The sequence below is a fragment of the Strix uralensis genome, chromosome 4 (assembly GCF_047716275.1).
Source record: "Strix uralensis isolate ZFMK-TIS-50842 chromosome 4, bStrUra1, whole genome shotgun sequence".
NCBI lineage: Eukaryota > Metazoa > Chordata > Aves > Strigiformes > Strigidae > Strix > Strix uralensis.
In genome coordinates, this window is record NC_133975.1 from 108,689,319 (window position 1) to 108,832,716 (window position 143,398).

At 45.5% G+C, this 143,398-nt stretch overlaps 2 protein-coding genes across 9 annotated transcripts; one reads left to right on the forward strand and one right to left on the reverse strand.

Moving 5' to 3' along the window:
- Positions 1–1,085: 1,085 nt before the first annotated feature.
- SNW1 (SNW domain containing 1) lies at positions 1,086–17,686 on the reverse strand. The gene is made up of 14 exons (XM_074868506.1): positions 17,534–17,686; positions 16,317–16,470; positions 14,896–15,057; positions 9,657–9,752; positions 9,458–9,564; positions 8,515–8,619; positions 8,352–8,421; positions 7,592–7,657; positions 6,203–6,319; positions 5,734–5,875; positions 4,015–4,111; positions 3,081–3,198; positions 1,910–2,073; positions 1,086–1,832 (listed from the first exon to the last, which is right to left on the reverse strand). Exons 1-14 carry the CDS (start codon positions 17,614–17,616, stop codon positions 1,628–1,630), a joined length of 1,686 nt encoding a protein of 561 aa, XP_074724607.1. The 5' UTR covers positions 17,617–17,686; the 3' UTR covers positions 1,086–1,627.
- Positions 17,687–25,797: 8,111 nt separating this feature from the next.
- Positions 25,798–107,661, forward strand: ADCK1 (aarF domain containing kinase 1). 8 transcript variants are annotated; one of them, XM_074868512.1, is made up of 11 exons: positions 25,798–25,846; positions 28,847–28,984; positions 33,455–33,538; positions 56,716–56,919; positions 81,147–81,305; positions 86,045–86,203; positions 89,438–89,554; positions 100,750–100,899; positions 101,142–101,339; positions 105,030–105,223; positions 106,655–107,661. In XM_074868512.1, the coding sequence occupies exons 2-11, from the start codon at positions 28,859–28,861 to the stop codon at positions 106,821–106,823; spliced, it is 1,560 nt and encodes a 519-aa protein (XP_074724613.1). In that variant the 5' UTR covers positions 25,798–25,846; positions 28,847–28,858; the 3' UTR covers positions 106,824–107,661. The 8 variants fall into 8 exon arrangements, with proteins under 8 accessions (XP_074724613.1, XP_074724618.1, XP_074724619.1 ...); XM_074868513.1 differs by having other exon boundaries at positions 25,803–25,846; positions 28,844–28,984; XM_074868516.1 differs by lacking the exon at positions 25,798–25,846 and adding an exon at positions 26,037–26,220 and having other exon boundaries at positions 28,844–28,984.
- Positions 107,662–143,398: the final 35,737 nt, after the last annotated feature.

Sequence of the window (143,398 nt, forward strand, 5' to 3'; positions counted from 1 at the left end):
AATTAACAAGTCTCATGTCAAAATCATTAGAATCTTCTATCTACTATGTTCACTAAGTAAGTGCAAATCACTAAGGGTATTTGCTTCAGCTGACCTTGCTACTTAAACCTGGTAGTACAGAGGGACAGCATGAGCAACAAGCAGGCTGGTATAACAGACACAGTTCATTTCTTTGAAAAACTAGTAAGAATTCTTCACTATCCTTCTGACAACTAGTTTCTCCTTTTGAGACTTTCAGTGCTAGGAGATGGTATGAGTAAAATGAATTGGCAAGACTTCAGGGATGCAGTATGTTGACTAAGTATTTTGCTTGACATGGTTCATACTATTGGAGAAATCTTTAGTGCTTGTGGTTACTTCAATACCTATTCTTAAGAAGAGCTGACTTGTGAGTTACAACTGTGGTACAAAAATGAAAAGAGAAATTTAGGAGTGGTTTACTGTCTTCAGTCTTAAACTGGCAAGCCAGGCTCATAAATTGGGCTGAAAATAACTAAGATGTTACCTGTATGCAATTACCAAGATAAGTACTAGGAGTAGCATAGAGGAGTATTTAGTGTCAAATTTCTTGGAAATTATTTTGCTTTTTATTCTTGAAGCTGTAAGATAGCCACATCCACTTAACTGGAGGACTATACTCAAAAGAAGTGCAAGAGCTAAGAGGCTTTATGGTGGAATAAGAAGTAGAAGGCAGGCAGTAGGTAGCTCTCTTCATTTCTTCAAAAATGCAAGTTTTTCTAGAAGCAAGACACATAAGCACTTCTGCCAACTTTGTTCAAGGCTAGGTTTAGACAGTTACCTTCTATTAGTTCCACTTGAAAGCACAAGCTTTTAAGATGCATTTTGCCGATACAGCTAGCAATTGCTGTGGAAATTATATTCAACTTTCCTGTCAGGAGCTTAGCATTTGTGGTTATCGCTCATGAAACTGAACCTGTTATAAACCCATCTTTTGCTTTCTGTATGAAAAAATGAAAAATATCAAGCCTTCTTGCCTAACGAATTTGAATAATTTCCATTGTTTTCAGCTTGCTCTCAGACAGCAGTCCCATAGAAGACACAGTCAAAGAAGGAATCAAAGCAAGTGAGTGGTGGAAGGCGGCTTTATTTCACTAAATGTAAAGAAACTAAAATAAAGATTACTGAGAAACTATGAAGGAGTATTTGTTTTAAAACCAAATCCAGCTGTTTCCCCTCTGTGTTCAAATAAACTATATAGCCACACTAAAGAAACACTGAATCAAACTCCCTAGCATCCATTACAGCATAAAGACAGTAATTATATACAGCAGGAAGGCTTTTAACAGATGAAGTAAAAGCTTTAGCTACCTACAAAAAGTAAAGCTGCAGGAAGGGGCTACATTCTTACCCTGAGATGCTGGGAAACAGGGAGCACTTGCTAAAGAATAAATTCCCTTGTGAAATGTTTCAGAGTGGTCTCCCTTCCTCCACTCTCCAGGGGTAGCTGTTCTATGTAGAAGAATTAGTGTGTGTGTATATATCCACACGGGTTGTGAACTGCTGCATTACAACGCCATCCCCCTACACACCTCTGATCTTGCAAAAGGCATTTTTAGTAAGTCCAAGCTTGTAGTCCATTTCTCTACCTCTCAGAGAGCAGAGGCATTCAGTCCTTTCTCCTCTTTTTGCTCTCATGCTCATGTTCTTTAGGGCGGCTGCTATCTGAGGGCCGTTTAGAACCACCGTGTTGCTTAGCTTCTTCCAGAAACTTGTCCAAACCAAATGGATCCTCCTCAAATTGAACTGGTCCGTCTCTACCCCTCCCTCTGGTGTTACGATCTGAGTTAGAAAACTCTTTGTCAGGAACAAACCTGCAGGAGAAGAGGTGATACTCAGTTGACTGTAACTTCATAATACTAATTAATATTTCTTAACTTCATTTTCTTACCTATTGGTCTTTATTCGAGCCTCCAGATCATCACCATACATGTCCTTATCCACATTTTTACTTGGCCTGTAGATGTTTTGGGCCATATCCTTGCCACTTCTCCAAGGCTGGTCATAAACATTATAAATTTCATCCTCTCCTCCAGCAAAGCCACTGTCCATACCCTGTGAAGAACAACACAAATGAGTCTGCAAAACTTCAGCTGGTTTATTTTAACATCAATACACACTGATGTCACACAGATACACAAAGATGGTATTGTGTGATTTAATACCAATTTCAAATGAGTTCAAGCACTTCAACAAGTGTATGAGTGGCTTTGGGTCTGGGATTAAGTCCAGAGAACGTGACACAACCATTACAAGTCTTATTGAGGACGCTCCTACTCTTCCAGAAAGCAACACGAAGGATTACAGGCCATTCATATTACAGAATAATGGATCATTTCAGTCTGCCCTGCAAGTACAGCTGTCTATAATAGCCAAATACAACCATACAGAAATGTATATTATTCAGAATTTCTGGAAAACATTTAAGCTGACTGATACAAATCATACAGGCTTATGTAAACTGTGAAAGTAGAAATGAAGTGCCTGCTTTTTCACTTTTGATTCATCAGCTTTCCCTTCTGCCTGCAAGTCTTTCATTGGAGACATGAAAAAGAATGATTGACAAACTGCAGGTCTATTCAGGGACTTTCTGAAGCCTAATCTACTTTTTCATCTCTGAATAGTATTAAGTTCAGGGAAAATAAATGTTGCTGTTAACTATTTATATCTTCAGAAGGATTTTTAACATAAGCAATAATGGGAATAGAAAGTATTTACTTGCTTCTCTCTGCGCAGATTTCTCTTATTCAGTCAGTACATTTGTACAAAAGAGGAAAATTAGGACAGTGCAGCTTGAGGCAAAATAGCTTCTTTCTCCCCACTTCCCAGTAAGAAAAACCACAACAAAAACACTTTAATCCAGTTATAGGTTCAAAATATTCCATTTCTGTTGCATCAGCTATGGATAAAGGAGGTAACAGTTTCCTAAGCAGTTGAGACTTCTTTCATGCATCCGCACCAGCCATGAGAACAGGGTCCCTTTAGTATTCTAGCCACACCCACTAAGGAAGGATGAACATGTTCTCATAGAAAGCTACACAGCTGTGAAAAGGTATTTTTACCTTGCTCTGGTTGAACAGCCTCTGGTCATACTGGATTTCATTGGATGGCCTGGGGTTGGGTACCCCGAGTGCAATAACTTCACTGATATCTCTGTTCTCGTTTCTCTGCAGCTTTGACCTGAATTAAAAATTTCAAGTTTTATTAGGTCAGTAAACCGTATTTGTTGACATGGTCAGCTGCAACCTGATCCTGTATTAGTTGCTAACAATTTGCATCAGGAGCCAGATTTTGACTGTTGTCCTTCCTTACTAGATAGCATTTAAAATTTGTCTCCTGGCAAAGGAAACATTTGGCAAAGTTATGTTCAGCTGGGCATGACATTTAAATTTGCTTTCCACTATCTGCAATTTACATCAAACTGACTTGGTCTAAAATGTCATAGGTATTTTTTGCAAGAACCAGTGTAATTATATTCTGGGGAGGCCAGGCAATCTAATTTTAAGATATTGGAGATCTTAAGCCTCCAGAAACCATTTGTGCTCAGAAATCTTACTGGCTTGGGCAAACAAGATACTTCAGCCTACACTCATAAATCTAAGCTTACTTCAAATGAACAGCTTCAAGAAACAAAGCCACTAATGATACTCTGGTCTCACTGAAGTTACAGGATCCAGGTTTCAACCTTTACTGTAAACACGTTAATTAAATCTGAATATACTCAAGTTCTGCTAAAGAAAAACCCACCCAAAACCACCAACCCCCTCCCCTCCTCCATTCACCTGGAAAATTCTAAATTTAGAAGAGAGTACTGCAGTACACTAACAAGTAATACCATTTCATGCAATGAATGAACAGTGCTTCATAGCAGTGAATATCTCCACAAGGTAAAATTCAGGCACTCACATCAAGCAAAAGGAAGCCCAGTGTGATAGTTTTGCTAGTGGGGAAGCCAGTGCCAGTACAGGAATAAAGCAACTTTCTTCTGTGACTCACCTTTTGTCAGGGGCTGCCCTGGAAAGATTTCTGTCATGCTGTCTCTCTTTGCGCCGGTCATGTCTGATTTCATCTCTCTCTCTAGCTTCTCCGTCCTCTGAACAAATGCAAGATTGCTCATTATAGACAAGTATTTGAAGTTTGAATTAACTATGCCACAGACACATGCACAGCAAGTCAATTCAGTATTCTTTTACAGAAGTGACCCTTAGCACTTTTTAGTGTTACAGTTTAAACAAACTGAACACATGGAAAACCGCAGCATTCTTACGCCACATGCAATTAACTGTCCTTGACAAGACAGTTAAAGCAGACATATCCAACAACTATGTCTTCTCAGCTTTGAAGAGCTTAGAATACTTGTCCATCTAGGAATTAATATCCTAAAACACCTACAGATCATACTTTTATCTCTTAAGTGTAAAAATACTGTTCAAACACACAGGCATGTAAGTGCTTTGAATAACATTCTGTGTCTCAGTATCAGAGAATCACTCAGGTTGGAAGGGAGTCTCTAGTTCAACCTCCTGCTGAATTCAAACCAGGTTGCTCAGGTCTCTGCCCACTCAGGCAGGGAAAACCTCCAAGGACAGAGATTGCCAGCCTCCCTGGCCAACCTGTTCCACTGCTGTTCTCACGGTGAAATTTTTTTTCCTCACATGTAGTTGGAACCTCCTAAACACCTCAAGTGTTGACCACTGTCTCATTCTTCCACTGTGCAACTCAGTGAAGAGCTCTGATGATCTCCTTACAAATACAGGAGGCTCCCCAAAGCCACATCCTCTCCCGGCAGAACAACCTTCACTTTCTCAGCATCTCCTGACTAGGCAGGTACTCTAGCCCCCTAACCATTTTGATGGCCCTCCACTGAACTCATTCCAGTTTATCAATGACTGTCTTGTACCTGGGGGCCCATAACTACACACATATTCCAGATGCAGTGTAAGAAGTCACCAGTAAAACTATGTGATTTACTTCCCTTGATCTACTAGTTACATTCCTGCAGATTCAGCTTAGTATGCCCTTAGCATTACCGCTGCCAGGGCATGCTGCTGGCTTACATTTAGCATACTGTCCACTCGGACTCCCAGGTCCTTTTCAACAGAGCAGCTCTCCAGCCAGCCAGTCCCCAGCCTGTTAGAAAAAGGCTAGTCCTTCCCAGCTGCAGGATTTGGCATTGTATGACCATAACCTCCACCTCTTCAAGAGATTAACTGCTCTAAATTCGGCATCTTGATCTCTGAAGTGCCATTTCAATCAAAACATAAGACTTGGTTATGATTTAGTTAGCAGGTTTTGGGCCTACTGGCCCACAGAACTACAGTTCTGCAAGACCAGTTATAACAGTGGAAGAGACAGAATACTGCATTTACCATCTTTGAAAACTTAAAGGTGGTTTAGTTCTTGTAAACAAAGTTGATCTTCATCGGCAACAAACCTTTTCTAAAGGAAAAAGTTACTTTAGAACAGTCCATGAAAGCCATTACTTGCACTGATCCATTAACAACTCTTAAATTCTCAACAATGTCCTAAACCTATATACACTGACATACTGCTGTGAGGTTCAAATCCTGATCCCACCAAGGAAAGAGATGAAGAACAGATATCATGCTTAGAAATTACAGTTGATATTTAGGTATTCTAAGTTCTCTTTTTTCAAACCCATACTTCAGAGAGTGCTAAAAAACACCACTGCATCTTAATAACAAACAAATGTACCTTTTTCAACATGGGTTTTGATCCCTGCTCTTCTCTCCCTGGCTTTCTGAGCCATTTCTCGGAGCTTTTCCTCATGTTTCTCCTTTTCTTTCTGAGCCATCTTTCTCTCCACCTGGGCACGCATCTCTACTGCCTCACGAGCCTGCACACGTAAGACACAGTTAAAAAGACAGGAAGCTAGTACCTGGGATGCAAGCAGATCTTCTGTCATGGACTAATCCATGGAAGTTCAAAGACATACAGCCACAGCAGTTAGAACTGAGAAACAAGACCCATGACCTCCAATAATTTAACCTACATTGAGCCACCGATTCAAAGATACTGGGGCTAAGACCTTATGTCTTATGTTAGTCGAGAAACAGGACAGATCAAAAAGCTATAGCCTATTCACAGCTGATTTTTCTAAGAAAATAAATGTACAAAGAAGATAAAACCACATGGAACAAAACAGTTTAAACAGCCACCTGACCTTTCTGTCAGCTATATACAGAGCCTCAGCAAGCTTGGCAAAGTTTTCATTAATATGAACAGTCTGCAATCCTCTGCCATCTGCAGCCAGACGCTTATCTAATGGAATGGTGTAACCCTACAGTGGAAACAGAGAGGCAGTTAATCACAGAAACTAACATTCTTTGTAATAACAAACATTATTACATTTATTGTGTAAGAGAACAAAAACACATGCAAAACTCACAGCCCATCATTAATACGCCTCAATGGATCTCCTTTATACCATACTTCAAATTCATAGCAGGTAACTCAGCTTCACTGCAATTCCACACTCTCCCCAAATCCGCACCACAATTTCCCTTCAAGGTACATCTTTGTACAAATGACAGTTTTTGACTGATAATGTCCACTCTTTGCTTTGTGTTAAGAACTACAGAGAATAACTTTCCTAGTCTCTAAGCTGTTTTACCATTTATGCTTAAAAATTGTTTTCCCTAAACTGTTTTCATACCTGTTAAGAGGTTAGCTGATTCAAAATGAGAAAGTAAGGGGCAAGGCTGCCAGCAAGAGACTAAATGCTAATTTTGCTTTCAAAAACTGAAACGAAAAATTATTTATAGATGATATTTTAAGATTCTTTAGTGAGCTCTACAAAATTTTTGCTTTGGTTTTAGCATCTGTAACCTAAAATTTGATCTACTAATTAGCATCAGTCCCAGTTATACAGCTGTGTTGGGGTAGAAAAAAAATAACATCCAAACATGCAGCTTTTCCTTCCTCCATTTGAAGAGGCTGCCTCACGACAACAGCTTGGTAAGCTTCAGAACGAATAAACCAGTTACTGCAGCAAATTATAAATTCTCCCTTTTCTCTGAACATACACTTACTGGGTGATAAAAGTCAAAGGGACAGGACATACCTACTCAAACAAGGAATAAAAATAGCCAAGCTAACCAGTGATGAAAATTAATTAGTGCAAGAATGCACCACAGAGAACTTTCCAGAAATTTGGACTGCAGTATTAAAAAGAAACACACTTAGTTTTCTATGAATTACCCCTCCCTTTTTCAGTTTAGACAGCTTTACTTTGTGAGTTCCAGAGACTTTGGTTTCAGATTCCACACACATGATGGGGATTTTAAGTAATGTCATTTTTTCCTCTCAAAATGCATAATCTTTGCCATGAAATAATATATTCTCTCTCAGTTCTACATTCCTATCAATTTGGCAACCCTTATATGCCAAAGAGAGAAAAAACGATGTACAATCATGTGTTCTCCATGCTACAAGCAGCCAGTTTCCCTAACTCTAGAGGTTTCAAACTAGTATTATTGAAGCTTAAATAATTCACAGAAGTCTCCCAGTAGGGTGAAACATTAGGAAGATGAATTTATGACAACTTAATTACCTTTGCATTTTTCCAGTTTGAAATGCATGGAGGAATCTTCCACTCTTGCTGCTCTTTCACAGTCATCTGATTTAAAAGAAGTAAAGTCATCTTTAGATTTATAGCAAAAGGAAATACTGTTTTCTTTCTCAAAGGCAGCTATGAAACTATGGAAATAGAGTACAAAGTTCAGGACACTGCTACAAAAAAACCTAACTCTTCTTCACAGCAATAAGATGTTCATTTCTGCACCATACCTTTGCCAACACTGAATAAAGTCACAACAGCTTTTCAGCCGTCGTCTTAAACTTTCATCACACAGGCTGAAACTCACAGCCAGCTTGTTAATCTTTGCACATCTAATGGCAGTTTGAGTTGTAGGAAACTGATAAACCACCACTACACTCATCTCTCAAAATCTAGAGAGATCTATTAAGCTAATCCTTAATAACACAAGTTAGTGTTATTAAGGATTAGTTTAATAGCATTGTCTGAAAGCAGCATCAGTGTACCAAGGCGAAAGCCTCAGTCAACTCATCCATGCCATGAACAAATCCAGCAATGCGGCCCTGCATAAAGTATGAGAAATCTACTCAACCTCTGACAAGGTACATAGGAAGAGACCTACTTTCAGAACTGCACTGGGCACCAAGTTTATCACTTAACATCACATCAAAAAAACAGTAAGGAAAAGGTGCACAGAAATGAACTAGATCGAAGTAGAATTTGTGAACCCATGTATCTAGAATTCAAAACTGAGAACAGCTATGGCATTTCATACCTTTCTACTAGGAGAGTGCATTACAGGTGCTGGAGGAGAAGGTGGTCCACGTGGAATCTTCTTGTTAATTCTGAACAATTAAGAAAACAATGATAATCAGCATGTTGTAGGGAAATACACTTCAGAATCTTCTATTTGCCATGAAGAAGTTTTGAATAGTTACTTGAATCTTGGAGGCTCCATAGGATCCTTCTGCATTTCCACCATCCGAATAACTCTCTGTTTTGCTCCAGAGTTGAAGGCAACACCTTGCTGAGATGGTGTGTACCTGAATAAAAACAATCAAAGCGCTCAGTACTCTGCACACAGCTAGATATTCCTTGCCCGCCTCCATTTTTACTCAGTTCACTGCTCTAGCTGCATTTTGATTTTATCCACACCAGTTTAAGACTTCTCCAACTGTGAACACCAGGAGCAGGTAACTGCACAGAGGATACTGGACTGAATGCAGGGAATCAATTACACCACACAAAATGCATCTTCCCAGGGCTATATTCTCCTGTTTCAACCTAGATTCTAAGTAGAAGAAACAAACTAACAGAGTACACAAAGCATATCACAACACTCTTTACCTATGTCTGTGAATCCCTGGTGCCTATTTACTGGTTATTAAGAACCTCTTCACATACTTTTTTTCAGAATTCACCTCAGGCCAATTCTAACACTGCCATGGAATTTTTCTATGTTTGCAGCAGAAAGTCTTCATAAATGAGAATCAGCCTCCTAGTAATTCCCATTCTTTTGAATAGCTCATTTTATATGAGGGAGGAACTCTGTTACATGCCTTGTCTTGAAACTCTCAGGAAAGACTCTGTTTTCAGGACAGCATCATTAATAATGCTCCCTGATAGATCTATATTTAGTTGCTAAAACAATAACCCCTCCACAAAGTGCCACAACTCATGACATGTTAAGACATACTTCAACACACTTCAAACTAGGTTGTTATTATCAGTGGGTTAATTCAAAATACATAAGCCAGTTTCATACTACTTCTGGAAGAACAGAATTTAAGAGGAATTTGTTCTCAGAAATTCAAGGAACGTCCCCATTTTAACTGATTTTTATACATAACACCACCTTACACACACACCAGCACTACGTACCGAATGTACTGTGCAGGAGCTAGCTTGTCAGCTGCTCGAACTGGCATGGCTGCTGCAACTTTTTGGGAGACCGATTTCTCTAAGGCTGCTCTTGTCTTCTCTGTTATCTGAAGACAAAAATACCACAGCATGCATCTCATCACATGTGCAAGACGTACAACATACTACTGATAACTAGGCACATCAGTGCATATAATACCTCTCTAATTGCCTCCTCGTCTGGTCTTTGCAGTTCAGGATCATCCACATTCATGACCTCTTTTGGCACAAGATCTGTGTATTTGCTGTAAATAACCTGGAAGACAGTATATCTTATTATTAGTGCTGGCAAACAGAAATAAATGTATATATATCAAAGGAAATGTTTCAGGCCTAGATTATACTTTAGGTACTAATTAAAACTTGCATATAACTCTAAGTACATTACAGTTACACATTCTTCAATGACTCCCATAGAAGAATATACTCTGGACACCGTTCTACAGATTGAATAATCAAAGAAAATAATTTGATTAAATATAATTATGAAAATCACTCTCAGAGCTGGGATTAGAACACCAGTTTCCTGCTTCCCTTTCCTACTCTTCTCCTTTTTCAGGGTCCCCAAGACAGACAAAAATATCCACATTTGTACTTCTGTTTTCAAGTATTACTGAAGAATTTGATACAAGACTTTTTCAGCATCTAGATTTTTAAAATTTCATTATGTTTGCTATTTTCTTGAAAAAATAAATGCTTGAGAAATCTATTCTTGACACTTTCCCTTATATAGGTACTTCAATCTTCATACAACATGCAGCTAGCTGTCAGTAGCTTTAAGCCCCAATTGTAAATACAGGGAAAGAACAGTCAGTGGCTACAGGGAGAAATGTACTGTATTGTATTAATGCTTCACACTTGTCCAACAAAATAACATCAGAAAGTCTTAGTCCAAAGGGCTAAAAGTCATTACAACTATTATTTCAAGTTCATTATAAAGTGGATGTCCAACTATAAAACTGACCTTTAGCCTCAGCATTAATTTGTCACACAAGAGCCATTTACTGCTTCTCAGCCTTCACTCCTAAAATTTTAATCCTTTGAATTAGTATCTATAATAACCTAGCTTCTCAGATGCTGAATGAAGGACATCTGAAGAGCAGTGTTCCTCTAAGGTAATTAACTCTAAGTCCAAGTGTCTTGCTGCATGAAGAACAAAGTACCCTGAAAGAGCTCAGAGTATCCCAGAAGACAAAAAAGAAAATAAAAGTCGAAGAGGTGCTCTAAAAACTACAGTACACTTGAGGTACAAATGAGCTATGTGAACTATTTAAACCCTAAAGTATTGCATGCAAATGGCAAGCTGCATTAAAGTCCATAATATAGATTAAATTAGCCTGAAAATACAAAAATTTGTCTCCATCAAAAACTTGATACACATGCTCTAATTGGAGCCCTTTTTTTGAGGTGATGTAGACAGGCACATAAAGATGTTGCACTGTGTTATTTTTCGAGATGTGTACCTTATTTTAACAGTAATATTGAGACATTTTATTAATCTAAGAGGAGACTTGGACTGTTTGAATCTGTAGTATGTCCATCCACTAAAATTTTTCATCTACAAAATTTAAAAGGAAGCATCAACATGTTTCAGATACTTAATTTTGATTGCTACTGAAAAGCAGAATCTCCTTCTAGACAGAAACTAAACGCTGAATTTTTAGTACAGCTACATGATTCCTTCTCTGGCTTTAACAGGCAGCAATTAGAAATCTGCATGCCACTGCCATCATGAAAAGAACAATCTTACCTAACTAGTTGTGTAAGATACTGTAGCTCATGGTAGGATTTAGACATCAATCACAGAGTTTCACAAGACACCTGACAGACACCAAGTGCCTTGACAGAAATTTCTTAATTTGTAACAGGTAAATCCCCCCTCAACATATTTCTATATATCCAGAGCAGCCCTGTGCAGTGCTCATCAATCCTATGTGTAAATGAAGCTACCATCAAGCATTGTGGAATGAATTCCTTCCTTGTCAAACAATGGTTTCTCCATATGAAGCATATAACATTTTAGAAGTCATTAAAATTAACTGGTTGTAAGCCTGGCACACACACCAGAGAAAAAAAACGGTGATAAGATCTCGAACCAACAAGAGGCAACTCTACCACAAAGGCAAATACATTATGAAGAAAGAACACTTTTGATTATTTCCGTTACATTCGTGTTCTCTTGACCTGTTCCATTGCTGTGACAGGAGTTCCGTCAATCACAGAACTACTCTCCTTGTAAATGTTTCAATTGAATTCACAAACTTGAGAAAAAACTGTAGGGTAAGATTTGTCGTTCTTTTTTTTCCTCCTTTATCACCTAAGCCACAGCCTTGGGCCACCAAGAAGAAATCCAATGCCTGCACATAAAAATCATCCTTGACAGGAAAAAGTAATGGACCTAATTGTTCCATTCCTTCATTTCACCCTCTCTTCCATCTTAATAAAAACACAGTAAGCAAATATATGTCCTTATTTTCCTAACAAAGGGACAGAGCATCAGTCTCACCAAAATTTATCAATTACTGAGGCATTATTTTAGCCTGGCTTTTAGCAATGTGAGTAGAGAAAATACTGGAAGAATCTATAGCAGCACAAGAGCTAAACACACAGCTAATGCTGGAAATCCTTCATCTAGACAACCAGACGGAACTCCATCCTCAGACCCATAAGGTCATGCATCCAGGTTTGTCAACATTATCCAGCATTTCATGTCTAGCAGACTTTCTGCCAGCCCCAGACAGGAGGCTTATCAGACTCTCTCATTTATGTCAGCATTTTTCAAAGAAAATTCTCTGAAGCAACTATTTTTTAAATATGTAAGGGAACAGATGCAAGAGAGATGAACCACTGCAACAGTAGAAACTGCTGACAAGCCATCTAGACACAGGGTCTGGGTGATGGAACTGCGGCCTCTACAAGAAGTCAGAATACTAAATTCAACTTCAAAAAAAATCCATAAACTGTAGCAAAAACAAAATTTGCTTCTTAACTCTGACCAAACAAGTAGCTTACAGAATAGGATCAGAAACTCCCTCTCATTTTTGGCAGGCTGCAAAGTATCTGTTTCTCTTAGCAATAAGTATTAAGATTGAAGAAATATTTGAATTACAACTGCAGCTCTCAGGATAATTAAACTTCTGTATGTAATCCTACTAACACTGTACTATCAGAAGTTCTCTCTTACAAAAAATATTCCACATTATTCAACTCAACACAGATCACTGAAGAACTACTCCCTGTGACAACTCTGCCGATACTTTCTCCCTCCTGCAAAACAGATCAAGCAATAGTAGTTCTGTTACTTCCAGTGAAATTGTTTCAAATATCTAATTTTCCCCCACTTTTACTCCCCCTCAAATCACAATACTTAATCTTTAGTCTCAGCATTTACATCCAGCTGCATGCAATCAGAATCAAGATGACCCAGAAGGCAGAGCTTAGGGTTAGGAAACCCTAATTCTAGTTCTACAGAGCCCAGTTTTAGAAAAGCCACGCATCTCTTTCATCCTGGCAAGTATGGTTACAAAATGAGAACATTACTGCTTCACGAATCAAATATGACAAATGTTAACAGCTTTAATTTAACTTTACCTGTTCTAAGTATTTCCCTAACTCCTTATTTTCCAAGTAAGGTACAGTGAAAGATTAGTCATTTCTGCCTAAAGCCTACTATTGTTTCTAGTTCTTTTTCAAATATACTTAGATCCCAATCTGAATAGTTCTATTATATGCAAGTTAAATCCTACAGGTAGGTAAAGATGTATTTGACAAGTTGTAAAAATGAGGTTTTAACGACACAATTTTTTTCTCTTCCTATTTGCCCTACAGCTTCCCTGAAATCAGTATGATTATTGCTTCTTGTCTACTTATCTACTCCAACTTGTTTTTTATGCTTTGGGATAAGTCAAATTTCTATTTAGAATCAAGTACTTAGTATCAAGTATCAAATATTTGCTCACAAAATTCTTGAAGTGTAATTAGTATTTTAGCACCTTCCTCTTGACAAATAATTCAAGACACTACATGAAGTCTGACAGAACCCCAGTGAAAGTCCCCTCAAAAATATTGCCACTGCTGCTGTTACTGTTTAGTCTGACTACTTTCTACTACATAACAGCATGGAATCTGATTTGCACTTGTTTTTTTCAAAGGTACTGCAGTAATTTATGATGCACAGTATGAGGACACTTTTGACACTCAGAATATTAGTTAAATGTAAAATCCTATTGGCATTACCTTTCTGCAGCTTTGGCAACTGTAGGATCAATTTAAAGCAACAAAAATTTATCTGTTGAAAAAGAAGGACTTCCCCTGAGACTGTCAGAATGTTCACCCTATTTTTTTGTTTGAGAGGTAAAGTTCACCTTCTGTTTTTCTGTTTAGATAAGTTTTCCCCCTTTCTCATTTGCAGTAAGACATGGAGCATATTACATACCCATAAGCTTTTCAATGCATCCTTAATTAAAGCAGGAGAAGTAAAATTATTTTGAAAACAACTATTTGTATCTATTAGCTAAAACACCCTTGGCAGTTAACACTCTTTTAAGATATTCTTTGGGTTACCCTATTTTTTACAGGAGATGCTTGCTATAAGCAGCAAGCTGGTCATACACTTGGTCATGCCTCAGCAGTTTTCAGCCCCCAACACCTGCTTAAAGAAAGTTTTAATGTAGTTCATTTTGTTACATTTGAGGAGGCAAACATAAATACTCCTCAAATTGGACTTAGGAGACCCAAGTACCTGGTCTCCTCAATACTAGTTAGGACTTCCAAGACAAAGTGTCATCTCTTTGTTTTTAAAAAGGCTACTGTATACACAAAGTTGAAGTTGGTTCCCATTTAACTCGATGAGAACCTTGCCATCATTGAACTTCACAGAAAAAATTCTGGTTAATAACCACCGGCAATACTTTCTGTTGCAATTAAAAGGGGGGGGGGGAAGTGCCCAACCACATTGAAAACAGCCAAAAGCGTCAAATGTTAAATTAGTAAGACAAAGGTATAGTATCCTGAAAGCTGAACTGTGTTACCTGGTTGGTTTTGGGGTGGTTTTTTGTGGGTTTTTCTTCTCTTAAAAAAGGCTGCCTGTGATCAGGCCTGTTTTCAGTTTCTTGCCTTCACTGGCAAGCTCTCTAATGAAAGCTGCTAACCTATCAAGGAAGTTTTGTGTAGAGACTCTCACCATTTTTGCCTTAACTTTTAATTACGTAACAGAGAAGATCAAACAGTGATCCCAGTCAAAATGCTCATGTCTGTCTGACATTATTGCAGTTCTTAAAATTTAAGAAAACAGGACACAATCCTGGCTAATGCCAGACCAATGAGTTTAAGTATATGCAATGTGTACATACAACTTTTCCAGGTATACATGCCAATCTACATAGCTGAAGAAATATTACCTTGTCCTTTGATTGTCCTTGTCGAGCAATTGCATCATATTTTATCTTTCCTTCCGCATCCACCTGAACAGCCAAAGCATTGGACATTTTCTTCTTTCGGCCCATATCCAATGGATACTGGGCAACATGAATTTCTGGGAAAGCACCCCCATCTCCAAAATCCTATACAAAACAGTAAAGTAGTGAATGACTGAAAGACAAAAACAAGGTATAACATTTGCATGGGTGGGAAACAGAGTGAAAGAGTGGATTGATTTTAACAGAACAAAACATTGCCAGAATGCTCAATTAACTTTATTATTTTTGCTGTAAGAGAGCAATGGACTATAGAACATACACTTACTAAAAGAAAAGACACTGAATTGCATAGACAGCTTGCAGTAATTATTTCCTGCACAGATGCTTTATTAAATGCTGAACTTACATAAAAATGTTCTCCTTTAGAAAACCACTGGAACTGTTGTTTGAAGACACCTGCTCTAGCACTAATGGATCACCATAGTACAGTGTTGGACCCATCTTTATAAAAATGGGACTCAAACATCAATGAGGACAAAGCTGCTACTAGCTCATGAAATTATGGTATTTAGGAACAATGCAGGATCATACATGTAATACTGTATCAAAACCTCAAAAGCATGCCTTGTCGCAAGAGCACTGGCTTGTGACTCATCAGAGCACATCTCAGATGTTATTGTCAAGTACCACTTCAAAATCTGCAATGTTTTGTGGTTCACAGTGAGAAACTGTACTAAAAGTTTTGTAATCAGAGCTATGTATCTGTATTTTCCCTTCTACTTTTTAACATTTCCAGTTGAAATTATGTTAAACTGGCAAAGATTACAGCTAAATACACACAACACTGTCTATAACCCTTTTGCCAGTAACATACTCAAACAATGAATATCTGACAAATTTTTAAGTTGCTTCTAACTCTAACAATTTTCTGCCCCAACAGCTGCTATCTTCTGTTACGCTAAGAACAGAATACACTTGAGTGTTCTCTTCTCTGATATACACGTGTTCAGTTACTCCAGCTGTAATCTAGAATGTGTATTTAACAAATAATGACAGAGGAACAATACAGATGTCTTTCTCAGAGGATCCTTGCATTCACAAACTGTAAACTGAAAGGACCATAGACCTATTTCCATATTACAACACAACAATCTCCGAAGGGAAAAGTCATTATAACATCCTGTTTACCACCAAATGTTTCAAGCAATCTGGTGAAGTAGAACAACTTCCCCCAACCCAAGAATATATCGAGCTGTCTGGATGGAAATGCTGCACATGGCAAGGTTTTGCACAATTCTGTGCTACACTCAAAGATGTTCAAAGCTTCTTTCTACTCCAGAAAAGATACTTTTTTTTTCCCCCCATTAGCAGACACATTACTGCAATGCAAATTAAATATCTACCTCTAGCACCCGTGGTATCCATCCTTTCCGGTAACCATATGGGGGAGGTTCCCTTCGTGATGAAACTAGAGCAGTCTGCCTAGATCTTTGAGCTCTGGCTCTTTCTTCTAGTTCTAGCTGGTCTTGAGACAGCTGGGTTGGAGCTGGTAAAAAACTGCACATCCATAAACAGCCACCAAAAAGAAAGACATAAAAAGTTAATACAGGTAATTTCACTCAATGATGCTCAACTATGGTTGTGTCTACTACTAAATCATTACTTTCTCTATGTCACTCTATACAGATTAAGAAACAATTTATGAAACAAGTATTGCACTCATAAACCTGAGGGAAGTAACTTCTGAGATTATAGGGGCAAAAGCAATGGGCGCTTTCTCAACATTCTGGAAAATTCCGATAAAAAATGACGTTAAATTCATCCACATTCACATCATGTTTGAACAGGAGTGTGACCATGCCCATTCTGTAACAGTAATGTCATGGACCACTGTGTGTTCTTTCCACAACTATGGAGCAGAAAAAGAAAATATGTCCCTAGTCCCAAGGACCACCCCCCCTCCCCTTCTCTCAAGACAAACGTTCACGAAGAGATCCGTCAACAACCTCCCCCCTTAACGTAAGCTACCTCTCGGCCAAAGCCAAGAAGTCGAACCCCAGTTTCTTGACTTCCCATTTTTTCAGCTCCTCTAGACTACGGAGGCTTTTTACACGTTTATTAAGGAAGTGTCCACCTCCGAGAAAGTTGGCATTCCAGGGCAGCCACTGAAGCTGCGCTCCTGAGCCTTGCGAGAAGGCAGTAGCTTGTAACAAAGACTTCTCGCCCTCAATCGCGGTAAAGACACCTCGGCAAAACCTCCACGGATCCGATCACCTCCAGCCGAGGCGGAGGAGCTCCTTCTTCCCGTAGAAAACACACGAAGAAGGCAGAGCCCTGAGCCAACAGCAGCGCCAAACACCCCGTCCCGCCAGTGCAGGACAAAGCAGGGCAGGGCAGCTCCCCCAGGCCCGATGCGCCCTCACCGCCCTCCCTCCAGCCGCGGCCCGGCCTCCTCACCGGCCGCCGGGGCCACTGCCCAGGAGAGGCCGCGGCGCTGCAGCGCGCTCCCCGAGCGCGGCCTCTCTCGCCGGCCAGAGCCTCGCACAGCGGCCGGGAAGCCGCAGGCAGGCCGGGAACAACAATCACCCGAACCGAGACAGACGGGACCAGTCAAACCCACCTAGTAAGCGCCATCTTGCCGCCTACCGTCGTCTTCTCGGGAGCCAGGCCGCGGGGGAAGGGGCGGTGACAGAAACTGCGCATGCGCCCCGCCCCGCGTCCCTGGGAATTGTAGTCTGGGTGACGTCACGCCCGGCGCGCCCGTGCGCACGCGACCAGGCCGCAAGGCATCTTGGGGGATGTCGTTTTTCCTCCGTCTTTCCGAGGGGCGCCGCGGCCTTTAGGGCATTTGCCTCCCCAGGGCCGACTCAGGGCGCACGGGGTTGTGGAGGACAGCTCCGGCCGTGCGGGACGGCCTCAAGGTCGCTGCGAGGTGTGGGTGGCAGCAGGCCGCAGCCTCCCTCGGGCCTGGCAGCCGGCCGGGCTACATGGTGCCCGCGGGCCTGGGCCCGGGCCCCCACCTGCCCCGTCTGAGGGTCACAGTCTAACGAACCCCTCCCAGGCAACAGGCACGGTGTCTCCCGTAGTGCGTGTCTGTCCCGTTTGGATACTTCACCAAGGCGTTGCTGGCTTCAGCAAACTTGGCCAGAGGAGATGAACCCAATGGAAATGGTTCAATCCCAGCGGGGCTGTACCAGAAAAGCAAGAGCAATACAGATTAGTTAGGCACAATTGGAAGAAAAAGGCAGGGAGCTCAGTCCAGTATCTCTTTTTTTTTCCTTTTTTAGCCAGATATCCTGACTATTCAGGTAGTTTCCAACAAGTTCAGTAATGTTATGGTTCATCTAGCTGAAGGTGTCCAAGTAAAAAGCAGAAAATACAGAACAAATGGTTTGGAATAAAATTTCTTATTCTGGTATCTGCTACTTAGATATCATTGAATTGGAACATGAGAGAGAAGGGAAGAAGAGCGATTAAAAGTGTTGTAAAAATATATTGATTTAAAATAAAAACTTGTGTATTAAATGCCAGGAGTTGTACTGCCTATGTTTAATGGGCATCCATATGTTACATAGAAATTTTTTTTAAGCCAAGAGAAGCACTCTTTAGAGTATAGTTAAAATGTGGAATAGGGAAAAATACTTCTCAGGGAGTTGTAGTAGAGGGGAACTAGGTGGAGCTTTACATGGGCAAGTTGCTATTTATATTGAAGTGGCAGTATATAGTAGCATATAAAAACAAATTTAGTTATTAATTAAGTAATTATTAATTATTAATTAATAATTTAGTTATTAAGTAACTGCTATCATTATATTAGCATCTAGTGAATCAAAGGGAGAAGAGTCCCATTGTGCTAGGCATGGTTTATCTAGAAGAGAAATAGGAGCTGGCCAGAGAAGAAAAGGGTAGAATGATTAAGAAAGAAACAGTTTTTGTTATAAAAATACCCGCATCATACTGTAAGAGGCAGGAATACTATAAGGCAGACTAAATGTCATTTTGTCTGTTTTACCATCATCTAATCTGCAGGGCAGACTAGTCCTGCAGACTAAATTAATCTGCTACAATTTCTAGGATGGAGGAGATTTGGAGGAAGGTAAGGACAATACTGTTGCAGTCCTTCTATGCCAAAACTCTTCACATCTCCAGTGGGAATCAGACTTTGGTGCTGCATTGTGGCAACAGCAGTTCCGTCATCACCTCTATGAATGACAGATACTTCCCGTTCTCTCTGAGACAGCTGGCCTCTTATGAGCACTTTAGACAAAGCTAAAGATACAAGACTTTGACATATATTGTTTATCAATAATTTTCATGAGAAAAACTCATCTGTCATCTCTCCTACCCATTTGTGTCAGTCATTTAGCAACAGAATTGCTGTTGCCACATCTGGCCATGTTGCCTCCTGATTCAGGAGCCTCCTCTCACTGTCAGAAGTTGCCAGGGTCTCTGTTGCCAGCCGTTATACTAGTCTAAGCTGAAAAATTGTCTTTTCTCCCTCCTACTTTGACATTTGTCCTTCCTTTGCTGTGATGCATTATTTAGTGCTGTATGGTAAATATACAACTTTATGAGCTATTTCACAACACAGATGTGTTTTACTATCACATTGTGCAAACTTCTATATCTGGAAGTGAGAAATGGGGGGTTAAGTACAGACTGTCCTGGCAAACAGTGATTCTGGAAAGGTTCCATGAGGCTTGTAAGAGAGAAGCAGCTTAGCATGAATTTCTTGTGCTATGAAGTAACAGCCTCGTGCAGCCCATCGATGTAAAAGTAGGGACATGGTGAACTCTAGGGGGACTCCGTGTTGCCCTGGTGTTCAAGTTTCTAAAGCAATGCTGGAAGATAGAAGAGGGTTAGAAGACTACAAAGATAATATAAGGCTACTGTTAATTGGAAGTGTAGGGGAAATACAGTAAGTAAACTTGTTTGTGGTGAAGTTTTAAGAGGTAAATGTTATATTGCCAGATTAGAATCAGGTGAACTCCCATTTATCTGTCCTTACTGTCAATTACATTACAAGGAGAAATGATCTGAGTGAGCAAATTAAAACATTTAGCATGTTTTGCCCATTACAAAAAGATTAAAAGATTTGACAATGTGTACCTGTGCAAGTTAGAAATGCGAGATCTGAAGGTACTTTTTAATCCCACAGAGGAAGGCAAAACAAGAGCCGGTGACTGGAAGTGGAAAGTAGGGAAATTCAAATGAGAAATTAGGCAGAAAAATTTAACAATGAGAGTGATTAACCTTTGGAAAACTGGGATGTGCTCACTTTTCAATCCCTTGTTATCTTCTAATCAAAGCTGCAGTCTCTTGGGAAGAACTGCTTTCATTATTACAAGATCTGCTTTGGGCAAGCCTGAGCAGTCAGGGCCCATATAGGAATAGCCAGGTGAAACTTAATGTCCCACAATATATACAGCATCAGACAAGAACAGTTAACATTCTTTTCTGAACTGATCATCTCTGTGCATCTTCCTGTACCTCTTCTAGTTCTGGACTTTTTCTGAAACAGACCTGGTAATAGTTCTGAGATCCTTAAACACATTTTCCCCAAATATAAATCTGTCTCTCAAGAAAGAAGGATTAATTCTTATTTGTTTTTACCATGATATTTTTTGCTGAATATTTCTGGACAATAATGCTATCAGGTTTCCACATACATCTCTTTTCACAAAAATGATCATGCCAAAATGATCCTCTCTATGGTGAGTAAAGAGTTCAGGCTCTGTGGAGTACTTAATCCTTGGCATGGCTGCCAGCAGAGATGTTTTTTAGTTTGATGCGAATACCTCAACTGGTTTTGAGAACATGTATCTGATGCATTCCAAGGAGTCTTTTAGGGTAGATTTAGGCTGTTAAATCCTCTGCACCTTTTTTATCTACTTCAGCACTTTTCACATTTGCAAATGCAGAATTAAATGGTTCATGAAATATCTTGTAACAAATGAAGATGACAATACAAAGTAATGGAATAAGCTATTGTTAATATCAGATATCTGTATGCCTAAGAGTTGCTGCACATTGTGGGATAAAAATGATCAAAATAAATGACACTTCTTAACTCAAGGGATAAATTACACCACAGGTAAGATGCTAAACAGTGAAAAAGAAGATATTTACGTAGATGGAAAGGTTCAGCCACATCAGCAACCCCTGCACTTCAGATTCCCTTAGGGGTTACAGGCAGCATTCAGAAGGAATAATGATAGCTGTGGGAAAAAGATCAGAAGGTCTATTAGTGCTTTTGTAAAATCTTTAAATTCTTCAAGCCATGTCTGTATTCTTTCGAATGACTGAAAGGGAGGCTGGTTTGATTTCTATTATTTGTTGTACTTTGTAGAAAAGTAAACTTTTTCAGATAGGCAAAAATGATCTTGTGTACTTCTGTAACACCTTCCAGACTCCAGGGTGTTTTGCCAATATTTTGGAAGCATTCCACTCCCAGCTGGTAAACATCTTTTCACACAGGACATGGTGGGCCACTGACACTTCCCAACGACCTGCAAGTGGAGTATCCTTTAGCGGCTAACAGCTTTAGCAAACAATGTAAAGGGGATTTTTTGCCAACAGAAATTATAGGAGAGAGGTATGGAGGTGGTCTGCAATTGTCTAAACTGATATTGGGCAACAAGGTTGAGCAAAGGCCTTGAAGGAGCAAAATAGTAGTAGAAGTGGGCTTTGCAGGTCACCTAAAGCACAGCTCTCCAAGCAGCACATTACTTTCTGTTATCACATTCGGACATTGGTCACTACTGACTTGAAGGGACTGAATGACCTGTGGCACTAGGCAAGTTTCTTTCGAGAGATGTCTTATCCAAATATTGTCTCTGTACAGCATGATTGGTAAGAAGATCCTATTCTAAAATTTGATGTCTCCCAGAGTCAGCTCTGAGCTTTCCATTGCTGATATAAAGGCAAAACCTGCCAATCTCCATTTAAAGCTGGACCAAGAATGTGGGTGGGTTTGGTCTAGCAAGAGACCTGTGGGAATATGTTAAGCTATCTTCTGGAATTAGTTCCAGGTAGGTTGTTTTGCTTCCTGTCTTCCATGTTGATTTGCACATCTCTCAACCCTTATACAGAGGTATTTGTAATATTTTTTCTGGTGACCTGAACTAACCAGAAAAGAATCAGAAAATATTTCAGAAGTACAGATCTCTAGCAACAGAGATCCCATCAGCTAGATCTTCAACTGGTATGAATTGGCATTGCTACAATGACTTTTAGAGCTGAACTTGTTAATAGCAGCAGAAGATGGATCTGCCTCAATATTTGTGTTACTGACCATCCACACAATGGCAGAACAGATCAGAAGAGTGAAGAAAAACCTGCTGGGTCAAGCTGTTCTTCCCACTGCACTGGTAGCAATTTCTCCCCACACCTTTTCATGCCTCCTTGTTAAGCTAGTTCTCTGGGTCCACAAAATCATAGGATCACCTGCTTTCTGGGACTGTTTTGATCTCTTTTCCCATGCTTCCTCCTGTACATGAGGAATGTCTGGTATAAGTGAGACTTTCCCGATATCCTTCCATGTTCTTCATTAAAGTGAATCTAAAAAAGAGGTTGATTCTCAGTAGGGAGGGTTGATACTGACCTCCTGTCCTCTTTTCAGGCAGTCTGGCTGCTCTTCCCGCTCTGTGCTTGGGACAGAGAGGCCTGAATCTTTTGAGTTTGTTTCTGCATTTCATGAGATTCACACCTGGGATGCAAATGTCTTCAACAAGAATGAAAAGGAAACGCTTTTCGCTTTTCATCTTTCACAGCAATTTGGGGTAATCTGAGATTTAATTTATTCACCAGTTGAAAGGGAAAGGGAAAATCAAGCCAGCATCTTTCTTTCGAGCCAAGCTCTTTCTTGCGTACCCCGTGCAGGCTCACACAAAAGAGCTCTGATCACTCTAACTAGGTGCTTGTTCTAATTATAGAAAGATTTAGCGTTGGTTACATAATTGCCCGCTGCACATTGGCACACGGCATTGTTATACTACAAAAGCCTCTTTTTTCCCCCCCCTTTCTGCAGCAGACCCAGCGTCAGCCTGTTTAACTGAGAGCTGCAAGGAACAGAATTAATCTCAAGCAACCTGCCACAGCTTTTCCAGGAGAGGCCAGCAAAAATCAGATACTGACCTGCTCTCTTTGCTGGGAGCGTTGCCAACACATGTGATCTTGCAGTTAAAGCAGGGGATTGAAAGCCTGGGCCACAGTCTTAAGCATCCTGGGTAGAAGCAGTGAGCTGTGATCAGGAATCAGTGGTTGTGCTGAAGTTACAGTCTCTATTTTGGGTTTTTATATGCAGTAGTGCAGTAGCTTTAAATGGATACCCTGCTATTATGCCCAGTATCGGCCTGAGCCATGGAGGTCATGAATTTGCAAACACAAAAATCTATAGGAAAACTTCCACAGACTCTAGTAAATACAGAAGTAATAGATCTTTTCCCCATATTTCTAAGCTTATTTTATTCTGTGATTTGGAGTGGTTATTTCATGTCCCCACACTCATTTCTCTCTCATTTTCCCAGTAGTACATCACATGCACATCTCTGTGACTTTTTATTTTATTCCTCTTTTAACATCACCCTCTAAGCTGTAAAGCTTCCTTCTAACAGATAGTCTTTCCTACACAATTTGTAATGGTCCAAGACTGAGCTGGGATGCTTCACTGCTCCCCCATCAGTTCAAAAGCTCCCATCTGTCCAAGGAGGGAAAGAAGCTTATGGGATTGTAGCCAGTTTTGCCATCATATGGCTGACGCAGCAACTGGCCATGTGGGCCCTGTATCCACAGTGTGCTGGCAGGGTAGTCACCCTTAACTCTGCTCTTCATAATTTGTAGCTGATTTGCTTCTTAGAGATAATGTTTAGCAGGAAGCCCACATTGTGCAGGCATTTATGTTAATATCTGCTGTAGGGGACAAGTAGGGAAAACAAAAGTGAAGTGAAGCCAGATGGAAACAAAAGGGGTACCCAGCAAATATTCCCAATATTGTGTTGATCTTTTAGGAAAATCTTTAGTATACCATTGTCCCACAGCCGAGGAGAAGGTGGACAGGTTACCTTTACAGCATTTTCTGCTGGGGCTTGGATGAAAAACCTGTTCATCCTGGAAGAGATGCTGGTCATCAGGACCTTTCCCTGAACACAGTGTCCTGGTTTATTACTTCTAGAAGCTGAGACCTTTTGCTTCAAGTGTTTCTAGATCCCTTTTTTCCCTCTCTCTACCTTTTTGGGTGCAACCGTATCCCTCCAAATGTGAATGGAAAGGCAATGTGGTGATGCTTTTCCTGGATTTCTTTCAGTGTTTCCAGAATCCTGCTGGAAACAGTAACTCTCAAAGAGTTATTAAGATCCTTTCGGTCTCATTCTGGTTTTGGTCTCTGGCATCCTTTTAAAGTATTAAGGATTAATTGTGGTAGCTGTGTCCTTAACTTTGTCCCAAATACTTCCAATTTTCCACTATGGGTTCCCAGGTGTTACTGAATTGCAGGTTCTCTTTATCAGAAAGATATTGACTGGAAACAACATTGAGTTTCCTTCTTTTCACAATGGGAGAAAAGTTCAATCAGAAATGCTAAGTTTCCAGTGGGTGACTATCAAGTTAGGTATTTGCTCCAGGGAATATGAATCTCTTACAATATTTATGACAATTCAGCAGCGTTTTTTCATTCTCTGCTCTCTTTTATTGTAATCTTTATTGCAAGAAGACTTTGGTGAAGAGATTGGTTTTGCATTGAACCTTGAATACGATAAAATTTATTATAATTTTCATTTCTTATGGTAAGGAGATAAAGGTTAGCTGCAGAGAAAGCTGCTTTTTTTTTTTTTTTTTTTTTTTTCCATTCTGCAATTATTTTCCTTGTTGCCAACAGCTCTTATTCTTGATGAACATGGTTGTTTTACTGGATCATTTTCTTGGATGGAGAACAGCAGTTTCTGAGATATTTATGATACACATCTCTTTGGTCTTTGGAATTATACCCTTAAATATAAGCTGATCTTAGGCAGCCATGTGTGCATTTCACTGAATTATAAAAGCTAAGTATAGCTGCATAGTTTGTGCTATCAGATTATGCTGCTTGAGGATCTGACCACAGGATGGACAACATTGTTCTGTGTTCAACAGCAGCAGGACAATGTTCGACTCCATTGCCAGAAGCCCTCTGGTGAGAGCACTTCCTCAGCACCGGGAGCATGTGTTGCAGTAGCCAGACTCACAAAGTAGAATGTTCATAGTGCCCTGGTCAAACCCACACCCTTCACTACAGAGCAGTTCTGATTTCTAGTTGATAAAAGCATCGGTGTCCCTCCAGCACCTCTCACAGGTGTAGAAAACTAGGGCTCTGATATCTGAGTTTGGTATTTCTACCTTCTCTCCTGATTTCTGATATATGTATGTATATATGCTTACAGATATATGTACCTTCTCCCTGCTGCAGGGCTTTCAGTGAGAAAACGTTGAAAACCAATTGAAATATCATGAAGTCTTAAGACTTTTCCAAGAACGCAGAAGGTGGCTGTTCGGGCAGCCGTGCCAGGTTGGGAGCCCCACTGATAAAGGGGAGATTGTGTTACCCCGTTTTGCAGTGGACTGGAGGGTGCTGCCCGTGCACCTCCTCTTTTGCAGTTAGGATGTGGGAGCGGCGCGCACCCCTGCACCGGGGGCACAGGCGTTAAAGCAGCCCCGGGGCCGCCGGTGCGTAGCGCCCTCGCGGCTGCCCTCCCGCCGCCCCGCGGTGGGCTCGCCCAGGGGCCGCCCCTTGCAGTCCCGCGGCGCCCCCGCCGCTCCGAGCGGTCGCGGCCGGACACTGCACTTCCCAGCATGCCGCGCGGGGCAGGGCCATACCATGTGCGAGGCGGGGGGGGGGGGGGGGGGGGGGAGGAGGCGGCTGAACGCGCGGGAGTTGAAGTGCCGCCGTGCCGGCGAGGCGGTAAGTGCCGGCTCCGTGGGCTGGCGGAGGCGTCGACGCGGTGCCGGAGGCTGCGGAGGGTCCGGTGGGGCGGGACCCGGCCCCTCGCTGCTCTCTCGGCCCTCGCCGCGGCATCGGGCGCCTCGTCCCGGTTCGGCCCCTCCGCGCCCCGGCTGGTGCCGGTGGACGCGGGGGTCGGGGCCCAGGGAGCGGTTGCCCGGCGCAGGCCCCGGCGGTGGAGGCTCGGCTGCCGCAGAGCTCGGTGGGGCCGGGGTTGTTTCTGAAGGCGGGAGCGGCGAGGGGCGCGGGCGCTGCTCTGGGAGGCACGGCAGGGCTCGGCACGGCGGGGCACGGCGCGCCCGGAGGAGAACCGAAAGCAGCCGCGTCCTTCACGGGTAGAGCTCGGGCCGCGCTGCTGTGGCGGCGGCGGGCGCGGGGGGGCGGGTCGGCCTCACCGGGTCTTTGCTGCGGCCCCGGGGACGTTGTCCCCGCTGTCCCGGGGGTGGCCAGCGCTCCCTGCAGCTCCTCGGGCCTCGGAGCAGCGCGATCTCTCGGGCAGCGCTGCCGCGCCGGGGCACAGGCCTGGGCAGGTGGCGGCGGTGGGCCCCGAGGGAGTCACCTCCCGGGCTCCGGGGGAGAACCGGTAACCGCCCGTCCGTCCCCGCTCCCCCGAGCCCTGGGAGTCGGAGAGGCAGGGCGCCCCGCTGTGAGGAGAGGGAACCCTTCGTGTGTGAAGTGTGAAAGTCAAAGGAGCCAGCTCACCTAGGCGAAAGCAGAGCTGGAGGTGATCCATCAACGCAGGCCTTAATAACGAGAGGCAGTGACATCCTGAGGCATATTTCACAGCTGACAGGGTCTTTAAGATACCCCTAGGGGTGTTGGAATGGCTCATTTACATGGAAAAAGCTCCTCGACACCTTATGCAAAACTTTGAAAGACAATTGATTTCTAACAATTCCATTTCTGCACCTTATATTGGAGGGGTTTTAATTCTTCCCTTTTTATTGGTACAACGCGTTGAGCATGAAAACAGGAACTTTACTGCTGAAGAGCTCAGCTGCTCTGTCTGTTTATTTGCTACCTAAAGTTCCCATCTTCTGTTTGTGACGTACAGCTGGCGGGTATGGCAATAGATGTGATGTCACGAACTGCAGATTATAGCTTCAGGTAGGAATAAGATGCAAGAACAGATGGACTTGCATGCTGCTTTCAAGCAAATGTTCTTTCAGTAATAAAGAAAGTGAAGGAAAAAATAAAGGGAGGCATATCTTCTGTGTTAAAAAAAGTCACTGTTTGCACCTTTCACTTTCCAATAAATGAAATTTTACAGAAGTGTACAAGGAGCAGAAATGGTTTAATTAAAACATGTTGCAGAAAATGTTTTTTGAAGGTGACAGAGGATACAAGAGATTTCTGTACAAAAGAGATCAGTCTTCCAGGAAGAAGCCCTGAAATTTCTAGAATTTCAGTGAGACAAGGGGAGGAGGGCAGCTTTTTTTTGGGAAGCGTGTGTTCATTTGGCTGTAGTCAAGGGTCCAGGTTTATTTTCTCTTGAATTTGATCGTAGGTTTGAAGGAGTCCTGATCAGCCAGCTACCCCTTCTGTCTGGTGCTGACAGAGTATGTCTCAGCTTTTCTGCCTCAAAGTTACCTAGGGCTTGTAGGGAAAGAAAAGGAAATAATAATGTTTAGCTAAGATTCTTGCACAGAGGTCTCTTGTGTTATACTAGCCTATTTCGCCAATTGTGTTCTTGTGAACTGTTTTTTAAAAGCTTGACCTGTATCACTGCATGTATTTTTTGGTCACAAGACTTCTGAGAGAAAAAGCACGAGCCAGACTGACCCCACTAAAGGTTCACAGTGAGAAGTAGGAAAGTTTCTCCATCTAGTCTAAGAGTGGGAGGATTAGTGGACTCGTGATGGGGTAAAAGCCCACACTCTGTCAAGGGTGCTCTTGAGAGCTTACAGAGTAGGTGAACCATGCCACTTGATTCGTGGTATAAGCAGAAAGAATGGCCAATCATATTTTCTATCCAATACCAGCCAAATAAAAGAAGAGGAATTCTTTTTTCAGGTCTGAATCCTCTAAAGTGATATAATGAATCATAGTATAGGTATCACATGTAATGAATTACATGCTTACACTGCTTTATGTCCTGTAAGCAATGAAGTAGTGTTCCAGAGTGCCTAGTGTGGGAAATGTGTTTGTTCCCCACCCTTGCCTTCCAGAGAAGAAGTGAGTGAGAAATGTCCCATCCCAGACCTGGGCTGCGCCTGTGACAGAGCCAGGATTAGGCTGTTTATTCTTGCAGGTGTCCATTCTGCCACTGCAGCCCTGCCTGGCACTTGAATGGGATGGCAATGATGAGAAAAATCTCGCTTGGTCACTCTGATCCGGTCCCCCATCGCCTGCGTTGCATGCGGCTGTCTGCCACTGGCTGCTGGAGTTGCACGCAAGCTCCAGGGATGCATTGGTGCTTCCTCCACCACTCATCAGCAGTGAGGCACTTTCATAACTAGTCTGGCAGAATTTTCAACAGGTGTTGGGTGCTTTTGATGTTGCAAGAGCTCCTTTTAAACCCTGCATTTTTATATCCTGTTTTATCCCCTTGCAATTTGCCTGTGCTGTGATATCTTCAAAACATTTACATTGAAGAGGCGGCCTGTTGCAGTGGTCAGAAATGACTTTTGGTGAGCTTGTGTTCCGTTCTCTCTGGCTACCTGTTTCTCCTTGTGAAGCCTTTGGGACCGTGAACAAATGTTTTGTTGCAAGTGCACAAGGTCTAGCAGTGAGTTACTTCTGTGTTTGTGGCCCAAAGTAGGAATAGCAATGGAGTCAGAGCAGAACAGCTTAAATTTAGTTGCTCCGTGATTGCTTGAGCTCTTGGCTGGGGGCAGTGCTAGCAATGCATCATTAGCAAAGGAGCAATTAAAACTTGGATTGTCAGGTCCCTTGGGGCTGTAGGCATCAGTTCACTACATCCTTCTCAGATGTTACAGTTGCTGTTTTGTGTCCCAGCAGGGTTCATCAGTCATGGCACGAAGGGCCTTGAAACTTGCCTCATTGGCAGCAGCTGCTTCTGGCATCTATCTGTATGGAAACAAGTTCCTGGATCCCAATGATTTTGGAGTTGTTCGTGTGGGCCGAGCCATTGCCACAGTAAGTTTCACCCTAGTAATGTGCAGAAAGATTCCTAGGTGGGTAAGGGAATTTGAGTTCACAAGAACTTGGGATTTCCTGCATTCCCTCTCTGCATTTCCAGTTGGCAGCTGGCTCCGGGAGTCAGAAGATCAATAGGGAGCTCTGCAAATTGTTGATGCAGTGGGGAGAAAAGAGGTGAAAGCATATAAGGAATAGACCTGTCGTTTGCACGTTTTGGAAAGAAACAGAGGTCCTGGGCTGCAGAGAACTGTCTCTGCTTCCCCGGATAGGGTGGGACCTTCAGAGCAAGGGCTCACTTTGGGCCCACATCTTCATCAGCCACGCTTCAAGGTCAGTCACCCAGGTACAGTGTCCTGCTGCCTTTAACAGTGACCTAGTTCAAACCATCTTGTCTGCATATGCCATTTTTAACATTGGAATGTTTTGTTTTAAGGATCATGGTTGTTGTATTGATGTGCCATGGTAGCCATTGCCCTGTGACCCTTAGTATGAGAGATTTGGGGAGAGGAGGGCAGGTGTTTTGAGGATCATTCTCAAAGCGAGAGTAAAGTGAGATGGGAGATGATGTACTTCTGAGATTGGATTGGTTTCCAGATTCGTAAAATAAATGCTACATCTGCCTAGCATCGCTGCTGTTTCACCCTTGTGTTGATCACTGCTCCAGAAAACCTGAGAATGGAGACTGCCAGCCAAACAGGTTGCTGCCTTCTCCTTGAGGATATTGACCGATGAATCCATGAGCAGCCAGGAACAAGGAGACCAGAGACTCTGGAGGGAGTATCAGTCTCCCTGTACCTCACTTGCATTATACATCTGTCACTTCAGGCCACGATCTCCATCATTTACAGACCCCCAGTGGTAAGCAGCTGTCTGTCTGCATATTCTATGACTTTTAAGGACTTCATTAATGAGTTTTACAGGGAATCGGCTCCTGAGGGCAGATGCAATAAGAAACAAGCTCTGTGGGTTGGCTGTGCCATTTATATGTGGAAGCTGCACCATGAACTATTGTGAAAAGTGAGTGTTTATTTTGAAAGGGTGAGGGCAGAAATACAAACTGTAATCTTTCCTTCTTACTTCCTAAGTACTAAGCTTCATGCTCTGTCCCTGACCATAAGGCAGCGCAGCCTGGTGGCAGGGAACAGCTGTGTCCCTTTTATGGCAGAGGAAACTGAGGTATGGAGAGGGAACACTTATTATGGCTGGAGAGGAATCTGCTATTCCTCCCCACAGCTTATTATGGCTGGAGGGGCATCTGCTGTTCAGGCTATTTGGGCTGTCCAATCAGCCCTTGAGTTCTGCCTGCTTGACCAGTGTTTCTCAGTCTTTCTTCAAGCCAGTGATTTTGTGGCTATCTTCTGGCAAAAATAAGTGAAAGTGTGCAGTGATGAAGCTGTGCAGTTGGTCTGTGTTTTGAGTGATGGTGAGAGATGAGTTTCCTGATGAATAGGGAGTAGGGGAAAGGAGATTTTCTTTGCTTTAGATACTGGCAAATCTAAAGACACGCTTGACTTTCATGTCCTCTGCATTTAGGAAAGTCACAAATCATGGGCTGTAAAGCACTTCACTGGCCTTGCTCTTAAATGCATTAGAGTGTTCTGCACCTGTAGCTGCAAGCAGTGACCCCCAAAACCAAGCAACTAATGGTCAGTCTTCTGTAGGTGACGGCAGCGTGTATTTATATCCATGTGTCTGTATACTTTTAAAACAAGAATTTTCTGTATCTTTTTAAATTATGTGTTCCCTCTGATATGTAGGACTGCATATGGTTAGGTTGCTTCTGAGAGATTCTTTAGTCCTGCTGCATTGGTGATCTCTGTCTTCTCAGTTTGGGGTCTGCTCCTTGTTGGAAAGTCAGAGGTCATATCTCATCTGAGCACTGGCAGCCCGAACTGCTCTCATTCCTTAGCCATGGACTGCTTAAGCCAGTAGAGAAATTAGACATGTTCATTTCTAAGAAGCTCAGCTTCTTGGGCTTGTTCTTTTTGTAAATGAAAGCTGAGACTGTGTAGCAAACAAGGGACTTTGGATATTGGTGGCTTCTACATGGACCTAAAGCGTCTGTCCTTCAATGTAGCCGTGCCCACACTTCTTACCTGCGGTTTGATTCAATCGTTGGGCTATAGCCAGGCAAAAGCAAGCTGTAATTAAGAGGCTGTAATTCTTAAGAGCTAAGTTGAGCAGCAGCAGACACAAAAATTTAAGACAAGTTATGGTGTGGCAAACAAAACAAAACAAAAGCCTGGAGAAAAGAACACGTGGAGGTCAAGAAACCTAAAGCAGAACTACAGGACTCCGGACAGATTTCATCTGAGTTTGATTAGAAAGATTTGAGCCTGCTTGTACTTTAAGCATACTGGTTCAGTGGTCCTTTGCAGACTTTCCTAAGAAACTTGATGAAGTGCGTTAGCAGAAAATTTCTTCTTGAAGTTTAGAAAACTGGCTCTTGCTTATGTGTGGGTAGACAACGATTCAGAGGGAACATTGTGTCATGACTTGGTAAGATTTGAGGATAGTTTTAGGAGTGGTGGAAGAGCATAAGGTGTTGAGAATTCACTGATACAAAGTGAAAGCCCAAGTCTTTGGGACATTTAACACTGGACTGGATACCAGATCAGTTAAAGAAGTATTCTGACATTTGTAAGGGGAGGGACTGATTAATCTTCTAGATCTTTTTATGTCTCTGAGATTCAGTCTCACACTGTAACATGAATGACAGACAGCACTAGTCTTGCATGAGAATGAAGTTAGTGGCGTGAACAGCGTCACGGTTCAGAAAGTTTCTATGTTCTGGTAAAAATAGAAACGTGGCAGAGCAGTTGTGCGTTTGCCATATTTCTCTGAGGGTATCCCAGTTGTTTTGGGTATGTGGAAGGAACATTCTGTGCAGTAACTGGAATACATCTCAGGCACTAGCAGGGATTTGGCAATGTCAGAGTTGCCTATCAGGATCATCATAATACTAATTTAGTGTTTAAGATTACGATGTAATTAGCAACTGCTTAATTAATTCCCTCTTCCTCTGTAATACAGACCAATCTGTTAGCTGCTGCTTTTCAAGTTGGAGGTGATAATTACCCTCGTGGACCAGAGATAAAATAAGAACTAACTCAAGACTTCATGCAAGGCTGATTTGAACCTTCCTCCACTTCAAAGTTGTTCTTTGAGGTTGTGAAGATGCTTTGAAAAAATTTTCTTCTGAATGGGTCTTTGTGTGTCTGTGCAGCTCCTGAGTTCACCAGAGACAAGAGAGCCTGAAAAGCCAGAAAAAAAAAGTTGCTGTTCTCAGTTTCCAATTTGGAAAACAGGAAACGTGAGAAACCTTACCTCCATAAGGAGGGAATGTGTCTGTTTGTAACTGATTCCCAGCTGAGTCTCCTGTTGGATGTGTCTCTGAACTTTTGACTGTTTCCCTGTTGTCAGCTCTGGTGACTTTGTCTCAAACTAGATTTGATTCCCTTGCCTCCCTGGCTTTCACGATACATCAGTTGTGCTTTATGCCCTTCCTAGGTGTGCTTGTGGTAAAAGATGGGGCTATTATCCTGTCCCAGAATTGGGGTCTTCAGTAGGGAGATTTTAGGAAATCTGACTTTAGATCTGAGTTATGCAAATGGTTCTTTATGGCAAGGACCTTGAAGTTCAAATGGCAGGTTAGTGGACAGGCTCATCTAGATGTACATTCCCTTTTCTCCCTCCAAGTAAACTTAATAAACATGACCTGTATGTTTCTGTCCACTTGCTGGTGTTCTGACTGTGGAAAGAGAGAAACTTTAGTCATAGGATAAAATTGTGAAATATGTTGCATCTATTTTCAGAAATCATTAAGGCACTAATTTCATTGTCTGTGGCTATGTCTAGCTAACAAGCTTTAGCTGGATCCCCAGCTGAATTGTTGTTTTGTAATTGGGTATCTGACCCTTTGGCCCTCTAGTCCTTTGTGCACTTGAATATCCCCAAAAGTACTGCTGCTTGTGCTAAAGGTGAGCTTGTCTTCAGTCACTTTGTTTCCTTTTGAGCCATCTACCCAGACTGAGCTCAGTGTGCACCAGTGTGGTTAGGCAGGTTGGAGGTGTGAAGATGAAGTGTGGGATAACTGATGGGGCACAAACAGGGTCTGCATGGCCTCTATTACTAGCAGTAGACCTTATTGTGGATGGTTGACTGAGAATGGGAGTCTACTGTGCAAGGTGCTGTACAGAGATTATGAAAATGCTTTGAGCTTCGAAAAGAAGATAGTATAGGAGTGCTAAGTGTTGCTTATTTTTAATAGCTGCATGTCAATGAGGTCCCTGCACTGCTTTCTATAAATGTTCATTGAAACTGAAATAATTTAATTTCTTATAAGTCTGTTACCATAAACTTCACTGTGGAACCTAAACTGTATAAGATACATACATTCTCCTTAACAGAAATTTTGTTGTTTTGATAACTGCAGAGCTTGCTCAACATTTCTGGTTTCATTTGCAGACGGCAGTTATCACCTATGACTACCTTACCTCTCTTCGGAGTGTCCCATACGGATCAGAGGAGTATGACTTCCTCAAATCACAGGTAGGTGATAGCACTGGACTGTGTTCCTTGGAAACTGCAAGGCACAGGTGTGTTGCCAAAGCCATTGCTGTAAAGCAAACTATCAAGCTGTCAGCTTAATAATTCAGTGTGCCTTCTACCAACTGTACTGCATGTTAGATAAGATTCTTGCAGGACCTGTATTGCCCAATGGAGAAGGTCCCTTGTCAAGAGTAGCCACATGCAACCAGTGCTCACTTATGTACATTAGAGATTCAGGTCCTCAGTGTATGGGGTAAGATGCATTTGGGCTCTGTCACCTGTTCTCTGCTGCCCAGACTGGATGTGTGGAGGTCAGATGCTGAGAGGGGCCTGGCAGTGGTTTCTTATCCTGCTTATTGCTTGGTAATAGCCATAACATGAAGGCTGAGAGTTTTAAGTAAAAGGAGTGTGTTGGAGGAGAAATAATAGGGATGAATCAGGCTTGCAGATCCCTGAAGAAATAAGAATTGGGCAAAGAAATGTACATCTCATTGCAAAACACACTGTTGTGTTTTGCTATCAGTAATTAACATGAATAGAAAAAGCATTTCTAGTGAGAAGGAAGATAAGCACCCCTATTGCTCCTCTCAGGCTTTTGCTGCACCTTTCATTCCAGCCTACAGCCCTACAATACCTTGAGCTGTGAGTGACGCCGAGTTTTAGTTGAGCGCATGTGGTATATGTAGCCAGGGTATCTCTGCTATTCCAGCTCAAGGCCTCTCTGGAGTGGGAAATATGGCTTGTGCCAAATTAGGCCAGTCTGCATAGTATGTTTGAAGTAAGGTCTTTAACCTCATTTTTCTTCTTAGTGCATATAGGATTTAGGCCACTGGTCCTGTTGTAATGCATGGGGTGGTGCTCTCCAAGGACTCTCAGACTGGAGGGACTCTGAAGCTGGAAACAGTGGTGGGCCAGGTAGAAATCAGTGACATCGGACTCCAGCATGCTTTAGTATTCTTTTGGCAGAAAATCCACATGATCAGTGTGGTCTTAGAGTATTTGGGATAGTTTGCAGAGTGGCTTCCTTGGGCTTGTTCTCATCCTTGCCTGTCTAAAGATGCTAAGCTGTTCTGTTGTAGCTCCCCATCCCAGGTGAGTGGCACTGATGCCCTGACATAAACTGGAGATAGATGTGTTGGATTCTGGAGCTTCACCTTCCATCTGCCCATGTCTCTGCCATGTGCCTTTGAAACCTGGTTTGCAGAAGGGCTGCTTGTAGCTTTCTTGAGCGACACCCAAGTTATGGAGTTACCAGTGCTTGGACAGCTTGTCATTTGGCAGCAGTTTGCAGCAGCCCTTGCAAATTCCTGACCTTTTGCTGTGTCTCTCCATGGCTTCATTAACCTCTGTCATGCAGGTTTTGATGGTTTGTCAATTCATGCCCCAGGCAGCCAGAAAGGGCTGGCGCTGCACAGAGCTGTGCTCTCCCTGCTTGGCAAACAAGACTAGCTGAGTCAGCCTCTGCGTGTGGCAGAGCCAGTGGCAAGTACAGCATGTCAGCATGACACAAGAGCACTCTGACATGGCCAGCACTAGCCCTTGGCTGCATATGGGGAATGAGCTGGGAGATAGGAGAAAGTGGGCGCAGGCATGGCATGTCCTGCTGTTGGCAGGTGTTATGGAGGGCCACCACTGAGCCTGACAGTGACAGCACTTGTGGCTTCCTCAGCAACATACCTGTACCGCTTGTGCTAGCAAAGCATCTGTTTGGCATGGGAGAATTTTTTGGGCCTGGGCAATCACATGCCAAACCCTTTATCTCAGTGCAGCTCTAAGTGGATCGCAACCATGTCTTTACCATCTTGCAGCTCTTATAACACTCTGTGGAAGCTGATTTTGTTGGTCTCAGACTAGCTCAGAATGACTTTTAAGAAGTTGCCCCATTGGAGTTGGTACTAAAGATTAGTCGCTGGACGGGACCAAGGGGATGTGAATGCCCCTCCCAAGTAAGTGTTGTGTGTGAAGGATGCTTATCCAGATGTTGCTTCTACTGGCCTCTCTCCTGGATAGATCTCTGGTGTTCTCAGCCATTCATTGTACTCTCTGTGCTTTCTGTTCTTCCAGTGAGGCCATCTTAAGCTCCTCTTCATATGCTGAGAGTTTGGAATTTTCTTTTAAGCTTATGTATGAATTGATTACTGATTTCCAACCTCACTTTTGGTGCTGTGCCTAGAAGAGAGATTCTGTGAGGCAGGGATTTGGTGACCCTGGGACTGTGGATAGTGCCAGCAGGTCTGTATGCAGCTGCTGTGTCTCTGTCTCTGGTGAGGTTGTGCTGCGTGTGTGTCTGGAATGGGTTTGCAGCTGGGAGTGGAAAAACACTTTTTCTGTTCATCTCCTCCTTGTACTCAGCATACTGGTGAGTGCTACTCCAGTGCAAATAATGCTCAACTTGCTCTCTATGCATTCCCGGTTAGCCATTAAACTGGAGCCTCTAAATTACACATGGCCACAGATGAGAGATGGGAAGCCTCAGTAGTGGCACCAGTCCCTGAGCCTGCTGGGGCCAAACAGGGACATAGTCATTAGGAAACAATTAAATGCAAAGCAGATTAAGAAGGAAATGGGTTCCCCAGGGGCTTTTAGCCAGGTTCCTGCCTAGCTCTAAGGAATTCTCTTCAATCTTACTCTATTTTTCTGTCCCTCATGGAGCACTCTTGATGCTGATGCTCTCAGCCTTTCCCTTCTCAGCACCTTTTTATGGCCAGCAGATTGAGGGTGTTTCACCACTTTCTGTGAGGCAGGAAACAGTATCTGGAAATTCACTGTGTGTCCCTGGGGTTGGTTTGCTTCTCTTTGCTTCTGCCCTCAGCCAGGAGATAGGAGAATCCACTTTCCTGATACTGCGTATCTTTTCGATTCCTGCCCCTGCCTGTAGTAGAGAGAAACCTGCTTAAGTGGTCAGGCTTATGTCCGTCCCAGTGGTTGCTTCATCTCACCACTGGTGGCTTGACCATGAAGGTAATGATCTTTCTCCTGAGTTAAGGATCCTTTTCTGGCGTGTCTGCCCTTTTCCTGCATTTGGTGATAATGCCAGTGTGCTGATGTCAAGGCCAGTGGTAGCCATGGTTAGCCCCAAGACATTGGATATCTGTAGGTCTAGTGTCAGGAGCATTAGGGGTGATATGAGCTTTCTTCACTTCACGTCTGTTTCATTAAATGACTCTGGCCATCTTTGCACAGGTAAGCTTGGGCATTTCTTCCGGTTTCTGCCCCTGCTTGTAATGGGTCAGAGGAGGAAGGAGGGCAGCCTGCTCAGTCAGTGCCATTTCTTTACCTATTGCTTTCTCAACAGTGCATTTTATTCTGTAGAGGGCTGCATTTCTCTAACATTCTTTTGCCTCCTTGAGTGTTTGCCTCCTTCCATGTTTGTGTCCTCAGTCTCAAGTCAGCCTGCTCTGTGACATCCATCGTAGCACCTGAATGTCTTGGTTGACACTTCCTATAGTGCTGCATCAATTTCTGTTGATCTTGCTGTCAGTCAGGAGGTGTCTCACAACATGCAGTTTAAGGGCTGGCATCAATGGGATTCTGAATTGTTGTTAGTGTAGTAAGAGGATTGCAATGGGTTGGTCATCTTGCAGATTTCAGCCAAAGTGGCCACAGTTGAAAATCTTGAGCAGGGAATTTTTGTGTCATTTTCCTCTGTAAGACAAAAGGTTACTGTTGTGAATGTGGGTAGAGGTATTTTTTTTAATGGAAAGGAGATAGCAAGGAGAAAAAGGATCTGTGGTCAAGGTGTCTCGGGAGACAGTGGGAATCCATTCTTGAATTAACTTTGTTGGCTACAGAATTGCCTTGTCAGGGAAAAGCCATTTGGGAGGTTAATTATCTTTCCTCCTTTTGAGAGCAGAATGAGGATATTCTCCTCATCCAAACTCCTGGTTATTGGGCTGTCAGTATCTGGGCAAATATTTGGAAGGTGTAACCTTGTGCCATCGTTATACAAAATACGATTTCTTGCTCCTTGGAGGCTATTCCTGGCGTTTGTTGTGTTTGCTTCTCATGGTGGGGTGGGTGTTTTCAAAATGAGCTGTCTCACCGTGAAGTTGCTTGACTGAAGGATCCTGGAAAGAAAATGAGTGGGTGTATGTATGTGTGTGTTTTTCAGAAATAACCTATAGTTTCTGGATAGTTCAGACCAACGAAATAGCCGGTGTCTTTGGACTTCCCTCATGATTCAGTAACACTGTGTGCTTTGAATAATAGGAAGTGATGTCTAAAATAGTTTCTTCACGATGGAGGTGGACTGCATCTGCAGAGAGAAATCCCCAGGAGCTCTCCATGGCATTCCTTCAAAAAGGCAACTATGAATGGGGACTATGGGCTGTTGTACACCACAGCCAGTCTGTGTAGTGGTGGCTGTCTTTGCTTGTGCTTCATTCAACCTCTGATGAACTGGAGTGAGAAGAAGCAAATGAACTTCCCTATGAGACACGGAATAGCCATTAGGTGGCAGTGACTTTCTGTTGCCAAGCTAAATGGGAACCAGTAATAGAGAGGTGAAGAGCTTCACAGCGCATCCACAGTCCCTGATCTGATCATGTTTGGTTGCTCTATTATGTGCTCCCCAGGATATCTCTTCATCTAAAAGGCATGGTCTACGCTAATGCAGTCTAAAAAAGCTACTAGCAGGGCCAGCTGGTGGCTTGATGACTCTACATTTGAGCACGGCTGTCTAGCAAACTTCCTGCCAACACATAAAGCATGAAAGCTTTGCACTGAAAACACATAACAAGCTGTAAAATAAATCTTATAATTATAAGACACTTCCTTTTCCTCCTTCTGCTTTCTAGAGTGGTGTCAGCTGAACATTATGGCCACAGCATCTCTAGATTTTAATTTTGTAGCATTAGGAAAGTCCTTTATTTTGGGGATGCGTGCCTATGAAACAAGATGTTTTCAGTCCTCAGCAGTGATTTATTCAGAGAAATGGGCCATCTCACTGTGACATTTTATGAGGAGGAAGAAGGAGAGAAGTCTGAAGAAAGAGGCAATGCCTCATTTATTGCACTTTTCCTGTCTGTGCACCCTCATCTCTGAAGTGCTTCACTCCCGGAGCATGAGTGTGAAGTGTCAGGCAAACCACTTGCCCAAGGGGTCCTGCATTTTGCACCTCCCCAGCAGGAAACTCTGTGCCTTGGGAGCATTTAACCTTCTCTCCTCCAGGTGGGGCTATGTCATTTGAATCCCTGTAGACCTCATTACTTTGCTTCCTTATAGCTGCTGAAGAGGTACATAATAGCCAGAGGAATATCTGAAGAATATCTCAACCGGTACAGTGAGGAAACCATTAGGAAGCCCTTGAATGATGTAGACTGCAAGGAGCCTGCACCTTGATGACCGCTATAAAAAGAGCAAATGGAAAGTGAAGAAATAATCCTGTTCTATTTAGTTTTTGGACTACGCCTCGAGTCCCAGTGTGAAATGAACATTCAGCAGTGCAAAGTCAAGAGATACGGCAAGAGATGATATCTCCTCTGAAGAGCGATTTATGTATTTGCCTAGATTTTTACCCTAGATATGCGTGGTGCAAATAGATATGAACACGGTATTTCTCAGAGGGTTGAAGGTCTGTGTAAAGAGGGAAGGAAAGAAAAAGCAGAAATTGCTTAGGATGCCACTGTAAGTAACTTAAGATTGGTTCTAATGACTTTGGTTCAGGCTCTAATTAGGGATGTTTTCTTAATGAAGGACTGTGTATCCTTGAACTACTGGTCAGTTTATATGATTTGATTGTGGGAGACTACCTGTAAAATCAGTAGAGCTGAGAGGTAGCCAGTGCTTTACCTGTTTTAAGAATAGGAAGAGAGCTGGCTTGAGAATTGAAATAATCTTATCTGAGACTAGGAAAAATAGATACCTAGAAGATTCACTTGGGGATAGAGACACATCAGTACTTCCAACGGCAAACTAGGCTTCTCAAATGTTTTTGTTTGTCCTTTGAGCCCTTAACAAGACCCATATTGTGGATTCTGTTGCCTTTTTTAAGGTTACTGTAGTCAGCTTGCAATGAAGGACCCCAAATTAGGAGTACAGAGATGTAAAAACAGGAATGAAAAGACTAGCATGGCGTGCGGAGGATATTTCACGTATCAGGCCAGGTTGGAGTTTCAGAGCAGGACTGAATACTGTAGATTGGCTCTGCTAAACCAGTGACCTTAATGCATCCTCCCCAAAGTGTATCTGATAAAAGAATGTGCTGGAGGACAGCACACAATTATCTTACCTGTCAAGCTAGTGTCTTTATTTAGTGCGTTAAGTCAGTGTTGAGGGAATTGCTATGGTGGGTGGTATCTTGCAAAAACTTCTCTGGATTTCTTGGCAATGTTGAAGGTGTCTTAGTGGGTTCCAGGCAAACCCCTTTACCTATGTGGGGGCCACCCTGTTTGCATACTTGAGGGAAAGGTGTCTCTGAAAGGAACTCTGCTGTCTTCATGCATCGGGTGCCCCAGGACCAGGCAGGACTCTGCTAGGCTGAGGAAGCCCAGGGGACTAGGAAAAAAGGAAGCTATGTTTCTCTTGCATTGGAGCAGTTTTAGTCTAGAACAAAACAAAATGTAAATTTCGGTGCCAGGTTTGGAAGCTACCCCTTTATTTACTAGCGTGTTCAGGTGCTCTGCCTAGAAATCTGCTTATGTGAGCACGTGTCTGCATTTTTGTACATCTGGACAGGCACATCTGTCTGCCTGTAGGCATGTGCCTGTGTGTTCAGGTGTGAGTGCTTTTGTTGAAGTAGCCACTTTGAAGACAGAGTCAAAGGTTCAAAGATGGCTTTGGAGGAGGGAATCCAAGGTGGTAATCACATTCACTGCTAGCCTAGTTAAGCCTACTTTTGGTCCCATAGAACTGGTTTGGTTTTTTTTTTTTTCTTGTCTCTTTTTTGACTTGAGAGTCCTGTCTCAGTGGCTGCAAATTCTGCTGATGATGCACCATTCAGAGCAGCTTTCCACTCCTTCCTCTGCAGCAGCATCATCTTGGCAGGTCTGACACCAGTAACAACTTGTTTTTGTCAGTGTACTGAGCTGATGTGACTTGGAAGGGGCCCACAGGGAGCAGATAAACATAGTGACAAGGGTCATCTTTGTACAGCCTCCACTCTGTTCCTAGCTCCACTTTAACAGTGAATCTGCATGAGCTTGCAGACATGCATGCATACACACATGCACAGTGCTTTATGAAATGCCTCCTGCTAGGCCTGGATCTGCTTACTGTCTTGCCAGTTTTGCTGAATTGGAAGGTAAATTCACTGAAAAGGTCACTAGCAGAATTGCTTTTCAAAAAAACCCAGCTCCTAAAATGTCTTCACTGCCCCTGCAATCTCTGTTTGAAAATGTACTCATTTTGAGTTGCCTGTGAACTCTGTAACTGTGGCAGCCTGTTTGTTATTGTAGGGTTGCTCTGAACGGAAGTTGGTTTTTACGGGATTGCCGAAGGGCACCAGGCTTTGCACTCCCATTTGTTTATCATAGGACTGTTGTGTGAAGAGAAGTGTGAAGATACACTTTGCTCCCTCGGGCCCTTTCCTTTTCGTTCAGAGTCAGGCAGCACAGCTGGGCATTTCCAGAGCTTAGCAGGAGCTGTTTCATCTCTGCAGTGCCCTGGTATCGCCTCTTCTGACTCTCTTCCTCTCCAGGACAACTTCCCTGCTTCTATTTCTTGCAGTAAGCTGAGGTTTTGCTGTGGCAGTCTGAATTGGGAGTTATTTGCTGCCAATATATGGAGTGGTGATCCTTGACTGGGGAACATTGTTATAATGAAATGATGGGTCCTGAGCGATGGAGAGTGAGAAACAGCAAGGCTGTTAGCTGGAACCGTGCTTTCCTCTCTGTGAGCTGGTGCTTGTACTGGGCTGTTGTGCTTGAAGACAAGAGGTGTCTGCAACCTGATGCATGTGAAGGACTCCAAGAGCTCTATCAGCTCCTGCTTCCCTGACCAGAAGGGTTAGATCCACTGCAACTTTCCTCGACATCCATTGGCCCCAGAGGCCACAGGCTAGGGACTGAGTCTGTACCAGGAGTGAGGGTGATGTTTGATTCTTTTGAACCTGTGTTTTAATTTTAGGGTAGCAAGTGCTTGGTAATGTGGTTGAGGACTGAGCAAAATGCAGGCAGAAGCAGCTTCACGGGTGCATCTCTCCTGGTATATCCCCATCTGAACGCATGCAGCTTCCCGCACTAGCCCTGCACAGCTGACCTCTCTGTTGGCTTGTGCTGCCATCCTGTACCAGACCTGAATCAGCTTCCTGCTCTCCTGATTCTCCTGCAGCCTGCCCCAGCTCTGCCCTTACCTCTCCCCACTGACGCTTCAGCCCTGGCAGCAACCTCCCTGGCCCCCGTCATGCTGCCAGCAGATTTGATATGGATTTACCCCACCCAGCCTTGCACCGATTAGTAGCTCATGTGGCAAAGATTTGCCACAATCTTAATTTTCTGAGAAAATGGAGACCCAGTGCTGGGTGGATGCGTTGCCAGCCCCAGGCAGGACAGCTCTCCCAGGCTATGGCTTTGCACACCTGTGTCAATGGCGGCTGAGCCGGCAGGTTTCCCCTTCCCAGTCCCTTTCTGGAGTAGGATTCCCAGCCCTGGCAGACTTTGGTCTTTACCTGGAGAGACACTGTGTGTATCTTAGCTTAATTCCTGGAAATCTCACTCCAGAAACAGGCAGATGTCAGGTTCTGTAACATGCTGAAATCAAATGAACTCAAAGCCCAAGGAACTCTTCCACTCAGAAACAGCCTAAAACCCCATTATATTTCATATTAATATTGAAAGATTAATGCAGGCATGCAATTTTTATTTGAAGAATACTAAATTTAAATAAAGCAACAACAAAGAAGTCAAGCTCTGTCCCTTTGCAAAATCTTTGAAATGGTGGGATGTATGTGTAGCTAATGAAGGAAAGTTCCTTTAAATTAAGGAAGAAGCAGTGTATAGATAAGACCACTTCCCCACACAACCCCCATCCCCATGGCTGATGCCCCTCCTTCCACCTGCATTGCTCAACAAATTTCATCTCAAGAGGGGAAATGAATTTTCAGTTGCAACATGCCTAGTAATTAACCACACTGTAATTCTGATGTGCAGTGCTGTCACCCACCATCGGGTGGGAGTGGAAAAGGCACTGCATTTTGTTGATGGTTGAACATTTGTTTTCCTCATCATTTTGACACCAGAGGTAATTGCCATTCCTGAAGTATTCTCTCGCTACCATTACAAAGCAACTGTTAGGGACAAATTAATTATGAAGAATCTCGTTATGACAGATTAATAGGCCAACAGAGGAGATTTCTTTTTCTTCTTTCAGGCAACTGAATAGTAAAATCTAACAGCTCCTGTATAACTGCTAGAAACATGTGCTTCTCTGTAAGCCAACACATATTTTGTTGGAATGGGGAATTTACAAAACTAGGACTAGAGTATAGAGTGGGTTTCCAAGCTTGCTTTTATTGAGCTTTTGGTTTCCCAATATCATGTGCCAAAATGCGCTTGAGTCTGGGCATTGCCATATGGAGGGGAGGTCTTCGTGGTTGGTATTGGACCAATGTCTTCTGTCTGGGTCATGGTTGAGCAGCATCATGAAAGCTTGGAAGTGAGGAATGCTGGCCTTATGGATTTGATGGATTTTAGAACAAGACATAAAGTTATTATCTGGATTGCTTTATTGCCACTAAGGGTTCCCTGTGTCAGGGAGGTCCGATCTGATGTGCTGGTTGAGTTCCAAATGGCCAATGATATTCTGTCTGCTGTGTCCCCCTGGAAGTTGCAGACTACCTGCCCCAAATTATTCTTCTGGGGTGCTTTCTGGGGACTGTTGTGATGTGGCCCACAGATGGCTGCCGCCTTCTAGTGGAGGTGATCGAGGCACCTTGCCTCCTTGTGACTGAAGTGTTCCGTTAAAGCCCAGGGGAGGATGAGTTTGAAATATCTGAATTGTTCATGGCCGTGTTTAGAAGCTCACCCAATTTATGTGTAGTCAGGACAGCAATTCAAGTAGACTTGGTAATTGTGCTCTGAAAGAGGCAGTTACATATGTATCTCACAGTTGACTGGCTACTATGGGATGCTGGTGAATCCCAGGTGCTGATGAGCACACAGTTAAAAAGGAGCCTATTTTAGGCTTCAGAATAGGCATAATGTAGATTTAAAGAAGGTCTTGGAGGAGGCCTGTTCATGATCTCAGCTTTGCCTTCTTTGACGTCTCACTCGAGTTGTCAGGCAGTAGTGACTCAGCAAAGGATCTCTCTAGTTGAGACCAGAGTCCCCTCTTACCACTTCCAGCCAAGTGCTTGTACATGCAGCACTCTGTCCCTGCCCAGGAAAGGAATGAATCTTCAGTGGTATTCAACGCACAGCCCCCCTTCATGCCATGATGTCCTTAATGAGAGAACAGGGAAGCTCCACTCTTTTCCAGAGACCAAATCAAGACCATGTTTAGCCCATTTTCCATCTTCTCCTGCCTGCTGATGTCAACTCCCAGTTTCACTGTGACTTCATCCTTCTTCATGGGATCTGTGTATCTCTGTGTGGAGTATGTAAATGCTTTAATATTAAATATTTGAGGCTAGAAGTCATAGATAGCATTACTTTTGAATTACTAGCATCTGATTTCATTGCTTTGCTTCATGTCCATCTTGTGTAGTGCTAATTCTCTATGGTCATTTTTGGCATGCAAATTTTGTCTTTGGGACTATTCACAGTGATTGTATTATGCCAGCAAGGTCTGATTCTTTGGAGGATCTTTGTCAGTATTATTTTGCTGTCAGGTTTTGCACTGATTGCCTTTTGTCTTGAGTTTACCTTCTAGCCAAGGTTAGAAATTACCTATCTTTGGCTAGCCTGTTGATGGAGAGTGCCTCTCGCCTGTTATCTCCACTGCAGTGTCATCTTTGTTTTTTCTTGTCCAGCATTAGCCTTTTATACCAGATTCTCCCCCTTTTGTCAAAGGAACCTTGACTTTTGCTTTTGTGAGATTCAGACCAAAACTTCTGGATTCCTAGATGGTGCTTTCTTTTTAAAATTGTGACAAGCGCTGCCTGATTTGCAGTTTTCTCCACAGAGAAGTTGTAACTGGGTGGTGATGGACCAGTCATCCCTTACCCTGCCCCTTGGGGTGCTTGCACAGGTGATCTGTGGTGATCAGCATCTTTTAAATCAAGAAAAATTAAACCCTATATTTCCACTTGATAAAGCCCATTTCCTGCTATTTGTAGTTGCTTCTCTGAAAGGTTGGGGGATAAGGGTAGGGATGTTCCTTCACAGGCAGTTGTGCAGAAATCTGTTTTAGAATGTCCTAGGCCAAACCACTCTTAAATACTGACCAGTCACTTTGATCCTGGATGGGAGGTAACCTGGAGATGGAGGATTTCTCCTCCTTTTCTTCTTGGCTGTGTGCCCAGCTCTCCATGCACTCATAATGTTTCCTGTTGCACCCAATTCCTCATAAATAAAATAATGGCTGACAGTGAGTCTGCAGGTGGAGGGACACTCCATTTTCTTAAAATTAGAACAGCTTTACTGACTATTTTAGTCTAGGTTCTTATAATACGTTTGACATTTACAAATGCAGCATCCCTGCCTCGTGGATGCTCATTCATCTCTTAGATGAGAGGGAAAACTCAACAACTGGCAATGGAAAGGGCAAAATGTTGAATATGTAATTGTATATAAAGATGATCTCAGTTTTATTCCCTTCACAACCTTGGTGAGCCACAGCAAAGTGCAGGGGAGACATGTACAATATTGTTCATTGTGATACCAGCTGCAAGAAAGGTAATTGCCTCTGGTACTGCTGGGGGTAATTCCTTCTGCTTATTGTAGGAGCAAAAGTAATCTACTCTGGGTAATGAATAGCCAACATGCGGCCTCACCTGGGCTCTCCTTTTGTTCATCTCAGTTTGGTACCATGTCAAATATTCATATGTTTTTCTTTATTAAACTACTATCTCATGCTATTTTAAAGTGGCACTCTTAAAGCCAAGATAGGTTCTCTCTCTTGCTTGTGTTCCTAGTAGCTGTAAGGATTCAGTAGACCAAATGCTACCCTGACTGGCACCCACATAAGCCCATTTTTTCCACAGTCTGCTTCCATTGGCACCTGCACAAACCTATTGTTTTCAGTGAGAAAGCACAGGAGTGGCTGAAAGGAAGGATCTGACCTTCTAATTGCAGTTTAACAAGTGTATTGATTGTGTATGAATCAGAAGAGACACCAGCTCGGTCTCCCTTAGTGGTGACATGCTAATAGACACCATCTGCCTTTCTTGGTGTGGAGCTGTGTGGTGTTAACTGGATGGAAAAGCTGGAGTAATTTATATATATATATTTTTCACTGAAGTCAGCAACCCTGACTGATACCCAGAAGGGAACAGAGCTGCTGAGTAACAAGGGGACATTTCTTGGGTTTTGTTTTTTTCAACATAGGCACTTTTAAAAGTAGAACTGCACTTTGCCATTGATGATGACTTACTGGCACCGCAGCCACTGTCTATCTGTTGGATGTGGTGCTATGACAGTGACTGCAGTTTTTTGGAATTGACAGTGTAATCCCACGGTTGTTATCTTCACTGACTTCCTCGTCAATCCAATTTAATCACTTCTAGGTATTTCATGTGTTACTGTCTCTCTCCTATGGGAAGAATTCTGTGCTTTAAAGGTCAGAGCTTCTTAGATTAAAGAAGGGGAATGGAATCTGCCTCTGTCAGTTTGGTAAGGGGCTGTATTGAGATCTCTAGAGAGACTTCAATGGAAACTCTTCTTTCTGAGTTCCGTGACCAAGCTGAATGCTGGTGCCCATCTGCGTGACTGTAAGAGAGGGAGCCTGCTTGCTCTACTCCCCTGACCATTGGAGTGACCTGCCAGGGGAGAAGTTGCATATGTACAAGGGGGAGAAGCTGCTGTTGCATGGTTTAATCGCCTGATGTTGACTCAAATAGGTCCTGACTGGAGGTCAGCTGTGACGTGCAGCTGGTAGGGTGAGATTCGACTGTTGGGAAGAGAAATATGTCAGCCCAGATTCTTCGGTGTTGACAAAGTGGATGTGATGATTTCTCCCCTCCAGCTGCAACGGCTGCCTCTGCGCTTCCTTCTTCCCTGCACGCCCACACTAGGAGAGCAGACTGTGTGAAGCTACCTTGTTTTGACCCTCAGCTGCTGAACTAGATGAGACTTAGCTGAGCTTTCTCCATCTTTCCTTTGGTGCTTGAGCCATGCATACTGATAAACCTCACCTGTCTGTGTGTCTTTCAGTGTATCTTCTGTCTGTTGGTGCATCCTGTAGAGTCCATGGCTTTTCCAGCTCCATTTTATTGCAGGATTGGGTGTGGGCACTAAGGAAGGAGGCTGTCAGATGTCCGTCCTCATCATTCACTTCACTTTGAAGGCTAGGAGTATTCAATATTGAACAGATTCCCTTGATACTCATTTCATCTCATCTTCCACCTCTTCACTAACCCTAGTAATACCCTGTATGTTTCCCTTCCCATTTACAGTGTCTGACCTCTTGAGTAGTTGGAAAATGTTACCAGGTCAGCCTTCTTGTTTTATTACTGAGGACAAATCATGAAACTCTTTTCTCTTTTTCACTCTACTGGTTCTTTGGACTTACAGTGGCTCCTGATGTACTCTACCTTGTTTGTTTTGTTCTCTCTATCTGAGACTTCAGATCTTTTTTTAAGTGAAGAGACCATCTCTACACGCCTCCCCCTGATAAAATGCCTCCCTCTGCATAGCCATAAATGTATGTGCTTCAGTGAGAGCTAATTCCTACTGTGGCTCTTCCCCCATCCTCCATGGCCCAGGACCAGACCTCACTTCCCATGCTACTGCCTTCCCAGGGTTTCCTTACATGGACATAGCTGTCTGGGGAATGTTTTCCCTTCAGGTAATTTTTGCTGCACAACATCATCTCTTGCTGTTCAGCCAGTAGTCTACGGTTTCTGTAGGGTGTGTCAGCAGCTCCTGTTTAGGGAACACACCTGAATGTAACACACATCTCGGTTGGTCTTGTTCCTTATAGCAACTGAAAATAGCAAATAAAATGGGGCTTAATAGGACTGATGGCTGGGAGCCCTCCACTACAGCTAAACACAAAGACATATAAGATGGTGTCTTTACAGCTCTCAGCTTGTTTTCACTGCCATCCCACATGGTCTGATCCAAGCTGAGCTGAATTAATTTTGTTAGCAAGATTTTGAGAGATGCTGCGTCAAATTTATTATCATTTCACCTGCCTCTGTAACAGGAGCTGCAGGCACTGTGATCAATGGATCGAGACACGTGCTTAATTTCACTGCAGCTTCTGTAAATGTCTCTCTGCCTTCTGCAGCCATGCTGTTGAATTACTTCCTATCCTCCATGGGTGCTCTGCAACAAAGCACAGGACAGATCTCTTTGTATACCAACCCTATCAAGACAACAAGGCACTGAGGGCACTTTTGGATACCTGCTGACTTTGCAAGTGTTATACATTTGTGTATACATAGGTCTGGCCCTTCCTTCTCATGCAAATCTGATCAGATCTTATCCTCATATGTAGGTACCATTCACATAAGTGTACATGCCCAAGAAGAGAGCCCGTGTGAAGAACCTGTTGTACAGGCGCAGGGTAAAACAGCTTCAAGAGCAGAACCTGTTCACTGGAGGTGATGTCTGTAGGTGTAAAGGACTCAGCTTGACTCTCAGATTACTGTATTCAACAGTTTGATCTGGAACTGTTAGTGAGAGAGAATAGACAGGTAATGCTATAGCCGTAGAAGTGCTATGTCCTGGTTATTTTAGCATGTTACTTTCCCCTTGTCTCTTACCATCCCTTCCCTGTGATCCTTGTTCTTCATGTTCAGGAGACTTAGACAGAATAGTGCATTCTATCACGGAGGTGTCTAAAGGGGAAACAGCTGCTCCCTTTTGATTTTTCTCCTGAACTGCCCCACAGATAACTAATTGCAGCTCAGTTGCTTCCATTAGCTATTTACCTAAAATTGAGCTGGCTAATGAAAATGTTTCTAATTAATACGAGGCAGATTAAAACTCATTACAGCAAGGTCGTCAGTAATGAGAGATAATCAGAGCACAAATGACCAAGCTTGGAGCAAAATGAAGATGGAACACGAGCAGGCGATCAGTGCTGGTTGTGCATGCACCAGCCAGCAAGGGCAGGGTTCAGCAAGGTGACTGCAGGTGCTCTGTGCTGCGGTTGAGGAACACTGCTTCCTCCTCTCCAGAGCAGCTTGGGAAGTGACTGGCTGAAGAGATGGACCTTAGCCCAGTATAAATGTTTCCTGAATCAATTGGCATCTCAAACTAAGGGTCTATTGCTGGGCCATCCCTTAGTCACCTGTGCAGATTGTTAGGAACTATGTTGTGAGTCAGGGTATTAGAGGGAAGAGCGTGGGAGTATGTGTAGCATAGGTGGGAGATCAGTGTCTGTGTGCGCTTGTGTGTGGAAATTCAGAGTCCTGATGAATCAGATGGTGGGAGCTTGCACATCTGTTCAGCATGAAATTGGCTGGCCTAGGTTTGGAAAAGTCGCTTGTGATTTCCAGGGAAGTTTTGCACAAATCATGAAATGTGTTTGCTTTAATTTCAGCTGTCTTTAGCACTGGTGATACAAGGCCCCAGCACCAACACCAGATTTCAGCTGTCTGATGTGGGCTTACCATGTATATCCTTCCATTTGTACAGAGTTCACTGGTCATCCTGCTAGTGACTCTTTGTTCCTGTATTTGTGAAACTGAGAAGCTAAGAAATTGTCTCTTTAGTCTAGGGGATCATCTCTGTCCTTCATCCTTTGCAAGCTATAAAGCTTGCTTTCTTCCTGGTTGTCCCACTGGCAACCAACTGTTGTGCCCAAATTTCTGAAGGATCTTGATCTCTGCTAGGAATATTTTGAGCTATGGAAGACAAAACTGAGAATTAGGGGGATGTCTTTTTAACCAGGGTTTGCACCAAGGGGAACTAACTAACAAGTATGGGTCTGAAAAGGTAACAATGTACCTGCCTAAGTGGGAACATACAGAATGCCCTACTCTCATATGGGCAAGCAGAGACCCATAGGTATATCTTTAGGAATGATATACGTAACTTACACAAATAATGAATTACTATAGAGTGAGGTGCATTGCACCAAGAGTTATTCCAGTCCAAAGATGTGGATCTGTCTGTGATCAGCAGTATGATCAGTATTGGTATAAGGAAGCATTTGAATGGAAATATCTGGTGTGCCTAGGAATGAGCTTTTGTAAAAGGTAGACAGGAAAGATAGTACAAAAAGGAGGCAATAACAATTCCATTTAGAGCTGTGTGTCTCCCTGCAGCATCCCTGCTGTCAGTCAGTTTGATTACCAGGCTGATAGTGTCAGTGAAGGCTACAGTAGCTTATATTAACTGTATGCTTATTCAGATTTGTTGAAAGAGGAGATAACAGCCCCTTAGACACAACTACACTGTCATTGCAATGGGTTCTAGGTTTTCTGTTGCTGTTTTTAAAGCACCCAAGTACATATTCACTTCACCAGTAGCTGTATCCTCCCTAATCATCCTCACAGATCTTTTGGCATGGCACTTGATTTCAGTCTCTCGCTGCGTTAAATTGAGGTGGACATCCTTTCATTTTTCTCTGGTTTATGCTGTCCTGGATCATCGAAAGCTGTTCTGAAGTTTTACTAGCCGTGTGCATATGACCCTGTCATTATCAGGGGTGGAAGAGAAAAGAGCTGTGACCAGATTCCTTTTCTGCCTTCTCTGACATGTCTTTTCTCCTTCCCCAACTTAGTTGTTTTGGGGATACCCACTACAGAGGTGTGATGACATCCTCTCTTCCCTCTGTATGGAGTCCAAGTGACAGCCTGGGTCTTCCAGTCCAGCCTCCTGCTCCTGCAGGCATTCCTGGGAGAGCTGTCTCATCCATCATCAATGTCCCAAATCCTTGCAATGGCAGGTAATTTAGTAAGTACAGAAGATCCTTGGAAGCAGTTTGAACCCCCGCAGAAGGGGTGACCGATTTAACCTGAATGTGAGAGCTGGATACACCAAATAGGTTCTTTAAAGATTTTAATGTTGCACCCCACTTGTATTCTGTCTCTCACTGTGGCTAATCCATAGGGTAATTTTTGTCTTGATGCCTTGAGCAAGAGTGTTGAAAGCCCTTTAGACATTTTATTACATGTAATGTTCTTATGAGTCTGTAAAATGGGGGATAGCGATCCTGAGTTTTGTAAAGAGCTTTGTGAAAGCACTCTTAGGGATTAAAAGCTCCATATAAAATCAGGTATGGTTGTTTTATCATAAATGTCTAAAGCCTTTCTGAATGCCATTAAGCTCTTGGTTTCTCTATCCTCTGACAGTGAGTGCCACTGGTTAATGCTATACTGTGCAAAATGAGATGTAAAAAAAAAAAATTAAAAAAAGGTTGTTGCTTTGTGGAATGCCCTATTATTTGCTGTTTTGTGAGAGCTGGAAATACGAATGGGAGATTTTATTATTTCTTATAACTCTTCTCTCTTATGCATCAACTCTCTCTAATCTGAACAGTCCTCTAACAATTCAGATCTCTTTTTTAACACTCTTTTCAAGTCCATGATCAATTTTCCCTGTCCTTCTCTGTTCTCTTCTTTTTCTTGTGTACCTCTTTTTGTGATGGGATGTCCAGAATCCAAGGTGAGGTTGTTCTTTCAATTCATACAATGGCATTTTGATATTTTTAATGTTTTTCTCTTTTCCTTTCTTAACACAGTCAAACAGCTTGTTTGGGTTTTTCTGACTCCCACTGTGCATTGAGCAGGTGCCTTCACTGAGCTGTCCACAGCAATGTGGTCCAAGTGTTAGGTGGTTACAGTCAATTTAGAGCCCATCAGTGTGTGCGGGAAGGATAAATTGGACCTTCCAATATGTGTAACCTTGCAGCCATCAATGCTGATGGTGATATGCCAGTCTATTGATTGTTCACCTATCTTTGGTAGGGACTTGGTAGGACTTATTTTTCCATAGTGGTGAATAATTTCTGTTGCATCTCATGCAGTTTTTGTCACTGCACCGTTCTCTCCTTTGCCTTTCACTAGCAGGGAAATGAAACCTTGGTGTAAGAATGGGTGTAATGGGACACTCTGCTGTTTGTTTTTGAGAGTGGTGTGGGTCAACCCGTTTATAGTAGAGAGCCCCTTCTGCCTTGTGGGCGCTACTTGGACCTGTTTCCCTTTTCATCACATTTCTCAGTGTTTCTAGTGCTAGTTCAGCCTTACTGGAAGTAACAGCATTGCAGGTGCTAATGTAGACAGGGCTTCTGCAGTATCACCTCATCTAAAAGAGCTCAGAGCAGGTTGAAATGAAGCTGTGGGAAAAACATCACTAAATGTTGCAGCCTTGTCTGAACTAGAGAGTCACCCACTGCTGCTGGCTGTAGTGCTGGGCTTGGTGTTGCAGAGAGGGAATTCTGGGAATGGGATAAAATGAGCAAGTGATGTTCTTGCATCTTCTACAATAATTAGTTTCACTCTTTATGATTGAAAGTCCCAGTAAATATCTTCCTTTTCTCTTCTGTTGAACATTGCGTTAACATGCTCAGAGTGTTTTAGTGGACTAGTGAAGAATGATTTTTTTCCTCTCAAAATCACTGTTGGCTTTTTTCAGTCATATCACATTTAGCTAGATGATTTTTAGTACTTTCTATAATTATTGTCTCAACTAATTTAGTTGATACAGAATAAAAGCTTGCAGGACCATAATTTCCCAGATTACTCTGGATTTTTCTTAAAAACAGGGCAACATTTGTTCCCCTTCAGTCCTCTGGAAGCTAATGGTTTTAACCTGTGATCCCCTTTTTATTATGATTATTAGCATCTCAGCTACTTTTGGAATTAATCTGTAATTTTTATATGATTGAAGTTTTCAAGGTATTTTCTGGAGTCATCTTTCTTGAAATACTGTCTTGGAGAGCGTATCTCCATTGTAAGCAGTGGTGGGCAAGTTTCTCCTCAGTGTCCTGCCCGGTGCAGGAAGTTGCCTGTAGCAGAAGGCGCCTCCTTTCCCTTGCTCAGGTTGGGAGTAGGTGAGTGGCACCCTGTGGCGTGGAGCTGTTCCTGCTCACCCGTACAAGAGTGCTGTCTGGTATGGAGGGGAGAGGAGGAGCAGCCCTTTTAGCCCTGACCTCTGGGCAAAATCCAGCCTGATGTCCTTTGTGAGATGTCTGTGTTTGTAGTGTTCCTGGAGGCAACACTCCATCACTAGGATTTTCTGGTGACTTGTTTGTTATGTCTTTGACTAATTGCATTTCAAATTTTTTTTCTGCATTCCTAATCCTCATTTCACGTTTTGCCAGCTATGAGTATGCCCTTCAGGGTTGGAATGACTTTTCTGAAAGATTTTTCATATGAGGAGTGGCTTCCACCACTTACGTTACTGTCTTTAGTGGCCTTTCTGAGCCCTTTTGTCACCAGGTCTGTTACCAGATGCTCAGGTTTTCACCAGTATATTTTAACTTTGGTATTTATTTTCTTCTAAATTAATTCATTTATTTTTAAGACCAGGTTAGCATCTGCCAATTTGTGACATTTGCACGTCTGATGCTCTGAAGAGCAGTTCTTTGCCAAGGTCTCTGTGAGTAAAGGCTCCTTCAAAAGCATCAAAGTGACTTGAGAAACCAGGTCTGCTTGTACATCAAGGGTAAATTAAAAAATGTTCCTTTGCAGCTCTGCTTGCTGAGTATGTGCTTCATCCCAGAGGTGCCTCTTCTCCATATCTGACAGTTGTTACTTTTGCTATGGCCCATTTGGAACAATTTCAGTAATCACTGTTAATCGCAATCTACCCAGGGTTTAGGTAAACCACATGAGTCTGACACCCATGCTGTGGACCAATGGAGAATTTGTCCTGCTGAAATTTGGGAAAGAGGTTTGAGACAGAAAGAGATGCCCATAGGGACTGAGGAAAGAACCATATACACACTCAGACAGCATTTGGGATCTGAAGTGCTTCCTGAGGGAGGTAGTTCTTGGTAATCCTTGGTAAGTGAAATGCTTCCTTTCTCTGCAGCGTGTTCCTAGGCCTGATGCATACAAGGGGGTCCGTGTCTGACTAGCTGTTGTTCCCAGATCTTTTCCCTGATAAGAAGAGTCTTCAAGGTATTGCTTGTGCGACAAAGAGCAGTATCCTGTGAGATTTCTCAGAGAAAAGCTCAGAGCTATTCCAGGGGTTTCCATTTACCCTGCAGTTTTTTCAAGCTAGGACAGAAATGTGGGTCAACAGTATTGGACACAGCAGTGGGAACATGGCACTCTTACTTTGCCTATGATTAGGAGAAGGTCATCTATCAGAGAAACAAGTGCTGCGTCTGGACTGTGACCTAGCTTGGGGAGATCCAGGCAATTAGTAGATAGTGTTATGAACTTTTTTCTGCTAAAAATCCTGACCTGGTTGATAAGAAAAGAGACCTTGGAAGCTGCCTTCACAGTCCTACTTCATTCTCACTGTACTTCTGCCTCTAATGTGGGCTGGAGTTTTGTAAAATGTAGGGCTACAGATAGATTTCTTTCTTCTGAGGCAAGTTGCCTGGTCATACTCTGTCTTTCTAGCAGGGGCAGGAGCTGGCATTCCCTGGTCCAAATAGCCAGCTGGGGCAGCTGTCTCTTAGGAGTTTTAGCCAAGCCAGTTGTGAGAATGTGGTGGAGGATGCTGTGCATGGGAGTTTTGTTCTGTTTTGTTCCTGGAGTCCTCTGTAAGGATGCTTTTGTCTCTCTTGGCCAGGACTGCTGTGTCCATGAGGCCAGCTGGGTTCTCTACAGGGTGGATAAGTTTGGGAGGGCCAAAATTTCCTCTCTCTTTTTTTGCTAGAGGAGAGAGAGGCTATTTCTGCCTCCTCCTCAGCAGTGACCAACAGGAAGATACACCCTGCATCCAAGTGTGTCTACAACCAGTTACATTTTCAGCTACATGAGTTTTCCATTCTGTTTTTTCCATCTCCCTTGGTGATCCGTGTGGGGCAGGTAGGTGCATTGGAGCCAGCACCTGTATCCCGAGCTGGCTGGCTGGCCTCATGCCCAGCACTGTGCTACAGCCCCAGGGTTGCTGCTGCTCTGCCCTGAGCCCTGCCGCAGCCTGGAGTCATTAGATGGGCTTCTGCTGTGCCTGTGGGAGGTCACAGGGCCCTGTGCTGGCTCGTGCTCAGTGCTGGGGTTTTTGGAGCGCATCTGCAAGGAGCCTTGCCACTGTTTCTCGCCAGTGCCCTGGGCTGTGGCTGCCTGATGCCTCGAGGTGGGTGGCCAGCCACTGCTCCCCTTCCCCTTCCCTGCTGGCGGGGGGTTTCCTGCCATGGCTGGAGGCAGTGGGCAGAGGGCGATTATTGGAGCTGCATAAAAGCTGTTTCCCTGTAATGGGTTGCACTCTCCGTGCTGTGACAAACTACCCAGCTGCTCTGGCTCCCTCCCTCCCACTACCTTCCTCTTTCATCCCATTACTCCGTCCCTGCTTCTCTTGCTCTCTCGTCCTCTTTCCCAGCTTCCTTTCCTTGTCCCCTTACGGTCTGCTTTTGCCCCTGCCACATGCAAGGGAGGAGAGCAGCGAAACAGCCAGAGCAGAGGCTTGCTTGTTACAGCAGGAGCTTTAAAGCTGGTGTGCAAAATGTAGCACAATAATGTGGGAGACTTCAGGCATGCTCAAGGATGTTATTTTCTGCCTATGTATTTGCGAGTGCTTTTGAGCAGGCAATATGCTGGGCGAGGCTCACTCACCTAGCGTGAGTTATCCTTGCCCCTGCACACCCACCTAACAAAGTGTGTGTGTGTGCATGTGTGCATCAAGCTGTCAAGTCTCACACTCAGCGTGTGAGACTCGCACATTAGGCTTTCTTCTTACAGTCCCTTAGGCCTGTGTTTCTTGCACTTGAAGGTCAGCACCCAGTCTGTCCCCCTGACGTGTTTCTAAATGCGAGATACTCCCCCAGTCCTGTGATGTGACATGGCACTGCTCTGCACGGAGGGCAAAGTTAGCCATTAAATGGGGGTGGGGTGGGGTGGGTGATATTCATGTATGTTTGTGGTGGTGTTCCTTTCTGACATGTATTTCGAGGCATTTGTTAGAGTCTCTCACCACAGGATCTTGGGCAGATGAAGTCTACAGACACAGGATTTGACCTTTAATGTCTTCTGACACAGAAGCCAGAGGAATTAGGAGCCTTCATACAGATAGGTGTCAGACATTAACAGGAGATGGTGCAGAGTTATTTTTTGTCATTGATTTGTTTAGATTTTATTAATGTATCAGGGTAAACTTATCTGAAGTTTATTAAAGAATATTGAATATAGCTGTGTCCTTGGCAGAAGGCTTTTCTAGTGAGAGTAATAAAGGTAGAATAAATCATTGTCACTGACTGGTCTGTTCTTGAGAGGCAGAATGAACCTCAGGAGCTGAAATCCAGATCAGGCAAGTGGTTGGTGATCGGTTTTGTCATTTGATGGCTGCATTTTGGCCAATGTGAGCAAAGCTCTCAAGCCTTCTAATTCTTAGTTTATAAAACTGCTGTCACTGCGGACTTTGTTGTCAATGTAAGCAGTAAGACCAAGACCTGGCTGGACTGGAGGGATCCTGTTTCCCCTTTGGTGTGTCAGAGTAAGCTGAGGAGGATGAAGGACTGCCCATATATTGTCCTCCTCACTGCCAGATAGACATCTGTAGTTTTGATTTTTAACAGATTCTTCTTCCAAATTCGTGGAATTTTCTGGGATGGTATCTGTCATTTTCTTCTCACTTTAATTCATTGCACTCACACTAAGAATCCAACATACACATTTGTGATCCTGACTTGTCTTTTGACAAGGGGTTCCCAAACTGTGTGTTGTAGCGGTGGATCACAGTGACAAACCAATGCTGCCCTATAGCTAGACATCTTATTCTCTGCAAGGATGTAGCCCTGGACAGAGCCAAAAACTAATGTGCTGCCACTGATCATGGTGCCTGTGCAAACAAGTGTCAAAGCCCCTTATACTCTTGGAGCATCTTGCCCTGGTCTGGTTCAGCCCGTCTAAATCAGGACAGAGTCCTAATACTTAGCTGACACATTAGATGATGATGCACAAATTCAAGAAAGGAAATCCCTGGTCTGTTTAAGTACTGGACAAATAAAAGGTACATATGTGGGCATGTGCATGTAACAGCGAAAGGGCTTGGCTGACGTTCTGGTCTCTCCTGTAGGTGCACCTGCGCTCTGCTGAGCGCCTCCGGGAGCTGTGCTGCGCCAACCGAGGCACCTTCATCAAGGTGGGACAGCACCTGGGAGCGCTTGACTACCTGCTGCCTGAGGAGTACACCCGCACCCTCAAAGTGCTGCACAGCCAGGCCCCGCAGAGCACCAGGCAGGAGATTGAGCAAGTTATCCGTGAGGATCTGGGCAAAGAGGTAGGGGCAGCCATAGCCTGTGTTGGCTTCTCAGGCCTCAGCAAGCCCTGGGCATCTAGAGGAAGGAAAACAGGAACAAGGAGGTCCCTGGTGATTCTCAGTTGCAAGAGATACCAAGGGGAGATATCTCCTCCTTGTACCTGGGAGAATGCCATGCTAATTTTCCCTGTCCATTGATGGGCATTATTGGCAAGCTTAGGAAAGGAAAAGATAACAGAGGATTAAGAGTGTGAAAGCTGCCAGGTGGAAATGGCAGGACTCAGCAGAGCAGAGTACCCCAAAGGTTATGCCAAGACTAACAGGGCTGCTGGAAGTCAGGATGGAGGGCTGTCTGCCATACAGAGGTGTGTGAGCTGGAGGTATTGATGTTCAGGACAAAGATATATTAGCAGAGCTCTGTGAGAGATGACTGCACTCTCCTGGCTGCACTAGACCAATTCCAGCTAGCACTGACAGCCGTTTACTTTCTTGAGCCCCTAATTAACCCCCAAAGAAAATAATAACATAATTTAGTTTTGGTGTTTGCAGTCAGGTAATGCAGTAGCCCAGGAGTCTGTGTCACCATTAACCCTCAGCAGCCCACAGCACTGAGATCAGAGGTAGGTGCCTGTGTTCATTAGATGTAAGGGAAGTAACTGCAGTATTTGGAGACGGTGTTCTGCTACTCTGCATCTTGCCCCTTACAAGATGTCTCCTTCCTTACACTCCAGCCCAGGTTGAGGAGAGGCATTTCAAGGATCACAACTGACATGGTGAGAGGGAGGCAGGAGGCAACAGTGTGCAAAGGCAATGGTAGAGAGGGTGCATGTGATGGGGAGGAAGACATGAGGTTGAAGAAGGGAAGCAGTGTGTATATCTGTTGTTGCTCATATATAGAGGTTTGTGGAGCTGTTTTGGGCTGTCTGACTGTGTGGTAAGGAGGTATGGGGGGGGAACATGATGGGGTAAATGAAGTATTTGTACCTAGTGGGTATATTATGGGTAGATTTGGATGGGGTGGGTCTGCCTATGTGTAGTTTAAGGGTCTAGGTATTGTCTAGTCAGGAATGACAATTACTATTTCCCTGCAGTTTAATGGCAGGGTTAATGTCAGCCCCTGACCTGCAAGATGCTCCCTCTCTCAGCACTGCATCCTTGCAGCATGGCTGGTACTAGCTGTGCTTCATAACTCAGTGGATAGATGGAGCAGGGCAGGTTGGATGCTCCTTGCAGACCCCTGCTGCTCCATGGGCCTCCATCTGGCAGTTTCCCCTCCCCAGGAGCTGCAGAAAGCCACCCCAAGGTTAACCCCCATTAAATTACCACAGCAGCCACCTTTGGCTCAGTTTGTGTGGCATCTCTCAGAGGATGAGTCAGGTGCTTGGAGGTGGGCAGTTTTCTCTCAAGTGTGTGTTCGGTTGCCACTGATACACCCTGGTTTCTTTCAGCTTTTTGGGAGCTAGACGAACCCTCCATGCGTCATTGATTCCCAGCGAGGCAGCTCGAATCCAGTCTCCACTGCAGCCTTCCCTCTTAGTATTCACTTCACCCACATGGGCAGTGCTGGGCAGTATTTAATTTTAAAGAGACAGAGGGAGGGAGGAAAAAAAGGTAGAAATGAGAAGAAATAGACAGAGAGGAAATGCTAATGAGAGAAAGAGAGCGATGATGAAAGAGAGAAATGAAGAGAATGACATATAAAAATAAAGGAGCTGGTGAAACTGGGAAGTATTAAAAGCCGGGGTAAATGCCTGTGTCCATTAGTTACAAGGTACCAAATCAAGGTATTTAAAAAAAGGATTTGGGGAACCTAATGCACCAAAGTTGTCTTTGCTGGATCCCAGAGGATTTAATAGGGTTACTTCAAGAACAAATTTAATTCCAGTGTAGCTACATCCTCAGTACATTTTAAATATGATATACTTAGCTGAAATATAGATGGCAGAAGGGCAAGGTGAAATGTCAAGGCAGAGGAGAGTGCAAAGAGGGGTCCTGAAACCTTCCCCTTGGGGCCAGCATCACACCTGAGAACTTGCAGATGAATTCAAATAGAAGAGAAAATGACAGTGAGGGAACCTTCCCAGGACACCTAGGCCTAACCCTGCTGCTCTCGAATTCAGTGGTAAGGCTTCCAGTTCCCCCATCAGGCACAAGAGCAGGCTCAGATGAATCTCAAGTGTAGCCAAGAAGTAATTACATACAGTTTGGATCAGTGCAGAACAAATGGGAGAAATACAGAACTGGAAATAGAGAGATACTTGGGGAGGAATGTGACAAGGTGACAGATTAGGCAAGAGATTGCAAAAGGTCATGAAGATCAAAAAAGCCAATTTCGTGTATAGAAGCATTGTATCTTCAATCAGTTAGAAATAGTCTGTTTTCTGATGTGACCTAAGAATCTTATCAGAGGCTTGGCTGTTTGACAAATGGAGTGGTTTTGTGGGACAACTGGCATAAATGGAGACCATGCCAATGGGACTGATCTTTGAGCAAAGTCAGAGGGCTTGTGAGGTAGGTTTACAGTAGTTCAACATGGCTCTGTTGTCACTACGCAGACTTGCATGACACCCTGCTGATGGGGGGGTCTCCCATTCTAGTCTGGCATTGTGGCTGGAGACTGGAAGCTGCAGCATGTAGCTCTGCTGCATGAGCTAATGGACTGATTTAAAGGCAAATGGCACGTGTGCTGATCTGACACAGAAGGAGAAGCATCATATATGCTGACTAGTGGGTTGCCCTGTCAAACCCTGTTTTAAGTCTAGGGGGAATCTGTGTACCTATCAGGGATCATTGGGATAAAAATAATCAGTAGTGAGCAGATGCTGTCTTTCTCATCTTAGCCACAGTGGTCTGGCTAAGTAATCACAGAATCATTCAGGTTGGAAAAGGCCCTTGGGATCATCAAGTCCAACCATCAGCCCTATGCTACAAAGTTCTCCCCTTCACCATATCCCCCAACATCACATCCAAATGACCCTTAAACACTTCCAGGGATGGTGACTCCACCACCTCCCTGGGCAGCCTATTCTACTGTCTGACCACTCTTTCTGTGAAAATTTTTTTCCTAATGTCCAGTCTAAACCTCCCCTGTTGCAGTTTAAAGCCATTCCCCCTTGTTCTATCACTAATTACCTGTGAGAAGAGACCAGCACCAACCTCTCTACAATGTCCTTTCAGGTAGCTGTAGAGAGTGATGGGGTCTCCCCTTAGCCTTCTCCTCCTCAAACTGAACAGTCCCAGCTCCTTCAATTGCTCCTCATAGGATTTGTTCTCCAGGCCCTTCACCAGCTTCGTTGCCCTCCTCTGCACTCACTCCAGCACCTCAATATCTCTCTCATATTGAGGTGCCCAAAACTGGACACAATACTCAAGGTGTGGCCTCACCAGTGCAGAGTACAGGGGGACTGTCACCTCCCTACTTCTGCTGGTCACACTATTTCTAATACAAGCCAGGATGCCGTTGGCTTTCTTGGCCACCTGGGCACACTGCTGGTTCATGTTCAGCTGCTTGTCAATTAGAACCCCCAGATCCTTTTCTTCCAGACAGCTCTCCAGCCACACCTCCCCAAGCCTGTAGTGATGCATGGGAGGTGATCATTCTCGTAAGTGTTGTATGCAAGAAGTTGAGATGAGGTTTGGGATTCTCAGGGTAACATGAGTAGTAGCAGTGGGAGAGGCTTCACAAAGAAATCTTTAAAATTACTCCTGGAAACAATCACCAGCAAGACCATAGAGTAGGATTCTTAAGGGGAGACAGTGGAGATGCCACAGGTTGGGTTTGTTCTGGATGTATTCCTTGGAGCAGTTGGAAAAAGCTGTGTGCGTAAGAATGGATGATGAGATATGATTGAAAGAGTCTTTCCTACCTCTATTTTCATCTTCCTTGCTTGAACAAGGTTCTGAAAGTGAAAAGGTGTCAAGCGTGGAAAATTAAAGTGGAACGAGTATGTTCCCTAGCCCACAATTGTAATTTTCTCTGCAGAGCTATTAATGACACAGGGAAAGATAGCTGGTTCATCTAAGCTCTCTAACTCAACAAAGTGCATGCAGAGCAGAGCCAGGCAACTTCTGGTGAAATGTGGACACCAGACATTTAGGGAGAAAGACTGATGAGGGGCTCTGGAAGATAAATCTTTCAGAGTGGCTGCACCTTAAAAACACAAAATCGTTGTGCTTAGAAACTAGAAATGATGAAAGAAATGTTTTGCCAGCACTGGGATTAGGAGCATTTTCTACCTCTGGCAGGTCTGTTGGAAGGGACTGGCTTGTGGCTGTGGGATACAGGGATACTGGGGAGGTTATGTCAGTTTGGTCCCAGAGCTGAGATGCAGAACCCAGGTCACCTCTGAGTTTGGCCAAGCCAGTTCCACCAGACAGCCCTTCAGTGTCTGTCGGGAAGGTTTCTTCTAGGTCTTTCTGTATGTGATTTCCATGGACGAGGTGGTCGGAGGAGCTAATCACTCATTGCTAAGACTGACCGGACAATTGTGAAACTCTCCCCTTTCAAAAGTACATCTGCTTCTCTCTGCTCTGATGAAGGCCATTCCAGAGCATCCTTCCTCATGGGACTGAGTGGCTGCAGAATGACTTGGCAGCTTTTACAAGCCTGCTCTTCCAAATATCCTTGGTGCCTTTCTGTTGTCTGGCTCCACTGCTGTCCAGTGTAGACCCTGATATGGCTCTGTGGGTCTCACTTCTCTGCCACTGTGCAGTGATAATGAGTTTAGATACTGTGACATCTCCTCGCTTTGCTGTGTTCTCCTATCTACACCAACACAGTTTTACCTCTTTCTAGTCCTAAAATACCTCCTGTTTTGCAGTCATATTACATGTCCCTGTAGGCCACAGCATAGCTCTACCTGTTCAGCACCACCATAATCCCTTTCCTGTGTACAGCAAGACATCATTTTCCAGAGCCCATTGCTCATCAGTTTCCAGCCCATCCTCACACACTGGCATTTTGTAATCAACTTTCTGAACTTTTCCCCAAGACTTATTTTCCCTCTCAGTGTGTTTTTGTACTCCATATGCTATCCCGGCTTTAACTCATGTTGGAGGTAATTTTTCTTGGTGGGAGATAATCCCTCCCTCCCCATCTCTCACCACTGTCCTTTCAGAAATATCCCAGTTCCTCCACCTGTGTTCCTTTCTGGCAGGTTGCCATCAGGCTAGTTCTCTGGTTCCTGCTCCTCTGTCTGGTCTAAGGTTGTGCGGTTGGTGATTAGAGCGAGGATAAAGTTAACATCCCCATGAGGCCAGTGTGGTCCCAGGTAGAGTCTTTCCCGTCCTGGTGGGGTGCCTGTGTGGTGTGGCTGCCCAGGTGCCCTGTGTCCAGGCTGCGTCTTTGCCTGGGGGGTGAGGGGCTGGTGTAGGGCCCAGGGCAGGCCTTGCCTGCCATGAAAGTGAGGGTGTCTCCATCCTTCTTGCCCCTTGACTTACCCTCACATCTCTGGGCTGTTGCTAAGAGTTGTTGAAGCTGTTGCAGAGATGAGTGGAAATTGCTGAAGCTGGGCAGTCTCAGATGCTACTAAGTGAGGGATCCCAAGAAATCCTGACGCCACGTATCCGCATCTACAGACATACTTATACCATTGCTGGTGAGTTCGCTGTGCTCCAGGAAGGCTGAGAGGCAAAACAGGCTCCACAGGGAGAACAGATCAGTGATTGAATGTGTTGGTTCCAGAGCTTGCTTTGTTCAAATCTGGGAGAAAGGGCTGGGGAGAGCCCAGAGGTCAAGGCTTGTCTCTGCTGAAGCCAAATCATGTAAAGGGCTTAAGTAAATGGAAGGACAATCATCTGGAAGGATGTCATTCTAGCTCTGCTTTGTGGGGAGTGCAGGTAATGGGAAGTAGTTTCTAATTGCTTGATTAGCCAGCACCTCCAAGGAGACCATCCTTTTCATCCACAGTTAATTGTGGCTTTTACCTGTTTTTCAAGGACTATTTTGCCATTTGCAAGAAGCCTCCTGCAGCCATGCAGTAATGGAGCTCGCTGATTGAGCAGGACAGGATATGTCAATGGTTTGACTGTGATTTGTAAGCAAAGCATGTGTGGTAGAGGAACCTCCTGTGCTGTGGTTTCTGAAGCAGGATGCATTTTCACAGTGCTGTTTGGAGGGACCCAGCCTTAGGTTAAAGGGCTTTGCTGTCCTTGGATTCTCTCTGCTGTACCTGGCATGGCATCAGTGCTGTGTGGTAAGAAACAGATACCCCTTGTCTGAGAAGTCATTGTCCCTGCAGCAAAACCGTGGCTAAGAAGGATCCTCCCCTTTGTCCCTTTACTTTAAATTGCTTCCAAGGTTCCCACAGTGTTTTCTAGGTTGGGTACATGAGCGTTATTCATCCACTGTTGAAGTGTACCTATATACACCTGGGAGCATGGTCACTCCAATGATGTGCAGCAATGCCATGTGGCCATTTGACAGGTTGAGACAAAAATTGTATGCCCGTCTGAACCTGCCATGGGAAAGATTTAGGATGAGACCACAGCTAATTCCCACAGCAAGAGACTTCTCTGCCCTCGAACTGTTAGAATATAAGACAAGACAGAGGGAGTAGAAGAGACTTCTCTTTTTACTCCTATTTCTGTACGCATTCCTGGTACAGCGTGGCAGCCTTTGCTGTGCCAGTGACAGAGAGGGCAAACTGAGTCCCTTCCTTCTGGAACTGTTGATTAGTATGTAAGCTCTGGCAAGACATATGCTTACTTCTGATTTGCAGAACTATTGAAGCAGTGCTCAGCCCTGTGGGAGAGAGCAGCTAGACCTTCAATAGACTGTTGAGTATTACACTGCATGTCCTACAGCATCCAAGTTGTTCACAAGGGAATATGAGCCACTTTCTGTAGCTGGCTCCATATGTTGCCCTAGAGAAGATTCATTTACCCTGCTAGATCACAAGATCTTCAGGTCATGATTCTGCAGATCCTGTTATGGCCCCAGGAAGCATCTTCCTAGGCTGGCAGTGTTAGCTAGCCCATCCAGGGTGCCAGGACACGTGTTTGCTTCCTCTGGTGTTGCACAGCCTTGTGGATGAGTGTTCTGCCCAAAAACACTGACATGTGGCACAGTCAGCACATGGGTGTTTTCGTTGTAGCTTGGGACTGATGCTGAATGGCTCTGCTGAACACCCGGGTTGCCTGTAGCTTGTGGCTTTGGTTCTGTCCTTAAGTGGCCCGCTCCAGCAACACTGTGCCAAGTTGTTCTGTGAAGTTGGTCTTCACGTACATCACTAACAGACACAGGGTAACTAGGTTAGGTCAGCAGGAGCCTCTTCTGCCTGCTAGGGGTGTTACGTCCGTTGCAGGAAATCTCCTCTTCCTGCATGACTTTACCCACCCTTCATTACCCACCAGAGTGGAGGCTGGGCTGTGATGACCATTAATCTGACAGTGTGAGGGGCTGGGAAGTGGGATGGGAAGATTTGGCCCTTCTCCCACCCCTCTGAGCCTCTCAGTAGGCCCGTCAGGGTTTCCAAGCAGCCGTCAATAAAAAACACATTTGTATTAAAACTATAATGAGGAATAAAAAAACTTCACTTTTTTTTTTCAATAACTTGGGATATAAAAAAGAGATTTTTATCAATTATGAAAAGGATTTTGGCCATAAAAAGGTAATTTAAAGAGTCTGAGATGGATGGCGAATAGCATTAATGTCACCCAGAACAAATGGGCCCGCATTACTCAGCTGAAAAGCAGGAGTGGCTGCCTGTGCAGGTCCCGCTGCTGCTGCAGCCTCTGCCATGCTCTCCCTGCCTTGCCTCTGGTAAGAGGCCCCAGTCACTGGCAGATCTCAGTGTGGCTGCCTCTACACCGAGCCCTCGTGCAGGCAGTAGCTGCTCAGAACCGCTGCTCCACTGCCAAGGGCAGACAGGGAAAGCAAACAGGGAGCTTAGTGTGGCTCAGGTGGTCCACCTTGCTTTGTTCCTTGTGTCCTTGCTCACTCTGTTTGCAAGCTCCAGTGTTACTGACCCTTAGTGTCACACCAAGGACAACCTGATGTCCTTACTGCCAGGGAAGATTTGGGACAGGGTGCTCCCTCCTTCCATGGGTTTTCTCTCTGCTCACAGCTCCTGGGAGACTCTGTCTGAGTCCTGTTCATGGCAGCCTCTTCCTGGGTGCTCAGAGCCCGATTGCCTAAGAGAGGGAAGGTTTTGTGAATAGATTAGAGGATAATCTCCTTTGGCTTCCTTCAAGTTAATAAGATTTACAATACAGGAGGTTAGACAGTGGATTTTCTGAAGGATTTTTTGGAGGGCCTTCTGCAAGGAAGTGAAGGATTTGAGATCAGAAATTGCAATAGGGAATGGCCTGGTAAGGAATAGTTCTGATATGCATGCTTAGTGACATTTTTTTCTTTAATTTACAAATTCTTTAGGTGCCTGGGGGTTAGTGTATGACATAGCTGCATGGAATTTGTTGGCTCACAGTGTCTTGGGTGCAGATGGTAAGCTCTGTTCAGTACGGTTTTCTCAGAGTTTTGATGACACCTGAAGTGTTGCTGTGATGTGAATGAATTTTGGCTGGCAATGCACCCACAGCTGTGTCGGGCTGTGCTCAGTGTCCACATCCTGCGGAGGTGGATGTGCTGCACAGCAGTGCTCTAGCATTGGCAGAAACCACCTCTCAGCACATGGGTAACCCTTCCAGTTCCAAACAATCACTGGAAATCACTATCTGTAACTGGGATTAATAGTCCTTATGTGGCCTTCTTGCATATGGAGACTTTCTTTTTTCAAATCATGACATGTGTCTCATTTGCTCAGCAATCTCTATGCATTTATGACACAGCAGGATCTGGGCAGGGGCAGAAACACTGAGCTGCCATGTGGAGGAACTGGCTTCTGTTTCAAAGCCTGCTGCTGATACACTCAGAAATATTCTTACTTGATGCTCAGATCTAGATACAGGCTGGGTTTATTATGCCTGATTTTTCTCTGAGGGAGCAGGGAATCCTGTCATCTGCCTGCCCACTGATCTTTTACTATCCTACTTTATTTTGCCTGGTTAGCATCTTCTGTTTTCTTTCTGAATTTTATGTCTGCCCAGTTACTTGGCTCTTGACCCATTGGGAGCCTGAAAACATGATGCAGTGAGTCTGCGATTTTTGGCAATAGGTTATTTGTGGATGAAACAAATGACATAAGATTAAGTATGGAGTTACAGAGGCCAACCTTGGCATATCTGCATTTTCCTAATGTGCAGAATAAACACATAGCATTTTTGTGTTTTTTTAAAACGTACAGTGATCTAATACGATCTGTTTTATGACACTTCTGGGATCTGTCTGACAGACAGCTCCTGATTCTATGGAAGGATGCTGAACTACAGAAAGCACTTCAACCTTGCCTGCAGGTTTTCTTCCCTGTGAAAAAGCTGCTATGGGTGAGAACGTTGGAAATTCTCCTCATGGGAAGCCTCACATTCAACATTCTCTCGTGTTTTGAGAATTGAAGCAAAAATTGGGATCTAAGGGGTCTCAGAGGTCTTTCCACCATTAGTGAGCAAAGTGTGTTAGTCCCTAGTAGGCAGGCCAGCCTGAGGGAGAGGAAGTTTTCTCATGTTCCCTTTGGAAATCAAGTTATGTTTGTGAACATTAAGCACATTTTGCACTTATTTTCTGTAAGCTTTGCAGTGCTTTGGTTTTACTGGATGCATGGTTCAGAGCCAAACCTGTGAAGCTGTCTGTGACAACTGAAGCAATAAACTCACATGACCTATTGCTTTTGCCAGGAGAGCTCAGCTGAAGCAAACCCACGAGTTTCTCTCTTACAAAGCTCACATAACCACTCCATCTCAAATTGGCAAGTTCTTGGAAGAGGTTGTTCAGCATCAGCCCTTCCAAATTTCAAATGATTAGTAGAAAATATACACTAGTTGGCTCATTTCAGGTAATGAACGAAACTGAGATGGTATCGGTTGTGAGTGAAGAGCAAAGCTAATTTTGCCAAACACCTTATTGGATGTAACTGTTTGGTTCAGGTCTATTAACTGTTATTCCCATTTATCAAGAAAGACTAGAAGGAGGCTAGAGCAATTAAAATTACCAGGGCTTGTTAAGAGAGGTTATACTAAAGAAGTCTTTCCATGTAACTTTTGCTGCCTTGTCCTTTGTGAACTGCTAGTGCTTTTGCCCTGGCTGCCAAGAAAACCTCTAATCCCAAGCCTCCTGTCCCAGACTGTCTTTTGGACTGTAACCTAACTTTTTACTTCTCCTTTATTTTCCTTTTATTTGAAAGAGCTGTGAGGCTGGTTCTTAATGGGATATCCTGTCAAAGGCCTTTGTCAATCCTTTGCAATTATCAGGACCAGCTCAGGGAATACAGGTTGGCTGCTCCAATCTAAACATTTGAGACACTGAGTGGTTCTCAGTGAGTGAGCAGGGAGGAAGGGATGGGTATGGACTGTACTGGTTCTGTGGGTCTTATCTCTCCTTTGAGTGCACACCATAGCACACAGTGTGTTGAGTTGAGCATCTCCAGTGACTGAGTGTCTTGTACTCAATGAAGGAGGACATGCAGCCTGACAGGTAGCAGGTTTGGGGCTACTTTCTCCTGGATTTGCTCTCCACGGGGCATGTCTGGAGTGGATCTCAATCCTTGGCTCTTCTTTGGTGAGGTGACTCCCTGGGTTATGATGAGGTGTTTTCTGAGATGGGTACCCCTGTTTACATTAGGTAGAATCCACCAAACTGCTTTACCTCATCCACAGGAGCCCAATTTTGAACTGTAGGAAACAGAGCTAGATACCAGTCAGTGTTTAGAGGCTCCCTGTCCTGTTCCTATTCCAGAGGCTGACTCTCTTGTTTCATCTGTTTTTGAGCTGCGTGGGCCCTAGGGAAGGAAGTAGGGCAATTGGATTCTGGCTCTAGAATAGTGGGTTGCTGGATTGCTCAGAAATGCATATGAATTAATCAAAATTAACCCCCTACCTTTTGTTTCCTTAGCCCACTTTTCTCCTTGTAACAACCTCTAGCAGTACACCCTGGGGGTGCCAGAGGAGAACTTACATTCAAGGTGGAAGACAAACGAGCTGTTTCCCACTGCACTCTGGACTGGCAGCCATTCCCTTTGCAACGCTTGTCACCCTGCAGTGGCAGCAGCAATGCTAGGCCTGTAAGTGTAGTTGATTTATGTTAACTGTTGAAACGATAATGTTTAATCTGTAAAGTGCTAATCTATTTTTTATGTTGATTATGAATAGGCCAGCTGTGCCTACTTTCCTATTCATAGAGTTTAGTGAACAAGCCCATTTCACAGGCTGGCTTTGGAGGGTGATTTACATGAGAGCAGACACTGTTTTAAGGAGAGTAAATCAGCTGAGTTACACCACTGAACCAGGGACCTGGCAGCCCAACAAGAAGATCTGGGGGCAAGGAAAAGAAACGGTGAGAAAGAGGAGGAAGAGGCAGATAATAAATAAACTGTAGAAGGAGCAGATGGATCAGAACAGAGATGTGAGAAGTAGGAGAAATATGGTCTGGAGAAGAAAGGAGAGGTTGATATTCAGAGGAGAGATTGACAAGAAGGAAACAGGAAATGATGTGGCTGGCTTAGCACAGGACTTTCCTCTCTGGATCAGTGCAGAGAGCTCTGGGCTCCAGGGTTTATATGACTGGTCATTAGGGGATGCATGGAACCCCTTCCCCAGCATGGTGCCAGTGATGCTGTTGGCAGAGTCAGTCGTGGATTTAATTTACCGTGCAGTTGTCTCTCTTGAACGACTCTTCTGGATCTCTGTACATTTTTTCTGAGAGTAGACTGCAAAGGATAAAAACTCCAGGGTCTCATCCAGATCTCTTTGTGAGTTATTCTACCTTGACTTCAGTCCCTGCACCTTGTTCTCTGTGGTGTGGACTGCTGTACAGCTGTGACTCTTGCTTTGACTGGCCTGTCAATATCTCATCAATGCACAGTCACCACCAGTAACTGGTTTATAAGCTTTACATCTTAAGGCTTTACTACTTTTTTAGCATCTTTCTTCTAAAGTAGTGACCTCATTATATCCCTTCCTTGATACAAATTCAATTCAGGCAGAGCTGCCCACATCTGCCAGGCTACATGTACTTCCATGTCCACCTCAGATCCTCACTCCTACTTCCCTGTCCTATTACTCTGGGGCAATGCTGTGCTTCAATAAAACTTTATTACGCTTGCATCGATGTAATCATGACCACAGACTGAGGAAGGAACGTAGCTGGGCAGAATCTGGCTGGGACTGGGCTTTGCCCTTAGTGTGTTTTCATTGTACTGTGCCTCTGTCCACCCTGGTGACAGGCTGCTGGATTGTGCAATGCTGCTTCTGTCATTCCTGCTCTTTGTCCCAGGCCTAGAAACACTTTCGCCTCATCCCTTTCTGAGAAGACAGATAAAAGCGTTCCACATAGTACTCACAGGAGTATGCCTCCCTCTCTCTGTTGTAGGAGCTGGAGTAGAAGTGTCTGTCAGTGTAACCTATACTCACATATATGCAGTGCTGTCCTGCTAGATATGTGCCCTGCAACGTAGCCCTCCTCTCCCCCTGCACACCCTGCCTCTGCACACACCCAAACACCTGTCCTGACCCTGTTCTTCTCTTGCCTCTCTGTGGATGGAGGATTTTGCCTACCATTCCCCACACAAACTGTGCACACAAATGCACTGCCCCATGGCTCCTCCTTAATTCTCTGAGCAAGCCCTGGCGCAGCTTTGCTTGCTGATCAGATGCTTGTAGCCTACCTCTTCCAAACGTATACCCCCAGACATCCCCTCATCACTCTCTGTATAGTCACATAAATCAGCCCATAAACATTTCTCCCTGACCACCCCTTCTCTCATACTCTTCTCAAAGCCCCCAGGCTTTCAGAGCTGATTCAGAGGCATTTGAGATGAGGCACAGGTGATGTGTGCTCCTGAAGGTTCCTATATATCCTCAGGCTCTGGCAGCTGGTTATTTCTCACAGGACTGTTGCTGTTGTGCAGGCTTACTGCTGACAGGGCCCTTGGGGCATCTCACAGAGCCTCCTTCTGCCTGGCTGTAACTGAGTGGAGACTGTTTGTTGTGGGTCTGTTGACCCTTTCCTACTCAGGTTTTAGCCAGTGCATGGCAGGGATGTGTTTATGCCTGGAGTCAAAATGGTCTTGGAAATTCATTTGCTTCTGGGTACTTGCTTAAATCATACCTTCTTGCTTAATGTGCTAAGTGGCCGTGTCTCTGTGGCATTTCTTCTTCTCTGTGGCATTTTGGGAGAGGTTTCATCTTGATGTAAGAAAGACTTTTTTTACATTGAGAACTATCAATCACAGGAACAATCTCCCTAAGGACGTGGTAGAGTCCCCATCACTGGAGGTTTTTAAGATGTGATAATCTCATCTAGGCTTCCTTTCTGGACCAGATGATCTTTTGAGGTCCCTTCCAACCTGGGCTATTCTATGATTTGATGATTCTTTCCAAATGCGCTGATATGTCATTTGGGAATATGTCTGGGAATTCGATCAAGGGGTTCTGAGTATATTGAGGACCCCCAGGTGTGCATGGCTCAAGAGAAATGGAAACTGTGGAGGGGACAGGGGGAGAACAGTTGGATTGTTGTCACCTGTCATTTGTGAGCATTAGTACTCAATGTCTAGTACTAGATTCAGATCTGGCCTGGAAATGAGAACTAGAGGGAAGTCAGTGTTGATGACAAGGCCAAGGCTGCAGGCATGCTTCACAGAAAGTCGGTGACATTGTCTGTTGTGATGAGAAAGGAGGAGGGATGGTTTGAGTGAGGAGATTAGGAACTGTGCTTTAGCTTTGTTGAATGTGAACAGAGAGATGACTTTCTGAAAGAAGATGTCTGAGAGGGAGGCTGAAATTGTAGTTTGGCTAGAAGCAGGCTGATCTGGAGTATAGAGATAGAACTACAAGTCACCAGAAAGGAGGTGGGAATTTTATGTGAGTTATTAGCCAGATGCAGTGGTGGGAGTAGGGTCTTCGAGCAGAGCTTTGTGGAACATCTCCAGGAAGCTGGGAAAGGGATAATGAAGCTGCTCAGGCACGCTAACAGAGCCAGTAGAAGAGCAGAGGCTGAGGAAACTGTTCCCTTCCGTAGGAACTACAGGGGTGTTCCTGCTACGTTGGCACTCTCAGCTCTATTGCTTGGGAGCTGAAGAACTGCAGAGAACACGGTAAGCCTCAAAGGTCTTAGTAGAAAGGGGCTACTACTGCTTCTGCTGAACCATGGAATAAGAGTCCCTTTGGGCAGATGGGATGCAGAAGGACGTTTACTGGCAGCAGAGAGTTGCCTTCTGCCCTGCTCTCACTGCACACTGGTATAACAAGTGAGAGCCTCCTTTATTAGCAGGGGGAAAAAGAGAAAGAAAGAGAGAGTGCTTTCAATTAAAACACAAAAAATGACTGGGAGTAGAGAAGTTGTGTGTTCTGGAAGGACTGTGATTCTAATCTGTCTGAACGATTGACAAGTGTGGCTCCATCCTCACAGACAGGAGAAATGCAGGTGAGGTAATATTTCTCCAAAAAGACAGAAAGCAAAGAGTGGTTTTAATGAGCATTGTTCAAGTGGCAGACAGCTCAAGATGAAAGAGCAAATTAAGACCAAGGGAAGTATTTGTATGTGCAAGGGGAGGGCAGGGAGCATGGGGCACCTTGCAGCATCTGCCCCATAGCCTGTACTATTGGTGGAAATAAGTATCTCATAAGTCACTACTTTCTTTTTCAGCATGATGGAATGGAAGGAGGTGAACAGGAATATATATATAAAAAAATATACATGCCTCAGCTTTACTCTGCATTTTACATCAACTATAAGATGCTTATATCATGCAAAATAGAGTGCACAGTGACACTATTTAGTGTGCACTTTGAGAGATTATCATTTTCCACCTTCTCTCTCCACACAAGTGTAGTTGCTGGTGGACTCTGGCTTGACTCTCTGGCTCTGGAAACACTGGCTGCTGTTGGAGGCCAGTCACAGACAGACTGGGTTGTGGAAGTGGTTTAGGATGGCGGGAAGGCAACTAGCTGCGCAAGATGTTTATTCTGAGGCAGAAAGAAGTGGGATGCTAAACAAGCCAGGTCATTGCGCTGGTTAACTGCATCTGGAAACAGGAAATGAGTATTTTCCCAGTGGCCATATCAGGGTTAGAGGTACTGGTACTTTGTTATCACTCAGGGGATCCTGGGGAAATCGGTGATTTCAGTGGTGCAAGGTTCTTCCACCTTCCAGCTTCTCTATAGGGGAGTCAATTGGACTTGCAGCTTAAAATTATGATGCAACTTCCAACAGCAGAATCTTTCCTTTGGTAATGGACATTTTGGAAAGAAAGAGCTTCTTGGAATTTAATTCTGAGCACGGGATTACGGGCATGGGGAAAAGCTCTCTGCATTGTCTGAAATGCAGTACTTTGACCAGCGGTAATGTCCGCATTGGTGGATGGGTTAGAGACTTGTTCTGAGACATCCCAGTTTTGCTGTTTCCACTCTCTGGTTTGCCATATGCGCTTGTGCTACCGAGGATGTTTTGCTAGCCCTGCAGGTAATGTCTGGACTCTGCTTTCCTACTATCCAGCTTGGTATCTGCCTTATGTCAGAAGTCTAATGTGCAGTCTCTCTGCTTTCAGAGTGCTTTGCAAAATCAGCACCTGGACAAAGAACAGCTCAATGAAGCTAAGAATGGAAGAGGCTGTGGTGATGCTGGTGGAAAGCCTGTGGAATTCCAACTGTTGAAAGCATTCATTCTCAGGGTGCTGAGCTAGTCTGTTAATGTTAACATCCTCTGTCTCTGGAAAGTAGTAGGACACCCAGTAGCTTAATTGATGAAAAACATTCATCTCCTTGTGCCAGGAGGATGTTCCTGAGCCAGTTAGATTCCAATCAGGCAATGACAATCCTTGCTTTTATTGGACTGAATATTGTTTGTTTGTGGGAGCCATGGGTAAGTGGCTTACCTTTTATAGAGATGGGAGATGAGGTCCACCTCACAGGTATGGTCTCAGGAGATGTGCATCAGCTCTGTCTGCTCCTTGCTGTTACTGCCTGTTCTAGCTGTCACCACTGAGATTGGTTTCGATCCAGGATGAGTGATATTCTCAGACAGTTCTGCCTTGTCTTAAGGATCTGACTTTACTCAGGAAAATAAATGAAGCTACTGTGTGTGTCTGAGCACAGACTATTAAGCAGGAGTCATCAAGGATGGAATAAAAGGCGCTTTTCCTCAAAGTATGGCTCTGTAGCAGTTAAAGATACTATAGCAAGTAGACTGATACTATTGTGGTACAGCTCAGTGAATGGATGAAGTGAAAGCAAGGGTGGCTTCATGTGGGCTTTCCCACTGCTTTTCTAGCCTGAAGAGACTGCAGAAGGAAGATGGTAGGTGAGCAGAACAGGGAATAGCCAGGATCCTAGGTATCAGGCAGTGAATGAATGAGCCAACTTTGGTCTCTGGATTATGGGACCAAGGACTCTTCCTTCTGCAGAGTTCATTTTCTGTAACATTCATGGCTTTGTGACTGGGAAATGCTGTTGGCAGGATCCCAGAGAAGATTCTCAGTGATATAGCTGGCAGTAGGCTGCAGAGTACCAAAGTGGCACCAGGTAGAAATAACAGGAAAAGATGAACTTCATATCCCAGCTGGCTTGCAGCCCTTTCCCAGAAGAAAGGCTGATGGTTGATGGACAGTCCTGGGTTTGTGCTATTGCAGTGCAACATTAGCAGTGATTAACCAAGTTAGCAGTGATCAGCATGCCAGGAGCAAATGCATTGACAGATGAAGTTATATGTCTGTGGCTGGGTGTGTAATAACTGCTGTACGTGTATTATACATATAGGTTTTAAAAAAGATATTAAAGTTACGAATTTGGTCCTGAGAAATCAGATAAGGGCAGATTTATAGCTGACTGAACAGCCCTAATCCTGCTCATCCATGCATGAGCTCTGTGACATGGTGTGGCCCATCATCACAGGGGATATCAGGGAGAGCCAGTGTTAGAGCTCAGCTCTTCCAAATTCTAGGCAGGCACCTTAACGCACATCTCCCCTTGAAATGGACCACATTGCTTTCCATCCTGTGCACTGAAAGATGCAGGGATCTTGTGTAATAAGCCATATATAATTGTTTCAGTGCATCAGAATACACACATACCTTTTATCTGTATTCGTTTGGATGTAGCGTATATCTTTATATACATGCACACTTACATGTATATATAATACGAACACCAGGGAATCCATTCAGAAGAAAACCGCTATTCTGTATATATCTACAATATTATTAAAAATACTGAGTTAATAAATACATGTTCTTGACAGATGCATTTAGGAACCATCAATTAGGCTTGACATTCATTAGGTGGGGAGAAGTCCAATCAGATTTCACTGGCTCAACAAAGCCGCCTATAAATTGTGGGCTGTTTGTTCTGACGTTTGATGAATTATTCTTCATAATCCACTGTCTGCTGTGATAAATCTAATCTCAGTTTTTGCTGTCTTAATAATTCTCAGAGAAACACTGTGACATTTTGTTTTCATAGAGAGGATAGAAAGGCTGGGACAATGGAAAAAAAAACCCTCATATGCTGTCTGGGAAGTAGATCGCTCTAGTCCAAGGTAACATTTTCTCATGCCTAGAGCTCTGGTCTTGCAGACTTGCAGGGATCAGTGAGTCCTTGCTGCCATGGACAGACGTGTATGTACTTGAGAAGACGACTAGCCTAAGATGAGGTTCACATCCCTTAAACCTAGTCCAAGAAAGGCATTCAGACTTTCAGAGCAATAGGGTCCTAGTGTCAATAAAGTGAATTCCAAAAGTTCTGGGAGCCACAAGCCCTAGAAATGCTGTATCAGATATAGAACTGAGTAACTCTTCAACTATTCTGCCACATGAAATAGAGGGGACATTGTACAAGGCAGTGTAAGATGGCAGCTGAAGCCCCCAAACCTTCCCTGGGAAACCTGCTCTCTTCCCAGGGTGGTATTGTGTTGGTCTGTTTTCCAGCAAGCTCACGAATGCTGTTATCACAGTGCCTCACACTGTCTCAGCTGGGAGACTGCAGACAGCATGATCCCCGTGTAAATCTTAGAAAGCTCCTGTAGACTGAGCTCACGTTAGCAAATTGCCATCCATGGAGCCATGATTAAGAGGGAACTGTTCAGTGCTGTCTCTATCAGGAATGGAAAAACCAGATGAATCGAGTCACCTCGTCAAGGGAATTTCAGCTTGGAGAGTTATAGCACAAGGAGATGTGCAAAATTTACTTACCTTAAGCACTTTCTTGCTGTCAGCTTCCACCGTGGACCTGTCTCCCAACTGTATGATTCCCTTTGTCTTGAATGTATTTATATCAGCTTTGCCATGTGCATCTTCCTGTGCTGCTGCATGGCATCAAAATGCTAGGATACTGCAAGCTGCTCCTGGCCATCACAACACAATACTGTTGTTAATGGAGCTCTGTTGTATCATGGCCTGTGATGAGTATCCTGGAGGCAAGAAGTTCAAGTTAATCCTGTGTTGCCTAGTCAGCCCCTTCTGAAATAGCAGGACATCTCATAGATTGGTATCTTGAAATACAAAGTGCAGGACTTGGGAGCAATTACAGTATGCTGTGATCAGAAGAGGAGATCTGCTGTGAAATTGTGGTTGAGGTTTTGAATGTTTCAGTTTGCATTGCTTTTTGGTGATAAGAGAATAGCATCATCCCTGTTAGGCCCCTTTTTGTGAATTATTTTGAGCGGCTGTGATTGGTGAATCTGTGGAGCACAGTGTAGTATCTGGTGATGGCCTCTGTCTGAGATGGTCTCAGCTCCTGATGCATGTTCCCCAGATGTGCCAGATTCTGGTGAAGTCCGCTGACATGGGCATATTTACACTCAGTTCAGGCATATTTGCCATACTTTTGGTAACAGAAGCAACTTTATTGTCTGAAAGTTACATGACAAGACATTTCATGAAGTTGCACTGTTACCAGAGCTCAGCTTTACCCTGGAGACTGGGCCACTTCCAACTGTGCTTCCCCCATACCCTTTGCACTCTCAGAAACTTACAGGGTCTATCAGTGACTTTCTAGGCTGTCAAACAGCAACTGAGTCCCAGGCTAGGAGCAGGTGAAGCAATTCCTCCATTGTCCATCCTGCTGTTATCGAGACTGATCAGTCTGGTGGGAAGAGCTTCTGAAGAACATAAGGATGACTCTACAGATCAGACCAAAAGGTGAAGCCCAACACTCTGCTTCCAACTGTAGCCAGTGTTGAGTAAGAGATAAAGGCTATAAAAGCATGACAGGCATACAGTTAAGCTTTACCTGGTATGATCTTCCCACTTCCAATAATCTGAAGGTTAGAGGTTTCCTGGGCCAGAGATTTTGGTGTTTTTTAATAATTTGTGATGGATTTTCTTCACTGACTTACTTGCCCACCTGGACTTCTGGTGTTCATAACATCCTGTGGCAATGAGTTCCACAGCTTAATTGGTGTGGGGAAAAATTACTTCTTTTTGCTTGTTTTAATTCTGCTGTCTGGTAATCTTGTGTGCTAGTCGGCAATTTGCGGCTCCTGAGTTCTTCTGTGGAGTGAACGAGCATTCCCAATCCCATTCTCCGTGGCAGAAGTGATTTTATAGAGCTCTGTGACATTCCCTCCCCATTGTCTCTCTTTCCAGGCTGAAGAGTCCTTTGAAGTCCTGGGAAATATTCGAAGGCAGTTTGAAATGCTTTGGTGAAGGACTCACTTCCCCTGGGAAATGCTGAGCATTTGAAAGTCTCCTCAGTGACACCACCTGTACTGGACTGGTTCAGCTCTGGCAGAGTTGAGGAAAGGTTCTTTGTAAGTGGTTGTGGAAAACCAGAATTCTCAAAACTGTCCTGGACTCTGCTGGAAACCTGGATAGGACTTGTGATGCAAAATACTGTTACTTAGACCCCATAGTGGCCTCATTCTGGCTACACCACAGAGAGGGGTCTGGTGCACGATGTTGGAAGGGGTTCAGCCTGCCAGCTTCACGGGGCTGGGCTGTTGAGACACCTTCTGTTAGTGATCCTGCATCCCACTGCACCCTAAATTTGTCCTGAACAGGCTGCTGACACGTGGCCACCATTCATCTGCTGTGGTCACCATGGCAGAGCAGAGCTACCACATCCCACTTGGGATGATGTTATGTAGTGCTGGACCAGGAAGGGGCTCCATGACTTAAGCTTCTGCTCCAGTGTACCTTGTCAGCAGCCTTTCTGGAGAGGGAAGGTAACATACCTCTTTCTGGAGTGGGCAGGTTGAAACCAGGCGGTAGTATTTGAACATTTGCTGCAAAGGTTGGGAATAAGAGGCAGTATTCTTCAAAAGAAATTATCTAGCAAAACATGCACATTTAATGTTTATGGTTTGGAGATAAGGCTGAAACTTGGGATGTCAGGGTCAAATCCCAGCTCTGTCAAAGACTGCTCAGAACATGCTGGACAGGTTGTGTAAGGTAATACTTTCAGAGAGGACTCGGGATTTGGGAGCTTAAATCCAACTGACTTCCAGTAATTTCCTAAGTGTTTAAGGACAGGATTCACAAAAAACGCTGAGGCATTCTGATGCTCAGGATTATGGCATCAGCTGGTGTGTGCTGCAGATCTTGGGCAGAGCAGTGTGTGCTTTAGGAAGACACTTCAGCACATGAGGAGGCCTGTAGGTGACAACTGGAGACTCCTGGAAAGCGTGGGTTTGTGCAGGGCCCACAGTTGCTGTGCACCTCACACCAATAGCACTCTGGGCTTAATGATGGTCTCTAGGTGCAACCTCAGCACAAATACATACTAATAAGTGTCTAAGTAGGTAGATCCTGTAAGAGCTTTTATATCAGCTCCCCGAGGTGTGAATACTAATACCAACAATCATGAAAAGATTTTGCATATTTAAAATTAAATGAGCTTCATTCTTTAGAATTAAAGTCAGGGCTGTGTTTCCATCCAGTGAAGTACAGTGATGCATTCATTTGCTGGTTGAACACGTGCCCGATGGGGAGCTGGTTGTGCAGAAGGCTAGTGAGGGAAACCACTGGATGCAGGGACACCACTCACCTGTACAGCTGTAAACCTGCAGCTGGCTGTCTTGCTCCTTTGAAAGAGCAGCCCTAAAGTTCATTTTCCTCTCTTTTAAACCTTTATTAAATGTGTCTGGAAACTATGCTTGTTTCATCTCCTGCCAGGATTACAGATGGTAACAGCCAGTTTGATAAGGCCCTTTGAGACCAGCTGTGGCCTGAAAGAAGCTTGAGAGTTCCTTAAGTACCATGTCAGGTGGGCTCTGAGACTGTCCCAGACCTTTGCTAATTATCCATCCTGGAAATGATGGTTAGAGTTTTTGTTAAGGATGCTTATTAGCAGGGAGCTTGTGAGCAGTAAGAGCCTGCAGCCTGCTCCAAGAACTCCCTGCCTGCATGAAATGGGTGCAGCTGCCTTTCCTTGGGAAGGACCCCGCTGTCCGACTGGCAGTGTGGAAGCCTGGCTACCTCTTCTCTGCTTCCATGTCATACAGCCTCTCGCTTGCTTTAGCCTGTCTGGGACACACAGCCTGCATCAGAGGCACTATCTGCCTCCAGTGAGCTGCAAAAGGACAATTTCATAATGAATGAGGGTGATTTGCTAAGTGGAGGGACCTGGAGCCCAGCCGTAATTGTGCTGCTGCTTTATCTCAGCCTCACACCTGCTCATGTAATGGCCCAGCTGTGATCTGCTCCCTCCCCCTTGTGGATGCTCTACCCTTCTGCTCCTGGAGGAGCCATCAATTCTCTGGCCCTGTTGCCGTCCCTCGCCTTGCTGCCCTCGCCTGCAGCCTGTGGGTACACAGAAATTCCCCTTTGGATTGCAACAGGCCACTGGGCTGGCTCTGAAAGACATGACTGCTAACCTGTCTTTCATGTCCTAAATAGCAAGTTCTTAAATGAAATCCTTCTGCCAAAAAGAACTCCTAGAGACAGCTTTCTTCAAATGATGTTTCTTTAGAAAGCTTAGTCACACAAGAATATTGTATATATTATTCCTGCCAGAGGGAATATGTGGAGGTTTTTTCTTTTTTTTTCCCTGTATGCATTCAGTACTTGTGGAGATGGATTGACCGTGTAAGCAATTAAAAACTTTTGGAATCCAGAGCAGATAGAATTTTATCCAATTTATATGTGGTCTTACTATAAACGTACCTCACTGGATTCAGGCCAGTGAATGCTCAGTTCTGTGCTTTAATCTTTGGAGGATGTTACCACCCTTATGACAGTTAACACTAGTAATATTGACTGCTACTCTATAAAGGGTATATTCCTTCAATATGAGGATGTAGGCCAGTGAGAGACTTGAAGAAAGCCTCAGCTTGACCTCATGTGGCAAGTTGTCTGTTAGTATTTTTCCCTTCCTTATGGGATCTCGTAGCCTAATATGCTCTCGGCCACCTTAAGTCTATTCCCGTTAACAGGTCCTCTCTTCAGCTGATAGATGAACTTCACATAAAGGTAAAAGTCCTGTGTCTTGAACACATGTCCCCTGAACCATCTGTCATCCTGTAGGTGCTTCTTTCTTTATACTAATCTGAAATGAGAATCTCAAAATCCAGAAGTGATAGAGAAAAGAAAGGGCGGGGGGGGGGGCGGGGGGGAAGAGAGAAAAACTTTTTTTCTCTTGAGACACAAATGTCAATAGGTTTGAATTATGGACCTGCTGTAATTAAAAAAACATGTAACTAGTTATTTTTAAATGCAGTTGTTTTACTTAATTGATTTTGCCGCCAGGACCAAAGGGAATTAATTAAATAAATAAAATGCACCTTCCTAGTGAATTACTGGAGGCAGCCAAGTCTCTGTTGGAATCTAATTGCTGCAAATGCTCCAGTTGGAAGGGGCTGGGAGAGAAGGGGTAGGGTGGTGTGGGAGGGGATTCATTCCCTGGCAGCTGCAGGAGGGAACAGTCTGCTCCTTGTATAGTATTTTTCTTCCTTGTCAGCAAAAAGAATATTCGTTTAACGCTTTGCATGAAGACTTTGCTTAGAAAGTCTTTATTCATATTTAATTACTAGCTCACTGCAACTCTCGTCTTTAATTACCTTTCAAAAAGCAGGTTATAAAAATGCACTGACATTCTCTCTTTTTTGTTACTGCATAAATTACAGGCTTCTCAACTACTTACCCAGAATCAGTCCAGCCTGCGGGAAGGGTGGGACAGGTTCCTTTTGCTGACTTCTGGATACCTCAGAGCTTGTCTCCAGCTTGCTCTACAGAGCAGGACAGAAACTCTCAGCTAGCATTACATGAACTAGCTCCATGCCTGAAGCCACATAACTGTGTTGGCACTCCCTCTGAGCTAATTATCTGTGGGCAGGGGCCTGGCTAGTCAGCCAGGCTGATATCACGCTACCATGGTAATAGTGTTTCCAGGGCCCAAGCTGCCCAGTGCTGCACTGACGGTCTCTAGCAGGGTGCTGTACTATGCAGGGTAGACAGGCCTTTGCCCATCTGCTGTTGCTTCACCCATGTCTGTCTAGGTTTTTGCTTCCTGGACATCCCCCTGGTAAATCTACTTCTTCATCTGCAGTTTTTCTTATAGTATAGTCCTCAGTTTCACAGCAAGAGCTGCTAATAATTTCCTCTTCTGCCTGGAAAGTGCTTTGCTGTCCCCACCTGGTGCTTTTTCTGAGCTGAGTTGCACTGGTTACTTTTATTGGAGGTGTGAGAAAGTCCATCACATAAAACATGTTTTCAGGCCAAGTTGTCACAGGTTCAAACTACAATTTTTGTCCCCCTGCCCTGAATCTAGCGCTTACCACTGCTCCCAGTCATGTACTGGCTTTCACCAAGTAAGCTAGATGCTGCTGCTGTAATGCATGGGAATATGCACTGTCAGGTTTCAGGGCATGATAATGGGTGATATTAAATATCTGCAAAAGAAATACATGCAAAGGGACAGCTGTTGGCTTCTGCATCCAGTAACAACCAAGGATGCTGACCATAATTGCTCCAACCCATTTTTAGGACAGCCTGGAGGGGTCCCTCACATGCTGCCTGGCCATTCTGTGTCCTAGATGAAATGCGCTGCTGGGGCTCTGCCACAGGTTTCCATAAGCAGAGTATCTCCAGGGCACTTCTGTGCTTGGCAGGCTTCACTGGGAGGCCAAGCAGTGAGAAGGCTCAGGCAGGGGACAGAGGAAGGATGAAAGGGCTGAGCCTGCACAACTTTGGTACACGCTGTCTTCTGGCCTGTGGGCAAGGATAGTCTCTGGCACCCTAAACTGTTGCCTCTTTCTCTTCTCCCGGCAGATAAAAGAGCTCTTTGTCAGTTTTGAGGACACTCCCTTGGGAGCAGCGTCACTAGCCCAGGTGCACAAGGCAGTGCTGCAGGATGGGACAACGGTGGCAGTGAAAATCCAGCACCCAAAGGTCCAAGCTCAGAGCTCCAAGGATATTTTGCTTATGGAGGTAAAACTACCTGTTGTCTTGGACTTACAAAACAATTGCTATTGAAACATGTGGGGGCCACATTCACTCATGGTGTAAGCAGGTATAATACCACCATCCTGTAGCTTTGAAACCTCCACAGAGATAAATGTTGTCTTACGGGAATAATACAGAAAGTTGGTGCAGTGCGGGTGATTGTGTGGATGGAGAGACTTAACAAGAGGGTAAGAGTGAAGGAGGGCAGAACGAGAAGATGGGTAAACATGAATGACATTAGAGTAAGTCCATATGAGATTTAAGAACTAGAGAGTGAGTCCTGAAGTCTCTCTTCACCCTGTGTGCCCATTAACTGGTTGATAAAACTGGTTCCAGTTCCCCTTGCAGTCAGTGCTGTGTGGACAAGGAAAAATCTTTCTCCATGATTAGAATGGTTTTTTTCAGTTAAATTTCAGTGTGGATTCAACAGTGGCTGAGACTGCTGTGATTTGATTTTGTTTCTTGATCAGCTCCTTAATGCTGAGCTGATTCATGCTGGAAACAAAAACACTGAAATATGGAGGGGGTCACCTAACAGGGACAGACACACAAATGAGGGATTCAGCTAGGAAAAATGTTTCAGTGCCTGTCTCCTGTTCCTCTCCTGAGCGGTGAGTACCACTCATGTTCCCAGTGTGCAGTGCTGTAGCTTCTCCCAAACTTCTAAGTCTAGCCCATTGAAGAGAGGAACTGGAGCAAAGCTGTGGCACCGCACTGCATTGCAATAGTCACAGATGCCAGCAGTATGATAGGGAACGGGAAAGGGGTTGAGGTGGAGGGGACAGGCTGGATTAGGTCTGTAAATGGTAACACTAAAGCTTTTAGCTTTCCTAATAAGCATATATCTGTATGTATAGTACAGTAATGTGCACATCCTTTGGCAGACAGGTATGTCCATGGGACTAAAGAGGGGAAGGTTAAGCTGAGTGGGTCTGATAAGTGTTTAGAGGGTATTGCTGATGCAATGACACACAGTTCTCTATCACAGGAGATCAGGAATCAAGGATCCTGACAGCATCCTCTTAGAGGAGCACATAACAGAGGGTGAAAGGAAGGACAGGTAGCTTGGGAGGAATACAGAAAAACTGTCCGTGTAGCCATGGATCAGGTTAGGAAAGCCAAAGCCCTGATAGAATTAAATCTGGCCCTGGACGTCAAGGGCAACAAAAAAAGCTTTTACAGGTATGTTTGTGATAAAAGGAAGACTAGGGAAAATGGGGGCCCTCTCTGGAAGGAAACGGGAGACCTGGTTACCCGGGATATGGAGAAGGCTGAGGTACTCAATGACTTTTTTGTGTCAGTCTTCACCGACAAGGGCTCCAGCCAGACCTCCCAAGACACAGAAGGCAAAGGCAGGAACTGGGAGAATGAAGAACCGCCCACTATAGGAGAAGATCAGGTTTGAGAACATCTAAGGAATCTGAAGGTGCACAAGTCCATGGCATCTGACAAGATGCATCCACAGGTCCTGAGGGAACTGGCAGATGAAGTGGCTAAGCCACTGTTCATCATATTTGAGAAGCTGAGGCAGTCTGATGAAGTTCCTGCTGACTGGAAAAGGGGAAACATAATCCCCATTTTTAAAAAGGGAAATAAAGAAGACCCAAGGAACTATATGCTGGTCAGTCTCACCTCTGTGCCTGGCAAGATCGTGGAGCGGATCCTCCTGGAAACTATGCTAGGGCACATGGAAAATCAGGAGGTGATTGGTGACAGCCAACATGGCTTCACTAAGGGCAAATCATGTCTGACAGATTTGGTGGCCTTCTATGATGGGGTTACAGCATTGGTGGATAAGGGAAGAGCAACTGACATCATCTACCTGGACTTGAGCAAAGCTTTTGACGCTCTCCTGCGTGACATCCTTGTCTCTACATTGGAGAGACATGGATTTGACAGAGGGGCCACTCGTTGGTGTCCCTGCCCATGGCAGGGGGGTTGGAACTAGATGATCTTTAAGGTCCCTTCCAACTCAAACCATTCTATGATCCTATGATTCTATGATAACTGAAGATTCTTTAGGCAGCTAAAATACCCTGCTTTGACCAATTCTGGCTAGTCTCTAAAGAAGCACAGTTACTTCCAGCTGCAGCACATCAGTTTTCAGCTGATACTTATTTTGAACTCATAGTAGAAGAAACTTTGGAGTTCAGTAAAGATATCCCAGTAAGATGGGATATGTCTGTTTTAGTGCTGGTTTGAGAACAGAGGACTGTTTGAATTGGCTCTGGGTCCAGCTGTAGATTTGGATTTGATTCAGGTTCACTCCAGGACTGCATGTAGTGGACTGCCTGATGAGTTTGCTTTTGTGAGTCATCACATGCATAGCAGTTCTCAGGGGGCTTATGGCATCCTTCACTCCTGCCCAGGACAGGATGGGAGAAACTAAGTAGTCAAGGAAGAAGGGTGAGCAGGTAATGAAAGACTGTAAGGCCAGGGCAGTAAGAGAATTGTGTATGAATGAGCCAAGACCTAGATCCACCTTGGGATATTTGCCCTTTTAACAGTGCATATTACAGAAGAAATCCCCCCTCACACTATGTTGCTGTGATTGCTGATTTTACAGGAAAGAGACATTCAAACAATTTTAGAATGATTCCTGTCTTCTCTGGTTTTAGACTAATCCTTCTGGGAAACTTGAAACTAAACCAGTGTATTTCCTCTTGGCAATTTAGTATTGTCCTTCCTCTAGAGACAGTCTAGTTTGTCATCCTTGAGATCTGTTGTGTACACACAGCTATGGGGAAGTAGCTCACAATATGACACATGCAGTCTTGTTTTTAAAGGGTCTGTTTTGGAGTGTTGGCTTACATGCATCATCATATCCTGTGTGGGGCTATTTTTGTGTAGGCTGCACTGAAAGCTAGATTATGTGCACTGAAGTACTGGTCCTTTAAGAATCAGACAGGCGTTGCAGCTAGATAGGAGGTTGGTTTAAATATTGATGGAGATGGTCTTATTTAGAGACTGATGGGAAGGAATCTGAATGGGAAAAGCTAGATGGAAAATTCCTAAATTCACTTGAGGTTTCGTAGCATCAGTGCTGACTCCTTAAAAATCAGTACAGCATCTGATAAATCCAGAGAGAGATACCTCACTGCTCTTCTTATATCAATACTTATTTCAAGACAATACGTTAGACAGATGTCAGAAAATGGACAAGCCAAATACTTAAGTATGTCCCTGCTGATGGTGAAGTGGGCAAATTGATTGAGAAGAGCATTTAAAGAAAGCAAAAAACAATGCATGAATTTTCTCACATCAGGCACCAATGAAATAATCCTGCAGCCCCTATAAAGTTTTATGTACATGTTCATGAAGACTGCTGGTTACATTTCGTTTGGGTGACATAAATTTGAAAGCATTTATGCCTCTAGATATAACAGTAGAAAAATCATTCAGTAGTGTCTGGAACCTGGTGATTACATTTTTAAAGGAACATTGAGTTTGGAGCTGACATTCAGATGAGAGAAGTAGAGACACGGGTGGAAAACAAACGTTCTCACACAGCAGAACAGGAGCAGTGATGGTGCATAGATTTATTTTTTGTCATACATGTCAATGATAGCAGTTTTCTGTGTGTGCTTTAAATGTTCCTCCTGCAGTGCAGGAATTCCCACCTTAACAGTGGAGATCTAGAAAGGGAAACTGTCAGGGAACACACACCGACAAGTCTGTTTTCATTTTAGGTATGGAACAAGTAAGATAACGACAGTGAAGTGGATGGCATTTTAATGTTTTATTCTTGCTTTATGACTCAAGTAGTTAAAAAAAGCCAAACAAATTATTTTCCTTACGATGTGGTCCAAATTGTCAGCTTGTGTAAATTTGTGACACTGGCTGAGAAACTGGCCTTTCATTTGAACAGAAAGCATGCTTGGCTGCTGTGCAGCTTTGATTATGCCATCCAATTGCATAATCTTGATTTTCTTCAGGAAGGGCTGCCCATCACCCCTTAAATGTTGCTTTAAGCAAACATTTCCAGGAACTTTTTGGCAGGGCTTTTCAAGGCCCTGTGCCGCTGAATACCTAATCCCTTTTAGCAGAAGAGGATGCCAAGTAGTAGACATATAATATTTAGAAAATACCACATCAGCATTGCTGAGGATGGTTGTGACTGACACTGAGGAGCAACACACCCTCTGACCCCCACCAAAAGTGTCCTTTAAAGATCTGTAGTGTACTACCTGTATCCAGACTCCACTGTCTTCTCCAAGCTGCCCAGTGGATTTCCTGTGCTAACAAAATTGTTTCTCAGCAGTGGAAGAAGTAGCATAGAGGTGACAAGTCTTATTTTAGATCTTCCTTTTTGCATTATTTAAGGGCTGTTCGAATGAAGCCAAACAGTGATTTGTAGAATTATAGGACTCAGAAGAGAGTCGCTCCTGGGCCATGCCCTTGGCAAGATCTGGCCGAGTGGTCTCTTCTCCAGGGCTTTGTTCTCCTACTTCTAGGCGGCAGGCAGCCGGGCTCCCTTTGATGTCTGTGCCACCATTTAACTCCTAGATGTGCCTGTGTGGAAGGGCAAGCCAAAATTTGTATTGCATGACCAAGGCATGACACTATGTGTTGTGTTATGATACTGCAGGAATCCTACAAGCACTTGGGGTGCAGGTTGGGTTTTTTTATCTGAGAGTTACATGGAATGATCCTATTAAACTAGCACTGTGTGCAGCTGTGTGGCTTTGGAGCCAGGATGCAGCTGATTGTTTCCTTGTTCTCAGGTTCTTCTCTTGGTTGTGAAGCAGATCTTTCCAGATTTTGAGTTCATGTGGCTGGTGGAAGAAGCTAAGAAGAATCTGCCCTTGGAGCTGGATTTTCTCAATGAAGGCAGAAATGCTGAGAAGGTTGCTCATATGCTCAAGAACTTTGACTTCCTGAAGGTGAGGGAACACATTTCTATGTATGTATGTGCATTAATAGTCTCACTTTATGCATCTTGTGCACCTCATTCACCACCTGGAGGAAGCATACAGAGGGATAATGGAGTTCAGTCCCTCTGTGTTGTTCATCCTAGACTGCTATGCTGGTACGGACCAGAAATTGCTCTGAGACATGCTTCCTCCTTGTCTGTTTCCTACTGTAGGCACCATATATTGGATGAGCAGTGGCTTGGGGCCGGCAGTCTCTGGAGCCTGCTCCTTATTTTCCATACACTGTTTCAGAACTTGTCCAGAGACCTGTGAATTTGCCATTCTTTGCTGAGCCATCAGATGGTACCCTTTCCTGGGCATGATCTCCACTGAGGGCAAGAAATGAACATAAACCAGAAAAGCTAGACTGAAGCTGATGATGTCAAATAGGACTGGGAACACTGTATCTCAGGAGGAAATGTGTTCGCATGAATCCTTCCTCCTGCAAAAAACCACGTTCTCACTCTGGAACTGAGCATACATCCTTCATACACATCCACAGCTAATGCATTCATGTTACCTTCATACACAAACTCAACAGCACCCATACTGGGCTCTTCCCCACTTACACTCTTACCCACCTTCCCTGCTACGCACTGACTAAAGTCACTAACAAATGTCTCAGGTACAACCAGACGTGTACACATCTCATTCTTGGAAAGACATAAGCTCACATCTTCAAACTTGAACGTGCACAAATCTTTTGCTGACATACAAGAGGTACAAGCCTCCACTGTGTGCATTCTGGAATACACCAGTATGGTCAAGCACACATAGTGCTGTGTGCACAGTCACATAACTGCATTTGCACATACACAAAGGCAGCAAACAATGCACCCTCCTTTGGACCTTCCTGCATATGCACATCAAAATGAGGTTTTCACCTCCTGTTTATGCAGAAGTCCCAAGATGGAAGTGACAGATGTCTGAAATGAAGTGAGTTTTTGTTAGACTTTACAGGCCGATGCAGCCATTTTTAACTTGCTTTCTTCATGCAAGGGCTATAATTCCTTGTCACCTGGCTCCAGGTTTGAGGCTGTTCTTTTGGAGCCCAGTGGCAGCAGTGGCCTTCCCATAGACACAGACAGCTAAAAGCCACCAGGGCAACAGAAGGCCAAAGGCCAATGATTTTGCTGAGTGGGCACTTATCAGAAGTGATGCACCTTGGAGAGCTGTATCCGTTGCAGCTGTAACTAGGATACTGTGAAGTAAATCCCCATGGAGACGGCCAATCACCTCCTTGCTGGGTTAAGGAGCTATCATGATATCAATATGTGTAACAATAACAAATGGCTTGAGATGGCTAAATAATGGATCCTCCTGTCTGACCTGCCAATTCAGAGACGTGTTCATCACCCAAAGGCAACAGAAGAATTGGGCTCCTGTATCATTAATTTTCCTAAACATGCTGGAAAGCTCAGAAGTAGGTTTTGTGCTGTGAACCTGTTTGAGCTTTTAAAGCCAGAGATAAATTGTTTCCATGCACTAGCATTACAGCCAAACATCTGTGAGTAATTAAAAAAATCACTGAAGAATTTGGCTATGAGTGAGCGAGGCATCTCTGAGAGCATGGATAGTGCTTTACAAGCCCACTGACTTCCCCCTCTAAATTTTGAGACAAGAATGAGTGTCATCCTAAATGATCTAAGGCATCAGGGATCAGTGAGCTAGATGGGCTGGGAAACTGTTAGTTTCGGAGTTGGTTTACTTCCTCACCAATCTAACTGCAAAGAATGGACATCCAGATAAGCTGACAAGACTGCAAGTGGATTCCCTTGCCCCTAATGGATCTCTGACGTCAAAGTCTACACAAGGTTAACATGCAAAGTGTGCCAGGAGGGTTGAGTGGTGGGTCTGAGGGACACTGGAATTGCTCAGCAAAGGAGTCTTTGATCTAAAGCGGCATGCACATGGTAAGGTAGAAGTGAGTGACCCTGGGGAAATGGTCTCTCTAGGACAGGAACAGTGGGGGGAGGCAGATAGTGAAGGACTGAGACACTGTCAGTAGTTACAAGCAAAGCATAAAACAAATGCTGCTTGTTCAGGAGTTACGATGAGCTACAGTGGCCTGGCTGGTTCCCCTGGTCACCCTAGATGGATGACACCTCTTACCTCTTCCTGTGGTCCTGCTGGATGCTTGCAGTGTGTGAGTCCTGAGTCCATGGCTGAGGCAGGCAGGTGAGGAGAGGGGGCCACACAGCTGTCTCTCTCTTTACAGGATCCACAATGTGTATCTCTGTATTGGGGCACAGTAATGGGAAAGGGTGGAGATCCCTTATATCTTTGGTAAAATGTACCTATGTGGCTTCATCCATGTGCAAAAGCAAATCTGGACAGCTTGGGAGATTGGTCAGCACAGTGATGTGAGGAATATCCAAAGGGAACTTCAGCAAAAGGACTCTTAACAGTAGGGACTTCAGCATGGGAAGAATTTTGCTGGAGAGAGAGGCTGGAAAAGGGGAGCCAGCCTGAGTGATGCCTGCGTCACTGCCTCCCTGGGTGACACCAGGCCTCTTACTGGTACCTCATTCAGCTTGATTTACTGCAGATTGAATGAAAAGTGCTTTGACATTTTACACTTGTTACTGTGTCACTTTGGCAACAAGATAGTTAAGGGTCTCCCAGGGTTTCTGTGACAAGCCCCTTATTTGTGACACTTGATTTTTCTCCCAGTTCAATTGCAGATGGCCTAAGTATGCAGGGTTTGTCAGCTCAAAGACGTTTGTGTTCCAAGGGACACTGTGGAGATACAATTTATGACGATGGCTTATCATTTTTAGAGCTGCATAAGTGGGCCCTGCATGTAGCAAACAAGATATAGTTCCTGTCTAAAGGAGCTGAGTGGATGATTCAGAAACTTGCAATACGTACTAGTTAAACAGCCCAGCTAGAGGAGCTGCAGAGCAGATAAGAAAGCTCTCAGACATTAGTGGGAGTGGGAGGTGGTCAAAATCTTGTAGAGCATGGCTAGAAATGTTTCACGAGGGCAGATCCTGCTGCCATTGAATTGGTGTCTTGTCCTTGCCCACGTTGCTGCTGTTCTGGGGAGGAGGCCAGTAGATGGATTTACCTCCCTTGTGCTCAGAAAAAAACCAAGTCCTCACTTTAGTCTCTTCCTTTTACTCCTTTTCTGGGTTGCATGTGATACATTCTCCTTGCTTTCCCAGCCTGTTGTTTGACCTAACCCATCTGTTCCTGTTTCAGGTCCCCAGGATCTACTGGGAGCTCTCAACAAGGCGCGTCCTTCTCATGGAGTTTATGGAAGGGGGACAGGTGAACGACAGGGCCTACATGGAGAGGAATGGCATCAATGTCAATGAGGTAGTTTGTCAGCCATCTCTGAATTGGGTGTGGTGGGCAAAGCAAAACTGTTGACATCAACTGACGTTGATGCAAAATGAAGGCTGACAGGACAGGAGGGGACAGAAAAGGGAGTACATACAGATGTGAACAGAGCAATCAGTCTGAGACATCTCAGTTCTTGTGCTTCTGGGAAGAGTACATAACTTCTTTTGGGGAACACTTTCCTATAGGCTGCACAGCTAGAGAGATCTTCAAGAAGAAGATAGTGAAAGATGACCGTGATCTTGTATTACGTACGTTCATGGTTTGTTCCTGTTATCCTAAAGGAACGACTTCAACTTCTGATTCTTTTTGTCTCTCTTCTTTCCCTCTCTTTCTTCTGCATTATTTTTCTCCTGGACAAATGCATGGGATGTAGCTTTTATATCCCAGCAGCTATCACCTTAGGCAGGAGATATAAATCATAGATCTTACATGATCACAGTTATTAGAGTGCTGGAGCCTCAGCCATGGTGCTTTGCATAATATTCTGACATTGGTTGTTTTCTTCTGCTTTCCAAAATCTCCCTCTTTCTTCCGGATGCATTGGTTTTCTTCTTTGCTTCCTGGTCCTACATTAATGTGTAGTTTTGCAGTCCTTCATTAAACAGCTGCCAGATTTCATCCCTACAGAGAGGCTACATTTCCCCAGTGAGTGAAGTAGTTTGTATGTGTGGCATGAAGTCGGGAGAGCACTTTGGACTCTCTGTGGCTGAGAGATTCTTGAGGAAAAGGAGGTATTACTTCCCAGAGGGGCTGAGAAGATGCTGGGGAAAAGGGTTTTGAGCCATTGGACAGTGTGTCAAGCCACCCCTCCCAGTCAGTGAGTGGTGATTAAGGCACTACTACTTGCCTTTCCCATTGTGCCCTATCGATGAGCCTCAAAGCTGCACTTGGTTGACTGGCTATCAAAGAGCTACAGCATAAAATCAATTGTACTTAATCTGTCCATCCACTTACCTCTGAAATCTGAACGCTTCCTCTCTCTCTGCTCTTCCTCCTCTCTCCTCCCTTTCTATCCATGGCAAAGTTCATGTGGCATCAGTTAGAGACATGCCAAAAACCTCTCATGGGAGGGGAAATGTGAGTTTGGTGTGCCCCACAAGGAGAGAATGTTAACTGTATTTTCTCAGCTGCCTCCCTAAGTCAGCATGCAGCTTTTTCTCTGCCTGAAGAGCTCAACCAAATTACAGGGGGAGGACTGAGTAACCTGACTGTTTCTCTGCCTGTTTCTCTTTGCCTCTTCCTCTGCTCTTGCACCCCATAGGAGTCAATGAGATATTTTCTAGTAACCTCTGCAGACAGAAAGACAGGCACCTTTTCATGTGTTTCTCCACTGAAATACAGGAAGGTCTAAGGTTAAAGTAGATTTTGAGACTATCTTTCCATTGTAACTGTGACAAACAAGCCAAGGACAATGGGTAATAGTGAATGATGCTCTCTTCCCTACAAGATGTCTGGTCCATTTTCACTCAAGGGACTTCTTAAATGAATACAACCTCACCCATAGATAGTGCAGTCTCTCACATCTCCATCAGTAAGAATTTGGAGTATTTGGGTCACTGTTTTTTCTCCTCCCTCTCATCAAGGCATCACAGAGGTCGTTGTCAGCTGATCAGAGGTAGACATAATTCCTTCTCTGTGTCTGTTTCGTGCTGATGATCTTTCTTTGTATTTACCAAGGTAGGTGCCTTAGTGATGTATCTGGTCTGCAGAGAGCACCATAGTGTGACTCTTGAAAACATGGACTCATGGACTTTACTATCAAGAGAGATTTTAAAAAACCTTGTCCATGGCGGATGCAGTCAGATCCATTCCTGGACAAGTCAACTGGTCAAAAGTGAGAGTTCTTTGAACGAGTTTATGCTATCCTTCTGCTATAAAGGCAGAGGTCAAATCTAGCCCCCAGTGCTCAATACAACAGTGAATATTCCTCAAGTCTTGAAATAGTCAGAAAGGCTTGTTTTGATGTATTAACAGGAGGACTCTTGAGCAATATGTACATTCAGATTTTGAGCTGGGCTTCCTCACAGTTCTTGGACAGCAGATGCATTCTGAGATTGAGGTAGCTAGCATAGTGTAGCTCCCTGGGACTTGGGTTGCTTCTTTGAATTTTCTCAAACTGCTGGAGATAGCAAAGTTGTCTGGAGAAGCCCAGGAAAAAACATTCTTTGCAATCTTCCATAGCTTTCTCCAGCAAGTCAGAGTGGAAAATTCAATGACTTCAGCCTTTCAGTGGGATATTTTGCTGCCAGTGTGTGCCACAATAGAGAAGCAGCTAATTTCAGTTTTTCTAACTTGCAGAGGCTTTTGCTTGTGATAGGAGAGATTTAGGGTGAAAATTCAGCTCATTTTTTTGTTCGTCTGTGCCTTTGGGAAGGTTGTTTTCTGATGTCCTGGCACAATAGGTTCTGTGCAGCAATGAAACTACATATTTTGCTGATTCCGAGCTGGTCTGTAAATGATAGCTAAGATGTAATTTAAAAAAAATTGTCAACAGACTTCCACTATTGCGAAGTATAAGCCTCAGAGGTTTCTGGCAATCTGTCAGGTATAAGATGTTGCTCAGCTCAGCGGTAGGACTGAGTTTCATCTCAGTGCCTGCGATGAGCTGTTCTTTCTTCCTTTTCTCTCCCCACACCCTGAAATTAATGATTAACTTTTACTGATTGCCAATAAAACAACAGTAGAAAGGAGGGAATACCAAGCCTGTCAGAATCACATGATGGGGAACAAGATCTGTTATTATGTCCACATTAAGATGAGGCACACCCCAGACTTCTCCTGTGGCAAGGTGCAGCAGATGGGGACAAATATGACCAAGGTCTATTATCAGCTGCTGCTGTTGATGCCCTGGGTAAAAGAATTGCATGGCATGGTGGTGAAATGAGCAAAAGTCAGCAGACACTGAAAGGAGCGTGAGGAGGGGTGGCAACCCAGGTTTCAAAACTATGACATGGCTTATAATATACAGCAGTTCTGGCTTTCGAGACATGTATTAGCTCCCTACAAATCACCTCAATCTATTTATCTATCAAGCCCTCTATCATCTTACTCTTTTTGTTTTACTGGGCGGAGGAAGAGCAGTCTTCACTAAGCAGGATTTCTCTCATGTGACAATGCAGCCTTGAAAAGCAAGCTGAGCCTCTCTCCTCTAAATGGAAAGGATCCCTGAGGTGAAAGCTCCCTTCAAACCAGGTTACTGACATTTACTTAATACCGTCTGTAGCAGGATTATCATTAAAGCTGCCCAAAAGCACATTAATCTCTCTGGATCCGTGCAAGCGCTAGATTGTAATGGCATTTAATCAGAGAAGGCTTTGATTTCTAAAGACAAGTGCAAACACTGAAATATCTGCCTGTGGAAGAGTTACTTATTCATGTGCAAGTGTAGCTGAGGGTGAGCATTCAGCTAGGATATTGACAGTGGGAGGGAAGTCTGAAGAGGGGAGTTACCAAGAAATGAGCTGGCATAAATTTTTGAGGGAAGACCAGGTGGTGGCAGGGTTAAGAAGGAGGCCACCTGGAAACGGGGCTGTTCCTGTTTCAAGACACAAGAGTATTTACAGTCTTGGTTGAGAAGATATGTTTTGAAGAGGTGGATAGAGCAGGGAAGGGAGGAAAAATAGACTGAGGGGCTCTCAAGACCTTTGTAGCATACTGTATGCAGGAGGGAAGGAAGGATAGCAAGGCTACTTAAAGCATGGACTTTTAAAGAAGATCCCAAATGGCACAAATGCTCCTTTTGCACCCATTCTGATTTTACCCGATTCATTTAGAGAGACCTTGTCTCTATACAAATCTTAACATTATCTGTGGTTCTGCTGCACGGGTCCTCCCTGTCCCTCCTTGTGGATGCTTTGCCTGTCTCTGCAGAGACTGCTGATCAGCAGGCTGTGGGAGCTGTGGAGTTTACAGATGCACTCATGACATGTGCTGTATTGCCTCCAACTAACCAGCCAGCTCAGGTAGCCAAGTGGAGAGTCTTCTGTGATCACCCTGGCTTGGACTTGAGTCAGGGAAAGGAAATGATGCCATGTACTTCAGCTCACTAAGAGCCTGGTCATGAGCTGTGGATGATTCAGAAGTCAGGAAAGTGTTTTGTCCAGCTGAGAAGTGAAAGCAAACAGCTAACGTACTTAAGATGAGCTATTGTGCACAATTATTGCCATCTGTCACCTCATCCTACTATGGCTTTTTGCTTCCTTCTGTTACTAAATGGGTTCTGCACTGGAACAGTATCTCTTAGCTCAATAAAGAGCACAGCTACCTTCTCATAGTTGACAGCTTTGCAACTCGAAATATGCTTTCAGTGTGGGATTTACCCTTCCACCAAGAGTCAGGAGCTGCTGCGTTGTAGCTGCTAAAATTTATGTGGGATTTCCCAGGGTGGGATCCCATTGTCAGCGCAAGTGTGGAAGCCTCTCAAGTATTTGTGCTTATAACACTTAAGTGTTAGATGAAATGGAGCATGGAGAAGAACACTGTTTCTGGGGAAGATGGCTATTCTTGCTCTTTGCACCTGCTGCTTTAGTCTGGGGAGAGGTTTCCTTGCAGGTTCTCCTACATTTCCTCTTCTGTGAAGCTTAATGAAAATTCACAAGGTACTGGTAAGCAAGGATAGTGACCTCCAGCATTTCCAGCTTCTGAACTGTACAAAGACACCAGGTAAAAGAGTTAAATTACACACAAACCCATTTCTTACTGAAAGTCAGTCTCAAGCATCAGTGTCAATCAATTGCTTAAGTCTCATCAAGATGCTTTACATTAAATCCAAGGGAATATGACTACATTTAAAGCCAAGGGAAAATGATCTGCATGGCCATTTTGGGTCTGACAAAGATGCAAGAAGCAATTAAACAAACAACGACTGATCTTCTCTACCTGTGTCCTTTTGAGAATCTGTAGAAATTTATCAAGTTAGTCCCTCGGTTCCCTGGGCGGATGAGTCAGAATATTTCTCCCCACTTAAATGCTGTGGAAGATGGGGCATTGAGCAGGAAAATAATTTCCTCAGTCCCCAACAGAGAGTATGGGGCATGCTAGGAGTACACTCCAGGAGTCCTGAAAACTGTTCCTGTATCTTAGTGACATCGTGTGTGTCCAGACATCACCTTGCTGTGATGCTAGATCAGTGCATAGTGATAGTACTGCATTACAGAGCACTGTGTTTTGATCCTCACAACTGGATCACAGAGGGCAGAGTGTGAAACTGGATCTCTTGTATATGACCATCCTAATTTGCTATGGACAAGAGCCATTTCAGAGCAGGCTCCAAATGTGGCTATTCTCCATCCACACCCTTTGCTAATTTGACACCAGTTTAATTGGGTAGGATTGTCCTAGCAGGATTAAGCAAACCCTTAGATGATGGCTGTAATAACAACAGCGAAAGAAAGCAAAAACCCAATACGTTCTTCAATCCAATTAACCTTCGATTAAGGTTCCAAAATCAATGATATTATTTTGGCCTGAGGAGGTAATATTGAGCCCTGAGAAATGAGCTGCACAACGACCTTTACTTTTAATGAGATCAATAGAAGTTAGTGTCGCCATCTCTTAAAATAATTGGCAAATATTACAGCCAAATTAAGGCCAGAGACTAGTATCTGCTCCTGATCTAAAGAGACAGTCACAGATGGAGGTGGGACAGGAAGGGATGATGCCCGATCAGGCAGTTTCATCTGGGACTTATCAGGGGCAGACAGTGAGATCAGCTCTACAGGACCATGTCACAGGATTTTTTTCTTTGCCTTTCTTCTTCATGTCAGTTGGAGGCATTGAGCCAGCACCACTCCAGCTTCCTCACAAGGCCAGGAAAGTATCAGTGACTTTCCCTCAAGTAACCCAGGCTGGTTTGTTACATTGCAGCTACCCATGAACATGATATGTGTGCCATCTTTTTACCATAGGATTATTCATAGGCTCAAATTTGCACTCATTCTTTCCTTTCTGAGAGGTTTCTTGCTAACTGTTGTGTATTGGTTTTTATAAAGATACTAATTCGTGATGGATTTTCCAGTGTTTTGTTATTCTCAAATTGCTCTGTCAGCTGGGTGTGCTGATTTGTTAAGAGAAGAGTTGCATACAGGGGCTGGTGTGTGCCCAGGAGTTTGCTACTATGGGGCTGTATGTGAGGGAATATAATACGGGTTAATCAAAAGTAGCTCCTAGTGAATCATGCGAAGGTAACACGCTTTCAAAACTGATGGCACCAACAGTTGCAGCTGTGTACGTATAGAAGAAAAAAATACATCACTGCTGCTGTGTATGCTACAGCTTGTGATACTTTGAATTAGAAGACCAAAATACAGTAGGTGTACTTGGTAAAATATGTGGTACACTGGATATGAGTCAGTTAACTAGAAAAAGTGGGGATTAGTAGGGAAATTGCAAAGTAGGTAAGAAACTGATAGAGTCAGTGGCGGAGAGTAATTACTGTAGCAGAGCTTTGTGGGGTTTGCTCTTCAAACTGATCTTGCTTAATAAATTCAGTGGTGACCTTGACACAAACAGAACTGTGTGAAGGAGGTTGTGGATGACACCAAGTTGGGAGGTTGTGTCATTGTAGAGGACAACCACAGTAGCACTTGGTGGCCTTGAGGACTGAAGTGATAGAAAGGGATAAAAATGAGCAATACCAAGTGAAAAGCCATGCTCTTAAAAGCTAATAAGAAATGTTTCTTAAATATGCTGGGATTTTATCAGAAGGAAGTGAAATATTAGAATTAACTTTGGGATATTAGTCAGTTACAAGGTAAGCGTGTGTTTCCAGTGCAGTGTGATTGTGTAAAAGGCAGGCTGACTCCTAGGACACATCAGATAAGGGAGCATCCTGCAGAAATGGGGCAGTATTTATGCTGTATTTATGCTGATAATTATCTTACTGGTGAACACACTGGAGTAGTAAATACTGAAGAGGGAAGGAACTAGTTAAACTCTAGGGTTACATTAGCTAAGGAAATTATTTAAACTAGACATCATTAAAATCAGGCTGGGATTTTCTGACATTATTTAAACTAGGCATCATTAAAATCAGGCAGAAAGATTCTGACCATCTAGAGAAAATTTTTGGAACAGCCTCTGAAGTCATGCTTTCTGTCATACTTATTTCCAGTGAGCTTGACAAGTTTATAGAGAGACTATGTGGTACTGTACAGTAACAATCCTTAATGTCTGCACTGCATTCTTACTTTCTTCTGTGTTGGCTTGTAATTCATGTAGGATAGTTTGTGACACGTAGCATCTTTGTCATATTGAGTACATAAAATGAACTCCACGTGCTTAGTTTGGTGAAAAGTTACTCCAAGTCCAGCTGTTATACATATATCTGTCACGCCATTGTTTTTGCTCAGGCTGCTGACTCTCCATTTGTCATCTTCAATCTGCTTATTCATCAGCTACAGTTTTTTCAAAATGAAAAAATTGGGCTGAAAATGTGTGCTTTGCCTGACACAGTGTCATGGTCATGTCACGTACTGTGGCAATGGCAGGTTGCTATTTGTGTTGACTGGTGAGGCCACAGGCTTACTTGGTGACTGTAGTCATCATGTTCTGCTGCGGCACAGACAGACAAATTGAACTTCTTTTAGTCAATAACACAGCTCTGGCAATAGGCAATGACATGCCTCTGGCCAGAGCCAGAGTCTGGTGTCATCCTGACATATCAAGCTCATCTCTGCTTGCTGACTAAGCATAGTTTTTTTTTCTTAGGTGTTGTGCCTAAATTATGCCATTCTTGATTACACCCTTGCTACAAGTGCTTCTGCTTCCTTGCTATTCAAACCTTCTAACATCGGTAGACTGCCCTCCTCTGCCATTCCTTAGCCAACTTAAGAATCTTCAGCTCTTTTAATCTTTTCCCAGGTAAATTCCTCCTGTGTCTTGCTCATTTATTTGCTTTCTCTGAACTCACTCTGTGTAGTCTGCATCTCTCTTTTAATGAGGTGTCTGGAAGTGAATGCAGGATTCCAAGGGTGATTATTATTTTTTTACGATGTGCAACAAAACAATACTGGGGGACCCCGGTAATGATAAGGACCTCATTGTGTTGGATGATAAACAGGGAAGAGAATGATGACCTCTCTGTGTCATAACGAAATGCCTGTTTGCTTACTTTGGTCTTTGCTTCTGTAAATCACTGCAACCTTTTGTCTAATTTGCGATGCACCTTCACCCCAAGGTCTTACACAGCCTAAATGCATGTTGAATTCCTCCCTTCTCCTGAGTAGAGGTTTTCACGCGTTTGTTTTCTCATTTCACCTCACTGCATTCTTCCAAAGTGAATTCTGTATACGTTATTTATCCAGTGACCTTCTCAATAATGGTGGAATAAAGGCCCATAGTGATGGGGGCACACTCCTGGAGAATTAATGTATATAAAGATTTCATGTTTTTTTCCTAAAGTTTTTCTTTAGAAACATGAACTTCCTTTGTCTGAATTATAATTATAGGTTGCTATTCACATACTACACTCTAAGCCCTAGAAATATACTCTTCCTTTTTGGTTTAGAATTTGATGGTATTGGTGCTTTCTATCTTAATTTACTTTTTATCCTATTTTAGAGGTATGTCAACAGGCAAAAATATGCGAAAATACTTTAGTGTGCAGCACAGCTCCATCTCTTATACTGGGTAATTTTTTTTTCAAAAGTAAAGACTGTTTATATGCTTATATCATAAATCCCTGTAACGTATCTTCTGTATGCTAACTAAATTATACAGAATGCATTCCTCTTTCTTAAAGAAGCCATAAAGTGTAGTTTCATTGAATTAACTACTGCAGATACTCAAGGTTGCATGCTGGTGAAGAGGTAAATATAAGTACAGAAGGGAAAGGAGAGAGGATGGGGATCTTGCAGTGAAGATTGTCTTGTACCCATGACCCAGCCTGTGGGTCTGAACAGGGCTGTGACCCCTCTGTTTTCATGGTGACATGAGAAGATGAATCCTGAGCCTTTTTTGTGTTGCATCGTGGGGTGCAAAAGGCTATGACCACAGATCTGTTTAGTAACCTGTCTGCTGACGGTGGCTCAGGAGGGGAGACCTTCCCTGCACCTGGAGCCTATAGCCATACCATAAGATCCTGTTATGAGGGTGGCATGGATAACTTGATGAGATGTGTTTTTATAGGATCCTAAGGATATCTGAGATTGGAAGGGACTGCAGGAGGTCTCCTATCAAACCTCTTACTAAGACACGGTCAGCTATGAGGTCAGACCAGCTTAGTCAGGGTGTTATCCAGTGAAGTCTTCAAAACCTCCAAGGATGGAGGTTGCACAACCTTTCTGGGCAACTTGTTCCACTGCTTGACTTTCCCAACCTATGCCATTACTGCAGCACAGAAGGAGAATCTGCTCTCTTTGAAGCAGCCTGTACTCCAGCCCCAAATTAACAGCTTTCCAGGCTTTAGCCATGACCAGCCAACAGGTTTGCAGAACTGCCAGCCCCTGTCTGGACTTGTGTTTAATGGGTACGAGGCATCATGTTGTGCCTCAGATTGTCCCCACTCATCTTCAATAATTCTGTGCCCTCCAGGTTCCTGGAGGGCAAACAGCTGAGGCAGAGAGGGCAAAATGTGGTTCACTCAGTGTGTGCACAGGTGTCGTGGTTGATACTATGATCAGTCATGATGTCCAAGTCCATTCCTGGTGGTGTACAGGTCCCTGGGAGGCTGTGGGAATGAGTGCCTGACTTAAAACAGACTGTCTGGCATATTCTTGGACTGTCAGCAAGTGCTACTCAGCCTCTCTAGGAGATCACAGCACCTGGTACTTTGGTCCTATCCAATTTTAGAGCTTGTTGATCTAGTAGACTTATAAGGGTCACTTTATTGTTCCAGTGATCTCTGCTGGTGATTCAGAAGAGAGACACCATTCCCCTCAGTACTTACATTAACACCTGTGTGGCATGAGGGGAGCTGCACTACAGGAGACCACAGGGCTGTGCTATGCCACCTGTGTGGGTGATTCGGCATGCGGGCAACATTCTCCACGATTCAGCAGTGGCTCCAGGTCCCACTTGGGGGATGGAGGGTTGTCCCACCTGGTCCCACAGCTGTGCCTGTCGGTGAGCTGCCAGAAAGGTTCCTGTTCTTTCTCCTCATTTGTAGTTACTTGGGCACTCAGAAGTGGCTGCATTTCAGAGGTGGGTAAAGCAAGCCCTTCTCTGGCTGTCTGGTTTTCTGCAGGACGAACTGTCATTAGTATCCCCGTTACCTCTCCTACCACCTTTGCTTATGGGGACAGCTGCCTGTTTGCTGCTTACACTGTGTGTCTGGGGACATGCTTGGAATCATTTATAATGATTGTCTTTTAATTGCTTGCTCAGCACTCTGCTGTGGAGCACCATGCTCTCTCTGATGGCAGGGAGGGCCAGCAGTGGGGTGTCAGGGTGAGGCTGCTGTGTTAGTGCATGGCGAGGGACTGATCGCGGGCCCTGCGGATTTTTGCTTGCTCCTACAAGGTTCTTAGCTTTAATAACATCTCTTGGTGGTAAGGATCAGTGGCATGGAGGGACACAGCAGTGACAGGATGATTTAACAACCTTTCTGTGCTGCTTCATTTTCACAGACATCACAAATCAGATTAGCAGGAGTCTGAGGAAAGGAGAGGGGGAAGTGGGGAATAGTGTGATGGAGGAAGGGGAAAGGGAACCCATGTTCGTTCTGGTCAGCAGATGGACAGGCTGAGTCTCCTCCCACCTGTTCTCCTTTGGGTCCTGCTGCCATCCATGGATAAAAACACCTGAGTCTTCCTCCAAGTAGTCTCTCACCCACCCCAGCAGCTCTTTCCATGCCTTCCCTGTGAATGCCTATCTGCTCCTATCTGATGTTTCACTTTCCTCCTCATTACCAGAAACCCCATTCTTACCCACAAGTATTTTCTCTTTTTTATGCCAGGCAAGTATTCTTAAATAACCCCTGACCCCGCAAACACCTTCATGGTGCCCCCTGAATGGATCCTTCTGTGAATGTCCTGGGTCACCCTGCAATAGATGCCAGCAGCTACCCTATGTGTTTGTCAGCATGAGGACCTGCAAGAGCTCTGCATGGGGACACTGAAACGTACCAGACCCTTGTTCCCCACAGTGTTGGCACGTGGGGGCTGCCTCCCCTCCCCAGCAGGCACCCTGCTGTGGGTGGCAGTGTGTGACCATCTCCTGTCTCCTCACAGATCTCTCGCAACCTGGGAAAGCTTTACAGCGAAATGATCTTTGTGAATGGCTTTGTGCACTGTGACCCACACCCAGGCAATGTGCTAGTGAAGAAATGCCCAGCCTCTGGCAAGGCCCACATCATCCTCCTGGACCATGGGCTCTACCAGGTACGTAGCTATGGGGGGCCTGAAGGGCCTTGTGAGGCTGCCTGTGGGTGTCAGGCTGAAAGAGCACACCCAGCTGCAACCTTGCCCCCCTAAGCCCCTATTTTTCCTATTACTCCCATAACCTTCCAAGGATATTTCCTGGCTCTGAAATGGGGGATAGGTCACAGCTAAGGGGCACAAGGCTTTCCCCCCGCAGTTCCCTGTCCTCCGTGGACTTCTGGGGGCTGTGTCTCCCTCCCCAGGTGCTGAGCGAGTCATTCCGCATGGACTACTGCCGCCTTTGGCAGGCCCTTATCAAGGCTGATATGAAGAGGGTGCAGAAGTACAGCCGGCGGCTTGGGGCAGGGGATTTGTACCCTCTCTTCGCCTGCATGCTGACTGCCAGATCCTGGGAGTCTGTCAACAGGGGCATTGACCGGTCGCCAGTCTCAGCCAGCGAGGTAGGTCTGGTGTGCCCTTCCCTATCATGTGCCCTTCCTTCTCCTTGGGTACCTTTCTTTGTTGTAACCATTTACACCACTGATATTGCAGCGATGCTGGGCAACCCCTGGCAGCTCTGTAGCCAATTCTGCATTGATGGCTGAGCTAGAAAAAGCCAGGACTCATTCTGCAATGTGTTTATAGTGGCTGAACTTAATTTCCCAGTTTCACTTGTCACGGGCTGCTTAAATTTTGTGTAATATTTTAATGGCTAAGTGTTCACCAGTTCTGGCAGGGGAAACATTTGTAGATCAGCCTTTTCTTTTAAAAGTGTTGAATGCAGCTGTGCAGGGAACCATCAAGGAGGATAGGTTAAGGTAGAGGAGACATAAAGGCTTAGTGGGAAGACATGAGAAGGATAATGCATTATCACTATTCATGTAAATGACTATCAGCACTGATACAAACTCCTAAAAACCCTTGGAAATTACCACCCAATCAGAAACCCTATTAACTTGGAGTCAAGGTTGCTTAACTGCAGATCCTGTCAGCTCAATCACTACAAATCTAGGAAATTGCCACTTACATACTCCACCCTTTCCTATCCACACATACTGGGGTCCTTCTCACATCTCCTCACACTCCTGACATACACACACCACCTTAAGAATAGTAGCAGCCCCTGCCAATTGTGCTGTTTTTAGGAATGAACATATAATGATGTGATTTCAGCCAATGGACTGTAGGCAGAAGGATGGTTGTATCCTATGGTTTGTTTTTATCTGCATGCATTTGTAGTCGAGAGGATGAAATTCATTTAAGTAGTGTTATAGTCCTGTGAAATTCTCTTCTGGAAATTCCTTTGTGTTGTCATTTCATTTTGATGGATGTGGCAGAATTTGCTGCACTGGCTTGCCATTATACATAGCAATGAGTAGGTCAGATACCTTGGGTAATGGACCCCCCCACCCAGTAATTTGATTGTTTCCTACCTGAGTTAATTTTCTGCATATCAGAAATAATATAGTGACTGTCTAGCAGATCTGTGCTTGATCTGGCAATTTCTGGACCTGGTAGCTCCAGAAAAAAATTCAGAGGCACCAAAGTGAATCAACATGGAACTGGCTCCAGTACTACAAGGCCAGTGTTGAATCTGAGCTAATAAGCAAAGTTTATCCTAAACTGGCTTGTGAAGGTTATGCCAGAGGTGTAACTGCAGCCTCATGGTGCCTTGTGTGGGCTAATGAACTTTGTCATTGAGTTGAATTGCATGTATGGAGCCAGCTCTGTTGTCTTTGCCTACATGACACAATTAATGCTGAAACTGAATAATCCTGTAGCAGATAATGGGGAGCTGAGCAGATTTGCTGTGGCATTAGGAAATGAGCTGCTGCTTGCCCTTAGTTTAGAGGTGAATTTGAAAGATTGTTATCAGCAGCAAGAGCCAAGCTCTGTGTAGGCAAGTACCATCAGCACAGAGCTCCAGAGACTGTGCTTGAGGATGTATCAACACAAGAGTAGCCTGTGAGACAAGGAAGCATCCCTTCTGAAACAAAATCTTATCTGTAGTGCTGTGTCCAGTCTGGGACACTGCGTCTTGAGAAAGGTTTGATGAAACTGGGGCAAGTCCAGCAGCAAGCTACAAGGACTGGTGGTCAAGCAGATGCAACCCATGAGGTAAGTCTGAGCAAGTTAGAGCAGAAAAAGTCTAGAAGAGCGTGGGTCAAGAAGGGTTGTTACAGTGATTTTCAAATCTGTTAAAGACTGCCGCAAACTGGACAAGAAGTAATGGGTTTAAATTCAGCTAAGGAGATTGGGTAATGACAAGGCCAGTGAAACGCTGGTGTGGATGGTCTGAGGAGGCTTTGAGTCACATCACTGGAGAATTTTAGGAGCAGGCTAGGCAAATGTGTGAGAATTGCCATAGGTGAAGTTGTTCCTGCCTTCAGCCAACCCCAGGCAACTGACCGCTCAGGGTGGCTGCTAACCTCATCTCATCTGATTTTATTATTGTGTTTTGCTGCATCCTGCAGCAGCCTCAGCAACTGTAGCCAAGGGGCTTTTCTCAGGTCCTGTGGCATAGCTGATTTTTTCCTCTGTGCACAGGCTTTGCCCTTGACATAAAATGACAGTTCTGATGACAGATCATGTGGTTGTTTTGTGATGTGGACAAGCAGCTGGAGCTAAAAATAAATAGAAAAGAAACAGAAAAGAAAACGTATGTGTGGAAAATAAAGTAGTCTCTGCAGCGATGCTGGCTAGGATAAAGGATAAGAGATAATCAGGGAGAAATTTTCTGCCAACAAATAATGGAACAAAACATTTAACATTTAGGAGAGCTAAGTGTCTTCTTGGTGAAGGTTTGTGTATTTGCTCACTGGTGGAGGCAGGAGGACACGAAGATATATTTGTCAACAGCAAAGCAACCATGGTGGTGTGTGAGCTGTATATATCTCTTGGCCATCACGACCGGCACACTCGATTTGTGCAGGTCTGTTCCTTTATAATAAGTCTGATGTTCACAAAGAGTGAGTGTGAGATCCCATATCGTGAAATATAGGCTGGCCAGCCCTCATTCCAGAGGAGAGAAGGTGTCCTTTCCCTTTCCCACAAAGGAGCTCTCCTCCTGTAAGAAGTGATTTACTGCCTCTACATGTGTCCTGCTGGATTCTGGACATTTCAGATGTTCCAGGGACTTTTGTTTGGATTTGCTGATTCATGTCATGGCCTCTGTAGGAAGAGGTAGGGACACAGTATGTGTATGGAATCAACTCCACACCATGCAGTGCTATATTTACTGGGATGGTGGGGGAACTCTCAGATCTAAAAAGAGACAGAAGAGTGGGGGCTGGCTGTCTTGCATGCTATGGTGGCTAACGTTTGGAGGGGAGCCCATCCTAAGTAGCTCAGGCTGTAGTCATCAGTGGGATCTTACCGTGACAGTGTATTTGTTGGAAGCTGGGAAACCAAGGAACATGAAGGATCACCCTGCGTCTGCCTTGGTCTTACACTCCTTCCTTAAGCGTCTGCTACTGGCTGCTGCCAGACAGGATATGGGGTCTAGATAGACCCTTAACCTGACAGGTGGCAGTTTTTGATCTTCTGGGTTAGCATGACACTTAACTGCATAATGCCTTCTTACCTTTGCTGAGTTGTGTTGAGGACAGAGGGCTAAACTAGGTCTTGAAAACAGCTTCATCAGTATAGCATAAAGCCATCAGTTGCATGGGACAGCAAGGCAAGGAGCGACCTGGTTGTCCTTGCAGCATGCCTCAACCTTCCTGAGCAGTCCTCTGCTATCTGCATCTCTCCCAGCTTTGGGGCTGATGAGGTGAGACTCAGTCAGAAGGCTGCAAGGGTAGTACTGAGACACGGTTGCTGCGGGCTGCCTGGGGCCAAGAACTGACATAACAGCCAGTGCCCTGTGTTCCTGAGAGGCTACTAGTCCTGCCAGTGAGGGGACGGGGCCTTGTCTCACTGAGGGGCAGGTGGGATATGGCAGGAGTGATCTGTGACTGTGCTGTGAGTCCTTGGGATGGCCAGGTGTCTGCAGGAAAGCAGGACAAAGAGTTCTTTATCTTCTGGCTAGAGTCATGGTGTGGAAAAACACCATCTCCTCCTGCCAAATCTCAGCTGCATCTGGACCTGGGTTTCCCATGCACTCTCAGCTTCTCTATTCTTTCTCCCTGACATGACCCGGCTGGCCGCAGGATGTGGAGATCCGGTCCAACGCTGCTGCTTACCTACCCCAGATCACCCAGCTTCTCAACAATGTCCCTCGCCAGATGCTGCTGCTGCTGAAGACCAATGACTTGTTAAGGGGGATTGAGTCAGCCCTGCACACGCGGGCCAGTGCCAGCTCTTTCCTCAACATGTCTCGCTGCTGTGTCAGAGCCGTTTCCATGTGAGTCTCTTCTCCTGACACCAGGGGCCAGACATGGAGCAGCAGGGGCTGGCTGTCCCTGGGGGCCAGGATCTGGGGGGATCCCAGGGCCAGCAGACCAGCCAGGCCCAGTCACACAGTAGCTAAGTAAGGCAAGCAGGACAGACCCTGAGTTAGTGGTCAGGTCCCATCAAAAGTCCAGGTCCAAAGTCAAACCAGAAAGTCAATCTGTAGATCAGGTCTAGTGGTTTTCAGGCAGGTCCATGGTGACAAGACAAGAGCTGAGGTCAAGCCAAGAGGTCAGTATGTGGATTGATGTCCAGGTCAAGGGGCTTCACAGCAGGGCATGACCTGGGGACCATTACTGCTCCAGTGTAGCTCAGGCAGGGACTGAAGGTGCAGGCCTGAGATTAACTGGAGCTCCTGGGCCTGTGAGCAGAGGGTTGGGGGAGGTCCCAGGCCAGTCAGGCTTGTTAAGGCTTATTAGAGCCCCCGCTCAGGACCCTGACAAGGTCTAACTTGACCTCTTGACCTCTTACTCTTAGCTCTAGACTTCTCCCCCTCACTAGCACATCTGCTGTGGTCCTACCCCTGCTCAGTCACACATCTCAGCCTCTGTGCTGTTCTCACACCCATCAGCCTCTCCAGAGGACAGGTCTGTCACCCTGAGGCTGGGGACAGGGATGGAGTTGGAGGCCTTAGGGTAAGGGTTTAGGGTTTGGCCCCTCCAGAGGAGGGGAAGGGACTTCCTGCCCATTACAGGCGTCACCACTGGGAAGTATTTATGGGTAGCAAAGATCTGCAAGTTCACTGCTGCCAGTTTCTGCAGCCTGATTGAGGGGCCAGGGCTGACTGTGAAGATCAGGCTGATGTTTAAAAGCCAGGAACAGGAGTCATGCAACTGATTTTCATCTGTGAGTCTTATGAGTCAATGCACTTCTGCCTCAGATTCCTCCTCCATGAGAAGAAATAACAGTTATTTCTCTGGCTGATGAGGGACCTATGAAGCCCCGTTAACCTCTGCTTCTAAAGAAAGGTGGAGAATTACTTTTCCTGGAATCAGTGTGTCGGGATTGCTGGACTCTTACAAGTGTGCTACCAGGAAAGGCTGTAGGAGTGTGGACCTGTCCCAGTTAGCTGAAGTGAAGCTGTACATAGAAGCAGAGGGTGCCATGGCCCGAGGTCGCTACACGCAGTGGGGAGAGAACTGGGCTCACAAGGGAGCAGACTGTATCTTCTGCCAGATTCGTGCTAGGAAGGCAGCCCCAGCTCCTCAGGAACATCACTTGGGGAAAATCCCTACTGGTGGGGGTCCCCACTGCTGGTGATTCTTCAGATGTGGAACATTCCCCTCCCCTGGGGAGGGTCAGTTGTACTGAAGATATGGGACAGGACTCCTTCCCACCTGTCAGCATCGTGCTGGATCTAATGCAGCTGTTTCTCTCATTCTAGGTACCAGAGGAGCAAGAGCCATTCGCTTTATAGAAGAGCCCAGATCTCACTCACAGAAGCCCTGAGCCTGTGGCAGATCAACTTGTATGAACTCTTCCTGTGGCTGAAGGGGTCCCAGCTGGGGAACTGGGTCATTGCTCTCCTGAGCTGGATGCACCATTCCACATAGTGACATGAACTGGTGGGAGAGGCCTGGGTGCTCCCTCTGTCCCTTCTCTCCACAGCACATTTGCCTTTCTGACTGTTTCTGTCTATTCTGTGGGCTATTTTGGGGTTTTGTTCCAAGTTATATGCTGCACTGTCCTTGCTTGTTACAGCATTAGCTTTCTCTGTGGCACTGAGAGCTGGAGTCGGTACCGGAGCTCTGCTGTTTCATGGTTTAGGAAAAGGAGGTGCAGGATTCCGTGTGTCTGGAAGGGCAAGGTACCTTTTTCCTCATCTGATCAGGGGAAATTCCACTCAGATTCCAGTGGGACTGCACTGGAAGCAAAAGCCTCTCCTTGGCTCTTCCTTAAACAATCTTACAGAATTTAAGAGAATCCCAACCCTGCCTAGAATGCCCCAAAACGTTTCTCAGACCCTCAGAGAGAGGTGGTAAGTCCCTTTAGAATCCAATAGAGTTTATATAAGTTTTTGCAGTCTCCTTAGTCTGATTTCTGTTCAGGTGTGCAGATAGTTTCTCAGAGGAGTGAGACCTTGTGGAGAGCTGGCACTAAGGCTTACTCTCCCAGCACCAGGGAAAGGGGACCGTAATGGTGAGAGTGATGGACTGGGAGTTGGACTTTCTGAGATTCACCTCCAGTCCAGTCAGCAAGTGCCTCTGTGTTTTTGGACTTCTCTTGGCCTGTTTCCTTGCAGGTGAAATGGGGGAAGGGGACAGTGGTTCTGCCTTTTTTCCGAAATTCAGGGAAGGCGGGAGGAATGACAACTCAGTGCTCTGAAACTGCTGGTAATGTATGTGTTATGTACAGTACTGCCACACAGCAAAATAAATGTGTTGTATCAAAGACCTTTGGGGGAGGGATGCCTGCCTGTGCACTCAAGGTGACGTTTGGGCCTCTAACCTCAGTCCTGTTTCCACTTCTCCACTGAGTGAGTGATGCCAGGCAGCACTGTTAACTCCTTGCAAGCCAAATGAAATGGCCTCTTGGTCTTTCCTCTTCCCAAGAAGTTTGTTCCACATCTGAGTCCTCTGGTGCTGCATCAGATGTGTGTTGGGATATGATGGAGAAGCGGGTGTCATTCTGCTGGGAAGGCACACTACTTCTTGCCACCTGGATCCACGGTGAGCCCGCCTCCTCCCTGCCTGTGGGAGCGTGCTGCAGCACATCTGTGAGACGTCACCATCTCCATGCCACTCACTGAGCATTTCATCTCATCACTGCCTGTGATGTTTCACTGCTCCTGCCTCAGATAAAAACCTTGGTGGTGCAAGCGACAGGTCTGATGGCTCTGACTCTACAGCTGTGGGATGGCTACCAGGAGGTCCACCCGGAGGCCTCCATTATGTGAGACATATTTGGGATCCTGGGAGATGTCCTTGCTGCTTGTGAGGATTCCTGTAGCCAGGAAGGGTGGATGGAGGTGACTGCTCATATTGTTTCAGCTGTCTTACAAACTGTCTTGGTGTGAAAGGGGACATGAAGGACAGGATGGGAATGTCCTTCTACTGCCATCAAGCTTGCTAAGCTGAGGGTCGTTACTCAGGCAGCAGGCTGTGCCCAAGAGCAAGCCAGAAGACCACGCACTCCCAGTTTTCATGCAGTTTCCCAGCTTGCATGGGTGTGAGACCCCACCTTGCAGGGAGTCCATTTGCATCAGAAGGGAAGCAAGGGGCAGAGTGTGAGTGAGTGTGAGTGTGAGTGCCTGAGGGACCAGTTCTCTTGTTGGCTCTGTGGGAGAGGGAAGGGATGTAATCCAGAAAACGTACCTGACTGCAGGTGTGCTTGGATGTGATGAGTTAGTGACTGCGGATGTGTGTCTTACAACAGCAACTGTGTACATGTGCAAGAGTGTAGGCACAGCTGGCTGGCTCAGGACTGTACAGAAGTGGTGTGTGATGGGCAGAGTTGTGGATGGGGAATTACTGAACGTGGGTTTTTGGTCTCCTATGCAGTCAATCTCCTGATCCTGGCATTGGTTCTCTGAGCCCTTCCTACTATGGGGACAGTAGCACAAGTGGTACGCTCTCCCACCTTTGCTAAGAGCAAAAAAAGAAACTCCGGTAAGACTGAATGTCCTCACAGAGCTTGTCCCCAACCTGTGCAATGACAGATCAGAGATTCCCCTGACTTCTGGGTTGTGTGACGGTGTCAGGGTGGTAACTGCGGTGACAAAACTCCTGAGTCGACAAGGAGTCATAGGGGCCCTAGAGTATTAGTCCTGCAGCCTGTACATGAGTAATCTTTGCTCCTGTGAGCAGTCTGGCTGAATCAGTGCCTTGCTTCGGCACTTAGAGCTTGTAGGCTGGCCAGTGTGGGTGGTCCTGTCTTGTTCTCCTCACGAGTAGAGCTCCGCTCATGAAATTGGCCTGGTGCACCCAGTAAAGTCCAGGAGACCCTCTAGCAATGGTCACTGACTGCACATCATCGTCTTGTAGCTGCTCCTGCAAATGACTTTGCCTATCCATGTCTGGATATACTGACCAGAGCGCTGTTTGGGTCTCACTAATATCTGTGTGTGAAAGCTCATCCCACAGTGAGATCCTGATTGTATCCCTCATTTCCAGAGGATCCTGTGTTGTGGAGAGGCTCCCTGCAGCTGGCATTTGCATTGACTGCCAAGCCCCCAGCCCACTCTTGGCCATGCCTGTTCTTTCACCCCTCCAAAATCCCACCATGCGACTGTTAGTCCTGCTGCCTGAGGAAGGTTCTGGCTCTAAAAGTGGTAGGGAACCAAGAGCCCCTCAGACTGTTGGTTTTGGCAGCATGCAGCAGGCAGAGTGTGGGGTGTATTTGGAAAAGCTTTGTCTATCGTCATTAGTCTCTGCCAGGAGGCTGCATACTTCAGTGTTAGCAGTGGGACTCCTCCATCAGTTGTGCTCAGCTCTCACCCTTCCCACAGTCAATCAATAAGGGTTTGCCTGAGGAAAGAACAGGCAAACACCCGGAGTCTGACCCTTTAACATTCCTGCCTTGTCTTTTTGCTGAAAGCTCTCAAAGGTGAATGTGTTAAAAGGGTTCTGAAAAGACACTTTCTCATCCCAATTTGTGGTTGTCAAACATGGGTAACCTGGATCAGCTCTGTGCACTTGGCCTCTCCTTCCAACCTGCATTTATTGGTGTTTTCACCACCAGCAAGCACAGCCTCTGCTGCTCTGTTTGCAGGCGGCACATGGGCTGCTGTCTGCCCGGCTTCAGCTGTGAGCAAACAGAAGTTTGGTGCAGGCACTAAACGTTGGCCTTGCAGCAGACTCCTGAGCCCACTGACTCTTTCTTGGGACTGACAAGTGGCACGTAAGAGCTGGGGCCAGAGGTGCGAAACTGATGGGCAACTTTCAGCTCCTCTAATATGAAATACTACATTGTAGCCTCATAGCATCTCCCATCCTAAAGGCTCTCAGTGCTCTCAGAATCGTTGGGGAGCCAGCAGTCATTTCATCTAGCATTTAAATGTACCGTCATTAGGTTGGCTGGAGGTGGAAAATGGGGCAGTCAGGGTAAATAACATTGCCAGGCAAAACTGCAAGAATTTAGGGTATGAAGTGAACATGCTTTTTGATATCCAGCTGAAGAAAAAGCCAGAGAGCATTAGTCCAGGCTAAACACCATAGTCTTTACCTAGCACATCCAGTGAACTTTAATGATGACAAGTGGGTGGCATATAGATTTGCAGATCAAGGCTGCATGGTGCCCTCTGCCATCTCGCTGGGGCGTATGAACCTCGTGCAGTCGCAGTGTTGAAGCTTTCCAAATGAATCACTCCCTGCTTCCCATAGCAAATGAACCGTGACCGGCATGCAGCCTGGCCAGCGCCAAAGTCATTCTCCTCACAAATGACTCCCCCAGGGTCACTGGGGCTACCTTCTGCTGCCTCGCTTGGCAGAGCTCTTCCCCCACCACTGCTGCATATCTCCGTGTCCCCCCGGCACCATTGTTCCCCACCTGTACCCTGAGTCCAAAGAGGTGTGGGCAGACTGCAGGGTCCTGGAGCATGCAAGAAGCCGTCACACATGGTGGGTTGTGCCAGGACACCGGGCATTCAGGTGGAAGCAGAGAGAGGGATGTCTGGAGGGTGCAGCCCTCAGGAAAGCCAGTGCCTTCCCCCTTCATCCCCTGACAATTGGATGGCTAGAAAGGGGGGGGGCAGACCTTTCTCCTTGGCTCCTCTCTAGAAGCAAGAGGTTGGGGTTGGCTCCTGCTCCCAGCTCTGGCCATCCCCATCTCATCCAGGGGATGTGCTTGTCCTGGGTGATGGTGAGAAGTCTGTATTGTGGCTTTCAAATGGCACAGAGCAAACAGCGCTGAGGTAGGGGGAGGGTGCAGGCTGAGGCCGTGCCCTGTAGTGGGAGAGAGGGTTTGCTGGTGCTGCTGAGCTGGGAGGTAGGAGGGATACTTTAGAGGCTCCCAACCCTTGGGGTAAATCCAGGTCTATTTGGGACTGCTGATCCTCTGACAACTTGAATAGAGGTGCCATAAGGTGGAGCAGGGGGAGTATGGAAGGAGCAACTGGAGCTTGTGAGTTTGCTTATCACCTCCCTCTTAATGTCCACAGCAAAGCAGCAGAAGGGTGGCTCTCTGCTCTGCACCAAAGAGCCATCTCCCACCTGCCACCTGCAGGGTTACCTGAAGGTCTCGGTTGCTGTAGGAGCGCAGCAGCCCCCCGGGAATCCTGCTGTCCCCACTTCAGGCTCCTGGGCCACACACCTCTGCAGCTTTGCACCTTGGGCAAGGCTGTAGCAGTGGTGGGGGCCAGGACCTCCAAAGCTCCCCGGGGGGACCGCCCTGGGCAGTGAGGTGCTGGCAGCTGATGTCTCTGGGGGCAAGCTTCTGCCACCACTCCATGATCACTGCCTCACACTGTGCTGTGTGGAACGAGTCTGCAAGGCCCAAAGGCTTTCTGCTCCTTCCCATCGCCAGTCCTCTGTTGCTGGCCCGGGGGGGTGATTGCCATCCTACCCCTGTTGTTTGCTAGAGGACTCGGCCTCGGCTGCTTTGCTGCAGTGTGGCGATAGCCGGTGGTTAGCAGAGACGTTGGCGCTCTGGCTAGGCAGCTCTTTGAAGAGCAGCAGGAGGATGCGTGTGATTCTGTGTGTTCACAGCAATTAATTTTTGCTAGTGAGGGCTTGAGGTTTGGGGATGGGAGGGGTGGAGGGTTGCAGAAAGGAAAGGTGAAAGGAAAGGAGAAGGGAAGGGTGGGGTGGGGTGTCCCCCACCTTTCAGGAGTAAATACCAAAACCCAGCATGGCTCTAAATGGATTTGTGATCTCTAAATGCTTCTAGACTGCACACTCTGCTTTTTGTTTCACAGGTCACCCAGACACTGGGGCAGGTGAGTTGCTGTCTCTGGCATAACGAAGTGCTCCCCCTTCCTCCTGCCACCCAACGCACCAGTGCAGTGTGGTACAGTATCTGCTGAGGTGCAGCGGTCTCTGTGAGGTGGTTCAGAGCCTTTTTTTGACTCTGTCTCCTGTGACTGTTTCCCTCCCTCCCCAGGTGGGACTTCTGGGCTTTTCTTAGTTGTTGTTCCATCTGGTGAGCCAGCAGCTGTCACTCTGCTGGGGATGACAGGGTGGCGGATGCAAGGCCCCGGTCGGGAGGCAGCCTGAGTCCCCATTCGACCAGGCCACCAGGGCCACCAGGCTCCTGCTGACATGGGGCTGGCCCTGTGTCAATACCACTGAGGTGCCTGCAGGGTGGGGTCATCCTCCCTCCTCCAACAGTTGCTCAAGTGCTGCTCAGGACTGTAAAAGAGCTGGACAGTGAAAGATTGACATTTGTAATTAATTAATTACCCTTCTGAGAAAAATTATCCTTTCCAAGCATCGTACAAGTGATAGTGATGTCCCCTAACATCTTAGTCCACAAGGTATCACTAGGACCTTTTAGCTGAAAAGAAAATCTACTGGTGGAGTACCAGCCCTGCTGAAAAGGAGCAGGAAGGGGTTACGGGAGACCCCAGGTAACCATGAGCTTGCAGTGGAAACCATGACCTGGGCTACATCAGGAGGAGTGTGGCTGGTGAGGCTACTTGTTCTCCTCCTCTGCTTGGTGCTGCTGAGTCCACACCTGAAACAGTGTCCTCTTTCGGTTCTCTTAGTTGAAGAGGGATGTTGAAAAACTGGGTTGGATCAGGTGGAGGGCATGTGACATGGCCAGGACCTACTGCCCATAGCCTGTGAGGGAGATGGGCTTGTTTCCTCTGGCAATGAAGAAGTAAAGGGATGAGCTGATAATGGCCGGTGACTCTTTGAAAGGGAGTTAGAGAGGCAATAGAGTCAAACTCCTTCTGGTAGTGCCAGATGACTTAGCAAGGGCTGATGGCCACAAGTTGCAGCTTGGATAGTTAGACTGGGCACAGGGATGAACTTTTTCACCAGGAGGGTGGTGCAGAGCTAGGACATGTCACCCAGAGAGGGTCTCCATCCCAGGAGCCTTCAAGGACCTGACCAGCCAAAGCGTGGCTCAGCTGGTCTGTTGGCGAGAGTCTCCCTTGGAGCAGGAGGGCAGAGAGAGACAGACGCCCCACGGCCCCTTCCAGGCAGCCTGCCCGTGAAGCCATACAGCCGTGGCACGGGGCAGGTAGGGGGCTGGCTCACACCACTGGTGAGTCAGTGCTGTGGGATGAGGTGGGATCTGGGTTTCACCCTTCCCAGCTCTCTCTCTGTGTCAATGTCTGTGCTCAGATGAGATAACATCCCTGCCCAGGGCACCCAGGGCTCATCTTTGCTCTGAAGCCCAGGCCAGAGCTTAGCGACTGTTTTCATTTGGTTCAGTTGCTGAGCCGGGGCTGTGAGCCTGCCCGTCCCAGCAAATGCCAGCCTGGGTAGCTCTCCTTGCAATTTTAATCAGCCAGCTGCCCTTCAGGTCCTCCTTGGGCAAAACCTGCACATCATGGTGTCTTCCTGAGAAGAGGCAGTGTGTGCCTTTCCAGGGTCCTGCTGTGGCTGCCTCAGGCTTTGAACAGGCTTTAAACCAGGAGTAAATTCTATTCTGTGTGACAGTAATCAGGCCTCATAGAGATGGTACTGAGCTTTTCCGTGGCTGAGGGTGTTCAGCACACAGGGCAGTGGAAGCTATACCCAGCAGAGAGATCTTCTCCATGCCAACTTGGAAAGCTGTGACAGCTTCTCGGCAGGGTAGTGATCTGTGTCTCTGTCCCCTGCAGGGATCACTGCTGTGCGTTCACCCACAGCTGTGCCTGAGGGAGCCCTGGGCAGGAGGTGACTGCGCACTTACCTGTGTGCCTCACACTGACCCTCTGCAGCTCCAGGTAACCTTGTCAAAGGGTAACGGCCTTTCTGGGTTGGCTTGTGTGACCCAGAGAGAATCTCTCCACTTGCCGCTCCAGATCAGCCATGGTGTCAGGTCACTGGCTGCTCTTTGCACATTGTCCCCCTAGAGCTGCTTGCTCACGTACTTTGATTTCTGGTGGTCTGATAAAAACTGTTCATCCAGACTGCACACGCAGCGTGGAGTAGGGAGGAGCTTTGGCATTCTAGTATTTTATTTTATTTTACTCTTTCTTAATTTTCATTTGATTCAGATTCTTTTTTGCTGAGGCTACTTTTCCCTACTTTGATACTCTTCCTATAACTGGCGCACTGCAAAGAAGGGAACAAGACTTAGGTCTGATCTAGCAGGACGTGTCTGCATGTAAAATGCACATTAGCTGCTGGTGGTTTGCAGGCCTGCAGCTCCGGACTCAGCGTGGATGTAAGTGAGCAAGCGAGGGTCTCTGCAGGGCGGCTGCCCCGTGAGCCCCTGCTCTCCTCTCAGCTCACAGTCTAACAGCGCCTCTAACTTTATTAAAGTAAAGATTGAAGAGATTACTAAATGGTAGCTAATAAACACAATGACATGCATGAAGCCTGGTAATATCATATTGCCCTTAAAGAAAATATGAAAAATAGTAATCATGGCCATTGTTATTACTATCTTGTACTTCACCATGGCTAAACTATCCATCATGCCGATAAGGCTGAAAGGAAAACTTGGCAATATAAGATGCATATATCACAGGGCAGCCAGTCCTGCAGCTGCCTGTCCTGCACCCAGTTTGTGCTGGGACTGCGGTTGCTCCTCTGCAACCATCGGATGGGACCATCAGATAAGTTGGAGCAGGGTAAGCCCGTTGGTGGAGCCACCGGGAGCAGGTCAGCATGGAAATAGCTGTTCTGTGACAGTCAGTATGCAGACCTGAGCAATGAGGTGATATGGGCTGGGGAATTACTTTGGGATATCAATGCACCTGAAACACATTGGTGTGAGCCAGATAGAGCCCTGGAGGAAGACAGAGAGAAGAAAACAGCTTGATGTGGTGTGGGAAGTCAGCTAAAAGTGTGTTACCACTTCTAACTTTGCACAGCAGGCTGAACAGTCAGTTTTATAGGAGAAGAGTCTCACCCTGGGGAAATTACACTCGACTGTTCAATTGTGTGCCCAGAGAATGAGAGTTACTGAAGCCAGGGAACAGGATGGAGACCTGCGCAGGCTGTGCAAGATTGCCCTCACAGCCCTTGCTGGCCAAGGGCTGTTCCCTGCAGTTTGCTCTTCAGTTGTTATCCTGCCTGGGTTATGTGGTTCATGCAACTCCTTTATTTTGGAGACTGCTCTATGGCCTTACTCTTGGGAGCTCTGTCCTAGGTCTTCTTCCTATGGTTTCCTTTGGTTGCTGCATTTGCACTCTCTGCCAAGCAGTGGCTGGACAAGAGATGGACCCTGGAGGAGCCTCCACGGGAGGGTATGGGGCTGCAAAGCTGCTTGTGTGCTCCTGTGCCACGTGCCTTGTCCCTGACAGCACCTGAATTTTGCTATGGGAGCGGGTGCTCCTATGGCCTCTCTGCTGGAGACTCCTGCCAAGGCTGGGCTGTGGAGTCCCACCCCAATGACATGGGTGGCTCTGGGTGCACTGTGTAAGCTCTTTCTGCAGCCTGTCTTCTGCTGGGAGTGGGGAAGGATTATTTATTTGCCATATTGTGCTACAAGGGGAAAAAGTCATGACCACGCATGTAGCAATCAGATGGCAGAGCACAGCCCTGGCTGTTATTATTGGCAGTTACCCCCTTCACATGCTTAGGGGCCTATGGACATTAGAGCATGGCTGCTGAAACATGATGTAAATCACGGACAGGCCACAGAGTGCCGCGTGAAGACTGCCCCTGGGGTTTAGCTCAGCCTTGTCATGCTGGCACTGTAGCAGGGACAGTCTTCTGCCTGTGGACCCCACTGGGCTGGGTCACTCTCTGTGTCCTGGGCAGCCCTATGCAAACGTGTGCTGTGACAGTGGCAGCTGAGCAGAGCCCACGAAATGGCTCTCCACCTCTTTCCCTTCCCTGTCTCTCTCCCTCCAGGCTGGGCTCCTGTGCTGCCCTGCCACAGCTGCAGCCAGCCCCGTCTCTGGCTGTTGGGGGAGGCTTCAGGAGGAGATGGGGCACCTCCTGGGAGAGAGGTGTTTTGGACTGCAGTGGCACATGTTGATAAAACACAAGCTAAATGTAAAGAAAGGCCTCGGGAACAGTCCAAAGCAAACTGCTATGTTGTGGTGCCCCTCAGACGGCAGCACAATGGTGCTGTGTGATGCTAGGGTCATCCCCAGCTTACACCAGGGTGATGACCGTCCCAGGGCATCGTCAGGGCACAAGGGTCAGTTGGGAGCACAATGTGACTGAGCTGCCTTCTGACCTCTGAACTGGGGCACAGGGATGGTGTGGCAGGGGCAGGGGGACAGGGAGAGGGGCTTGCCAGGCTGCCCAGCTCTGGAAATCAGCAACACCACTATCTCTGGGGCTGCCAGTCATGAAAAGTAACTGTACACAAGAAGTGCCAAATGGGGCTATCCCTGGACAGCTCAGGCCAAGTTGTCTGCTTACCCTCCCCAGCCCTCACATGTCCCTACATCCCCCTTTCTTGTCTTGCTCCCATTCTTACAAGCTTCCAGCAGGCCAGTGGAGCTGAGGCTGCAGCAGACATGGGGACCCTGCTGCCATCTGTGCAGCCCCAGGTCCATCGCAGGTACCTGCTGGGACAGGGAGCACTGTGACCTGCCAGAGCTGGCCCCATGGGGGTAGGTCCCCAGCAGCTGCCACCGGCCAGCTCAGGCCATGCCTTTCTCCCCCACAGAGCAGGTTTTTGGCACTGGCTGCCCCACCAGGGACATCCAGCCGGTACCCCTCAGGCAGCGACAAAGGCAATTACCTCGCCGCCAAGCACAAGTGAGCCCTGCCAAGCTCCCCCGGCTGGCCGCCGAGACACTTACCTGAAATTAGCTGTGGCCAGCGCATCGCAGAGGTGAACACGGTTGTGATTATGAATGCACTTCTTGTTTGTCTTTTCAGTGCCGAAATCCTGTCAGAGAGGAGAAGCGATAATAACATGCTATTAAGTTCTTTCTGGATAATGTAATTCAGGAGTCAGGAGGCAGTTTGGTCATTTATGCCTTTGAAAAGCTCAGAATAATTTTCAGTGTCATTATCTTCCATTTTAAAGAGCCTGTTTCAAACATCAATACCAAGAGCCCCTCTCCTCACCACCTCCCCCTTGCTTGTGTGGTTTTGTCCCACCTTTTGTTCCAGTTTTCTCTGAATTTTCAGGGATTTGGGGTTTGTTTCCAGTCATTCATACACCCTGAAACACACACTGCACCCAGCCCTTTCTTGCTCCTTTCCTCTTTTTATAGTGGGTTTTGGAACTCACTGTTATTTTATTCAGTATCTCTAAGTTGTAGTTGGTGAAACAGCCCCTTGTCAGGCTGGGAAGCGCTGCTCAGGCCGCGGCGGGAGGAGCATGGATGTGTTGTGGGTTTGGGTCTGCAGGGAAGGAGCAGGGCTGGGGTGTTCGCAGCAGTGCGTGTCCCCCCAGGGCCAGGTGGGGAGAGCCGCCTTGAAAGCCCAGCTGCCCTCAGGAATGGGGGCTGCGTGGGGACACTGCACACGCTGGAGATTTCAGTTGCATTGCAATGTTCTGGGAGTGAGCTGTGCCGCCCAGGCCATGGCGCAGGTGTGGGGCTGGGGAGCCCATGCAGCACAGCCACTGCGGCACAAGCAGCCACCCTGCTCTGGACCACTGCTCCCTCCATCTCTCCGGGCACGGCCGCAGCTGATGCATCATTATGTTCTTTGCTCATGCTTTTGTTAAGTGTGTGCTTCAGTGTAAGCAGTTAATGGATATTTTTGCCCTGAAATAGCCCCCAGGATAGGGAGCAGAGAGGCTCCTTAGCAGATGCAACTTCAACAGCAGCTTACACTGCAGGCATGAAAACAGACAGATGTCTCTGAGTGAATGCAGCAAAACTTATTATTCAGAACTGGGGCAGGAAAATCCAGCTCCTCTCCTGCATGCACAGAGCACAGCTGAAGAGGAGAATTTTATTCATTAAGTTAATTGGCAATGATCCCTGAAATGTCAGCTTTGGCCTTAAGTTCGTTTCTAGGGTTGGAAAGCATCCTAGCCCTTCTGTTTTTAAAAGAGGAAGGTATGTGGCTCCTTCCATTTTTTATGTGCTGGCACTGCCAATGTTTCAGTGCAAATAGAAGGGATAATGCCCTTCCCTTTGCTGCCTTCTCCCTTCAGAGTGGGAAATGGGATCTCCCAATCAGAGTGCAGAAAATCCCCAGGGAGCAGGCAAGAGTCGCATCCATCATTAAGCATGGTTCATATTGTTCGGCAGCTTCTGAAGAAACTGGTGGGGCACTCACGTGCCAGCAAAGTCAGCAGTGGAGTCAGGCTGTGACCTGGCATGAGCTTATTTGTGGAGAGGGTGTGGGAAGACTTGCACAGAGAGCAGGCTCACTGGCCTCACTCTGACGAGAGGATGCAGAAGGATTAGTGGCACAATGTGGCTTCAATACGAAGCTGGCCCAGCATCATTAGCATAGAGGATACAGTCTCCTTGGGACAGGTGTGAAGAGGGATGAGGATGCTCTTTCCTTTGTGAGAGATGGAGAGGCCTTTTAAACACTTTTGGCAGTCCCGGACATTAAGGCACAGTTCAGCGCTGGCCAATGATGCCAGGAAGGGAATCCACATGATAGCAGGCCAGGTGCAACAGATGCATCTGCTCCCAGACAGCCATGCCCTCTCTCTGCGTGGAGGCCACAGGAACAGAGACCTGCCGCTGATCCAGCCGCAGCTGGCTGCGCCTGCCTCCATCGCCTGCTGACTCCCTGCTCTGTGTCCAGCTGTAAGTGCCCTTCTGAGTGTGGAGGCTGATTAAATGTGTTTCCTGTGGCCCGGGGTATTTGCATGGTTTCTTCCATTAAGGTTTTCTGGTGCTTGGTATTTTAGCTCACACTGTAATCTCTCCTGCAATGGGGACGCTCAGAGAGTCTTTTCTCCTCTGTCCACCTACCTATTTTCATTAAATCTAAAGGACTTTCATTATCTCTGGGATCTCTATGTCTCTCTGTTGGTTGAAACTGGAGGAGTATTTGAATAAATGCCTGTCAGTAGGGAACTGGTGGAGGGTCAGACAGTCCAGTCCCTCCTGTCAGGGCAGCTTGATGAGATAAGCTGTCTGCCCTTAAAAAAATGACTAACAAGGGAAACATAAAGGAAAGAAAGGAAAGAAAAGATAGTGAAAAGCAGAAGAAACAGGACTTCTTAAATGGCTTGTTATATCAGCCAGATCTCCATCCACTCCACCATCAGCCTGGCCAGCTTAGCCCCATTCCCAGCAAGGACCCTGCATCTCACTATTCAGCCTCTCGCACATTTGTCCCACTGTTTCTAGGCCTGATTTTCCCCCAGTTTCTGCTGCGCTGACAGCCCATGTGCTATCACCTTGCAGCACAGCTGGCCGGTGCTAGGGGCATGGCAAATGGGGCACAGGGAGGGACTGCCAACTGGCACAGGGCACACAGCTTCCCTTTGGTCTGTGCTTTAGCCATGAGGCAGATGTTGCCCCATCTCAGCTTCATGAAGCTGTGAGGGCCATGCCTGGCTGCCCAGAGCAGGCTGCATGGTATATCCACATGCTGAGTCATTTCCCTCTTGCTTTTCTTGCAGGCCCCTGCTTTCAAAACCCACTCTGCAGTGATGTTTCTGTCACTCTTGGTTTGCCTCTCCAAGACATCTTGGCAGCCTGAAGGAGGCCTGGCTGTGGTTTGGGTCATATCATAAAAATGTCAATGTTGCTTATCGATGGTCCTTATTGCAGAGGGATGTTGAGTGCATTTTAGATCACTCTGAAGATCAATAGATTGGTCTTTAATAATGGCATAACTCAGACCTCAGCTCAGCCCGGATGGGTGGCTGGGACAGACACAGTAGCCGGGCTGGAGGCATTTTGGCAGGGCTGTGTGGAGAGCCAGGTCTGTAGTGGCATCACTGGGTCATGAGGTGCCATCCCACACTTCATGAGAGAATGGCCTGGGCTCTGTGTGCAGAAGGGCTGTTAGCAGGGAGAAGGAGATGCTTTGCTCACCACAGGCTGAAGCCCATCAGCCGGTCTGCAGGAGCACCAGCTCTGGCAAGTAGCTCTGGCAGCACTGCAAGAACAGGGCTTAAGGCACCCTGTGTGCTCACGGCATGTGGGGTCAGCATGGGCACAATGTTTGGCTCCAGATCACTTTCTCATTTGCTTCAGGTAATAACACTCTGCTGGGTCCATAAGTCATCTGAAAACCCTACCTGACTCTTGGTAAGGAGAGTTCCCCCTTCTGATTTAAAAAGAGGTCTCTGCAGTGTGAAAGGAGGCAAGATGTCTTCTGATGGCTAATTCATTCCAGGGCTCTTCTTTTGGCCATAGCCTGAGATTTGAGGCTGTGCAGCTGCTCGTATGAGCATGTGTATATGTGTGCTCATGTCGATGTGTGCCTGTGATGGCTGGTACACTAAACTGTAGCCCGTGCTCATTTTGCTCCCGGTGCACTGCATTCTCCATGCTCCACCAGCCGTGCAGCCAGAGAGACCTTCCAGCTCGAGTGCCAGAGGACTGTGTCAGACCCCTGGGTGGCGGCTGGCCATTTGGTTGATGGATTATCCACTCTGACCATGAGACAGTAATCTTCAGAGGAGCAGACCCAGAGAATGTGGCAGAGTTAATTGCTTTGAGCATGGACAGCGGTCAGAGACGGAGACGGTGGGCAACTCTCAGAGAGAGCAGCATGGGTAAGAGGGGAAGAGGAAGCAAAAGGGAAAATAGAAGCATAGAGCAAAAAAGTCAAGGGCTCTTGCTTGGTTAGGAGGGACAGAAGTGGACTGGGTGCTTTACAGCAGGATGGGACTCAGCCTCTACCAGCTTTCTCATTTTGTCATTGATTTCTCACATGTTCAGTGGAAAACTGCTGCGCAGGATCTCTCCACAGTGGGACAATGCAGGCTCTGCCCAGAAATACGTGCCACATGGTTACAAATGGGAGAGCAGAGAGTGCTGTTTAATCTCTGTCCCCTTTGCCTCTATTGGAATGGTAGTGAGAAGTGCTCAGGCAGGTATTTTATGCCTTACAGATTCAAAAAACCAGATTCTGCTGGAGACTATACTTAGAAGCAGGAGACTTACAAAGGCAGCTCTGTGTTACTACAGTATTCACAGAAAGATGTTTTTGAACTCCACACTACATTACTCCAGGGAAGCCATTCTGGGCTTCACACCCGACCCACTGCCTGTTGGGCAGAGGGTTTTGTCACTTCTCTGTACATCTTCAACTGGGTCAATGAGTATATTAGCCACTATTACCAAATCTTAACAGGTTATCTCTAGACTCCTACCAGCCTTTGCAGTATCTCTTTTTCCATATAAGTACTTTGATATATATATGGATTAAAAGTGTTATGAGTACTGAGTATTAATGCTTCGGTTAAAAAATGTGTAACTAGTGTCAAGAGACAGGGTATGTTTATATTGTTAAGGCATGTGCCAATGGATGATCCCACTACACGTAGTCTTTCAAGATGTTTTTCTTATGTTTGGCCATGGAAGGATGTGATGCAACACAGGGGTTTTGCAAGTTTGGGGGCAGAGCCAGGAGCCCTAAAGAGAGAGCCTTGTAAGCACCACTGTTCTGCTTTGGTCTTTTATTAATGTCAATTCAAGGGGAAATCCACACCGGTCCTGGGCTGAGATCCCCAACAGAGTCCTTGTAGTCTCTTCACTGCCTCTGCTCCAGGGCGTAGAGAAAATGTGTAGAATATTGCCAGGCGCAAATCTCCTAGTTCTCCTTTGCTGGAAGACAAACCACATGCCCTGAACATCTGGCATTACACAGACTGAAGGGCAATGCTGATGTCTGAAAGGAAAAAAGTAATTAAAATATTATCACTAGTCATAATTAAAAGCTGCCATTTCTAACATTAAACTGGAATCTTAATGGCCAGATTAAACCAATGCTCCACCTAGTCCAGACTGCAACCTCCAAAAGTAGTTCATCCTGGCTGGCCCAGAAAAAGGTGGAAAAGCCATACAAACAGACAATGCTAAAGACTTGCGAACTGGAGAAGTTTCTTCCTACTCCGTAACAGGTCTAAACTTTTAACAAGAAAGTTTCCGTCTCTTCTGTTAACATATATAAATATATATATGTATGTATTTACATATAATGCAACTGTGCCTGTTTTCAATAATTACTGAGTACCTTGAAACCTTTATCTTTATAACCAGTGCAGGGCACAATGACTAACCAATTGATTGTGTCTATCTGGGTCCAGCCATTCCTTGTGACACAATAGTGGCAAAGACTGAGTTACAGTGGTCACTGGGGTGTCCTGTCCAAGCCCTCCTGGTCATACAGGTCACCTGGCTCCATCACATCATCAGATCATCTTGGACACTTGAGTTAAGTGAGCTGGAGTTGAATCACCAAGACTACATGAGGCATCTCAGTTCCCAAGATCAGTTCAGTTGCTCCAGTAAACTGCAGGTAAAGTCCAAAAATGGCCTTTAAAAATACAGTAAAGGTATGGTCCATCTTTAATATTTAATCAGAACAATTAGTGTTTGGGTTTGCTTTCTTCCACTCAAAATGATGCTGCCTGTGACTGTCACATCAGTTGTGTTATAAGGTAGGTGGGGCTTGGAGAACATCTGTTGTCCCCTCCCACACATTTGGGCTGTAGAAAGGAGTGTTGGGAAACCAGAGAAAAGACATTGCTGGTCACTATGGAAGAAGGAATAGCTTGATGAGAGGAACTGCTGTCTGTGATGGCTTTTGGAGAAGGAGTCAAGAATGAGGGCTGCAAGGGTTTTGGAGGAGGCAGAGTAGAGGGCCTTGAAGTGGAGACAAATGGACAGGAGATGAAGGTGGAGGACTCAGACTTTATAGGTGGAGAGAGACTGGATCCTCCTATTGATTGCCATTTCCTGGTGGGCCTGCAGTGCTGGGAGAATGTGGAGGCTGCCGAGGGGCAGGGTCTCGTGGGGGCTTCTGTGGTCCCAAGCTGAAAGAAGACAAGAAAACTCTCGATGTGATTCAGAGACCAGCCTTGCAGATACACCACAAGCCCACCCTGCAGGGATCCCCCTTGGGATGACAGGACATTCCCTATCCCAGCATCTCTGCCTCCTTCTGAAGCTGCCAGCTGGGAGGACATCTGGGGGAAGTGTGGCAGTGCCTGATCTGTGTTTCTGCCTTGGGACACCCCAGCCTTGTGCTTACCATGCACTATTGACTGCATGCTCTTTTGTAAATATATATTTTGCAGTTTTCCTCTGCTAGTGGGATCCCCTGACAGTACCCATTGCTTGAGGGGGACAATTTTTTAATAGGTAAAATACAGTGGAAAAAAAGCATCCTGGTACCAAGCACTTGTTAAAGGGTCTTAAAACCCCCAACCACTGCAGTCTCTGGGGCACAACATGACTCAGTGTCTTTGGCTGGCATCTTTGGTGACATTGTTGGTGACTAAAGGTTTTTCCCAAGCAGCAGAAAGCTTAACCCTTGATTTACAGCAAGGGCTGATATATTAATACCAGCAGTATTTATCTTTTGCTCTTGCCAGGGTGTGGTATGTATTGGTGAAGAGTTACTGTACCTCTTCCTGCTGGGCTGAGGGGAAGAGGGGGATACATGGGGGATGCTAGAAGCTGTCCTGCCACTACAGATAGTCAAAATGAGAGGCCAGCCAGCTTCCACTCATAATAATCAGGAGCTTGTTAAGGATTCTAATTGGGCAGAAATATTTTCCCGTCAGCTCATTACAAACTGTAATGAGGTTGCAGCTCTGGGTCGTGGCTGCTTTTTTTCACGCTGAAGGTAATGAGTGCATCTGCTGAAGGCTTTGGTAGCTCATTTGGTGTGATATACGGGTAATGTGGAGAAGAAAGGTGAGGAAGGGGTAGGGTCAGAGTTAGGAACAGTGAGGTTAGCCCAAAGAGGGTGGTGTTTTGACTGGTGACCTGGAGAAAGGCAAATATTTCTCTGCTTCTCTATCTGGGAAAAAGCCAAGGGAAGGGTGGCTGGGGAAAGTCCTGCTCCTGGAGATGGTGGTGGTTTTTGAATGAATGATAGTGCATCTCCCCTTGGACTTCTTTGTAAGCCTGATAATGAATACATGAGGGGACCTTCACCTTGTCTTGTGTATAGGTTGTGGGCCTGTGTTATGGCAGCTGAGGACAGGTGGGAGAAGGTGTGAGAAAAGCAAAGCAGTGCTGAGGCTTTTGGAGGGTGCTGTGTTCTGTGGAGGTATCTACTTGCCTGTTTTCCTTCTCACTTCATGTCACTGAGGGGAGTTTTGACTTTGTACACAAATACATTGCTCACACAGGTTCAAAACATTGCTGCCTGTTGTCTCACCAGCACCTCTATTTTTCTCCCTGGACTTTGAAAGTATATGGCCATGTGAGCTTGCAGTAGAAAAGTCTCTGTGAGACTCAAGCCATGTTTTATTAAGCAGAAATTAATTTGGACAGAAGAATGTTAAGTACAAAAATTAAAAAACACAAGTAATGAGCATCTGAGGTTGCAGGAAGCATTTTGTTTAGTAATCTTACAGTGAGCTTGCTGGGTTTTAGGTTCTTGGGTGTGTTCTTAGTTTTTTTGCTTCTGGCAGTCTTCCAGCTGCTATCTCTATGCTACATTGCTTCACACCTGGATTGACCTGCCTTTATAATGTGTCCTTGACATCCAGTTAAGGTGGTTTGGAAGCAGGAACACTTCTATTAAAATGCTGGTAGAAGACCTCACTCTCTAGTGCTAAAAATAGTGAGTTTGTATCCTGCATTAGTGTGGCTGTGCCTTTGTGCTCCCATCTGGGCCCCTTCAGAGTCCCTGGATGTGCTTGCCCTCTTTGGATCCTTGTTTAAAATACTGGGTGCATGTGTTGGATCAAATCCATAGGAGGGGCACAAATAAGGCTCCTGTCCAGCCTGAGTCTGGTCAAGGGCTTGAAGATGAGGAACCAAACCAGACTTTCTGGTAGCACTCCTGCTGCTTGCCCTTATGAGAGGCTACGTTTGCCTGTGAATGGTGCCATTTCTCCGCCCAAGAGTGAGGAGCTAGAGAGCTTGGTGTGATGACGACGGAAGCCTTGTGCATGTTTGGGATTTAGCTGGGAAGGTCTCTGGTACTTGTATGAATTCCCCTCTGGATCTGGAGGGTACCCAAGGAGTCATATGGCCAAGCTGTGCTGAGATGGCTGTACAGCTCTTCCAGCAGTACAACTCTTCCGGCAGGCAGCCTGCACAGGCTGTGGAAAGGAGCATCATGAGTAATTACGTGCTGTGTTACAACACAGCTACACAGGGAGGTTTAAATGGCTCTCTCCAGCTATTGCCTGATTGCTGCTGTGTTAACAGGAACAAGGATCCTCTCTCTTGGCATTCAAACTCCCTTCCCCCACATGCATGCTACAGCATTTGTAGCAGAGACTTAAGCCTTGAGGTGATTTTGCTGCTATTGTTGCAATCTTCTACCTTCACTGTCGTCACCTATCCTTCCTTTCCAAAACTGTGTCATGCCTGCTATCCATCCATCTATCACAGCCCCTGCTCAGGATGTTGGCATTGGGGCATTAAAAGGCAAGTGCATTGCTTGGCACACAGTTTTTGTAGCAGCAGATACAACAAGAGAAAGCCATAGAAAAGGCGCATGGACTCAGTTTCATTAACGCACTTGGCTTTAGGAATGATGAGACTTACCTTGAAGCAAATGACCTAAATCAGGCTACAGAGATGCTTCAAATGTATGGAGGTCTTCAGGCTTTTAAATTCAGAACAGTTACTACTGCAGACTTTTTTTTCTTTGGGTTTCGGGTTTTTTTTTTCAGTATGCTTTAGGATGGTCCCCAAAAGTGTCTTTAAGGAAAACCTAGGACTGTAACCATCTCCCGCCAATATACTTAGTTTCCTGTATCAGCTGGGAAAAAATGGAGTAAGTTGGTAGAACAGCCTGACTTGTTTCTACATCAAGGTCCTCTGTTTCCTGAAGTATTATAGTAGCTTTTCCAGCATAAGTCACTGACTGCGGGTAGTGCAGGTTCACTTAATAACCTGTGAGTGGCTGCCTATCTCAATGTCCTCACTCATCAGCTGAGCCACATAGCCAGCCTTTGCTTCAGACGTATATCCTGGGGAGGGGGGGCAAGCATCCTGGAATTGACCTGCCTATCTGGGACTAGGGTTCAGATCAGGAAGGAAAGACAGGATTAGTATTATAAAAAATGAAAGAACAACTACTGAATGCTTAGTATAGAGCCTGGAGCTGGGCACTGGGTTGGGAAGATGAAGGCAGGGAGGATTCACTGTGCTTTTGGACATGGTAAATCCATCTTAACACAAGTCTAAGAAAGTTGGTTGGGATTTTTTTCTGGAGGACTAATGAACAATGCACCATCTTGGAGAGGGACAAGATCTTACAATGTGGAAGTAAATACCTATTTTTATTACAAAAAGGTTGAACAGTTCATCCCAGCCTTCTAGTCTCCTGGCAACAGTAAAGAACAGACTATACTGTGGCCACTATTTTAATCAACCTAATTGCAAGTCCTTTCTCTCCTCCCCTAGCAATCAGCTTCCTGGGAGATGGAAAACCCTTTTGAGCACGTCATCTAAAGGACTTGGAGACTCTCTAGTTTGCCATGCTGCAGTCACACGTTGCTCAGATCTGTGTAGTACTGTTTTTTCATATTTCTTGCTTGGAAGCAAGGCATTACTTTTGGGGGTTTGCATTTTTTCCTGTTATATTAAAATGAACTTGTTGCTTTCACTTCACTAAAAAGTTTCCAGTTGGATATTACTTCCAAATAGAAGTGCTTTACAGTCCTGACTTGTTTCCTTGACTACCTCTCTGCCTGCCCATGATGTTCAGAAGACCTCTCAACCTCCTGCTCCTGTCCATTCTCTAAAAGTGCTTTCTTGCCTATGCAGATATGCAAAACAATAAATGTTTTGTGTACAAAGCATACGATGATAAGAAACTTCTACTCTGATCATGAGAAATGTCACCTACTTTCATCCTTCAAAACCAAAAAAAAGATCTATTCTTCTGACAGTTTATCAGGGCAGTTTAATCCTCACCTTCTCAAACTCTTGGACTTCTGCAGCCACCTGGGCTGTGGCTGCACTGATGAACTGGTGTAATGGCTGGTGTGAAGGTGCTTCAGTTCAGTATAATTAGACTGCTGCACTTAGTGCAAAGGAACCAGGCCATCTTTTTGCCCCTTGCTCTCTTTCACTGTCTCTATCTATTAGCAGTAAAAGACAAAAAAATAACACTGTTTTGTACTTTTTTCCTCAAAACTGTAGACTCAGTACTGGGTGAACAAACTCCACTGCTCTACTTTGCTGCCCTGTGGCAGTGATATAACACTGGTCCCAGTGTCAGCTGACAGGGCACATCACAGAATTCCTCTTCTTGCTGCTTCTTCTTCAGGGCACCTGAAAACAGTTAGGAAGCCATTTCTGCCCATTTTTTTTCTACTTACACTTTTCCTCCTTTGTGTTCAAAGGGTTGACCTCAAATCTACCCTTATCAGACAGGACACCTGAACTGCATGCTCACCTCTAGCAATGGCCCTTCCAGGGTCACCACTGGAAAGCCTCTGCTCCCAGGCATGGGAAGAAGCTTCTGTTTCCACAGCTGATGCGGCAGCGCCCCTTGCCCACAGGCACCCTGCCCGAGAAATGGATAGGACCCAACACCAAGAAGAGCAGTTGCTGGAGGTTCATGGTGCCTGTGCCTGTGTGGGCATCCTGCTGTGCTGGGAACACTGAGTGCCCAGGAAGCTCTCCTGCCCTTCTGCAAGTGAGCTCTGAAGCACCAGGCAGTATCGTGAGCTCTGCTGTGAACCTTGATCGAGGCAATTTGGCAGGCATTGGGGGAGGCTGAATGCAATCCTTTTTTTTCCCCACTCTGGTCTAGTGCTGTAGCCCAGCAAAGGCCTGTCTGTCAGAGCCGGGAGCAGCATGCAGCCCTCGCAGGGGCATGAGTAAAACACCTGGTGCTGCTCAATGGCTTCTCAATTCCTGTTGTATTGTTGCTACAGGAATCCTACTTTCTTTCCTCGTTTGTATCTTTGCCCTCCCTACCCCTTTTCTTTTTAAAAAATTCACTGAGCTATTAGATTTGCAAATGAAGGGGCAGGGAAGTGACAACAAAAGGGAGCTGGAGCTGAGGAGCGCAGGTATAATTACTGTAATTAACTCAAGCAGCAGGGGCACAGCCAGCGTTGGGAGCATCGCTCAGAGATGCTGTGGGCGAGAGATGGGAGAGGAAGGATGGCCAGCCGCAGAGATCGTCCCCCGCCCCACGGGTCCCCATTTCCCGCCTGAGTGCATTGATAAGAAAAGTGTAGTTGTGCCCTGCCCCTGCGGCAAAGCCTCTTGGACAGGCTACAGGGACCCGCATCTCCCCAGATGAGGTGCAGTGGGAGCTCATTCTGTCTCGTACCAAAATTGTGCTCTTCTTGGGCAGCCCCTAAGGGCTTACCCCGAGCCCTCATTTCCCGTAAATCCCTGGGCCTGGGGAGTGCTCTGCATGCAGCAGGACTAGCCCCTTGCCAGGCAGATGGAGCCTGAACACAGGGAGAAAAACCCTGCAGCAGCTGAGGCCTTGCAGGAGGAGCTGGGACAACTGGGGTCAGCTGACAGCTTCTCTCAGAAGCTCTTTAGCATCAAAATACATTACTCGTTGACTTTGCTAGGTGCTGCTCTGGGACTTTATGGTTGATCTAAGAAATGGCATTAATTATCCTCATCACTTGCAGACTGAATAGGAAGCATGACCTTCTCAATTTGGAGAGAGTTGCCATGAGTCCCTATGGACTCCCATCTATGGCATGGTAGGGACTGTTTCATACACTCCTGATTATCTTAACACCAGAAAAGTTTCATGATCACTTAAGAAGGAAGGGATATGTCTTTTTCTGACCTACTTCTGCAAGTTACAGTCCTGTGGTTACTTTTTGTTCTCTTGGCAGTATACATGTCCACAACCTGTGTCTTGTTCATCTGGGAGCGCTGCAGGACACGGTGTTCCCAGCACATGCTCCCTTCCCGTTTCCGTGGGCCTGCTCTGCCCTGCAGCAGGACAGTGTGGCAGCTGCCTGCACAACAGGTTCTCCAACAGCTCTAGCTCATGGTGGAAGGGCTTCTCTGTGGGAGTGTCAGCCCTGCACAGCTGTGGGAGATTCAATACTTAAGAGCCAAATAGACATTGGCCAGTCAGCTCAGCCAGAGAGCTCTGTTTGGGGAGCTTGGTGAAGGTGGAGAGCTCTGCCCAGAAGAACTCTGTTTGGCGAACCAGCTAGGAGCTCTGTCCTGCGCTGACTTGGAGAAGTGCTAGTTCTACTCTGTGCTGGCCTGGAGAAGCAGCAAGGTTTGGAGGAGAAACAGGCCTTTGAAGAGAGATACCAGGCTGTGCTAGTGTGGTGAAGAAAATGGCAGCACCGAGACTGCTTGTGTGGTATGGAACTGTTTGTGGGATAAGAGTGTTGATGACCATCTAGCTGCTGATTTGCTTATTATGAAGTAAGAGCTAAGGTAGCAAGAGCATAAGTATGTACCATTGTAATAATAAAGGATTTTCCATTTGTACTTCAATGGAGAGTCTGTGCCTCAGGTGCCACACTTCTCCACTTCTCATAAAGATATGGGGGGCTGATTTCAAATACAGGTGTTGCTAACATTAGTTGCCATTGGTTCTATGCTTGGAGTCTGAGACTGTTATTAGTTTTAGGGTTTTCTAATCTCTTTAGACATAACCTGAGTTTATTGGATAGGTGTAACATTTAATGTATGAGAAGTTTCCATGGGAAAACATTAAAAAACCAAACCAAATCCCCAAAACTATTTTTGGGATTGCACAGGCCAGCTTCTAGCCAGAGCTACTGAGTGAAGAAGGCATGTACAGGGAGCTGCAAGCTCTGTGGCTCCATAGCCACCCCTAGGAACAGTTAAACAGGCTTGTTAGAAGAGAACTGTGTTTTTGTTGCTGAACGATTAATGTCCCAAACTCTGCTCCACATAGGGTTGAGAGCACCTAAATGTGTGTCTGGTGTATTTAGAAAATAGATTTGCTGAAGCTGGGTAGGAATGGTCATGTGTGTTTTGCTGTACTGTAAAAACTTCAAAACTCTCCCTCTTCATTGTGGAAAATATCTGATACGAGGGAGGGGGAGTGGAGAGTTTTGTGAACAGCTTCTGTTTAAACTTGCTACTACTGATCAAAAAAGCAATAGGAAATGGGATTGGAAGGGACTTTGAGAGATCATCTAGTCCATCTCCTTGCCCAGGGCATGTTCAGCTGCACCTCCTTTGCCCTTGACAATATTTTGACTGATCTTTGGGCAATCTTTCCAGCACTTCCTTATTCTTAACAGTTTAACCTAAATCTTCCATGATGCAGTTGAATTAATTGCCTCTTATTCACCATGGGCATGGTAAACAGATTATTCTCTTCCTTGTAGCAGCTGTTCAGATATTTAGAAACTGTTGTGGTGTCCTCCCCCAATCATCTTTTCTTTATCTAGCTATCCTCTGTATGTTCTGTCTGCTCTTGTTGGCCATGTATCCTAAACCTTTGACCATTCACCTTCTCTCCTGGGCTCTCTCCAGTTGGCCTCTGTCTCAGCATGGAATGCCCAACACTGGATGTAATCCTCCAGGAAGAACCTAAATCAGAGGTCTGTCAGACTAACCTTAGTGTCCCAGTACGGTACTTGATTGTCCTGTGGTGGTGAGACATGTTTTTTACTGCTTTTCAGCTTGTGATGTACAGTAACTTCCAGACTACTTGTTGTAGAATTGCCACCTAGATGGCTGTTCATTTTTCTCTGTTTATGAGGTTGATTATTCCTGCTTATGTCTAATTACATGAATATGTCCTGGTTGAGTTTCACCTTGTGTTCTCAGATCATTTGTCCCATTTGCTGTGATTGTCTTGTATTCTATTTCTGTTCTCCAGTGTATTCAGTCCCTCCTAGCTTGATGTCATCTGCAGATTTAATAAGTATACTCTTTATTCCATTATCCAAGTCATTAATGGAAATATTGAGTAGTGCTGGACCATCCAACAAGCACCTGTAGGATCCACTCAATGCATCTTTCATCTGGCAATGAAACAATGATAACTATTTTCAAGAAATGTTTTTCTAACCAAATGTTATTATCCCACAGTAGATTCACATAGACAGTCTTGAATATTGTGAGTCACATGTTGAAATGTCAAAAGCTTCAATAGAGTTGAGACATAGCATCCGCTGCCTCCCAAGCCCTGTTAGTCTGTTGGAAAAGGAGACTAGATCACTGTGACTAGAGCTGCTTTTGCAAATCCATATTCGCTGTTATGCTTCTCTTTAAGAATAATTTCTGCCTTAGGTTCAGGGCCTCTCCTGTTGAACGATATGGCTCAGCACTTTAAGCCAATAGCTCTCAGCAGCATCATGTATACTCATAAAATCCCCTTCATGCTTGGAGGTAGTTACTTACTAATAATATTATTTATACTGAAGGGAAGACTGAGTCCCAGGAAATCCTGATGATCAGTCACACGCAAAGAAGGTTGAACCTAAGAACTAATCCGAAGAAACTTGTCCCTAGGTCCTGGTCCGAAAAAGTAACTCGGGTGAGCCAGGATGCATGCCCTAATGCATGTGGGCAGCATGATTCCACAGCAGTGACGGCAGCTTTCTTCAGACATGCAGCCACCAAATAGAGCTGGTTGTGACAACCAAAATTTCACAGGCTGAAGAGGCTCACAGCTCCGGTCTTCAGCTCCTCAGCCAACTGCACTGGACTCTGGGCTACCTAGCAGACACCATGTAGGGGCAGTGCTTAAAAGAAACAGAGTAAGCATAGTCCCACATTCCCTGAAGAAATAATTTACATTCTCATCCGGGAATGAGGATCAGGTGGTGCATCCCAGTTGCTCAGAGGTGTCCTGGGCTGAGAGTTTGGGCAGGCACCTTGCTCCAGGCTCGTGTTCCCTCCCTGTGCATGCCCTGCTGCTGACTTTGGTGGCCTGTGGCCCTGTCCACTCTGCCTTGCCTGGGGGGGATGTGGGCACTATCTCTCTGCCTCAGGTGAGGAGTGGTACTTAACTCCAGACCACTGTCTCTCCCGGCTGAGCATCGGCACACCCTGGTGTGCTGCTGAGCACCTCACCTGCGTGCTAACCCTAACGGCAGCCTGCTTGATTGGGTTCCTCGCCCTCTTCTGCAAACATGGGCATTTAAATGCTGTACGTTCAGCAGACAACTGTCAGGGAATCTCAAATTGCAATTGTCTACCTCTCTTGTTGCTGGGGTAATTGGATGATAAAAAGCAGAAATACTGATTCCCCCACCCCATCAATGATTGCATGTAGGTATTTTTAGCAAGCAAATGTGCCAAATGCAGAAGCTACTAAATATAGAAAGTCTCAGCTTTTTTTTTTTGCTTTTCTTGAAATCTTATTGATGAGAACTCTGCCTCATGTACTTAGGAAAGAAATGAAGCAATCAACAGCAATATATAATTTTTTCCGGTTTGGGGAAAAGTTTTTGTTCTGACCCATTAATTCCCAGCTGTATTCCAACATCACACAGGGCAGTGTTAGTGTGCTAAAGGGACTCTTTCTAAAGTTCTAAAGTTAAGGTTTTTAGCTTCTCAAGGAAAGACTCACCTGTCACTGCACCGTGTTCTGAGTGGGTGAGAGCTGGATGAAAAATTCACGAGAAAGGGAAGAAAAAAAAATCACAACAACCAACATGTAGAATGCTTTCTTAGTCATCCTGGGTTTTGTCCCCTTCCTGCCTGTCCCTTGTCCATTTCCATATCTGAAGCCTTGATGCTGAAGTCAAGCCTCCATGTATATGTGTAGGATCAAGGGGCTCAGACGGGAGTTTTTCAGGGCAATGATTCCTTACTTAGATGCTTGAAAAACTCATAGCACAGTTTTAGAAGTAATTAGAAAAATAAGAGCTGATGCAAATTTGTGATAAAATGGTGTGACTCATCAAAATGTCATCAAATTACATTAAAAAATGTTATCCTGTTGCTTCTTAAAGTTACTTTAAGCCCAGTAAATATCCTGTAAGTCATGGGTGCTACTGGAGCATGTAATAGTGCCAGCACAATTGGGATTCATGTTTACTGCTACAATAGATCAGGTGGCCACAGTGGATCTAATTTTCTTGTGGCTTATACTATTAGAAATTGAGAGTACTTGTCAAGTAAAAAACAGGTGTTCTGCTATAAAAAGGAGAGCATCTGGCCACGGATACCAAAAGCCTGCTTGCTCATGACTTACACTTTTCTCTCCGGTGTTTCTGATGTTGGCACATTGTTTACTTTAGCCAGAGCCTTTAAGGCAAGGCTAGGGAATGGTATTTAAGTGTGAAGGTTGCCCTTTTTGGAGCTACCTGAATGTAGAAGGAACATCTAGAGGTGCTTTAGCAGAACAGGCTTTCCCAGCTTGCTAGGAAAGTGGGTGCTGGATGTGGGTGTGAGCAATCGAGCCTTATTTTGCTTCTGTACTGAAAACCTCTTTCCAGATGGGCAAGGGCCTAGCAGCAGAAAACAGAAGATTAACTGGGAAATGTGGAAAGCAGTAGAACCCCTCTCTTCCCTCTCTGGTGTGCAGCACCCTGGCCACATGTGACTTCTGCCAGAGCTGTGGCAGATTCCTGGTGCAATGCAAGACAGTGCAGTAAAGGCCCTTCTGCCTTGGAAGCTCTGCAAAGATCTCTGTAGGATGCAGCCATCCTCTGGTTGTGTGTGTGGATGCTCAGTGGTTGCAGGGCAGGGAGAGCTTCTTCAAAGATGATAGCTGAGCACTTGGGTTCACACTTGTTCTCAGTGGGTTCAGCTTGCTGTCATCTCTGATGTACGCCTCAGAAGGGACATCTCTAGGGAATCAGGGAATCAAACAAAATCAGGAGGAGAGCAGATATCAGCATGGAAAAGATCCTGAGGGTCCAGCTTACTCAAGTCATTGTGATTTTGCACAATTGCTGCCTGAAAAACTACTTTTCAGTGAGTTGGAATTTGAACTTTGTTGTGATACTTATTCACTGAAGCACTCTTCTGTTTGCATTCTCTGCTGGGTGATATAATACTGTTGAATTCACATTTCACATGTCCCTTCATAGAAACCTGGCTTCTCTCCACTATCCGTTTGCCTGTTTTCATGAAACTTGTGAAAATATAATACCAGATGGAGATGTAGCCGTGTCAAAGATTTAAGCTGAAATTTGCCCACAAATTTAAATGCTCTGGGGAAGTGGGGGAGGCAAGAGGAATGGCAGGCTGCTGCAGTTGCAAGCAGTGTATCTATGTGAGCCAGGCTTCCTCAGGAAGCGGGCTTTGCAAAGCCTTAGTGCATTTAGCAGAAAGTCCCAAGCAGGCTCTTGCTTGCTCTTGCTGTTAGTTCCCAGAGGGTGCTTACAGCTTGTCTGCTTGGGAGACCTTGGGTATGGAGTCTTCTCCCTTTTATGCTGTCAACTCTTGCAGAAACTCCTGTCTCAACATACCTCCGTGGCCTTCATGCACCCCTTTCCCTAGCCATCATCTCCTCTTCCCTCCCTGCACTGCTTTTTTTTCTCTCCTTCCAACAGCCCCTTGTTCTTTTTTCCCTCTCTACCCTCTCTTGCCACTCCTTCCTTCCCTCTTACAAAAAGCTGGCTTGGGGAGCAGTAGAGTGGGTTAAGCCTGCAGGGTCTCACGGCTGCAGAAGCATTGGTGGCCTCATGTGTGGTAAAGTGCCTTTTTGGCATGCAGAGCTGTGAGCAGCCTCCCTCTCCCCCTTCTCCTCCTCAGGCTCTGCGCCATCGGGCAAGCATTTACAAAGCAAAATTACAGAGCTCTCTGGGTAATGATCTGACCGTTCCCATACAGCAGGTGGCTGGAGGCTGAATCCACACCACTCCCTCTCTGCTCTATTCCCATGCATGTCAGGAAGAGACGGCTATTCCTCCCTTACAGCTGCTTCCAGCCAAGAGAGGCCAGGGGCGTCACCCTCCCAGCAGAAGGATGCCATGGGGGTGAATCTCTCTCTGCAAACAGCTGCAGTGGGTTCCAACCAGAAAAGCCAGATTCAAATGCCAGCCATGTGCATGGACAGAGAGGAGATGGCATCTTCACTCTGACTTGTGAAACATGGCTGTGCAAGAGAACAGCACCAATTTCTGCCTGCCTATTCTTCTCTGGGTGTCAGGGGCACAGAGGGGGAATTGGGAGACATCAGGCAGGTCACTTCTAAAACCCCTGTCAGTTAGATGCTGTGAGTCTTGGACTGCAGGGACCCACCAAACTCTGCTAGCATTGCTGGAGAGGAGTGTGGAGCCTGTCCTGACTTTCCTGCAAAGCTTCAGGATAGCCCTCAGTGGTCACTTCTAATCATAACTGCTTAACCTGTTGCATTTATCTGTATTTCCTCTGTCATTTGCTTACCCAAAGAAAGGCTCAGCAGGTGTGTACGCAGCCTTCAGGCTCACCAGTGTACAGGCTAATCCTAGCTGTGCTCCATCCATGCGATTCCCCCTCTCCCCTTCCCTCCGTACTGCTGCTGAAGGCTTCCTATACTGATGTCATCCTGCTTTCCCCTCCTGCCCTGCCAAACCCTTCCTGTAGCAGCAGCAACCATACAGCAGCTTGTAGGGTTCCCTTTCCCTGTTCTGGGAAGCAAAGTGATTTTACACCAGTAGGAGGGAAGGAGTGTCAGACCCCAGGCAAAGAAGAGCACAAGACCCCTAAGCATGTCAGATCCACTTTTTTTTGGCTGCTGGGTATAAACTCTGAGAATTAGAAAGATGAAACTCTTTATCTTTTACACTGTTAGGAAGGATGGGCACTGTATGGTGTTCTGGATGAGAACCCAGCCTGAATCTCTATACCCATTTGATCCTCTGAGACTATTGGTGCTCTCTTCTCCCAGAAGGAATCCTGATAGGAGCCCCTTATCCACATTTGTCTTGTAAAATAAATATTTAATAAACAAAGCCAAATACTGTTAAAGGGCATTCTGAGATATTAACTTATTCCCCTAAGCAGTAGAACAAACAAAGCAACTTCATTAGCAGTAGTATATAATGTACTGCTTGAGTGTCTCCCTTTGGGCAGAGGAACCGGGCTTGCTCAGGTAAGCTAGGGCCTCTGTGGACTGGGATGGACCAAATTACACTCACAAGGATGGAGGCTCTCCTGTGGCACAAAAGTGAAGCTCTTCTCAAGAAGGACTTCAGCCTGGTTCCTGCAGAAAACCTGTGTGGCCACCAAAGCGACACACAAAGCTGGGAGAGTCCCAGATTTGTAGCCCTGTTGCAACTCCCGAAGGCAGTTGGTGCATCTGGAGGAGAAGATGTGAATGCTGCCATCCCAGTGTGGTTGCCTCTGGGGCTCCATGTTACTTATGCTTTTTGGCTTCTGCGTGAAAGCAAAACTCAGTGAGCAATAACTTCAGACCAGCAGGTGGAGGAAGACAGTGAAATGGGACGTAACAGAAGTGTGGATTGTAGCAAAAGAGGAAGCAGGGGGGAAAACCACCATGGGGAGAGGATGAGTCTAGGGGACAGAAGTCTGTGAGTTACTCCCTCTTCCTAGTTTCCTTCCAGAAGTTTAGTTCTTTTTATTGCAGTGTGGTTCCTGTAAGAAATAATGTATGATAGAGCACATTTTTTTTATGTAAGATTGGTGCATGAAGTACTTTAAAATTTGTTATAATTGGTAAAATATTACATGTATTGCAATATTTTGCCTGTCTCTTGAGTCTTCTCCCTGGTGATCTTAAAGTACATTGCAAACTTTCCATTCATTAGATTTCACAACATCTTTGTAGGTCAGGCTTATCGCTGGTTTACAGATAACAAAATTTACACTAAAAATGCAAATGGCTAAGCCCAGAAAATGACCCAGCATCTCATGCCCCATCAATACTGGTTAACTTGAAGCCTGTTCATCTGGGCAGTCACCCATACAGCTGTACAGGAGGAGCAGTGGCTGTGCAGAGCCCAGGGAAGAGCTGAGGAAGATGAGGCTCATGGTGCTTCCTGCTAGCAAACACTTCTACCTTGTATTTGCACCAGCACCTCGTGGGAGAGCTTCATTCACTGGCACAGGGCTGACTCCAGTGCAGATCCGGCCATGTGAACAGTCCCCAGAGAGAGTTGTTAAGATTTTTAGGACATGACCACTTCGGGCTTTGAAGTCTGTGTCTGTACTCAGGGCAGTCCCTCATTGCTGGGGCTGCCCGAACTGGCTCAGGCTCCTCCAGCCCTTCTCCAGTCCATTTGTTCCTGTCATCTCTGTATCATTCAGCCCAGAAGTGCTGCTGCCAGGGAGCAGGGTGCCTGTGCAAGCTGCCTTGTCGCTGGCAAGAAGGCAAGGTGGCCTTGGTAGGTGCTCATTTTGCTCTTAGCACTATCACCCTGCAGAGAAAAAATTGCAGCACCGGTGTGGAGAGGATGCTCTCCCTTGACTCATGATGTACCTCCAGCAGATGAAAATTTGTTACTTTTAACATGAGAGAAGGCAAAGCTAGGGATGGGTAATTCAGTCCCATTGGACCCCTCCCCTATCTCAATTTCTTTTTAGGAGTGGTGGATTCTCTGCCTCTCTTTGCTACTGGACAGCCCTGTCACAGCCTGTTAAGTCAGCGGCATCTCACAGCACTGCCCTGGCGCTCCCTGTGCTCCCTTGTGCTGGCGGACTGGGTGCGTGTGTGCTGGAAAAGGACTGAGGGTACTCGGGCCAGATGCCTGTCCTGGGAGACTATTTCTGTCTAGCTTGGCCAGGCTGGGCCAGCAGCGGCGGTTTGGTAGTGACCCCTGTGGGTGATGAGTGGGTTGTTTGCAGTCCTGTTCCCGGGTCACCTCATCTCAGAGGTTGCTATTTAGAACCCCCCCTCACTCCTTGCCCAACTGCTCCCCTCATTGCTAGGCTACAAGTAGAGAGCAGCGATGTGGGCCTTGCTGCAAAAGTTGCTCTTGTGGTCCAAGATCAGGCAGGCTTCGGGCACCCAGGGAGCTCTACTGCTGACTCAGGGATCAGATCTTTTCTGTGCCCAAAGAGAGAAGGCAGGCTCGGATTTTCAACCCAGATACAGCTGCATCGAGCCAGAACCACTGGTCTTTGGTAAACCGGAGCTGGTGCAGGTCCTTAGGGCTATCAAAGCAATGCAGTTTCACCAATATCAAATTCTCCTCAAAACTAAAAATGTTCCCACCCTCTGGGAGGACGCACTGCGGAGCCAAGACAGTCTGGCTTGGAAATGTGTACTCAGTCCAAATCCCGGTCCTCTCCTCTGACTGCTCTGCAGCACATTCTCCTGAAAGTGATTCTTCTCAATCCCCTGCACATGTGCCACTAAATAAGGAACAGGAGATACTGCCAGAGTTCACACTGAGGGCCACAGGGATCTAGAATAAACACTGACATGTAATAGATTTTTATCCACTACCTTGCCATAATCCCCATCTGAATCCCTTCCAAATTGCAGTCAGGCGGCTGTTTGTACAAGTCAAACATTGATTCAGCTGCTCTTGAAAGGGATTGGGGGAGCGCAGGCTGGAGAGAGCACTAGCCAGGGAGCTGGAATAATGAGATTTATTTGTTACGTGCCAAAGGGTTAAACTCTTTTCACAGCACCCAGTTCCAGAGTATCTCTCCTTTCCACACACAAGGAGGAGGTATTCACAGACAGGGTAGTTGCTTAAGCAGTGAGCCTGGCACCTCGAGGAGCTCTCGTGTCCCTGCTCAGCAGGGCTGTGGAGGGCAGGATCGCAGCTGGTTTGCAGGGGCTGTGGGCTGGGAGACCTGTTGCAGTGCTGGGTCCTCTGAAGTCAGAGCAAACCACAGTTTCCTCAGCATTCTGGATAGCATGTATGGGGCTTTGCTTGCTGAGTGGTACCTGGAGCTTCAAATATTCCCTGTCAAGGTCCTGGGCTAGGATTATTGTTGTTCTTCCTAGGAATGTTGGGTGGCAGGGGCATGGCCCAGTGCCCAACATGTGGGGCCTCTCCCAGATTTCCTTAGCCCATCTCAGAGCAGCTCTGTGAAGGGGAGAAGTCCAGAAAAAGTCCTGGAGTCCTGGGCAGGAACTACCAGTACCACTCTGCTCACATTACCTGCCTTTCTTACCATCTGCAACAGAGAGACCTTTCAATGCTTCACTGTGTTTTATTTCTATTTCATTTCCTGCTTCCTCAGTGGGCTTCAGCATTGTGCTCTTCTCCTTGCCCAGCACTTACCTGCCAATGGCAGGATCAAAGCACATGGCTGTCACAGACATGGGAGGCCTTGGCCCTTGGGATTGAGATGGTTTCAGGCAACTCATATGGGGATACACATCAGCTCCTCACGCCAGCCTCCCAGCTGCCAGAATGATGGAGAGCCACAGTGAATGCTGAGCAGCCAGAACCAGGGCTGTTTTGCTCTATCAGTGGTGACATCTGCAGGGCTCAGCCTCCTGCAGAGTGCTTCTATTGCCATGCCACAGTTGAGCGCAAGGGAGGAAATCCAGCAGAGCCAGTTGCGGGTTGAGTAAGCATACCCCACTTCCATAGTCTGGGATGGGCTGGCAAGAAATGCTGTGGTAGATTACAGGTCAGTGGGGCAGAGACAAGTTCTTGGCCTGTGCTTTGTACAGCACTGAGCCCAGAATTTAGTCATTAGTGAGTGATTTTATAAATCCTCTTTCCTTTCTGCTTGTTCCAGATGGCCATGCCTGCCACTTATAAGGGTCCTGCTGATGTTGGATTAACTATGCAGCATCTCCAGCAGGTTAAGAGCTCAGTGGACATGTTCTCCATGGTCCCCATGGTTCGTACCTGATTTGTGAGCACAGATTGCTTGGGGACCATGCTGTATGGTCCTAGGCACTGCAGCCTCAGGTCAGCAGGCACTTGCTGTGTAGAGTAGAGCAATATGAACAAGGCAGAAGGTAAGCAGAAGGAAAGGATTCAAATTCCCTGACTGACTGCTGAACATTGTTTTAGAGATGGGGACTAGATAGCTGGCAGTGATGGTCTGCTGGAGTGGGGTAAGAAATCTCCCTGGCTGTTGATCACTGACAGACAAATCGGAGAGGTTCAGTCTAACTGAAGCCAGATCTGAGCAAAACCTCAAGTTCAGCCAATGAGAAGTGTTGAGCTATCAGTGAAACGGTTAAAGAGTTTCTGTGTGGGGTATTTAGGCTCATTTCCACACCTGCAACAAACAAGTGGGATTATGGTGCCAGCCAGAGTGGCTGTAGCTCAGGGGCTGGGGCAGCCATATGTAAGGGAGCAAGGGGCATGCTGGCAGTGTTTGGCTCCTAGCTGGCTTGAACTTTGCAGATCAAATCAAAATTCATTGAGGGAGAGGAAACAAATTAATCACCTGATTCATGGAGAATCCTGCTGCAACCAGACTGGCCACAGTCTCAGGGTCGTCTCAGGATGAGGAGGGAGAGGAATGGGGCTGTCCACTCTCCAGGAGAGTGAGGGTGAGAGGCTTAAGGCTCCTCAGTGCTAGAGAAAGTAACAGAGTGCCCCGGAGCTCACAGCCCTGCTTGAAAATGATGGAGGCTGACAGATCTGGGATTAATCTAAAGGTTTCAGCTCTCTGAGCACCAAGTGGAAATTTGCCTGAAAACCACAGTGCAGGAACTCAGCATGACGAAAGCACTAACTGGAAGGGGGGGAGTCAGAGGCACAGTGGGTCAGATAGCTTGCCCTGCCTGATTATGCACAAAGGCTAGAGCCCTTGTCTCCTGCTCTCCCAGCCATGTGTCTGGGTGGGGAGGGAAGGCATTCAGTGATAATAAGAGCATTAAAAAATAGGCCACTTTTTTTTTGTACATTAGGCAGACTCTGCTGCGGGTGCAACTTTGCATTGCTAATTAGATGTAAAGGCACAGCTATACCCACAATGCACTCCTGATTGCACCTGGTCACGCTCTTGGAGCAGCCGGGTGTTTGACTGGGTCGGCGCAGACTGCATAAATACTAGAAGCTGTGGTTTTGCCTATGCAGGTATTTGTAGGTGTTAGACTGCTTGTGAGGGATAGGAAGGGAGGGTGGGAGGCTGGCCAAGAGCTAGAGCCAAGGTGTGGTCTGCTGATGCAGACTTGGACTTTCCTTATTCATCTTGTCTAGCTGCATAAGGGAAAGGCTACCTCCCGCTGTATCTGTAGCTTTCCTGTGAGGCTAGGATGCTGATCTGTTGCTCAGTCCTGAATGTGGAACACCAGGGCACTACTTTTCATCTGCCTTGGCATCCATTAGAACTTCTGTTTTAGCCCATGGAGTTATGGGGACATACCAACCTTTGTACTACATCCAGGTGCAGTCTGCAAAGAAGGATGTTATATGGACATGCATATGCCCCCCGCTTGCCCCCAGACACCAGTAGCCTTCAGCTGAGGCTGATGAAAGTCTTTTCTCAGTGCAAGAAACCCACCAATTCTCATACATCCTGCATTACGTGAGTCTCTGAGTATTAGCACAGCTGTCATATTTAGCCACGTCTGCATGTTCATGCCTTCATATCCAATTCCAATACAACGCCATTACCCCTGTTGCTCACATCAAAGAACTGAATGCATCATAGTGCACAGTCTTAACTCCTTTCAGTTAGCTTGCTCTATAAATACGTAACTCACAGTGAGCGAGCATGTGTAATATATACCTGTGTATGGTTCTGCTAAGCACTGTGGATGGGATTGCTGATCTGATTATTTTGAAGTCACTGGGTTAGATATTCTCCAATACATATAAATTGGTGCAGCATAGCGGTATTGTCAGTTTATGCTAGGTGAGGATCCAGCCTTTAATGTTAATCTACAATAGAAACTTTTTTGTGTTCCTGAAAAGTGGATATTTTGAGTGGGCAATCAAACTGGCATTCTTATCCAGGCTTCTACATGTTATAATTGTAATTTCAAGATTATAATTGATATTAAATTATGAAATAATGTAGCAGTGGAAGGTTAGTTTAAGGTTGTGGTGTGATTTTTATCTCTTTGATGTGATATTGTTGAACTGAAATAAGCATGGTGATATGTCCCAGTGCACAAACTGGATATGTAGCAGAGATGAATGAACAGAGGCACGATTTCAGACCAACCAGCCAAATCTGAACACATGTCCTCTTCTAAGAAAGGAGTTTAGGAGAAATAATTTTCAGCTCTATGATCCACACACCCAGTCATTATCACAGACATTATGATGGTCTCTCCCTGCTAGTATTTTAGAAAAGCTCAAAGGCTGAATTGCAATACAGTCGTTGCTAATTCAGAGTAAGTGGGTAACACTGCAGCTGGTGTGTGTTTGCCCATCTGATATATGAATAGCAATCAATTTGGATTTTTTCTCTAAACATGATGTGATATTGAGTATGCAATCACTGCCAAATCTCCATGAAGAATTATACTTGGTTTCGCTAGAAGACTGATGCAGCTTGGTCACCCTATTAATGGTTGAACAACAGCCTGGGCAGTTGTTTCACCATGGACATCTTCCTCTGTATTTAGCTTCAGAAACTATAACAGCTTGTTGCAAATAAAGGAAATAAGTGGTCCAGTTCTGATACCTGTACTAGATGACTTTCCAATAAATGTATGTGGATATTAATCTTAGGTTTACTTTATGACCTTTTTTTTTTGTTCTTTTCCATTCAGATTTACCATCTTATAACACCTATCTCTTATTCAGAGAGTCCACCAAGATTTGGAGGTATTTGTCTTTTTATTCTGCTATCATATGGTTATTATGTATAATGTATGGTTAGTTAACAGTAAGATTATTAATTGCTCTCACAAACATCTTGTAGCATGGGTACACCACCTGAGCTTTACAGCTATTTCAAGCTCATTTTATTTTAACTTACAAATCAGCTTCTTCCATCCTATCATCAGTGATTGCTCTTTTCTGAAGTCTGTTCTAAACTGTTAATCTCATTCTGGGACTGAGGTGTGGGGAGAAGCCCTTTTCATGATCAAGTTGACAGCAAGTCTCCTGCCTTGAGATCTTAGGAGACACAGCACCACGTAAGCACTACATGCTGTTAGGAACATCAGAGAAATAACTCTGTGAAACAGCACTGTGGTTGGTTTATTCTCCCTTGGTGATGTCCGCACTAAAGTACTTCGTTTACAAGTGATGACAAAGTTGTCCTCTGCTGCAAGCTGAGCCTGAAGGCAGGGGGCCAGTGTGTGATGGAAAAGACAGAGTTTCTCAGAGTGATACATTGCCTTTGCTT

Bases quoted from the DNA above. Each gene is read 5' to 3' on its own strand.
- SNW1 (XM_074868506.1), bottom strand. From the start codon at position 17,616: ATGCGCAGTTTCTGTCACCGCCCCTTCCCCCGCGGCCTGGCTCCCGAG. The intron at 16,471-17,533 runs GTGGGTTTGACT...ATGGATGTGCAG, and splicing joins GGCAAGATGGCGCTTACTAG to TTTTTTACCAGCTCCAACCC. The intron at 2,074-3,080 runs GTAAAAATACCT...TGTTCTTCACAG, and splicing joins GGCTGTTCAACCAGAGCAAG to GGTATGGACAGTGGCTTTGC.
- ADCK1 (XM_074868512.1), top strand. From the start codon at position 28,859: ATGGCACGAAGGGCCTTGAAACTTGCCTCATTGGCAGCAGCTGCTTCT. The intron at 81,306-86,044 runs GTAAAACTACCT...CCTTGTTCTCAG, and splicing joins AGGATATTTTGCTTATGGAG to GTTCTTCTCTTGGTTGTGAA. The intron at 89,555-100,749 runs GTAGTTTGTCAG...GTCTCCTCACAG, and splicing joins ATGGCATCAATGTCAATGAG to ATCTCTCGCAACCTGGGAAA.